Below are 144,179 nucleotides of genomic sequence, written 5' to 3'. Positions count from 1 at the left end.
TGGCTATCCTGTAACTCAGTCTGTAAACCAGGATGTCCTAGAATTCATAGATATCCACCTGCCTTAGCCAAATGCCGGGATTAAAGGTGTGCGTCAACATGGCCCAGCTTCTACTAAATTTATTGTTTATTTGTTTGTTTTCAGTTTAATTTTCTTCTCCGTTTTGTTTTTGAGACAGCTTCTCACGGAGTCAAAGCTGATCTCAAACTTGTTATGTAAGGATGACCTTGAATTCTCGATGCCCCTGCATCAACAACAACTGTTGTTATTTGCATAAATTTTTGAGTAATTAAAATTTTCTCACAAGATTTGAACAGAGTTTTAAACTTTTTTCCTATCTGAATTTTACCCTTTTCCAGAAGTAATTCATGTTTTTCACCACTTAGGAGGAAGAAACATAGTCTAATTTTTAAATCTGTTCCTTTGCACAGAAACATATTTTTTCATCTGCAATCCAAGCAAGTTTCAGAAGCTCTCCCTAATATAAAACTTCCACCCACAAATGAGCTCCGTACTCCCCACATCCCCCACCCATGGCCTTTGGACCACATAGCTCAGCAGTGTCTTTGGTGAGGGGTGATCCATGCTACAACAGTGGAGGACAATGCTTTCCCACTTGACGTCCTCTCTGAAAATGGGGGTCCTAACTGATACTTTTCAAGCTTTACAGTCTATACTTTCAGTGAGTGTCTTAGTCAGGATTTCTATTCCTGCACAAACATCATGACCAAGAAGCAAGTTGGGGAGGAAAGGGTTTATTCGGCTTACACTTCCATACTGCTGTTCATCACCAAGAAAGTCAGGACTGGAACTCAAGCAGGTCAGGAAGCAGGAGCTGATGCAGAGGCCATGGAGGGATGTTCTTTACTGGCTTGCCTCACCTGGCTTGCTCAGCCTGCTTTCTTATAGAACCAAGACTACCAGACCAGAGATGGCACCACCCACAAGGGGCCTTTCCCCCTTGATCACTAATTGAGAAAATGCCTTACAGTTGGATCTCATGGAGGCATTTCCTCAACTGAAGCTCCTTTCTCTGTGATAACTCCAGCTGTGTCAAGTTGACACAAAACTAGCCAGTACAGTGAGGTACATTTTATGATGTTTTCTTCACATACATTAATTATATGTAACAACGGGTTTTATCCCATTTCCACATATGTGCATAATATATCTCAATCATATTTACACAACCTTATCTTATCCCTCTCCCATTCTCACTAAACCACTTCCTCTGCAGAACTAGCGCTCCTACTTTCGTGCTGTGTGTGTGTCTGTCTGTCTGTCTGTCTGTCTGTCTGTCTGTCTGTCTGTCTCTCCCAGTGAGTTTTACTAGGTTGTTTGCAGGAGAGTGTGAGTTTGTTTACAGGAACATGGATAGGCTCCTATCAACTGCCCTGACATCTCATCCGAGTATCCAGTAAGCTGAGCCCTGCGAGGGAAGAAAGCTTAAGTCGATGGCCTGTCGTATTAAGGAGCTAAGTGAAGGAAAGGGAAACGCGCATGGGGAAAGAATAAGCAAATATACGAGGTGCTCTCATGGATCCACTTTATTTTGTCTTAGAAGATCCCTTCTGAAAACGATATTTTAACCCAAAGGCAGAGATGCTTCTGATAGCAAACAAGAAAAATATTTTAGACATTGTCTAACAGGGCCACTCGGTCTTACAGCAGTTTGAATGAGAGCGGCCCCCCATAGTCTCAGGCACTGCAGCAATTGGTTCCCAATTAGTGATGCTGTTCGAGGACACTTAGGGGGTAAAGCTTTGCAGGAAGTACGTCACTGAGTGATGGGAACAGGGCAGGGTTTCGAGATCTGCTCCATGTGCTTTGGTCTTGCAGCTAAAGATGTGAGCTTTTGGCTTCCTAGCCACGCCTGCCATACCTCCACCCACCATGATAGACTTCTATCCCTCTGGAGCCATAAGGCAAACTGCACTCTCTTCCTTAAGCTGATTTTTGATCGTGGTATTTTCATCACAGCCACAGAAAAGTGAGTAACACAAGCATCCTGGGAAAAGGAAGTCCTTCTTGACATGCGCAGTAGCATTCTAGAGACACAAGCTCCAGACCTGGCTCCTAAAAAGCCTGGTGGCATCGTTCCTGTCCTAGGAAGCAAAATCCCAGGCGCCAGCCAGTTGTGCCCACTGGGAACCCAGTAAGCCTTGGCTTAGCATTAGCGTGGTAAATGCAGCAGCCAGAAGCAACCTGAATTTACCAAGAACTTTTCAAACACAATCCACTCCATTTTCTAGTAACGCCTGTAATTTCCTTCCTTTCCTTATCTTTCTTTTACCTGGTTTTCCTCTGGACATTTGTGGAAATCTTTCCTTTCCATTCATTTGTTAATTTTTCTAACAGTATTCTTTGTTTTAACAGGTTTGTTTTCCTGGGCATACAAGCTTTGGGTAGTTGTGAGACTGACAGTTTGTTCAATATGAGTATATTACTTATCTCACTATTGGGAGCAAAAACCCGACGGAACGCAACTTAAGGAAGGGAGGGCTTGTCTGGCATGTTGTCCGAGGACATTCACCCAATTATTAGGGAGAAGGCACTGTGGCAGGAGCATGAGGTGGCTGGTCCTATTGTGCCTACAGTCAGAAACCCGAGGGAGAACAGGAAACGGAGCCAAGATAAAACCCTCAAGGATTATCCTTAGTGACATACTTCCCCCATCGAGGTTCTACCTCCGAAAGAGTCTATAACCTTCTGAAACATCACGACAGGCTTGGGAGTGAGAGTTCAAACCCATGAAGCTTCTTGGCATTTAAAATGCAACCCTGAGGAAGGGAGGCGTTGACATTTACAGAGCATTAGCCCAGTCTTAAGGACATTGCCTGCACTTTACAGAAGGGAAGCCACGCACTGACAGGCAAAGCAGTAGCTCAAGATGCAGAGAGTGTGAGCCCAGAATTATCAACCTTTTCTACATGGCAAAGCCATCTGGGTGTCGGAGCTCTGTACATGGTTCTCTCCATCCCAGGCAGGGACCATGCTGACCTCCATTTTCCAGCTCACCTCTTAGTGGATGGTCCTGTATTCACCATGTTAAAAAAGTATTGTTTCTGCGTCTGTGTCTGTGTCTGTCTTCAAATGCAGTGATGTGTGTGTGTGTGTGTTTCAGGTACACAGTTCCAAACTTAATTCATAGTTTATTACAAAGTCCTATTCTACAACCTACCCTCTTCTGAAGACTGATCTCTTGGAAGTTATTAATGTAATTAATTGAACCAAATTATAGCTGTTGTTGCTATGTGGAATCAGGCTGAAAGACAAAAACCTACAGTTTCTCAAGATCGTGCCTTTGGATAGTAAAATTATCACCTTCTTCAGATTAGTGGAAACGTTTCCCCCTAGATGACAACTGAGGCGCAATTAATTGGGAAGTCAGTGCACCTTAAATTCTAAAGAAATGGAATAAGCTGCAGTAAAATGGAAAGTTAATATTAATATAAGTCAGCAAAGATTAATCAGACATATTAGGTGAGGTTAACATAGAGTCAAATATTTGTATAAAACATTCCTGATATTTGAGATATTTATCTTTCCTCTATAAACTAACCTGAATTTTGATTTGTGTGAGAAGCATTGGAAAAGAATTCCCAAAATAAATACCCCACCAATAAGGTCAGCTATGTGAAGTATCTGTGGTGAGGAAAATGTGCAGCCAAGAATATAAATCAGGGGCTGGAGTGAGGACTCTGTGGTTAAGAGCACTGGCTGCCTTTGCAAAGGACAAAGGTTCAATTCCCAGCACCCACATGGCAGCTAACAACTGTCTGTAACTCCAGTCCAGGGGATCTGGCATCTTCCACAGGTACTAAGCACACATGTGATGTATGTAAATACATCCAGTTAAAGCATGCATACACATAAAATAGATATAAATAATTATTCGTAAAGAACACAAATCACTAGGTCAACACTGTCTAGAGAAAACGGTAGTTGTACACAAATCCAATCAGACAACTCCCAAATTCTCAGGCAATTTACAGTATATCATCTGACTATTATAACCAGCCTGTCCACAAACAGCAAGGCAAACAGGTCATTATTCCAGCAAAGCCCACATCACCTGCTCTGCATTTACCTCACGTAAACAATGGAGTTCTGCAAGCATCTAACATCAATCTTTTTGCTTTTTAACTATTTAGGTTCCTTCCTAGGTTGAGGCTGCTTTGCAGTACATCAGTCCATCCTTTCTTCACACCCCTCTCCACTAAAACAAGCTCCACCCCCTTTCAAAACAGAACTCCATCAGCTAACACTGGCACTGCCACCATCAGCATCACCCCTCACTTGCCAATTAGTGGGCTTTGTCTTGTCCTACTAATTTTCTTTCACATCTGATTGTTCATATGTTACATGTGTGCAATGCTAACATTAGTGCACAGCCAGACAGCCTGAAGCTGATTGGCCAACACATTTCTAGTCTCTTTGGTGTACAACATACTATCCTGCACATAGTAGGTGCTTAGTATAGAGATGTTGACTTCCTGGCATGGTTTTTCTGTACATTTTCATTGGAGTTTTCTTCCTAGATAAACAGGAAATCTTTTAGCTACCGCAAGCTCTATTAATGTGAAAAGCCAATGCTTTAATCTACACATACAGACGTTACTGAAGCAGATACAGATCTATCCGTGGTGTTGGGACAGTCACTAGTGGAACTACATGAAACCTGAGCATAATGTGTGAGATTTATAGAGTTAAAATTCCAGAATTACCCTTGAGGTGCTGTCAAGTCATCCTTTTGATTCAGCATAAGAGACTATTTCTTCATTTCAACTGTAGCTGCAACCCATAGAACACCTACAATAATCTTTACAGAAGATTTATGCATTATCTCTGCTACTCATTAATAATTCTGGGTTTCTGTTTCGGTTGAAACATTTTGGCACACATCTGCTGCTCTAGACTTGACAGAGACACATCTGCTGCTCTAGAGTTGACAGAGAGACACATCTGCTACTCTAGAGTTGACAGAGACACACGTCTGCTGCTCTAGAGTTGACAGAGACACACGTCTACTGCTCTAGAGTTGACAGAGAGAGAGCCCAGCAGCATTAAGTGCCTTTGAAACTTTGACTCTTCTGGTCCTTGGTTCATTGGCTGCTGGAGCAAAGCTTAAAAACATTCCCTGGTTGTATTATTCTGTTTCCTTTTCAATGATCTCAGGTCTCTTAGCTGACTTCATCTTGATATGTTTAAATAGAAATTCAACTGGCATTCACAAGTTCTTAATACTAATCTTTAATGACTTGTGAAGCAAAAGCATAATTAAAATTGACAAGAGTACCTGAACTTTACCGTAAGTTTTGGATTTAAATGTGTGCATGTGTGCAGTTCATATGTGTGTGTGTGTGGTATTATAACATGTATGATATATATACTATATACGTAATAGGATAAAATTTAATTAATTAAGGAAAATGATAGTTTAATACTATTTTTAAATGTACCAATCAATTTTTAAAGATTTATTTATTTTTATTTTATGTGCATTTGGTGTTTTGCCCATGTTGTGTGTGTGTGTGTGTGTGTGTGTGTGTGTGTGTGTGTGTGTCTGTGTGTGTGTGTGTGTGTAAGGCAGATCCCCTGGAACTGCATGTAGGTACTGCGAACTGAACTCAGGACCTATGGAAGAGCAGTCATTGCTTTATTTCTCCAGCCCAAATGTACAAATCTTTAGTAAGCTATGATAATGAAATGAAGGCCGAAAGTTCCCTCCTACCTATGTCCATTTTAAAGTCATACGTGTCCAGTTTGTAGAACATGACACTTCTGATCATTCAAATCCTAATGCTGGAGTGCTAGCACTAAAACGGCAGAAGCATGCTTAGAACGGAAAGCAGGAAATCAATATATTCAAACCTGCACCTAAATCCATGCTTACATCTCTAATACTCATTAACTCACAGTCTAAGTGCCATTGAGAGAGAGAGAGAGAGAGAGAGAGAGAGAGAGAGAGAGAGAGAGAGAGAAATGAAACTTTGACTCCACAGGAGTATTGTGAGGTGAGACAGAGTGAGAAGATTGATGGTTTAGGAGAGAATCTAACAGACAAGTCTGAAGATAACAATCTGATTTCACAGTTGAACTACCAAACCTAGGAAGTGTCAGACAAAGTTTTCATGGGGAAGAAATCTCAAAAGCATCTCCCAATGGGAAGAGGAGAAAAATGGGAAGGAAATGAGAAAGAAGGAATAAGAAAGCCAAAAGAGGGAAAGGAAGAGGCCAGAGCCAAACAGGAGGAGGGAGGAAAGCAGGCAATCCTGTCTCATCACCCTCTGAGAGGCATCTTTCACTCCAATGTGTTCTCATACACATAGACCCTAGACACTCTAGGAACAATTAGACTGCAAGAGAGTTGACTACAACCATCCACATGAGATCATTGGCAACACACCAACCTCCACCCAAAAAAAAAAAAAAAAAGAGTGACAAGAGAATGATCAGACTTCCGGTAGTGTGGGAGAGCTGGGTGAAACAGAGAGATTGAGAAAGGGAAGCTGAACTCTGAAGGAGAGGTCGGAAGGGTGCCAGCATGCCTGTCAGACCTAGCATCTGCCTCTCTGACAGGCTGAAATTTTCCCAGGGCCCACTGTCTCTATTTTGTGGTTGCTCACGAAGATCCTGTAGGGGAAAGCTTATCCCACTGACTGAGGTACTTAGCTCTCCCCCTAAGAGCCTTCCAGTCCTTAAGTTTTAAATGCTTGTCATTCAGCTTTTTAAAAAAATTCTGTAAAAGTCTTTGTTTATAACATGGACTCTAACTGGGATATAGTCAACTTAACTTAATTGAATAAATTTTACATTTGATCATGTTTTTTATCTGAGGAAAAATATAGTCTCCAAACAGTGTTTTACAGTCACCTAAACATGCAGATTTTAGTGCACTTCAGGTGGAAGTTTGTTAGATGGTATAACTGAAAACATGGTATCTTGCACTTGGTGGGAGTGAGGTCTTCACCAGTTAACCTGTTCAAGTAGAATCTGAGTCTTAACGGCAGAAAGGTCATTAATCAGGCAATTCTGTGCTATCAAATATACAGGAAGACATGTGGATACTCGTGTGTACAGAGAAACAAAGTGACTAGAGCAAAACCTCAGGTTTGAATCCAGAGAGGAAACACAAGGATGTTCATTAGGCTGGCAGCCTTCCGTACACTTGAGAAGTTATATAATGAAATCCAACATGTGCTGTACCACATAACATCATATCAGTCAACAACAGATCTTATGTAACATGCTCATACCATACAATCATAATGGAACTAAGAATTTCCCATTGTACAGTGTCATTTTATCTGTTGTATTAGAAGTTCGGTATCTTACTCACATGTTTCTGGTGATAACAAACCTGCTCACTATCAATCATAAAAGTATATGGAAACATTGCATAATGATATACAAAAGATACTTACTAGGGAGGAGAGGGGCTTTGCTTATATGTTGTCTGTGGCCCTTCTGAAGCCACGAGACGTTCAAGATCATAACACTGGCTGTGCTGATTATTTCATTACTTTAGAATGCCCCTCTGCTTATTTTTAAAATAGTTTAATACAATATGCTAAGCTAATCATAGTGTCCTGCATCTTGTATTTACCATGTATCTGGATGACGTTCAAAGGCCATGTTGAGTGACTGGCCTATAGATCAAGGTTTGCATAAGTACACTCTTATGTTCATACCAGATTTCTCAAGGAAGTGTTCCCTAAAACACATCTTTGTCATTTCTCATTGTCATAATCCATAACTATGTTGAGGAAAACATTTATACAAACCTTTTATGTGCATAAACTGAGTATCTACTAAGCTGTTATACAATTTGTTAATTTGTGACTCCTTTGACCAATATATCATGGGTGTTTCTCTGTATTAAAAAATTATCTTGACATTATCATTTAAAAAATAACTACATTGTATGACTTTGCCCTGGTTTGTCATACTTGAATACAGATATTTGGATTGTTTCCATTTTGTTATGCCAGAAGGACCACTGTGTATCTCACATCTGCCTCAGCTTGTATGATCCTACATCAGCAGATAATCCCTAAAATCAAAGATACAGGAAAAACACTGGGTGGATTTGACATTTTGAGACAATAGGTGCAAGATTTCTTTCTATAATTTGAACTATTGTTTATTCCTTCCACAGTTAGGGGCAGGAGGGGTTCATTCCTTAAGTTTCCCTACACACTGGTTATCAACAGTTTTTAGCATATTTTACAACCAATAAAATAGTAAATACTTTTAACTTCAATTTATTTCATCATTACTGCATTTTATTTTATATGTTTGTTGGCCATTTATATTTGTTGGCATTTAGACATGAAGGGCTAAAAGCTCTCCCAAAAAGCTCATATGTCTAGCGTTGGCTCCCTAGAGGTTGGTGCTATCAAGAGATAACTGAACCATAAAGGTGATGACTTCAATAAACTAACCCCTTATTAAGGTCATATTGAATTGGATTTGGGAGCAACAGAGTTGGAGGGGAGCCTTTGAAAGATCTATCTTGTCCCAGTCTCTGTCTGTCAGTCTACCTCCCACCACTCATCCCTTCTTCTCTCTCACTCTTTCTCCTGCTCTCCTGGCCGACATGAGGTAAACAGCTTTGCTCCACCATAGACACTCAAGCTTGGATTTCTGCCTCACATTTAGGTTGAAAAGCAATGGCGCCAGGTCACAGAATGCAACCTCCAACACCAAGAGGCAACATACATTTTTTTGTTTGATTATTTTTTGTTTTGTTGTTTTGCCTTAACTCATATCAAATATTATGGCACAGCAATGAAAGACTAATTCAACATTTTCCTCTTGGTTTCCCTAATGTGTTTACGAGATCCTTGCGATATTATATATTCCTTTTATAACATCTATTATGATGTATTTTTAAAGATATATTTTGTTTTTATTTATACATGTCTATGTATGCACATACATGCAGGTATCCACAGAGGCCAGAGGAGGGTTTCATATCTCCTGGAGCCAGAGTTAGAGGCAGCTCTGTCCTGCCTGACATGGGTGATGGAATCCAATTCCAGTCCTCTGTAGGAGCAGGAAGCACTCTGTGTCAGTTACTTTCCCATTGCTGTAATAGAACACTGTGACCAAAGACAACTCAAGGAACAAAGAGTTCATTTTGGCCTCCAGTTCTAGAGGGTGAGAGTTTGGCATGGGAAGGTGAGGCATGGTTACAGAAGCAAGGAGCTGAGAGCTCATAGCTTCAAACACAAGCAAAAAGGATGAGCTGGAAAAGGGACAAGGTTGTAAACTCTCAAAGCCCACCCCCAGCAATACATTTCTGCTGGGAACACAAAGGTCCTTGTACCCACAAATCTCCAGAGAAACCAGGAATATTAATTGCACAGGATTGTCCTTTCGAAGGAATGGACATAAAGCTTTGGGGTTTTTTCACCCAGAAAGCTGGGACTTGTAGGTGATTAATAGCCTGGTGGTCTACATTTTCTGTTGAGTCAGGCCATATCAAGCTCCCACAACCAGGACCAGAGGTTTCTAACAGTCTAAATGACCCTTAGACCATCTGTATGAACAGGGGTTCCCACAATCAGGACCAGAGATAGCTAAAAGCCCAAATGACCTGTACGCTATCTGTATGACTGAGACCACACCAGATCCTTCCCTGGGCCCTTCAGCTAATACATGTAGCCTAGCTCTGGAACCATCTTCTTAGGTTGAGTTGAGTTTCGATGTAATTATACCTTCTTGAGCACCTGAGGTTGTATTATACCACAAACATGTTTTCCAAATTGTCCTGTGTCCAAATATGCTGACAATAAACCTTCTGGATGACAACACTAAATTTATCTTTGGATTTTGGCCCTGTGTGTCATGTTTAGGAAGTCCTTCCTTATTCTAGATCACAAAAATCTTGCATTCCTTCCCACCACTGCTGTACTGTCCTTTGTTTGTTCTGATTTTCCTTGTAATTAGTAAGACAACCATTTTTTTCTTCCGTGGTTCTGTGCATCTTCTGTCATTTGCCAACACTGTTAGAATAATTAACTCATCATCCTAGTTGAATCTACATAAAGTTTCACTCCTAAATTTCTTCCCAAGGTGTACTTTTTTTATTCTTAAAAAAAAAAAAACCCTATGTAAATATTCATACCATAGTGTTTTAGAACAACCATACAACTTTCTGGAGTTTGGAAAAATCATCTCAGAACCACCAACATGCTGCACAAGTCTGAGCTTTTCTGCCACACCCAGTGGAGTGGCAGAAATGATTAAATAAAAATAACATTCCTTCAGTCTGAAAATTATCAGTCTCCTGCACACACCAGAAGTTTCCCATGAGACCGTCTTTACTTGCTCTCTACATGTGACAGGTCCAAGTGTAAGTTTTTCTTGACAAAGGTTTTTCAGGTGTCCTCTGACCCCAGATAGATGTGACATTAGCAAAACCAAAGGCATCTACAAGGGAAAGACTATGCCCCGGTGTGCTGTCACAAACAACTTTCCCTTCTCACTGTATGTATAGTCACCAAGTCTGAGCCACCCCATGGTGGCAGCTGGGAGGCTTTTCTATGTATTCCTCAGCAATGAGCTGAGGGGGAGCATCTTCCAATACCCACAAAATGAAATGTAAAATCCTTTCTTTTTTCACAGAAGAATTACTAGGAAATTGGAATACTTTAGTGAAATACTACCAAAAAAAAAAAAAATGGATTTCATTGAACCAGACAGCATAGACTGACTGTAATTACTGCTTCTAAATAACAATGGCCCTGTTTTCTCCCTCAACTGAGAGCCAATAACCTCAATGTTTTCACATCATTGGACATGTTTTGTCTTCCATCATCTACTTCGGACACAAGGTTGAAGATCTTCTTGTGAGTGTTCACCACAACTTCATTTCATCTCTTGCGAGTGGGTCATGACCTACCCCACCCCAGCACTATTCTTCCCTAAGGACCAATTCCAAGGAAGAGCTATCTTCTTGCATTTATCAGCCTTTTGTTCTGTTTTCCCCTCAATCACTAGGATACGATGAAGTCATCTGGTTAAACAGGTTTCTTTTTTTCACAATCAAGAAAAGCTAAGCCACCCCCTTCCATAATAACAGTCACTGTATGTGGCAGTTGCTAAGCAATCTATTATTCAATATGTGATTTATGAAACCGACCCTGAATGTAATAGATCATGGCCATGTTCTCGTGACATAGTCAGTGGTACAAATAAGTGTGAAGGCTGGGAAACCTAAAATACTTAACTTTGATAATATAGTTGCCACCAGGGAATTTACCATTTGAAATAGAGTTTACTCTAAGCACAGGGTAGTTAGCATAAAGTAGAATATTTTATGTGGTGGTTTTTGAAGTGCAAGCCTGCCTACTAATTGTTTATATCCAAACTGCTTTTTCCCTCTTTGGTCTCTGCCTTAATAATATCAGTTCAAACCATGCTGAAAGATTGGCAGATATACAGATAATTGGGCAGTCCCATAGCCTTTGAAGGTTATGATTCAGCCAGGTAGAACCCACCCTGTCTCAGATGCAGAGGCTGCAAGCTTTGGCATGTCATCCTGTGCATGTGTGCCAGCCTCTGCACAGTGTGTTTTGAAAGCACTTCCTCCAACCGCCCCTGAACTGGCAGAATGGGCCTCCTATGAATCAATTTTTCCATTCTCTTAGCCCTGCTTAAGCACTATATTCTGTTGTCTGTCAACATTCTATTCCAGCCCAGATCCTGTCATTGGCTTTCTGAGAAGTCTGGGAGGTGTCAGGCAAGAAGCCTGTCAGTAAGCATTTGGTCCTTTCCCCGAGTCTCTAGGAGCATCCCACCAACTTTGGTTAGAAATAGAGCGGAAGGCATATGATCGTGTGATTTGTTTAGACCAGTTCTTTTACTGAATGTATATTGGATACTTCACATATCCTGGGCACATGTAACATGTAGCCAGACGTTCTTATGGTTCTATTGAAGCTAGATGTTCATCCCTTCCTGGACATAGCACGGTCGATTCATTGATTCATTTCATGATATTTGATCCATTTGAACAAAGAAATATTTTTTCCAACATCTTCAAAACAGCAGCAGCAAAAGTAAAATGTATACTTTTTTCTTTTGTTTAATTCTGTGTAGAATATTTGGGATGCTACAGAGGTAGTATGACATCTCTCTTCAAGGTACTGAGTTATTGTAAGGATTCAAGAAAACTACCAGAGCCATGTGAGGAAAAAACAACAAGTTAGAAATTAGATATCATGGTAAATATCTCAGTAATGCAAGAGATGGAAGTTTCAAGAAAGAGACATGACTGAAATGGAGAGATTAAGAGAGTAAGTTCATGAAAGAGATTGACTTAAAAGGTGAATTTATAGTTCTTGGCTTTGGACAAAAATCCAGGAAACAGGACAGTCAAATGCATAACAATGAATTTTCATGTTTCCAAGGGACAGCTGAATCAGAATTATGTTTTGACAAAGATTATATTTACGATGGTATCGGTAAGAGTTCCGTGCGATACATGTTATCTGTGTGTCATGACATTACTATCAATGGCATCCAATCAGAGAAAGAGAACACTAACGCTGTCTGAGGGCACCAGCCTCACTGGCTCTGCAAGTGTCTGCGGGAGCCTGGTGGTGAAGGTTGTGGACTCCTGTGAGGTGTAAGGAGCAGCTCCATATTGTCTGAAGTAGCAGCAGAACTTAAACCCTGGCCTTGGGGAATAAGCTGTCAAGAAAATCTCTTAAATTACTTGAGGAAACACTCATTTATATTCCTGTATTGGGAACTTATCTCTCATTATGACAAAATATCTGATTGAAGCAACTTAAAGGAAGAAGAGTTTATTTTGGCTCCATTATAGTTGATCAGGATGGTGAAGTCAGGGTGGCAGGAAGCATAAGGTGACAGGTCACATTGCTTCCGAAGAGAGAACACAGATCGATAAATATTAAAGTGTAGATGCCTTCCTTCTTTTTACTCAGTCGGAGACCCCAGTTCATGGCATGGATGCACTCACAGAATGAATCTTCCCATCTCAGCTAACCTAACCTAGGTAACGCTTCATAGAAACCCCCAGAGGTTTGTATCCCAAATGAGTCCAGGTCTTGTCACATCAACAATCAATATCAAATAGCACAATCCATAACTAGATATTTCAGGTTCCCTGGGTTACCTTAGAGCAAACTGAAACACTACAGGATCACTACTTGCGACTACACCCAATCTGTGTCTCTCTAACTTTACTGTGTGGTACAAGCCCTGGGCCACAGACTACCAAAGCAAGTTTTTAACATAATCCTTAATAAAAGCCATCATGAGTCCATGTAAATCTTCTTTCAATACTAATTCACATTAATTTATTCATTTATTGGAAAAATATTATTTATTGCCTGCTCATTACATGTGAGTCCCTGTTGTGCCACATGAATGGTATCAGGAAAGGCTACTTTCTCTAATGTTCGTTTGTTTGTTTGTTTGTTTGTTTGTTTGTTTTTGTTTTTTATTCTTATCAAGGCTCCCAACCTTGATGATAATGGACTTAACCTCTGAATCTGTAATCCAGTCCCAATTAATTGTTGGGACCAACTACTTGAGCTCTGAATACTGTATGGTTTTTTTTGTCTTCCCACAATCCTCGCCGAACAATATGGACACCCCTGTCACAGCAGTACACCACAGCAATACACCACAGCAATACACCACAGCAATACACCACAGCAATACACACACCACAGTGCTGATTTCTGGGGGTTTCTCTTGTCATGATAATCACCATGACTAAATCATGCTGAGTAGAAAGAGTTTGTTTTAGCTTATACGTTCAGGTCCAGATAATGGGCCATCACTGAGGGAAGTCAGGACAGGAACTAAAGTAAGACAGGACCCCGGAGACAGGAGCTAGAAGCCATGAAGGATGTTTCTTGGTTTGCTCTTCATAGCTTATGCAACCTGCTTTCTTACAGAACCTAGGACCACCAGCCCAGGATGGCACAGCCCACAATGAGCTGGGTTCTCCCACATCAGTCGTTGAGCAAGAAAATGCCCACATCTTTGTCCTCAGGCCAATCTGATGGAGGTATTTGCTCAATTGTGGGCCCCTCTTCCCAAATGGCTCTAGCCTATGACATAAGACTAGCCAGCACACAGTGGCAAATATTACCAACAGAGTATCCTTGGCTCAAATGACTTATAATAGCCAGAAAGCTATTTAGTTTTCCTGGGGAGATGGGAAAACCATGGAAGACAGTAAAATGAAGGTGGATCATTACAAGAGCAGATGGTACTGTTCAGATTCATCTGTTCTAGTTGTCTATTTCTATTTTAACTCACCACCCAAGTTTGTGGCTTTAAACAATAATGGTTTATTTCTTCTTAGCATCCGTTGGTAAGAAATCAGGTATAATTAAAATGGTTTATCTCTGTTGAAGGCAGTGGAGCCTCTGCAAGGAGATTCAAAGACCAAGAGCTAGCATACCCACACGTTGCTTCTCCACCTATCCTAGCTTCTTTTCAAATGATAGCTTTGTTCCATGGGCAAGCATCTTAACAGATGGAGAGAAAGGAGCAGAAAATGTCTTTTTTTCCTCTGTCTAACCTCAAAAGTGGCCAAGCCCCTTTGAATGGATCACATCCAGATAAACAGGATAAAGACATGAAAATCACTTCTTAGTAAGGGCAAGTTACGCCATGGGGTAAAAGGACCATGTATTAGTCATTTTTCCATAGCTGTGAGAAAACATCATAACCAAAGCAACTCACAGAATAAAGTTTTTTGTTTGTTTGTTTGTTTGGTTGGTTGGTTGGTTGGTTGGTTGGTTGGTTGGTTTTTCAAGACAGGGTTTCTCTGTGTAGCCCTGGCTATCCTGGAACTCACTTTGTAGACCAGGCTGGCCTCAAACTCAGAAATCTGCCTGCCTCTGCCTCCCAAGTGCTGGGATTAAAGGCGTGTGTCACCACGCCTGGCCGTTTGAATAAAGAATTTTTATTGGGGCTTCTAGTTCCAGAAGAGTGAAGAGTCCATCCCGGTGGGAAGCAGGGCTCTGAGCAAGAGACATGTGGCAGGAAGCTTTCATCCTTTAGTGAAAACACAAAGCAGAGGAAGAACATAGAAATGATGTGAGGCTTTTAGTCACAAAGCCCACCCCCAGTGATACTTCCTCCAGCAGGGCTGCACCACCCAAACCTCCCCAAACAGTGCCACCAACTGGGACCAAGCGTTCAAATACCAAGATGATGAGAGACAGTCCCCAAACTACTTACAGATCTTGGGGAATAAACATAAAAAACATGGCTGAATTGCCAATGAAATACCAAATAACCCAGTGTGTGAAATAACTATTTTCTGAGCTCCTTCCTACATTCCAAAAATGATTTCAGTAGACTGGGTCAATAGGCAGAATTATTACAGTATTATGATGCCAAATCATTCTATTATTAACATCAATAACATAGAAGTAAAGATTTTCAGAAAGATCTCCATATGATTCTAGGTTAATGTTTGCAGAAGCAGAAACTTTTTATAAGACTTAGTAGGTGGGAGCATTATTCTATGGATCTCATTGTCCTGAGATATTGTAAGGACAGAATGCAAACTGACCACCAGGTTCCAGCTTCTCTTATCTGTCTTTCACTGTCCCCAGTCCATCTTCCTCACTGCTGATCAATGTGGATCCTGCTTACTTAAAAATTTTGGTCTGTCATTCCACAAGACACCATAGCTATATGAATACAGCAGATTTCTGTACATATTTACTTGAGTTTCTGTTATAATTCCACTTGAGTGATGAAACATGCACAGTTTTTCGGATTTTACCCACAAACTCTGACTTTACCTGTGCAAATACTCTAAAGGGAAAAGTAAGTGACTCTGTTGGTTCCTAATGTCCTTCCTTTTGTAACAGTTGTACACCCAACTCTTCCCTTAGTTTTTAAATATTTATCCTCTATAATTACTATAACACTTATTCTAGATCTGCTTTCCTGCCTAGATTCTAACTAATAGAATCCTATATGGAAAATTTACAAAACAGAGAGAGGGAGAGAAAGAGAAAGAGAGAGAGAGAGAGAGAGAGAGAGAGAGAGAGAAAGAGAGAGAGAGAGAGAGAGAGAGAGAGAGAGAGAGAGAAAATGTAAGCATTACACAGGAAAAAGGCTTCCAATTCAACTATGTCCATAAAAGAGCCAATATTAAAGTATCCACTATTTATCTTAGCCTTGAAAATGAATCATAGGAGGGAAAGTATTTGAGCACATAAGTTACAAATAAATATTATTAAAATTAGTTCTCATGCATCCTTTCTTTCTGTATATATGTTAACATCACAGGACATGAGGAGATAAAATGGTTAGAGGGAGTTTCCCTTTCATGTATGATCTCTCTATTTGTGTGTGTGTGTTGTTTGCATGTATGCCTGTGTATCACATACATGCAGTGTCCATGAAGTCTAGAAGAAAACATTACATGCCCTGGAACTAGAATTACAGGCAATTGGAAGCTGACATGTGGGACCTGGGACCAAATCTAGGTCTTCAGGAAAAGCAGCCAGTGCTCTTAACTGTTGAGTCATCTTTCCACTCCACTCCCCTTTTTGACACAAGATCTCATGCAGCCCAGGATTGCTTCTAACTCTTGCTCTTCCTGCCTCCACTTCCCAAGCACTGGGATTACAGACATAGACCCCCACACACCATCTTCTTTTTCTTTTTGGTGACAAATTAATCCTACAGACATTATTAAAGACCTGTCTTCCTACATATGGTTAAACCAGGTTAAAGTTGAACAAGGAGATAAACAAGATAAGTACCTTACTAAGAATTTACAATCCAATAAACAATATACCTAAAGTGTTGATAACTCCAGTGAAAGGCAAAAGACTTTAAAGATGTGGTAAGAGGTGTTCCACGGCAATAGATAAGCATTTAGAACAAAATTAATTGCATTATGCTCTTTCCAAGTCTTTAAGTAAGGTCAAGAGAATGTAGTACATGACATCATTTGCCAAATATTTAATTTACTTAAATGTTTGATTAAGGGCTCTTTACAGGAATAAGTGGTCATGTTTTCTAAAGGTGCAGAGCATTACCCACAGAGCCATACCTGAAGCTTTGCATTGACAGTCAGAGCCTTTGTTTTGAGAGCATTAGGAAACAAAATAAGCAGGAGATGCAGTGATGTCTACCTAGCACACAACTTGCTGGAGAAAAACACTGTGCCTGCACTCCCCCTGTAGACCCTGGTAAAGGGAAGTAGTTCTCTTCTAGTCAAAATGCCTTGGGAGGTGAGACTTAAAGCCCTCTAAAGCCAGAGTCACGAAGAGAGGATGTTTGTCTTGGCAGTGGACTGGTCTACAATAACAGTGCTACTCATGAGCAATGTTAGGTTCTGAAGGTCAAAGAGCCACACCTTAGTTCGTAATTTAATACACAAGTGAAACAACACACTCCAGACCTTAGACAATGACTTGGCTAACAAAACAAGAATAATAGTGAGTGTCTGCTAGAAAATGCTTCCTCCAAAGATGAAGGAACAGAGGAGCCCAGCTTCTTTTGGGAGGACAGGTTCTCCTTGCTCATGTTTGTCTTCCTGCTCTCCAGTCTAGCTGATAGGATGTCATAAGGTTCTTGCTGGCAGGAACCAGAGAGCCTCCACCTCCCAGATATCCCTCTGGGCACTCTGTTCCCACTTTACAATAATGTGGCAAGTATCTGCCTCTTGCTCAGTCCTCATCCCAAGAGCAGAGCTTCTCTCGGGACAGAACTGTTATTCTTCATTGCAAAATAACTCGATAAGTTTCACATTTCCTGAGATAATAATAACATCCAAGAATTTTATCTCATAGAGCATCCCACAACTATCACCTTAAACCTTTGTTTGAACCATTCTATTGGTCCATAGTATATGGGAAGAGAACCAAATCCACAAAAGTTGTCTCCTTTCTCTCTCTGTCTCTCTGTCTCTCTGTCTCTGTCTCTCTGTCTCTGTCTCTCTCGCTCTCTCACATACACAGAGAGAGAGAGAGAGAGAGAGAGAGAGAGAGAGAGAGAGAGAGAGAGAGAGAGAGAGAGAGAGCAGTGTTTACAAACTGAGCACCTCTGTGAAGCAGAACCAGCAGCACTGTGAATAGAGAAACTTCCCAACACAGGAACAAGTATAGGCAGTGAGCTCCATTCCTATACAATAGAGAAGGTGGAAAACAGGAAAAGTTCATTATATGACTGGCACAGGTCTTAAAAATAAGTTAAGAAAAGCTACCATATGCAAGTTAACAGTTTAATGGCCTGCAGGAAATTCAGTGGTCTTGAGATTAAAGAAAGCATAGCTAAACTCTTGACCAAGACATAACCACAGGATACCTTGATACTAAGTTATCCTTAATATAAACATGGGACAGGATTCTTAGCCACCAATTTCATATGTGGTGCTGAGGATTAAGCAGGAGTCATGGACAGTGGCTCCCAGATAACAGAGAGAATGAGAGAATTACTCTGCACAAATTCCTTTTTTTTTTATTTTATTTTTAATTTATTTTTTACACTCCATATTCCATTCCCTGTCCCCCCCATCCACCCTCCAACTGATCCACATCCCACAACCTCCTCCCCTCACCCCGCACCCCATCTCCATGTGGATGCCCTGACCCCCCCACCACACCCGACATCTAAATTCCCTGGGGCCTCCAGTCTCTTGAGGGTTAGGTGCATCATCTCTGAATGAACACAGACCCGGAAGTCCTCTACAGTATGTATCTTGAGGGCCTCATATCAGCTGGTGTATGCTGTCTGTTTGGTGGTCCAGTGTTTGAGAGATCTCAGGAGTCCAAATTAATTGAGACTGCTGGTCCTCCTACAGTATCACCCTTCTCCTCAGCTTCTTTCAGCCTTCCCTAATTCAACAACAGAGGTCAGCTGCTTCTGTCCACTGGTTGGGTGCAAATATCTGCATCTGACTTTTTTCAGCTGCTTGTTGGGTCTTTCATAGAGTAATCATGATAGATCCCTTTGCATAAAGAAAACTTACACTTGGACAGGGTATATTGCTCAGTAGTAAGTATTTGTCTAGCAAGCACGGGGCCCTAGGCTAAGTCTTAGCACAGAAAAATGGGGCAGGGGGGAGAAAAGAAGAAAGAAAAAACAAAGAAAGAAAAACAAGAGAAAGAGAGAGGGTAGTGTAAGAATGGAAAGGAGGAAGTTGCTTTGTAGAAATCTACACACCATAAATTCACTTTAGATCAGTGGTTCTTATTTTTGGTTGTGAGCCTAGCCTTTAATGGCTGAGCCATCTCTCCAATCCTAGATCAATGGTTCTTAAGTGGGGAAGAGTTTACCAACCAGGGAATTGTAATGTGTGTGGATAGTTTTGTTGACTAACAGAGGTAGAGATATTGGTTTATTTAGCCATGACATCTTTCTGAGCAGTTTACAACAACAGACAACCTCACAAAGCAAAGGAAAATCTGGCCCCAAAGTCAATAGAGCTTCATGTTGAGAAATTCTGCTTTAGATGAAACACATACAAACTGAAATGTCTAAAAATCCACAGAGATAGAATTCTTATCCTCTTAATGTGAAATTTTGGAAAGGGTTAAAAATTAAGACAAGCTAGTATGGAAATGAATGTACTAAAATGTAAATTTAAAAATATATGTTTTTTTTTCCATTTTTTATTAGGTATTTAGCTCATTTACATTTCCAATGCTATACCAAAAGTCCCCCTTACCCACCCACCCCCACTCCCCTACCCACCCACTCCCCCCCTTTGGCCCTGGCGTTCCCCTGTACCGGGGCACACAAAGTCTGCGTGTCCAATGGGCCTCTCTTTCCAGTGATGGCCGACTAGGCCATCTTTTGATACATATGCAGCTAGAGTCAAGAGCTCAGGGGTACTGGTTAGTTCATAATGTTGTTCCACCTATAGGGTTGAAGATCCCTTTAGCTCCTTGGGTACTTTCTCTAGCTCCTCCATTGGAAGCCCTGTGATCCATCCATTAGCTGACTGTGAGCATCCACTTCTGTGTTTGCTAGGCCCGGGCATAGTCTCACAAGAGACAGCTACATCTGGGTCCTTTCAGTAAAATCTTGCTAGTGTATGCAATGGTGTCAGCATTTGGAAGCTGATTATGGGGTGGATCCCTGGATATGGCAGTCTCTACATGGTCCATCCTTTCATCTCAGCTCCATACTTTGTTTCTGTAACTCCTTCCATGGGTGTTTTGTTCCCACTTCTAAGGAGGGGCATAGTGTCCACACTTCAGTCTTCATTTTTCTTGAGTTTCATGTGTTTAGGAAATTGTATCTTATATCGTGGGTATCCTAGGTTTTGGGCTAGTATCCACTTATCAGTGAGTACATATAGTGTGAGTTCCTTTGTGATTGTGTTACCTCACTCAGGATGATGCTCTCCAGGTCCATCCATTTGGCTAGGAATTTCATAAATTCATTCTTTTTAATAGCTGAGTAGTACTCCATTGTGTAGATGTACCACATTTTCTGTATCCATTCCTCTGTTGAGGGGCATCTGGGTTCTTTCCAGTTTCTGGCTATTATAAATAAGGCTGCTATGAACATAGTGGAGCATGTGTCCTTCTTACCAGTTGGGGCTTCTTCTGGATATATGCCCAGGAGAGGTATTGCTGGATCCTCCGGTAGTACTATGTCCAATTTTCTGAGGAACCGCCAGACTGATTTCCAGAGTGGTTGTACAAGCCTGCAATCCCACCAACAATGGAGGAGTGTTCCTCTTTCTCCACATCCTCGCCAGCATCTGCTGTCACCTGAATTTTTGATCTTAGACATTCTCACTGGTGTGAGGTGGAATCTCAGGGTTGTTTTGATTTGCATTTCCCTGATGATTAAGGATGTTGAACATTTTTTCAGGTGCTTCTCTGCCATTCGGTATTCCTCAGGTGAGAATTCTTTGTTCAGTTCTGAGCCCCATTTTTTAAGGGGGTTATTTGATTTTCTGAGGTCCACCTTCTTGAGTTCTTTATATATGTTGGATATTAGTCCCCTATCTGATTTAGGATAGGTAAAGATCCTTTCCCAGTCTGTTGGTGGTCTTTTTGTCTTATAGACAGTGTCTTTTGCCTTGCAGAAACTTTGGAGTTTCATTAGGTCCCATTTGTCAATTCTCGATCTTACAGCACAAGCCATTGCTGTTCTGTTCAGGAATTTTTCCCCTGTGCCCATATCTTCAAGGCTTTTCCCCACTTTCTCCTCTATAAGTTTCAGTGTCTCTGGTTTTATGTGAAGTTCCTTGATCCACTTAGATTTGACCTTAGTACAAGGAGATAAGTATGGATCGATTCGCATTCTTCTACATGATAACAACCAGTTGTGCCAGCACCAATTGTTGAAAATGCTGTCTTTCTTCCACTGGATGGTTTTGGCTCCCTTGTCGAAGATCAAGTGACCATAGGTGTGTGGGTTCATTTCTGGGTCTTCAATTCTATTCCATTGGTCCACTTGTCTGTCTCTATACCAGTACCATGCAGTTTTTATCACAATTGCTCTGTAGTAAAGCTTTAGGTCAGGCATGGTGATTCCACCAGAGGTTCTTTTATCCTTGAGAAGAGTTTTTGCTATCCTCGGTTTTTTGTTATTCCAGATGAATTTGCAAATTGCTCCTTCTAATTCGTTGAAGAATTGAGTTGGAATTTTAATGGGGATTGCATTGAATCTGTAGATTGCTTTTGGCAAGATAGCCATTTTTACAATGTTGGTCCTGCCAATCCATGAGCATGGGAGATCTTTCCATCTTCTGAGATCTTCTTTAATTTCTTTCTTCAGGGACTTGAAGTTTTTATCATACAGATCTTTCACTTCCTTCGTTAGAGTCACGCCGAGATATTTTATATTATTTGTGGCTATTGAGAAGGGTGTTGTTTCCCTAATTTCTTTCTCAGCCTGTTTATTCTTTGTGTAGAGAAAGGCCATTGACTTGTTTGAGTTAATTTTATATCCAGCTACTTCACCGAAGCTGTTTATCAGGTTTAGGAGTTCTCTGTTGGAATTTTTAGGGTCACTTATATATACTATCATATCATCTGCAAAAAGTGATATTTTGACTTCCTCTTTTCCAATTTGTATCCCCTTGATCTCCTTTTGTTGTCGAATTGCTCTGGCTAATACTTCAAGTACTATGTTGAAAAGGTAGGGAGAAAGTGGGCAGCCTTGTCTAGTCCCTGATTTTAGTGGGATTGCTTCCAGCTTCTCTCCATTTACTTTGATGTTGGCTACTGGTTTGCTGTAGATTGCTTTTATCATGTTTAGGTATTGGCCTTGAATTCCTGATCTTTCCAGAACTTTTATCATGAATGGGTGTTGGATCTTGTCAAATGCTTTTTCTGCATCTAACGAGATGATCATGTGGTTTTTGTCTTTGAGTTTGTTTATATAATGGATTACATTGATGGATTTTCGTATATTAAACCATCCCTGCATCCCTGGAATAAAACCTACTTGGTCAGGATGGATGATTGCTTTAATGTGTTCTTGGATTCGGTTAGCGAGAATTTTATTAAGGATTTTTGCATCGATGTTCATAAGAGAAATTGGTCTGAAGTTCTCTATCTTTGTTGGATCTTTCTGTGGTTTAGGTATCAGAGTAATAGTGGCTTCATAAAATGAGTTGGGTAGAATACCTTCTACTTCTATCTTGTGAAAAAGTTTGTGCAGAACTGGAGTTAGATCTTCTTTGAAGGTCTGATAGAACTCTGCACTAAACCCATCTGGTCCTGGGCTTTTTTTGGCTAGGAGACTATTAATAACTGCTTCTATTTCTTTAGGGGATATGGGACTGTTTAGAAGGTCAACTTGATCCTGATTCAACTTTGGTACCTGGTATCTGTCCAGAAATTTGTCCATTTCGTCTAGGTTTTCCAGTTTTGTTGAGTATAGCCTTTTGTAGAAGGATCTGATGGTGTTTTGGATTTCTTCAGGATCTGTTGTTATGTCTCCCTTTTCATTTCTGATTTTGTTAATTAGGATTTTGTCCCTGTGCCCTTTAGTGAGTCTAGCTAAGGGTTTATCTATCTTGTTGATTTTCTCAAAGAACCAACTCCTCGTTTGGTTAATTCTTTGAATAGTTCTTCTTGTTTCCACTTGGTTGATTTCACCCCTGAGTTTGATTATTTCCTGCCGTCTACTCCTCTTGGGTGAATTTGCTTCCTTTTTTTCTAGAGCTTTTAGATGTGTTGTCAAGCTGCTAGTATGTGCTCTCTCCCGTTTTTTCTTGAAGGCACTCATAGCTATGAGTTTCCCTCTTAGAAATGCTTTCATTGTGTCCCAAAGGTTTGGGTACGTTGTGGCTTCATTTTCATTAAACTCTAAAAAGTCTTTAATTTCTTTCTTTATTCCTTCCTTGACCAAGGTATCATTGAGAAGAGTGTTGTTCAGTTTCCATGTGAATGTTGGCTTTCTGTTATTTATTTTGTTATTGAAGATCAGCCTTAGTGCATGGTGATCTGATAGGATACATGGGACAATTTCAATATTTTTGAATCTGTTGAGGCCTGATTTGTGACCTATTATGTGGTCAATTTTGGAGAAGGTACCATGAGGTGCTGAGAAGAAGGTATATCCTTTTGTTTTAGGATAAAATGTTCTGTAGATATCTGTCAGATCCATTTGTTTCATCACTTCTGTTAGTTTCAGTGTGTCCCTGTTTAGTTTCTGTTTCCATGATCTGTCCATTGGTGAAAGTGGTGTGTTGAAGTCTCCCACTATTATTGTGTGAGGCGCAATGTGTGCTTTGAGCTTTACTAAAGTTTCTTTAGTGAATGTGGCTGCTCTTGTATTTGGAGCATAGATATTCAGAATTGAGAGTTCCTCTTGGAGGATTTTACCTTTGATGAGAATGAAGTGTCCCTCCTTGTCTTTTTTGATGACTTTGGGTTGGAAGTCAATCTTATCAGATATTAGGATGGCTACTCCTGCTTGTTTCTTCATACCATTTGCTTGGAAAATTGTTTTCCAGCCTTTCATTCTGAGGTAGTGTCTATCTTTTTCTCTGAGATGAGTTTCCTGTAAGCAGCAAAATGTTGGGTCTTGTTTGTGTAGCCAGTTTGTTAGTCTATGTCTTTTTATTGGCGAGTTGAGACCATTGATGTTAAGAGATATTAAGGAAAAGTAATTGTTGCTTCCTGTTATTTTAGTTGTTAAAGGTGGCATTCTGTTCTTGTGGCTGTCTTCTTTTAGGTTTGTTGAGGGATTACCTTCTTGTTTTTTCTAGGGCGTTGTTCCCGTTCTTGTATTGGTTTTTTTCTGTTATTATCCTTTGAAGGGCTGGATTCGTGGAGAGATAATGCGTGAATTTGGTTTTGTCGTGGAATACTTTGGTTTCTCCCTCTATGATAATTGAGAGTTTGGCTGGGTATAGTAGCCTGGGCTGCAGTTTGTGTTCTCTTAGTGTCTGTATAACATCTGTCCAGGCTCTTCTGGCTTTCATAGTCTCTGGTGAAAAATCTGGTGTAATTCTGATAGGCTTGCCTTTATATGTTACTTGACCTTTTTCCCTTACTGCTTTTAGTATTCTATCTTTATTTAGTGCATTTGATGTTCTGATTATTATGTGTCGGGAGGAATTTCTTTTCTGGTCCAGTCTATTTGGAGTTCTGTAGGCTTCTTGTATGTTCATATGCATCTCATTCTTTAGATTTGGGAAGTTTTCTTCAATAATTTTGTTGAAGATGTTTGCTGGACCTTTGAGTTGAAAATCTTCATTCTCATCCACTCCTATTATCCGTACGTTTGGTCTTCTTATTGTGTCCTGGATTTCCTGGATATTTTGAGTTAGGATCTTTTTGCATTTTCCATTTTCTTTGATTGTTGTGCCGATGTTCTCTATGGAATCTTCTGCACCTGAGATTCTCTCTTCCATCTCTTGTATTCTGTTGCTGATGCTCAAATCTATGGTTCCAGATTTCTTTCCTAGGGTTTCTATCTCTAGTGTTGCCTCGCTTTGAGTTTTCTTTATTGTGTCTACTTCCCTTTTTAGGTCTAGTATGGTTTTGTTCATTTCCATCACCTGTTTGTATGTTTTTTCCTCTTTTTCTGTAAGGACTTCTACCTGTTTGATTGTGTTTTCCTGTTTTTCTTTAAGGACTTGTAACTCTTTAGCAGTGTTCTCCTGTATTTCTTTAAGTGATTTATTAAAGTCCTTCTTGATGTCCTCTACCATCATCATGAGATATGCTTTTAAATCTAGGTCTAGGTTCTCAGGTGTGTTGGGGTTCCCTGGACTGGGCGAAGTGGGTGTGCTGGGTTCTGGTGATGGTGAGTGGTCTTGGTTCCTGTTAGTAAGATTCCTCCGTTTACCTTTCGCCATCTGGTAATCTCTGGAGTTAGTAGTTATAGTTGACTCTGTTTAGAGATTGTTCTTCTGGTGATTCTGTTACCGTCTATCAGCAGACCTGGGAGACAGATTCTCTCCTCTGAGTTTCAGTGCTCAGAGCACTCTCTGCTGGCAAGCTCTCTTACAGGGAAGGTGCGCAGATATCTTGTATTTGGACCTCCTCCTGGCCGAAGAAGAAGGCCCAAAACAGGACCTTTCTCAGACAGTGTGTTGCTTTGGCAGTTCCCAGGTGGTACAGACTCTCACCTAAGCAGACTAAATTCCTAAGTTCCTTGGAGTCCCGGGACCAAGATGGCGACCGCTGCTGCTGTGGCTTAGGCCGCCTCCCCAGCCGGGTGGGCACCTGTCCTCCGGTCCGGAAGGTGGCCGGCTGTCCCCGGCCCACAAAGGGTGCTGCCTCAGCGCCTCTGTGCTTCCGCCTGTTCCAGAAGCTGTCAGGTTCTCTGGCGCACCCTCTCACCTGTTCAGACTAATTTCCTAAGTTCGGCGGGTCCCGGACCAAGATGGCGACCGCTGCTGCTGTGACTTAGGTCGCCTCCCCAGCCGGGCGGGCACCTGTCCTCCGGTCCGGATGGTGGCTGGCTGTCCCCGGCCCACAAAGGGTGCTGCCTCAGCGCCTCTGTGCTTCCGCCTGTTCCAGAAGCTGTCAGGTTCTCTGGCGCACCCTCTCACCTGTTCAGACTAATTTCCTAAGTTCGGCGGGTCTCGGACCAAGATGGCGACCGCTGCTGCTGTGGCTTAGGCCGCCTCCCCAGCCGGGCGGGCACCTGTCCTCCGGTCCGGAAGGTGGCTGGCTCATGTTTTTTTTAAGATAGCATCTCTCTAAACTCATGATTCTCCTTCCTATGCCTTCACATCTAGATTGTCATTACTGAAGAATTCAGAAACTCATCGAAGTCTAAATGATACTGGAATGTAATTAGCAAAGCATGACAAAAGCATGCAATATGAAAGAGAAATTAAAAGTCAGGAAGAACAAATGAAGATTCTCTAGCTCCTAATACTCCATGGAAAGGTATTAGGAGTAATGTCGTTCTGGGAGACTACAGATAAATGTTTTTTGAACTGTGAAGGCCAGGACTGGAGAGATGTTCAATGGCTAAAATACTCACTGCTCTACCAGAAGACTGGAGTTCAATTCCCAGCATGCACATGGTGGTTCACAACCACCTGTAACTCCAGTTCTGGGGCATCAAATGTCCCCTTTTGGCCTTTTCAGACATCACGCATGCATATGGTACACAAATATATGTGCAGGTAAACATAAAATAATTTTAAATTAAAAATGACTGCAAAGATCATAATTACTAATTAAAAGAGCACAATAAGTATAAACAAAATTAACTAAGACAAATTCTGTATTTAGATAGATTACTGCCAGTCAGAAGAATATTTTATGGCAAAAAGTAAGCCTCTGCAAAACACTAAATAAAGACAAAATGCCTAAATGTTTTTCTAAACATTTTCATTGTCAGAACACTGTGCTCAAACCTTTATAAGGTATTATTCCATTATTTTCTGGAATTGTTTGCAGCCAGTAAGAAATCCTCTAACAATGTGACCTTGAATTTATAAAGTTTAAACTAGCACGTAGCTAAGCCAACTAATAAGAGTGAGAGATTTTAACTCTGACTAGCAGAAACAAATAAAAGAAAGTAAAATTAGAAATGCATTTGTGAGCATTCTCTGAGAGCCAGAACTAACGGGGTGAGTGGATAGATAGATAGATAGATAGATAGATAGATAGATGATAGATGGATAGATTATACACAGATAGATTTTTAGCTAAATAGATAAAGTAGATGATCGAGATAAATAGAAAGATGTAGGTAGGTGGGTGGATAGATAACAGAAAGATAATAGATATTTAAGTTATAAGATATATTATAGGTAGATAGATAGATAAGCTGATAAAGAACCAACAGATGACAGCTATTTATATGATAGATACATATATGCATGCACACACACACACACACACACATATATATATATATATATATATACACATATATATATATATATATTCATAAATACATACATACAGGAATACGGATTTATTGGGGGAACCAGCACATCACATATTTGAGTATGAATGGTCCCACAACAGACTGCCTGTGGGGTGAAAACCCTGGGACAGTTGCAGAATGGCTCAGTGAAGCCTAAAACCCCTAGCACAAGGAAAGTAAAAACTCTCAGCCTATGTTTCTGAGTACAAATCCTGGAGTCCAAAGCCAAAAATACCCTGGAGTGCTGATGTCCAAGGGCAGAAGAAGGGTATTCCAGGCCCAGAAAAAATAAAAGAGAATTAGCCCTTCTGCCTTGATACTCTATCTGGGCCTGGCATGGTACTCTCTCTCTCACTGCACTCAGTCCCCTGACTCAGTCTCATCCAACATCACTCACGGACACACCCCAAAACAGTGCTTTCACTCTCTAAGTAGCCCTTAATCCCGAAAGCTGACATGTAAAATTAATCATCCCAGGAGATGCAGAAAACACACTCTAGCAAGCTTTAATCTAATGACAGGGATAGAATCCTATGCCTGACCTCACAAACAAGAAACATTTCTATGCATATATAATGTAACTGCAGTTCTACAGAACTTTTTATAATCCAAGGATACACATTCAGATCTTTCATTTGCTCTGCTACTGACTAGACATGAGTTCTTGGGGAAAGGTCATAAAGGGAAGATAAAAGTGAAAGCAAGCATTCTAACTCATTTAGTCTACAGATAGTCTAAAACCCAGATTATAGGTGGGTCATACCTGTAACCCTAGCATTTGGAAGCTGAGCACTGTACAAGGTCATCTTCAGTTCCATAAAACTTCCAGTATTTTATACTGTTTTTCCATGCCCCTGTCTACCTTTTCCCAATCATGCATGAAGCAAAGACAAATTTCGGAGATGATTCAGTCTTGATGAGTAGGTATGTGGCTCTTGTGGTTTATTGCACTTGTTACTATTTTCTTTTTAATAAATAAATTAATTAATTAATTAAAATACCAAATGATGCTCCCCCTTCCAGTCCCTCCCTCACCTAGTACTTCCCTCCATCCCTGTTCTGCCTCCCATCTGCTTCAAAACCTTCAGTTCTTCCCCCTGACTCTTCCATAAGTGTCCCTGACCTCCATCTAATGTTTGGCTGTAGGTATCAGTTTTTGTTCCAATATGCTGGTGGGTACAGTCTCTCAGAGGACAGTTATGCTAGTCATCTGTCTGCAAGCATAGCAGAGTATCATTAATAATGTCAGGGATTGGTGCTTGCACACAGGATGGGTTCCAAGTTAAGTGGGTTATTGGTTGGCCTTTCCTTCAATCTCTGCTCCATCCCTTCATTTTTTTTAGACAGGACAAATTTGAGGTAGAAATTTTTGTAGGTGAGTTGGTTCCCTATCCTTCCACTGGGAGCTCTGCAGGTTCCATGTCCCCACTGCTAGGCATGTTGGCTAAGGTCACCACATACCTACTCAGCATTGATTCCTGGGAGCCTTCCTCCCTGGAAGTATCTGGGACTTCCTAGAGATTCTTCAAAGCACACACACACACACACACACACACACACACACACACGGCACATACAGATTTCCATTTATTCTGCAAATATCCCCTTATCCGTGAGTGTATGCCATGGCTGTCCTTTTGGGTTTAGATTGCCTCACTCGGGATATTTTTTAGTTCCACCTATTTGCCTGCAAAGTTTATAATGTTCTTGTTTTAATAGCTGTGTAGTTCTCTGTTGTGTACAAGAACCACGTTTTCTATATTTATTCTTCAGTTGCGAGACATCTGGCTGTTTCTAGTTTCTGCCTATTACTAATAAAGCTGCTATGAACATAATGGAGCATGCTGAGGTACCCAGGAGCAGTATAGCTGGGTCTTCATGTACAACTACTTCCAATTTTTCTGAGAAAGTGTCAGATTGATTTCCAGAGTGGTTGTACAAGTTTGCAGTTCCACCAGCAATGGAGGAGTGTTCCTCTTCTCTGCGTTCTCTGTAGTCCCTCCACTTAAAAGGTTGACACAGAATGATCATGACTTTGAGGCTATCCTGGGCTATGGAAGGAGGACCAGGCCAGCCAAAACCTATCTCTAAAATAAGCAAACATACAAGCAACTAGAAAGAGCTCTAGAGGACAAAGGAGTCAGTGCATTCTTAAAGGGGTATTTATTTGATTGACTGCATTTATCCCACCAATCCATGGGTTTTTCTGGGCCTTGTTCAGTTGAAGAAACTTGGATTTCGGTATGAAGTGCACAGTTATAAGCCCATTTTTCCCAGCTCAAAAATCCACAAAACTACAAACTGGGTCTTTTAAAACTATGAATCTATATGGTCAGGAAAGAGGCCTCAAATGCTCCCATTTGCTTTTGGTGTCATCAGCCCATGAAGGACCAGCTGGTTCATAAATCTGACCCTAATGTGGCTTTGTTGTCCTTGCTGATTCAGCTTTCTTCTTTTTTCGTTTTCCTTTAGGGGTTTTGTCTGTGCATGTGCACGAGTGTTTGTGTGCATAAGCATTTGGAGGGCCAGAGGTCGATGTTGGCGTCTTCCTCCATCACTCTCCAACATACTTTTTAAGGTCGGACCTCTCACTGGTCCTGCTCAGCAGAATTGACTAGTCAGGTTGGCTGGCAGTCACTAGGAATCTTCCTGTTTCCCTTCCCCTGCACTGGGATCGCTGGGCTTTAGTGCTTTGCCTATTTTGGTTGGTTGGTTTGATTTTTCATTAGTGCTGGGAATCAAACACAAGTGCTCATGCTTGAAGCAAGTACATTAGTGCCTTAGCCATCTCTTGTCCATCATTATTATTTTGGATTTTTGAGACAGGGCCTTACCATGTGACTAGGTTAATCTAAAGCCAACAACTTCTATGTCAGCCTCTGAGTGCTGGGACTGCAGGTCTGCACCCATCAAGCCCACCTCCGCTGAATCTCTATATGCAGCTCCGAGTGAGCCCTTAACCTCTAGGAATATGAATTTCCTTCTCAGTAAAAATAACACAAGTCTCCAGAATTATTGACATGATGAAATAGAATAATGTTCAAATGTGTAACTCGGACACTACACATAACTGCTGCATCTGTTAGCTCTAAATCTCTCACCCTGCAACAGTATTCTAAGAGACGTCAAACCAGCCAACAACTGCTCCTCCTCAAAGGAAACCTAATCCTGTGAGCCATCCCCACCAGTTCCTGAGTTGGTGAAGCAATTTCCTGACTACTTCACTATTTCTGTGCTGACAAAATGGTAATCAAAATTCTGAAATAGAGTATGTGGTAGGTATTAACACCAGGTATTAATACCAGGGCTTGGTATGGAGACTAAAAATGAAGCCGGTCGTCCTGAACCTTAAGAGAGTTAGTTATCCTACCAGCATGATCATCTTAAAACATTCTCTTCAATGATTCAATACTACTGGTTGTGTAAAACAGAGAAGGAGACAACTTGCACCATGTAATGAAGATATAAGCAGAGCCTTGATCACCCTGTCCTTTACATAATAGAATAAAGTCCTGCAGATGAAAACTATTAAAATCAGAGTGCTATACCTTTGAGAATGTTTAGATGTAAATAAGCTCAATCAGGTAACATCGGATCACATTTGGAAAGGAAAGAGTAAGACCACGTACACAAGACACACACAAATCACAGTTTTCATTCCTTAAAACATGAAGCCACACTGTTCAGACACATGGAACACCCAGTCTTTTGGTCAGATTTTCTGTTTATTGCTCTGTTTGTCTGCTCTCCCTCATTTTCTGAGAGATTCTATGCCAGATATTTTCTTTCCTTGTCATGTCAAGTTAAAAAGAGAAATACTTCCCATCACCTTCTCCCAGTACAAAAGCAGATGCTGCTCTGAATCAGTGTCCCAAGCCTCCCAAGCACACAGGCAACTGCCATTAGCGTCACACCAAAGCATATTGACACTTCAGCGAGGTGCCCTCTGCCCTGGTGTCCTTTGGTGTTACAAGGAAGAGTCACTCCTACTTCCTTCCTGGGGACCAGGAAAATTATAAAAAGAAATCTTTCCAGTGGAAGAAAAGGAAGCAGGGAACATATGTCTCCCATCTGTCTTGCTCAGCCGTAGGCTCTGTTATTTCCACTCGGAAATCTCCCCATAGGCTCTGGTTCGGAATGTCCAGTCCAGCCCCTGGTTTGTGACATTGTTCTTAAGTCTAGGGAGACTTTGGGAGGTGAAGCATTTCTGATACAAGCAGGTCACTGCAGATGGGCCTTTGAAAGTCTTACTTGGCTCTGGTTCTGGTTCTGGCCTGGTCTCTCTACTTTCTGATTAGTCACCTTATGAAGAGTCATTAGAGTCAGGAGAGCAGAATGACACAGCAATGTGTGGGAACAATAACAGAGACCATGTGGACATGAAGACGTCCCACAGGTTTGGACTAGGACATTGCAGTAGTTTGTATATGCTCAGTCCTGGGAGTAGCACTATTAGAGGGTGTGGCCCTGTTTGAGTAGGTGTGACCTTGTTGGAGTAGGTGTGTCACTGTGGGTGTGGACTTCCTAGCTGCCTGGAAATCAGGATTCTGGTAGTAGCCTTCAGATGAAGATGTAGATATTTCAGATCTGCCTACACCATGCCTGCCTAGATGCTGCCCTGCTTCTGCCTTGATGATAATAGACTGAATCTCAGAACCTGTAAGCCAGTCCCAATTAACTATTATCCTTCATAAGACTTGCCTTGGTCATGGTGTTTGTTCATAGCAATAAACCCTAACAAATACAGATATCATTGCTGTGTTTGACCTCTTACCTCCAAAAGATCACCCATAGTTGTACTCAAATTTAGCAATGAAAGAAAGCTAGGAGGTGGGTTGACTGGTGAAGTTATAATGTCAATTCCTGGTGAATATGTCATCTAAAAATTCTATCCTTAGGCAGAAAAATAAAGTCAAACATCTTTTTTGGCACACATGGATTTCAGAATAGACTTCATCTCCACTAAAATAATAATAATAATAAAATTATCAAAGAGGACTCATAATACTTTTTATTTGAATATAAAAATATTTATTTGAATAAAACAATATTTATTTGAATAAATATTCAAATAAAATTAGTTTTCAAACAGCCAATGTAAAAAGTAAAATTTCCCTACATTTTAAGAACTATCTATAAGAAGATATATCAAGAATGAAAAAGAAAAAGAAGGAAAAAGAAATGCTACAATGTTTAATTTAATATTAAATTGATTAACCAGCATCAATGATAGTAACAAGCTATGAATGCTTTTAATTCTCCTGAAACAAAGGATACTGACATTACCTCAGAATTTAATACCACACTGCAAGCCTTCCTTCATTCATTTGTCCACTCAACAAATATTATGTACTTAGCATATCAAGAATTAAATACACAGACACAATATCAGTCCTCCAAAACTGATCTAGAAATAAAAACTCAAAACCAATAAAAAAGAATAAAATAAAGTAGATGAGATGATAGATAAACAAATAATAAATGAATAGATGATAGATAATAGATGGATGATAGATAGATAGATAGATAGATAGATAGATAGATAGATAGATAGATAATCAACATTTATTGTTGTATCTTACTAACATGTATTGAGCAATTACAATAATACCAAACCCTGCACCAAGTATATGCACACAATATGGAAAGATAGCCCCATTCCCAGATAGCTTTAGAAAACAGAATTATTTCAGTTTCAGGCTACTCATTTCTTGTATTCTCTTACATACTTCTTCCTATTTGCAGTTTCTTTCTTAATAACAAGAACTTGGTTTGTTGAGAACGCTTTAACTATATATCCAATCTGGCAATACTCTAATAAAACCTTAAATTAATCCAAAGAAATCTACCCAGGGACAGTCAGTCCATTGCCGTGGCCATGAGGTTAGAAAGCACAGGACCCATCAGGATCACAAATTGCTAGACCCAGCTGAATTGGGTGTTTCCCTCCCAGGAACTCAGCATCAGCGTTTAGTCTTGGAGATGTGCAGCATCACCCAGAAACTTCAGAAATGCTGTTATGGCAACCCCTGAATCCAGCCAGGAAGCTAGAAGTATATTCTGAAGGATGGGGGAAAAAGAGAACCCCCTCAACACATCTGAGGCTGTTTCTTACCTATATCACCTTGACACCTTCAGTTTACGGGCAGTGAGGAGCAAAGATACAGCCTAGTTGAATACTGAAAACATTCTGCGCAATGTCAACATTGTAAAGCAACTGCCACCCTCAGCACCTTGGGCTAGGCTGGGAGCCCCCAATACATAGAGTTGAATTTGACATTTGACTACAATTGATAGGAGCTTTATCATCAAGCCCTCTGCAGTGAGAAGGTTTTGAGGTTTTGCTTTGTTTGTTATTTGTTTGCTCGAGTCAATCAAACAAGTCAAGGGATGTCCTGATGGGAAACTATATAGTAAATGAAGAAACTTCAGTACAATCATTACTGAACATGAGCATATCAAGGTAAAGAGAGCAGAGAGAAACTGCACAGACAGAGGACACACTTTGGGGGAATGGCCAAAGCTCCACACGGAAAAGGTTATTGCTATTGTTTGTTCTTTCTTATGGCAGCTCTCTGGCTGGGAAGTGATGACGTCCGCCGTGAAAATACAATGCCACCTTCTGTTCTAAGGGAAATGCGAAGAAACAGAAGTCCAAGGTTGCCTCCTTCATACCCACTCTTGAGACACATTTCATAGCATTGTTGGACTTTGTGCTTTCCCTCTGGTTGCCATGGCATCAGAGGGAACAAATGCCTCGCTTCAATTTTAAAGCTGAATTCCCTTACAGACAAAATTGTTTCCACTTGAGGATACCCTCCCACCCCACCCGAGGCCTTTCAGAAGAACACAGCTTGAAAATATGGATGGAATGAACCACTGTTCTCAGATTGGAGTTGGGAATGGAGTGAGGGTGTGACTACATAATTTTATTTTTATTTTTCAAATGAGAAAATGCAAAAAAAAAAAAAACAACGCATTCTTGAACCTTGTTCTGTGAGCCCCTTCACCTACAGATGCAAATGGCATTTAGCCATGTTAATCTCAGCCTTTGAATCTATGTAGATATATTTTGTATTATACATTGCAAAGTTATATATCAATTACATATACTAGATAATGACGTATATTCTTTTTCCTTCACCTTAAACCTCAGAGTAGAATAGAGTAACTGTGGATGGAAATACTTAAAAGGTATATTTTCTCCTTATGATTATGCTACTAAAGAGAAATCACAGATAGCCTTATAAGTTATCCTGGGTTCCATAAGAAAAAAATATCTGAGTCAACCACTATAAAGCCATGGATTTTCTTTCTATGATGATCTGAAATTACTAATTCACTCACAAATTTGACTTAGGAAACACAGTAAGGTGACAAGGCTAGTCCCATAAATCAAGGAATAAGACTTTAAAGGGCATAAAAATATGCATGAAATTTGTGCTATAGTGGCAAGTATACAGATTTTTACATGAAGTATTTCAAATCTAAGGCCTTCAATTTAGTAGATATGTGACATTGAACATGTTATTTAAATTCCCAAAGCTTTAACTCGCCAATTTCTAATTATTTACACTGCAAAAAAAAAAAAAATATATATATATATATATATATATATATATATATATCCCGCTCTAGTCTTGCACTGAACATTAAATAAAATGAAATATGAAGTTAAAAGTCTTATAAAATGTTTGACACACAGTAGGTGTTCAGCTTATATTAACACTCTTCTTTTCATGACAGTCTGATTAGAACTATAAAGGTGTCCTGGCAGTAGCAGTGATGTTCCCATTGTTGTTTAGCTGGATAGTGATTTAAGGTTGTTCTCCAGTTCTGTGCTGAGAAATGCTCAGAATAACGCTTCCAGCTCTCAGGAGGTTGAAACAGGAGAATTGCCATGAGTTGAAGACCAGCCTGGGCTACATAGTGAGTTTTAGGCTAGACTGAGCTACAGAACAAGACCTACCTCCAAAAACAATAAAAAGTTTTCTACTCCAACTTAAGCATCAGGACGGACGGGAGAGTTCGTAGAGCCAGAGGTTCCATTTTCTGATTGCTTAGATCAGTAGCGGAAATAAGTTTATTGCAAACCATCAAAACTGAAAGAGAAGAACACATGACTCTGTTTGCTGTTAAGGAATCTCCTTAACTGTTCTACCAGGACTTTAGCACTCATATAAAAATCAAAGGAAGAAAGCAAGAGATGCTTCCTTCCGCATATTTGGCATCAATGGGCGGATGTGGAGGCTGTGCAGGTAAACAGAGTCAGGAAGCAAAACCTCATTAGAAGCTAATTGCTTTATAATTAGCCCTACAGGAAGTAAATACCATCAGGAGCTCAGTCAAGGGACATTTGAAGAATATGAGATTAAATTAAACCAATTCCTTACTAAGACTCCTGAAAATATATAAAAGGCACCAAAAATATATTTTAATACTGCCATAATTAACTTAGGACCTCATGAACAGCATAAGTATAACATTCTTATTTTCTTTTTTTTTTCTTTCCAATTTTATTAGGTATTTAGCTCATTTACATTTCCAATGCTATACCAAAAGTCCCCCATACCCACCCACCCCCACTCCCCTACCCGCCCACTCCCCCTTTTTGGCCCTGGTGTTCCCCTGTTCTGGGGCATATAAAGTTTGTGTGTCCAATGGGCCTCTCTTTCCAGTGATGGCCGACTAGGCCATCCTTTGATACATATGCAGCTAGAGTCAAGAGCTGCGGGGTACTGGTTAGTTCATAATGTTGATCCACCTATAGGGTTGCAGATCCCTTTAGCTCCTTGGGTACTTTCTCTAGCTCCTCCATTGGGAGCCCTGTGATCCATCCATTAGCTGACTGTGGGCATCCACTTCTGTGTTTGCTAGGCCCCGGCATAGTCTCACAAGAGACAGCTACATCTGGGTTCTTTCGATAAAATCTTGCTAGTGTGTGCAATGGTGTCAGCGTTTGGATGCTGATTATGGGGTGGATCCCTGGATAAGGCAGTCTCTACATGGTCCATCCTTTCATCTCAGCTCCAAACTTTGTCTCTGTAACTCCTTCCAAGGGTGTTTTGTTCCCACTTCTAAGGAGGGGTATAGTGTCCACACTTCAGTCTTCATTTTTCTTGAGTTTCATGTGTTTAGGAAATTGTATCTTATATCTTGGATATCCTAGGTTTTGGGCTAATATCCACTTATCAGTGAGTACATATAGTGTGAGTTCCTTTGTGAATGTGTTACCTCACTCAGGATGATGCCCTCCAGGTCCATCCATTTGGCTAGGAATTTCATAAATTCATTCTTTTAAATAGCTGAGTAGTACTCCATTGTGTAGATGTACCACATTTTCTGTATCCATTCCTCTGTTGAGGGGCATCTGGGTTCCTTCCAGCTTCTGGCTATTATAAATAAGGCTGCTATGAACATAGTGGAGCATGTGTCCTTCTTACCAGTTGGGGCATCTTCTGGATATATGCCCAGGAGAGGTATTGCTGGATCCTCCGGTAGTACTATATCCAGTTTTCTGAGGAACCGCCAGACTGATTTCCAGAGTGGTTGTACAAGCCTGCAATCCCACCAACAATGGAGGAGTGTTCCTCTTTCTCCACATCCTCGCCAGCATCTGCTGTCACCTGAATTTTTGATCTTAGCCATTCTGACTGGTGTGAGGTGGAATCTCAGGGTTGTTTTGATTTGCATTTCCCTGATGATTAAGGATGTTGAACATTTTTTCAGGTGCTTCTCTGCCATTCGGTATTCCTCAGGTGAGAATTCTTTGTTCAGTTCTGAGCCCCATTTTTTAATGGGGTTATTTGATTTTCTGAAGTCCACCTTCTTGAGTTCTTTATATATGTTGGATATTAGTCCCCTATCTGATTTAGGATAGGTAAAGATCCTTTCCCAATCTGTTGGTGGTCTTTTTGTCTTATTGACGGTGTCTTTTGCCTTGCAGAAACTTTGGAGTTTCATTAGGTCCCATTTGTCAATTCTCGATCTTACAGCACAAGCCATTGCTGTTCTGTTCAGGAATTTTTCCCCTGTGCCCATATCTTCAAGGCTTTTCCCCACTTTCTCCTCTATACGTTTCAGTGTCTCTGGTTTTATGTGAAGTTCTTTGATCCATTTAGATTTGACCTTAGTACAAGGAGATAAGTATGGATCGATTCTCATTCTTCTACATGATAACAACCAGTTGTGCCAGCACCATTTGTTGAAAATGCTGTCTTTTTTCCACTGGATGGTTTTTGCTCTCTTGTCGAAGATCAAGTGACCATAGGTGTGTGGGTTCATTTCTGGGTCTTCAATTCTATTCCATTGGTCTACTTGTCTGTCTCTATACCAGTACCATGCAGTTTTTACCACAATTGCTCTGTAGTAAAGCTTTAGGTCAGGCATGGTGATTCCACCAGAGGTTCTTTTATCCTTGAGAAGAGTTTTTGCTATCCTAGGTTTTTTGTTATTCCAGATGAATTTGCAAATTGCTCCTTCTAATTCGTTGAAGAACTGAGTTGGAATTTTGATGGGGATTGCATTGAATCTGTAGATTGCTTTTGGCAAGATAGCCATTTTTACAATGTTGATCCTGCCAATCCATGAGCATGGGAGATCTTTACATTCTTATTTTCTATACCAGTTCATTGAGAAAGATAGTTGGTGTTAACGTCAGGCTTCCACATTCACGGACACACACACACACACACACACACACATTCACTCACACACACTCCATTCCTAATGGTTGGCAGAGCAGACTCTCCACCTCTAGAGTTAGGGATTTGAGGGGTTGGATTTCAGATCTCAGCCTTCAGCAAGGGAGTGTTTTGAACAGCTGTGTCTGCCTTAGGAAATATAAGCCTTTTCTTTTTCCACTATGGGAATGTTTCTTCTTTGATATGGTGGAGCAAGACAGTGCAAAGTTTCCTCCATCTTGTATTCTAGTTGAGGTCATTTCAGGTTTATCTAGAACTAGATCTCCTTGATGGAAATTACCCACTCTATTCTAGGAACCTGGGGTCAGGATGTCCTAGCTAGCTTACCTAGCTTCTGCCTACTTGTGCATAACCCCCTCCAACTGTTTTTGCTAGCTTCTGTTAAACTGCTTGCTTGCACTAAGCTACCCAACTCCCACCCTTGCAGCTGCCCAGCAAGATGAGCTGCCAGGACATTGTTTCTCCCTTGAAAAACACTGTGCTCTGGACACTCAATGCTACACTTAGGACTCAAATACTGGAGTGTAGTCCTAGCCAACTAGAATAAAGACTTTCGGTTGGCTATAAGCTATGTCTGACTGGTCATCTTTGGTGGGCTCCTGGTAACATTGAAATACAGACTTCAACTAAAAGGAAAAACAAGAATTTAATGATAAAGTAAAATTTAGTATTTGTATTTAATATAATCAGTAAGTAAACTTGTATAAACCTAACAGTCAAAAATCCATCTTGTATTTGATTAAGTTTGTATGCATTTAAAAATTGAAAGACATTCTAAGAATGGTCACTGTAACTCTTCATCTTTGCATGAACAAGAGAAAGAGAAAGACTCAGTGTCTGTAAGAAAATAATTCCTTGGTGAGTACAATATAATAAACTAAAGAATGGTTCCAAATCTCCTTATAAAATGTCTTAAATACCTAGTAAATAGTTAAGTAGGTAGAAATTATCTAATATGAAAAATGTTCAATAGAAATGTTCTGTATGCCAATATGTTCACTTCGTTCTGGAATCTGATAACATTCCACATTTATTAATGTCACGACAGGAGGTTTTTAAAAAATATTTTAACCCTCTGGCACGGTCTCAAATTACCAAATTGTTTTGAACTTCCTTGTTGACTTTATTCCCCACTAAAGAGTCAGCACCAGTAATACTGAGGAGGCTCTCTACTTAGTCAACAGTTTTACATCAGTAGCTGCTTATTAAATAAATTAACTATTAAGACTTTAACATCAGGTCTTTAAGATGACTCCAAGGGTAAAGGCACTTACTGCCAAGCCTAAAGACCTAAGGACTATCCCTGAGACCCACATAGTGGAAGAAGAAGAGAGAACCAATTCTCCCAGTGTGTGCTTGTTCTTACACACACATGCACACCATATATACACAATAATGATAAATAAAGTGTTTTAAGAGAGTTTGACGTCAGTGTTGTATTGTAAATTTCCTATTGTTTTAATAGCTAGGCTTAGAACATGAAGATGTTCAAAGGTACAATGTCCCCTCCTCCAGTCTTATCCCCTTAACATCACCATTAATGTCCATGAGCATTTGTCAACATGGTGCCAACATTGCCACATTGCTCTCAAAGAGGCTCCAAGCTTCTGTTTTAATTTCTATTTATTTTTGCATTGATGTTCCTTTGCTATCCCAGTGCTAATCCAGTGGTCAATTATCATGTCACCTGTACTGGCTAGTTTTGTGTCAACTTGACACAGCTGGAGTTATCACAGAGAAAGGAGCTTCAGTTGAGGAAATGCCTCCATGAGATCCAGCTGTAAGGCATTTTCTCAATTAGTGTTCAAGGGGGAAAGACACCTTGTGGGTGGGACCATCTCTGGGCTGGCAGTCTTAGGTTCTATAAGAGAACAGGCTGAGCAAGCCAGGGGAAACAAGCCAGTAAGGAACATCCCTCCATGGCCTCTGCATCAGCTCCTGCTTCCTGGCCTGCTTGATTTCCAGTCCTGACTTCCTTGGTGATGAACAGCAGTATGGAAGTGTAAGCCGAATAAACCCTTTCCTCCCCAACTTGCTTCTTGGTCATGATGTTTGTGCAGGAATAGAAACCCTAAGACATCACCCCATGTCCATTTTTCAGTCTGTTATTGTTTTCTGTGACCCTGAGAGTTTAGAGTGAATATTGATTATTACATGTTTTGAAAACTATTTCCTTAGAACTGGTGCTGGCTGCTGTTTTTCTATTAGAGGAGGGTTTGAGTCTGAGGGAAGAATGCCACTCAGGTGAAATGCCCTTCTGATACTGCATAGGGACAGAATGCACACATGATCTCACCGGTGATGCTAACCTCGGTCACATGGTTCGGGCTATTTGCTAGTTTTTTTTCCACATCTACCATCAGATGACCTATAGCCAGGGATATCTGCACCTATGTAGCTAATTCATAAACACAAATTGATTTCAGACAAAAATACTATTCTAGCAAGTACATTACAATTTTTAAATATATGAATGAACAACTTGTCTCACTGTACAGCATAATCCTCTTGAATCTAAAACCACCAAGTTACTCTTTACGCCTCCAGCCTGGCCTGGTTCTTCTCTCTGCCTCATATTTAAAATACTAAGAGTACAAAGGCAGCCTTGCTGGCTGCAGCACTTGGAAGGCCCTGCACCTCCCCTAGACAGCACAATATGGTTGGCGATGGTTGAAAGAGTGTGGGTAAGCCAGCCCCAAACAGTGAGAGCACAGGAGAGCTGGCCTTGTCACTCCTCTACCATGAGGTGGCATGGGTGCAGAAATGATGCCCTCGCCCTTGCCTCCTCACCACCTGTAGTATCCAAGAGAGCTGGCCATGGGGTCATGAGAGCTGGAGAGCTAGCCCTGCACCATCACTGGCTTTAGCACTCGGGAAAATGGGGCTTGCACCTCACCTGGATACAATGGAGCTGACCCTGATGGCAAAGGTATGGATGTAAGAGTGGAAGAGCAGGAGAGCTGCAACCCCTCACAGGCTGCAGAACTTGAGAGTGGGGTTCCCACACCTTTAATGAGCAGCACAGTGGAGCTGGCTCTGAGGCATGGGTGCAGGTGAGCTGGCTTTTAGAGCATAATAGTGAGTTTACCCTGCTTCCTGTAGACTGTGGCATTGGGTCACCCAGCCAGAGCAGTGCACATAAGGGAGAACTTGACTGCCAACCAGACCAAGATCTAGGACCCAAAATTTATATCATCTGTAAATAGTTGGGACATGTGAAGGCGCCAGTCCTGCTGATCCAGGGTTGCAGAATCTTCATAACACAGGGCAGCAAGGGGAAGACCCAGAAGAGTGCTGGTGAGGATACAATATTGATGATATCACAGAATTCAGAGATCTTGGGCCAGACTAATGACTAATTGCAATGAGCATTTGCAAGTGAAGATATCTGGACAGAGGACTATATTGTGAGACCCTAGAACATAATACAGCTTCCATAGTGAGATAGTTTTTATGCTTTGGTTTTTGGAGTTCTATCAGACCTTCAAAGAAGATCTAATCCCAGTTCTTCACAAACTATTCCACAAAATAGAAACAGAAGGTCCTCTACCCAACTCATTCTATGAAGCCACAATTACTCTGATACCTAAACCACAAAAAGACCCAACAAAGATAGAGAACTTCAGACCAATTTTCCTTATGAATATTGATACAAAAATCCTCAATAAAGTTCTCGTTAACAGAATCCAAGAACACATCAAAACAATCATCCATCCTGACCAAGTAGGTTTCATCCCAGGGATGCAGGGATGGTTCAATATACGGAAATCCATCAACATAATCCAGTATATAAACAAAAACAAACTCAAAGACAAAAAACACATGATCATCTTGTTATATGCGGAGAAAGCATTTGACAAAATCCAACACCCATTCATGATAAAAGTCTTGGAAAGATCAGGAATTCAAGGCCCATACATAAACATAACAAAAGCAATATACAGCAAACCAGTAGCCAACATCAAAGTAAATGGTGAGAAGCTGGAAGCAATCCCACTAAAATCAGGGACTAGACAAGGCTGTCCACTCTCTCCCTACCTATTCAACATTGTACTTGAAGTCCTAGCCAGAGCAATTAGACAACAAAAGGAGATCAAGGGGATACAAATTGAAAAGGAAGAAGTCAAAATATCACCTTTTGCAGATGATATGATAGTATATATAAGTGACCCTAAAAATTCCACCACAGAACTCCTAAGCCTGATAAACAGCTTCAATGAAGTAGGTAGATACAAAATTAACTCAAACAAGTCAATGGCCTTTCTGTACACAAAGGATAATCAGGCTGAGAAAGAAATTAGGGAAACAACATCCTTCTCAATAGTCACAAATAATATAAAATACCTTGGCGTGACTCTAACTAAGGAAGTGAAAGATCTGTATGATAAGAACTTCAAGTCTCTGAAGAAAGAAATTAAAGAAGATCTCAGAAGATGGAAAGATCTCCCATGCTCATGGATTGGCAGGATCAACATTGTAAAAATGGCTATCTTGCCAAAAGCAATCTACAGATTCAATGCAATCCCCATCAAAATTCTAACTCAATTCTTCAACGAATTAGAAAGAGCAATCTGCAAATTCATCTGGAATAACAAAAAACCTAGGATAGCAAAAACTCTTCTCAAGGATAAAAGAACCTCTGGTGGAATCACCATGCCTGACCTAAGGCTGTACTACAGAGCAATTGTGATAAAAACTGCATGGTACTGGTATAGCGACAGACAAGTAGACCAATGGAAGAGAATTGAAGACCCAGAAATGAACCCACACACCTATGGTCACTTGATCTTCGACAAGAGAGCAAAAACCATCCAGTGGAAAAAAGACAGCATTTTCAACAAATGGTGCTGGCACAACTGGCAGTCATCATGTAGAAGAATGCAAATTGATCCATTCCTATCTACTTGTACTAAGGTCAAATCTAAGTGGATTAAGGAACTCCACATAAAACCAGAGACACTGAAACTTATAGAGGAGAAAGTGGGGAAAAGCCTTGAAGATATGGGCACAGGGGAAAAATTCCTGAACAGAACAGCAATGGCTTGTGCTGTAAGATCGAGAATTGACAAATGGGACCTAATGAAACTCCAAAGTTTCTGCAAGGCAAAAGACACCGTCAATAAGACAAAAAGACCACCAACAGATTGGGAAAGGATCTTTACCTATCCTAAATCAGATAGGGGACTAATATCCAACATATATAAAGAACTCAAGAAGGTGGACTTCAGAAAATCAAATAACCCCATTAAAAAATGGGGCTCAGAACTGAACAAAGAATTCTCACCTGAGGAATACCGAATGGCAGAGAAGCACCTGAAAAAATGTTCAACATCCTTAATCATCAGGGAAATGCAAATCAAAACAACCCTGAGATTCCACCTCACACCAGTCAGAATGGCTAAGATCAAAAATTCAGGTGACAGCAGATGCTGGCGTGGATGTGGAGAAAGAGGAACACTCCTCCATTGTTGGTGGGATTGCAGGCTTGTACAACCACTCTGGAAATCAGTCTGGCGGTTCCTCAGAAAACTGGATATAGTACTACCAGAGGATCCAGCAATACCTCTCCTGGGCATATATCCAGAAGATGCCCCAACTGGTAAGAAGGACACATGCTCCACTATGTTCATAGCAGCCTTATTTATAATAGCCAGAAGCTGGAAGGAACCCAGATGCCCCTCAACAGAGGAATGGATACAGAAAATGTGGTACATCTACACAATGGAGTACTACTCAGCTATTTAAAAGAATGAATTTATGAAATTCCTAGCCAAATGGATGGACCTGGAGGGCATCATCCTGAGTGAGGTAACACATTCACAAAGGAACTCACACTATTTGTACTCACTGATAAGTGGATATTAGCCCCAAACCTAGGATATCCAAGATATAAGATACAATTTCCTAAACACATGAAACTCAAGAAAAATGAAGACTGAAGTGTGGACACTATGCCCCTCCTTAGAAGTGGGAACAAAACACCCTTGGAAGGAGGTACAGAGACAAAGTTTGGAGCTGAGATAAAAAGATGGACCATGTAGAGACTGCCATATCCGGGGATCCATCCCATAATCAGCTTCCAAATGCTGACACCATTGCATACAATAGCAAGATTATGCTGAAAGGACCCTGATATAGCTGTCTCTTGTCAGAGTATGCCTGGGCCTAGCAAACATAGAAGTGGATGCTCACAGTCGGCTATTGGATGGATCACATGGCCCCCAATGAAGGAGCTAGAGAAAGTACCCAAGAAGCTAAAGGGATCTGCAACCCTATAGGTGGAACAACATTATGAACTAACCAGTACCCCGGAGCTCTTGACTCTAGCTGCATATGTATCAAAAGATGGCCTAGGCGGCCATCACTGGAAAGAGAGGCCCATTGGACACGCAAACTTTATATGCCCCAGTACAGGGGAACGCCAGGGCCAAAAAAGGGGAGTGGGTGGGTAGGGAAGTGGGGGTGGGTGGCTATGGGGGACTTTTGGTATAGCATTGGAAATGTAAATGAGCTAAATACCTAATAAAAAATGGAAAAAAAAAGAGTAGAAAGAGGAAAAAGAGTGAAATTGGGTGAGAATACAATAAAGAGATGGGGGGGCACTATTTAAAGGAGGAAGGCAGACCAGAGGAAGAGGACAAGGGAGAAGAGAAGGTCAATAGTGTAGTGAACTTCAGGAAATGATAGTCATATATGAAATTGGCTTCATAAACCCCATTATAGCTTATGCTACTTTCTTTTTTTTTAATTAGGTATTTTCCTCATTTACATTTCCAATGCTATCCCAAAAGTCCCCCATACCCTCCCCCCCACTCCCCTACCCACTCACTCCCACTTTGTGGCCCTGGCATTCCCCTCTACTGGGGCATATAAAGTTTGCAAGTCCAATGGGCCTCTCTTTCCAGTGATGGCCGACTAGGCTATCTTTTGATACATATGCAGCTAGAGTCAAGAGCTCTGGGGTACTGGTTAGTTCATAATGTTGTTCCACCTATAGAGTTGAAGATCCCTTTAGCTCCTTGGGTACTTTCTCTAGCTCCTCCATTGGGGGCCCTGTGATCCATCCAATAGCTGACTGTGAGCATCCACTTATGTGTTTGCTAGGCCCCGGCGTAGTCTCACTAGACACAGCAATATCAGGGTCCTATCAGCACAATCTTGCTAGTGTATGCAATGGTGTCAGCGTTTGGAGGCTGATTATGGGATGGATCCCTGTCTTTTTTTTTTTAAGATTTATTTATTATTATATGTAAGCACACTGTAACTGTCTTTAGACACACCAGAAGAGGGCATCAGATCTCATGTGGTTGCTGGAATTTGAACTCAGGACCTGTAAGTGCTCTTAACCACTGAGCCATCTCTCCAGCCCTTATGCGCTGCTTTCTATAGTTAAATTTAATGTATCTTTTACAAGAACATAAGGTGGACAATCATCCTTCCAGACTTGTACTGTATTGACTCAGTGAAATCTCCCAGCATTCTCCTCCTTGCCCAGAAGAATTTGGAATACAAGAGACCTACACATGGTAGGAAGGGAACATCAGTCTCTCTATACTCTACAAGGAACAACGCTGCCGTTTCTGATTCTGCTGCTCACCTGCTTAGCTGAAACAGCTCAGCATGTGACTTCCAATCTCCTGCTGAAACACCTGCTCCAGTTCCTCCAAGTCCTGAAGCAGGTGTGTGTTTAGCTCTGTGGTGAGGGCGGCCAGCTTCTCTTGCAGGGCATGCCCATCAATCAAGTTAGAGGCTTGGAGACAGGTGAAGAACGATTAAATGCCAAATCGTCTTCAGGAACGATTCTCTTCTCTTCCTGCAAACTGCAAAAACTCTGTTGCCAGATACAAAAACAACAGCTTTGTATAAATCCTGCAATCAATTCCACAACTGCACTCACAAATCTCTTTTAAAAATCCTGTCACTGTGCACGTATGTTATTGTTTTTTATGCACAATAAGGCATGTTTATATGTACGCATTGTTCTCTTAGCAAACCCTGCTGGTAGAGGTTATTTTGGTTCCTGGAAATGGAATGATCTGTAGTGAAAGCCTAAATAAAGTACCAGGGAATGACTAGAGATGGAGTGACCCACAGAACTACAAGAACCTTGAAAAAATTTTAGTAAAACATAATGGACTTGGAATAAAAGGTTGTTAAAGTCCTGGAGTGCTTCACAGAGGCTCTCAGTACACATTTTACAGAAATTGAGGGAACAGATCACTAAATTGTGACCCATACAGATAATGGTGTGTTATTCAAGGCTAAGAAGAAATGAGCTCTCAAGCCACGAAAAAGAATGAAGAAAACTTGAAAGACATTAGTACATGACCGAATCCAATCTGAAAGGGCTGCATACTATATGAGTCCAAATATATGATATTCTGAAAAGGGCAAAGCTATGACGACAATGGCAAGAAAGTATGGATTGTGCAGGTTAGTTTTAACCATCAATTTGGCACAGCCTAGAATTACCTGGGAAGAGAGTTTTAATAAGGGATTACAGAGAGCAAGTTGGCCTGTGGACTTGTCAGTGGGGAACTGTTAATTGCTGTAGGTAAGCTAGTCCTCTGTGGGTGGCACCATCCACTATACTTGAGGGTCCTGAACAGCATAAGGGAGGAGAAGTGAACACAATGCAAGCTATGATGTGGCTGGCTGCTTGAGGTCCTGCCTTGACTTCCCCAAACTGATTAATTATAATTTGGGATTGTAAGCCAAAAAATCTTTTTATACCCTTTGTTGTTTTTTTGTCAGGGAATTTGTCACAGTGACAAACACAAAAACAGGAGATATAGGTGTGTGTATGGGTGTGTGTGTATCTGTATACTATATAAATGACACTATAATGTTGGATACATATGTACATGCGTGTCCAACTCACCAAGAGTGAGCACTAAACTGTGAACTCTGGTTAAGAATGCTGTGTGCTCAGTGCTTCTTCAAAGGGGAAACAAAATACTCACAGGAGGAAATATGGAGACAAAGTATGGAGCAGAGGCTGAAGGAAAGGTGATCCAGAGACTGTCCCACCTGGGGATCCATCCCATATTCAGTCACCAAACCTGGATGGTATTGTGGATGCTGGGAAGTGCTTGCTGACAGGAGCCTGATATGGCTGTCTCCTGAGAGGCTCTGTCAGAGCCTAGCAAATACAGAGACAGATGCTCACAGCCAACCATTGGACTGAGCGTAGGGTCCCCGATGGAGAAGTTGGAGAAGGGACTGAAGGAGCTGACAGGGTTTGTAACCCCAGTGGGGAAAACAACAGTGTCAACAGGCCAGACCCCCTTGGAGCTCCTGGGGATTGGATCACAAACCAAACAGTACACATGGAGGGACTCATGGCTCTGGCCTCATATGTGGCAGGGGATGGCTTTGTTGGACATCAGTGGTAGAAGCTGCCCTTGGATCTGAGGGTGTTTGATGTCCCAGTGTAGGGGATTGCCAGGGTGTGGAGGTGGGAGTGGGTAGGTTGGGGGGCACCCTCCTAGAGGAAGGGGGAGGGGATGTGATGAGGGTTTCTGAAAGGAAGACCTGGAAAGGGGAAAACATTTGAAATGTAAATAAAGAAAATATCTAATAATAAATAAATAAGAATGTTGTGTGCCTATTAATGATACTCTGCTTTGCTTGCAGACAGGAGCAGGTTGCCCTTTTGAGATGCTTCACCCAGCAGCCAAGTCAGACAGATACAGACACCCACAGCCAAACAGTGGATAGAGCCTGGGGACTCTTGTAGAAGAACAGGAGGAAGGATTGACGGCCCAGAATGGGGATCAGAACTCCACAGGAAGACCAACAGAGTCAACTAACCTGGACATTTGGGGCTCTCAGAATCTGAACCACCAACCAAAGAACATACATGAGCTAGACCTAGGCCTCCACGAACATAAGTAGCAGATGTGCAGCTTGGCCTTCATTTGGGTTCAGAACAGCTGGAGTGGGGGCTATTCCAAAAGATGTTGCCTGTACATGGGATATGTTCTTATAACTGAGCTGCCTTGTCTGCCATGGGTGGCCTTTCTCTAAAGCACCTAATCTCACAGATACTTGAAGTGCCCGGGAGGACAGGATACCCAGGGGGCTCCCACCTGCTCAGAGGAGAAAGGGAGGGGAGATGGGGGAAGGATTGTGGGTGACCAGGATGTAGTCAGTGATCAGGATGTAAAGTGAATAAGTAAAAAACTAAAAAAATTTTTTTAAAATGCTGCTTGCATGGAGTCTCGCTGGTTATAGAAATGCACAGGCCCACCTACAGAGATTTTTGGGGGAGGCTTTCTGAGGGGAGGGGGGCAAGAAGGGGGAGGCATGTATAGGAACACTGTTTCCCATCCAGTATGGTTGTGAACCTACAGTATTTCTAGAAAATGGAGGGGAGAGATTAAAATGCAGGAAATGTTACCAAAAGCTGGATGAAAAGACATCCTACCCACATAGCAACAGAAAGATTAGCAGTACCGCTGCCTGCAGTAACCGGCAAAGTGGAAAATGTATTTAATCGACTGGATGTTCCCACTGAGGAGATTTCCAGGCAGGGTGCTAAAAGTGCCACCTGGCTTCTTTTCCGTGCTTACAGTTAAACAGCAGCGGACAAATGAGCTAAGAAGAAGAAAAAACACCGCATATGAAGAAGTCAGGATTGGCTGAAACCCTTGTTCTTAACTCTCCCAAAAGTATCAAATCAAGGGATGAATTTAAATCAAAGGCTAAATCCAGAAGAGAGAAAAATCTTTAGGATCTTTGGCAAAAACCTTAGACATAACGCAGGGAGTATCCAAGGAAAACATTAGTCAATAGGCCTAAATTCTCCAAGCTGAGTCTCACAAACTCCCTCCTTTGAAGAGAATGTGTTCTCAGACCCTGAAAAGACTTCCTCAGTGGCCTTGAAGGAGATCACAGTCAAGTGGGGAGTGTTGCACCTTGAAAGGCATGCCTGCTTGGCTTTTGTATAATGGAGTAAACTATTCATTAGCAACCCACAAACTTTTAAAAGAATTATGTTGTATCAAGAAGACTCAAAAAGATTTTTGTATTGAGAGTACAAAAATGAGAGAGCTTAGGGGCTCCTAACCCCTATGAACAAGAAGCACATTTAGAACATCACTGAACTATGAATTCTGACCTAATGAAAAAAAGAAGGAAAACTTTATGCGGTCAAGGCCTCATACAGATGCCTTCCCAGGAACAAGGATGAGCACAACAAGAGTTGGCAAGGGATATTTGGCTGTGTTTCAGAGCAGTGAGACAGTGGCTCTCATTTTTCTCCTCTGCCTATTCCATAATCCGGAGGTTCTGGGTATGTAGGAAACAGATACCAAGTTTTTGGATCTAGAAGAGCAATATTCAGGAAGCCACACCTGATCTGACTGATGTGATACTATCATAGACTTTGGGATGATGCTGCAATAGCGTGAGACTTGAGGGTCTTTAGGAAGGAGGTTGAGACTTTTTTAAGTAGGGCACACGGTAATCATTGGAGATCAGAGCTTAGCCCTTGGTAATCAGTTCTAAACACAATCTACAATGACCCTTGCCTCCAGGCACTCCTGCCTGGAGCAAGTTCCTATTTGGATGAATCAGGACTACCCTGTATGAGCAGTTCAATATAGCAGAAGTGACAGTCTGTGAGCAGAGGAACAGAGTGTGAGCAGACATTTCAGCTTCTGTCTTGATCTCTCATCTTAATTACTCTTTGGGGTAATGCAGTCATATACTATAGAAAAAACTCAAGCCCAAGGATAACAACCATTGCAAAAATAATTGGCCAACATCCACTGTAGGGGGTTACCTTAAAAATGGGATTTAACCAGCCTTCGTCAAGACTTCAGATAACAGCAACCCCAACTGGCTTGTGACTGGAATGTTGTAAAAATGATCCTAAATTCTTGACCCAGAGAACTATGGAACAGAATTTCTTTCTATAAGAGATGATTAGTACATTAAATCACTAAGGGGATTTTGGGGGTTGGGTTATTTATTACCTAACAAGAGATACAAAGTATAGCAAGTTTTAAAGGTGAGATATGTGGGGGAAGAGACTCTATCAGGGTAGGTAGTTTCTCTCTGTGATAATCAATAGTAAGATCCAGGCCACTTCAGAAAGCAAATGACCCCCAGAAGGAAGGTCATAGTTTGGCAGAGAAGTTAAAAGTGAAGTTTAAACAGTTTGAAATACTCTGGAATTCTTTAATAAAGTTACTGAAATCATTTTAATTCCAGTGTTTACATAAGGATGGTTGTGGGATCAGTCATTCGGTTGAAAGACTTTCTGAGTAAATAATTTACATGTATCCGGTACTTAGACCATTACTCTTACATTAACCCTTGGGACAGCTATCACTAATACCATTTAATACCTGAAGCACCTAATGCATTAAAAAAAAAAAAAAAGTCACCTAAGGTCACAATAGCAGAGTCAGGAATGAAATTTTAGTCTGAGACAATCCCGACTTTTCTTTTTTCTGTCATGTTGTGTAGTGTTGTAGTTTATCTTAAGCGTTTAATGAGGATAAACGTTGCAAGTATACTAGAGCAGCTGATAAAGTAATACTATCAAATCAACTTAAGGAGGAGTTTATTCAGGTTTATGGCTCCAGAGAACTAGATATCCATGGAAGATATGGTGACAGAAGGCTGGGAGATGACATCTCGGGCACACACCAGAAGCACGGACAGTGAGCCGGAAGTGACATAAGAACGTGAACCCTCAAAGCCCACTCCCTCGTGACTTACTTCCTCCAACAAGGTTCACCTCCTAAATGCTTCCGGAACTCCTCAAACACCATCACCAATGCAGAATAAAGCTTTGAAATATCTGTGTCTATGGGGACATTTCTCATTCAAGCCACCATAGATACCAAGTAGGTGTCTTATGATAACTAGCAATCTTATAAAAGAAAAGGTACAGTGTAAATAATGTGAACTGGAAATGTCACAGGAATCATAGAAGGAGGAGATTTGTATGGGCTAAAGAAAGCTTCATGGAGAGGAGGGTGGTTTTTAAGGATACAATTAGAAGAAGAAAGGAGACACTGAACCAAAGAAGAGCTGCTGAACCAATCTCAGCCAAAGCTTTGTGAGCCCATATGTGCCCTGGGACTGTCACTGTGGGAGAGGGTGGGTCTCTGACTCTGTCTGCTCTGTGGCTCTTTTCCTCCTGTTTGATCACAGTGTCCAGCCACAGCGTGGTGAGGGCTTTTGCATTGCTTTCTTGTATCTTGTTTGTTGTGTTTGGTTGCTGTCTCTTGGATTCCTGCTTTTCTGGTGGCAGGTGGAGAGAAAGTGGATTCAGGGAAGAGAAGAGAGTGGAGGGAAATGGGAGGAGTGGAAGGAGGGGAAACTGGTGGGGGTATATTTTATAAGAGAAGAATCTACTTGGAAGAAAAAAAAGGAAAAACTCAGCCAAAGCTGCAAAGTGGGAAGCAGATCAAAACCAAAAGGAAACTGCTTTGCCCCAACAAAAGATCCATATTGGATCCCCAAAGATATGCTGGAAGTAACACTTTGGAGGCTCATATGAGAAGGTTGGGCTTGTGGCTCAGTGAAAAGTCATTAGAGCTTTCTGGACAGAGCAGTGACCCACAGTGGCACTGTTTTGTAGATTTGCCCCTTCAGTTTCTAGTGTAAATATAGCCATCTCTGTCAGCTTTGCAGTTGGCTGCTGGACCTGCTTGGGCAGGAAGCTTACCGTTCGACACTCCATTCTAACGAAATTGTCCAAATCCAATACAGAATTCCAGAGGATTTCACCGTTCAGATAAGGGCTCAGTCTTTCTTACAAGTTCTAGGAGAAGAGAGAGAATGGAAAGACCTCTCGGTCTTCTGCTACCATAGCTTGACTCCATATTACAGAGTCCCAGCACTAACGGAAGGGCACTGTTCACTGATACGGTCACAACCAAACTCACAGATCAGAGTTATGGCCATAGTGTTTCCACACACTTGATTTCTGGCTTGTTTATCTTGTTATCTGATTATGCATTGTCTTACAATGTCACCTCAGACTGGGGCTGCTGGATCCAGACAGGCACTCAAGGAGGATGAGTAAGTCAGTCACTCCCACTTTATCTCTCAGTTCATATGCAAAACTCAAATCCCTGAATCCCTGGCCACTCAAGCCTTCTTCTGAGATAACAAAAAGCAGACTCAACACCTTTAACTGTAAGCTTGGTGATGAATGTAGATCATTCACACGTTCTAATACTTAGTGCGTTCTCATTAAATGCTGTCGTTGTGATTGTTTATATCAGAGAAGGCCTGCTAAATGGCAGGAGATGTCTCCAAAATATAGACTAAGAACATTCCTGTCACAAAATTATTTCAAACCCTTCTTGGTGCCTTAGAACTGAGATTTGACCACCTCTCCCTCACAGTGAATACTGAGCACTGAGTACTATCCGAAAAGGCAAATGTTCACCTCGGGTAGTTACTGAAAGTGAGAATGGATGAGTCAGGTTTCCAATCCACACTGAGCTATACGTGGTATAAATAGCCCTTTCATGTTCGAGGGAGCAAGTCAGAGCAAGGAACTCTAGTAAGGAGAACAGCCGAGTGGTTCTTCCAAAAACTAAAAGGGCTCATGTTGTACCATAAGGGATTGGACTCGCTACATGGAAGACAGTGTGACTTTTGTCTGTTTTGTGCTGTTAATCTAACAGGCAAAGCCCTTTCATACCCTGTCTCCTAGCCTGCAGTGAGATCGTGTGTTTTTAGTATTCATATAAAACTCTAGAGGAGACTATTACTTCACACGAATTCTCTCTGCTGTTCAGAATCAAGAAGGTCCAGCAAGATGGCTCAGCAGGTAAAGGCACTTGCCACCAAGTCTTATGGTCTGAATTTGATACCCGGAACTCACACAGTAGAAGGAAATACCTGATTCCCACCGAGTTGTGCTCTGACCTCCATGTGCACACCAAAAACCATGCACACGTGCATACACACACACACACACACACACACACAGAGAGAGAGAGAAAGAGAGAGAGAGAGAGACTAAGAAATTGAGATAATTCATTTGTAAATAACTACAAGGGAGAGCAGGATAGTGTAAGTTTCCCTGGAGAAACTGACAGGTGACTGTGCAGGGAAGTGTTTTGTGTGCACATGCAATCACTGATCAGCCTCTCGCTTCTTTCTTTTACGTTACAGTGTCTGAGTATCAGTAATGCCTCTGAAGAGTCTGGTTCTTAAGGGTCGATCCCTGAGGAAGGGAACTCCCAGGAGATATTGGGGTCTGTTCAGGAAACTTGGACAACTATACTTAAATAGGTACAGCCAAAGTTGTTTAATGTCTAGTTAATCCCAACTCTCCACTTTTATCACGGTTTAACAACAACCAGTATGTTTTAAATTTGTCATCTTCTGATTCCCAAATCTATCTAAATCCTGAAAGCAGCATTTCATGCTGAGCAACCTTGAACCAGACCACCCCTTCTCCTTTAAGAACTTACTTCCTCCACAGGGGTTCTTTTGTGACACATCTGCCTCTTTTCTTTATGATATTTCTTCCCTTGGTTTCAGTAATAAAGCTGCCTTGGTAACCAAGAAAGCTATGCTATCATCAAGTGTGACCGTGGGTGTTTGTCAGTCATGTGGGAACAAAGAACCTCCTGGAAAGTAGCAGGAAACATGATGAGTTTCCTCTGTAGGTAATCAGCCTTCCTTTGCTCTCTCCCCTGTTGGGGAGCATTGTCCTGACTGTGCACTGCGGTCCTGCACCTGTCAAATTTTCCTCTCCCTCTGTAGCTCCACAGGACTCACAGCAGGACTTCATATGCCTGAGATCTGTAGTCTTCCCACATTGGCTACAGCATCTGACTGGCTCCAAAGCAGAGACAATGGTCAAAGAATGGAAGGTCCTGGGTTTCAAAAGCTGTTTTAAATTACAGGAACTATGTGTGAACAGCAAAGACAATGTTGGGAGCCAGCCCCTAATAAACAGCTGATCGGTCACTCAACAATGACGTGGACATTTGTGATGCATCATCTAAGTGACAGGATGGGAATAGCCAGACTCCATGGAACCAGAGGGTTAGATGCAAGCAAAATTAGCTCCCTGGGACGAGAGGGTCAGAGCCAGGCAAAATTAGCTTGGCTTTCTATCAGGGTAATGACTGTAATCTTTAGCACTCCCTGGGGTGCTTTACAGTCAAGGTCCTGGGGAGAACTGGCCAACAATTAATCTCAGTAGAGGCCTGCCAACCCGACAATAGACAATAACGCTCATTTACTCTATTCTCCTCTGGAACATGTTCTTATGTGGAGCTGCCTGTGAGAATGAGTCTATCACGCCATATACAATGACATTACACCTTCTAATAAGCTGATCCTATGGAGGATTTGATGGCTCATGCTGCGTATAAAAGTGGAAAGTTACGTGGCAGAGCTAGCTATAAAACAGAGCCTTTAACAAGACTGGGAAAATCATGGGTTTTCGGCTACCAAAAGCCTTCCAGCCTGTTAGGGACTTGAAATTCACGAGCAGAAACTAAGCCTAGGGCCGAACCAACTTATATGAAATGTGCTATAAGCACAATAGGGTTTCAGGTTCAAATCAGAGTTCCATAGAGAGAGAGAAACCAAGAAAGCAGAAGGAGTAACTCCACAAGCGTGGTGGAAAATCATTCCCTTCAGCAAGCTTGCTGCCAGTACTGCTCATTTTGCTCACAAAGGAGAGGGAACAATCTCTTTTGTGTACAATCACAAAAATTTTAAACAGGAAAGTATATCAACATAAATAAATATAGTATTGATTTTCCCCAACAAAATAATTAGGGTTGCTTCAAAATGAGAGAAACAGGTACACCAGAGCATCATTGCCTCAGAGATACACCAGGACATCACTGACTCACAGGTACAGAGCTCAGGACTCTCTAGGGATCTCTAGGAACAAACCAGAAGCTAGGAACAGTATTTCAAAAGAAGAAATGAGAATTCTGCCAGGACAGATAGACAAAAAGGCAAACCCAACATTACTTCAATTTCCAAATTCAGACTAAATTCTACCTGCCCTGAAGGCTGCAAAGCAAAACTAAAGGTCTCTACTCTAGAACAAAGCAAACAACCCCACAACCTCATGCTGGGTAAAATTGCCAGGTGCTTTTCTAGCAAGCCTTGAAATTGCTTCCATCAACCACAGCAGTAAATATGTGACATTGGTCAGATACATCCTTTGCCCCAAGATCTTTGGAAAGAATGTTAAGTCAGTAATGAATACGACAAATGAAGGAACTGGTGGTAGGGGTGGTGGGACACAGGGTCTTACGAATGTACCCATTTGAAGTTGTAGCAGTAAAAGACATCATTAAAAACAGCCCCTACTTAAAAACGATAGAGCGCCATCCCGAGCTTTCTGACAATGCTATATGGCTGTGCTCTGCTTCTAAAAATTCTTCTCACAGCTGGCTCTATAGGCGTTTACATTCTGAGTTATGCTCAGCTGTCAGCTAGATTTGCAGCAGTCAGAGAATTCCGAGGAGTCCTCAACCCCAAATTCCAGGACGTGAAGCTAATGCCACTATTTAAATTCGTCTTTTAAAAATAAATGCATGTCATTTAGAAGGTCCCAGTTATTAAAAGGATGGTATTAAAAATATAATGTAAGCAAAAAGGCAGTGATTTTATAACAAATGCAATATAAATATAAATATATATATATATATATATACATATACTGCAATGTCTATGACATATATATGCATCATACTTAATAATGACTCCAGTACCAAAATTTCAAAGACAGTTGGTATTTAGTAAAGTAGAATAATAATTTAATTATTTGCTATTTAGTAGAATAATCTATAAATTAGTAGAGCACTTTGATAAACAATTTTAATAGGCTATACTGATGCCAGGCTCAAGTTCAGATTAATCCACTGCTCAAATATTTGCTGAGCAGCTACTGTGGGACAACACTGCTTGGAACAAAATGGTTAAAAATCCCAGGCCTCACAAAGCTAACACCACAGTGTGAAAAGACAGAAAGAAAAACACATAGCCCTCTCTGTGTGTAAATATGTGTGTTGTGTATGAATAGTATATGTACACGTTCAGGTGGGTATGTGCACTTGTGTGCAGGCACATGTGTGTGTGTGTGTGCACATTCATATGTGGACCAGAGACCAATATTAGGTGTCTTCTTCAATCACTATCCACCTTTTTTTTTTCTTGAGACAGGGTCTCTCACTGAATCTGGACACATCAACTTCACTAGTCTGATTGGCCAATAAGCTCCAGAGGTCTACCTGTGTCCACTTCCCGTGCCCAGCTTTTACAGGGCTGCTATGGCTCTGAATAAGATCATCGGGGTTTTTTTTTATGGCAAGCACTTTACCAAGTGAGATGCCTCCAAACTAAACACGTTTAAAATGGGGAAATAATATGGAATATTTAAAAAGCAACAAATGACAGCAGGGGCTGGTGCCACCTTCTTCCCCTTGACCTTCTTTCCTTTGGGCATCTTGAGGCCAAAAATGTGGTCAATCCTTTGTTTGAGAAAAGGCCCAAGAACTTCGGCATTGGGCAGGACATCCAGGCTAAAATAGATCTAACACGCTTTGTCAAATGGCCCTGCTACATCAGGCTGCAGCAGCAAAGAGCCATCCTCTATGAGTGGCACAAAGTTACCTCCTGCCATTAACCAGTTCACCCAGGCCCTGGACAGGCAAACAGCTACTCAGCTGCTTAAGCTTGCCCACAAGTACAGGCCAGAGACAAAGCAAGAGAAGAAGCAAAGGCTACTGGCCAGGGCTGAGAAGAAAGCTGCTGGCAAAGGTGATGTCCCAACTAAGAGACCACCTGTTCTCCGAGCAGGAGTCAGTACAGTCACCACCTTGGTGGAGAACAAGAAGGCTCAGCTGATGGTGGTTGCCCATGATGTCAACCCCATTGAGCTGATGGCTTTCCTCCCTGCCCTGTGTCGAAAGATGGGGTTGCCCTACTACATCATCAAAGGAAAGGCCAGGCTGGGGCGCCTGTTCCACAGGAAGACATGTATCACTGTTGCCTTCACACAGGTTAACTGGGAAGACAAGGACGCTCTGGCTAAGCTGGTGGAAGCTATTAGGACCAATTATAATGACAGATTATGACGAGATCCGCGCCACTGGAAAGGAAATGTCCTGTGTCCTAAGTCTGTGGCTCACATTGCCAAGCTGGAAAAGGCAAAGGCTAAAGACCTCACCACTAAATTGGGTTAAATGTACACTAAGTTTTCTGTACATAAATATAATTACAATTTTTTTTAAAAAAGCAACAAACATGTCAAAAACAACTCAGTGGGAAGATGGAAGTGGAGCTCTCGTGTTGTTCTAACTAAGGTAGTTTGAGTCAAATGTGTAAAAAAGGAATATAGAGATCTTGTATCTGGGGTCTCTCAGACACTAGTCCACGAAGGAGAGCACACAGGCGCAGATGCAGTAGCTTCTTGGACAGGGACCCTTCTGGCCTTCATCCTCAGCCAGGAGGCAGAGCTAGACCCAGACCTCTGCTCAACTTCCCCACCAGAGGAGAGTTAGCCTCCAGGGAGGGCTCTGACCCTGTGACACAGGTGAGAATGCCATCTTGTATTCCGGGTCTCTCAGAGACCAGTCCACACAGGAGAGCACGTGGGCCGCAGAAGCAACCGAGCTTCTTGGACAGGGGCCCTTCTGGCCTTCATCCTCAGCCAGGAGGCAGAGCTAGGATCCAGACCTCTGTGCACCTTTCCTGCAAAAGGAGAGCTTGCCTGCAGAGAGTGCTCTGACCAATGGGACTCAGGAGAGAGTTGGACTCCCAGGAGTGCTGACAGAGGCAAACAGAATCACAGGAGGAACAAGCTCCAGCCAGAGACAGCTAGAACATATAATACCAGAGATTACCAGATGGCAAAAGGCAAATGTAACGATCTTACTAACAGAAACCAAGTCCACTCCGAATACACTAACAGACTAGCTACATAAACAGGACCAAACATTTTGCTACATACAGGAAACCCACCTCAGGGACAAAGACAGACACTACCTCAGAGTAAAAGGCTGGAAAACAATTTCCCAAGCAAATGGTCCAAAGAAACAAGCTGGAGTAGGCGTTCTAATATCGAATAAAATTGACTTCCAACCCAAAGTTATCAAAAAAGACAAGGAGGGACACTTCATACTCATCAAAGGTAAAATCTTCCAAGATGAACTCTCAATTCTGAATATCTATGCTCCAAATGCAAGGGCAGCCACATTCATTAAAGACACTTTAGTAAAGCTCAAAGCACACATTGCACCTCACACAATAATAGTGGGAGACTTCAACACCCCACTCTCATCAATGGACAGATCCTGGAAACAGAAACTAAACAGAGGCACACTGAAACTAACAGAAGTTATGAAACAAATGGATTTAACAAATATCTACAGAACATTTTATCCTAAAACAAAAGGATATACCTTCTTCTCAGCACCTCATAGTACCCTTTCCAGAAACTTAAACTACCCAAGATACAATTTGCAAAACACATGAAACACAAGAAAAAGGAAGACCAAAGTGTGGATACTTCGTTCCTTCTTAGAACGGGGAACAAAATACTCATGGAAGGAGTTACAGAGACAAAATTTGGAGCTGAGAGGAAGGGAGGACCATGCAGAGACTGCCCCACCCGGGAATCCATACCATAAACAACCCCCAAACCCAGACACGATTGCATATGCCAACAAGATTTTGCTGACAGGACCCTGATATAGCTATCTCTTGTGAGGCTATGCCAGTGCCTGGCAAATACAGAAGTGAATGCTCACAGTCATCTATTGGATGGAACACAGGGCCCCCAATGAAGGAGCTAGAGAAAGTACCCAAGGAGCTAAAGGGGTCTGCAACCCTATAGGAGGAACAACAATATGAACTCACCAGTACTCCCCGGAGCTTGTGTCTCTAGCTGCATATGTAGCAGAGGATGGCCTAGTTGGCCATCAATGAGAGGAGAGGCCCTTGGTCTTCTGAAAATTATATGTCCCAGTACAGGCAAATGTCAGGGCCAGGAAGCAGAAGTGGGTGGGTTGGGGAGCAGGGCGGGGGGAGGGTATAGGGGATTTTCAGGGAGGAAACTAGGAAAGGAGATAACATTTGAAATGTAAATGAAGAAAATATCTAATAAAAATAATATGCAAAAAAGGAATATAGAGAAGCCTTACAGCAGATGAGGGAGATAGCTGAAAGACGAAGACCCTAATGTGCAGCACACTAGTTGGTGTGAAGGAGGAGGTGCAGAGTAGTAGGAATGAGGTAAGGATTGAAAGAAACTCAATCTATACAGGCCATTGCTGGTGTTTGGCTTTTACACTAAAGGCTTTACACAGAGGAGAGAAATACTCTATGCTTTGTGATGGATCTTCTATTATGTCCAATGGTAATTAGGAAAAATGGAATCAAGGAGAGCAATTAGGGAATTAGAGACAATAAGTGGCTTGTAGTGGTGTGCTGATAATAGGGACACAGAATTGATAATATAAAATACTTAGTGTAATTTTAAAATGAGCAAATGGGGTTTTTCTGGCTAGAGATAAGATATGAAAGAAAATTGTAGAGTAATTAAGATTTGGTCCTGAACGACTTTGAGAGTGGTGTTGCCATCACCTGAGAGGGTTTGCCTAGAGATGAAGGGCGGCTAAGTTTCTAAGTTGTTCTACCATGACAAGTTGGACTTGACTACTAATAGCTTTAATAGCGGTGATGTTAAAAAGCCACAGAGGCAACCATTTCTAACTGTTACAACAAATGAAGGTCCTACATGGGTAACCATCAAGGATGTCAGAGTCAGCAGAGGGCTTTGATTCTTAGTGCTTTAGGATAGGACATAAGGCTGGGGATACATCTCAACTGGTAAAATCCCTGATCAGAGTTCCATTCCCAGAACCTACATAGGAAAAAAAAAAAAAAAAAGCTGGGCATTGCGGTGTGTTTGTCAGAGTTGGAGAAGTAGAGACATGCTGCTTCCTAGGGCCAGCTGGCCAACTAATCTATCGGACTTGGCAAGTTCCAGGCTAATGATACCCAAGGTTATCATCTGGCCTACACACACACACACTCACACATGCTCATGCACCCCATACATGTTCATATGACATACACATAAATATGCATAACACTCAGCATAAGAATAAAGTGTATATGTTGTACCCATAATAGTATACCTCTGTATTCACATTAAAAGGTGACAATGGTCAAGAAAACTTGATGAAGCAGGAGAGACAGCATGAACAATGGTTTTTAGTGCATGAAAAATGATGAATTGAGCACACAATGAGAAAGATTGGCCTTCTTACTAAGGAAAATGAATAGAAGCAAGCACCAGACTATGGCACAGACACGGTGGATGGTAAACATCATATCTGGAGTCTGAATAATTCTTTCTGTAGTAACTGAAGATTATAAAGACGTAGCAGTCTTGAGAGAGATATATAAATAAAAATTAACAAGGAAATGGGGAAGTAAATGAACTGGGAAATCATCTTTCCAGACAGCATGAGAACTCAAGCATCAACATTGTCTGAGAGCAATCATTCACTCACAGCAGGGCTCCATCTACAGAGGGGTGATGCTTTCTCCTCCCAATCAGATTCATCCACACAGGTATGCAGTAGAGAGATACATAGACTTGCTGAGCTTCCAGCCTCCGCAAACAGAAACCTAAAATTAAAGCAGACCACTGAAATGGTTGAAGATGGAACATAAGTCTGATAAAAAGGGAAAAGAAGACAAAAGACTTGGGAACTGGAAGGGATATGGGCTATTTTGTTGGGACCCTGGCTCTGGAAAGCTTATACTACAAGACATAGAATGGGACCACAAGGAAGAAATTGTGGAGGTGTTGTGGATCTAGGCAGTAAAAAAATTCAAGACAAGGTCTTGTGATTTCCCCAGAGAAATGTACTGTGGGGGGAAAAAAATAGGATGTAAGCAGAAGAAAAGGGCCTTAACACAGCTGCAGGTCAGCAGCTTTCCAGAAACTTCAGATCGATGAATTGCTTCTTTGGACTTTTTGTGGGTGTGGAGAAAATAACAATGGCGGGTGGAGTCAGCAAAGACCATGCAGGACTTCATTTCTTCAAGGAAAATATCACCAGTGTTTCTACATACTAGAGATTTATTGAAGTCATACACTCTCCTTTTAAAACACGTTTAGTAACATAAAAAGTGCATTGCCTATTAGTGTGCCAAGTTAACTGAAATTACTATTACTGTGCATGGTGGACTAAACACCCTGGTTGTATAATTATTAGTTCTTGATTTTTTTTTAATGAGCTGAGTATAATGGGGAAAATAGACATGCCAAGCAAATTGTTCTCAAAATTAGTATTTACTGTAAAATAAAAAGCACTTAGTGTATGTTTTAGTTTCACTCTGTTGCTATGATAAATACCATAACCAAAAGCAACTCGGAAGAAGGATGGATTTATTTGGCTTATGCTTCCAGGTCACAATCCACAACTGAGAGGAGTCAGGACAGGAACTCAAAGCAGAAGGAAATGAAGCTTTGGCCCCTTGGCTTACCATAAGGCTTGTGCTTAGCTACCTTTCTTTTACAGTCCAGGATCACCTTCTTGGGGAATAGTACTGCCCACCATGGGCTGGGCCTTCCTATATCAATTAACAGTCAAGGCAAGTTCTCCCAGACAGGCTCAGAGACCAATCTGATCTAGGCAATCCCTCATATTGGGAAGTCCTTTCTCAGATGCCTATGAGCTGTGTTGATTTGACATTTCATGGTCATCTACACTATAGCACAAATTTTGATACTTTATGTGATTCTTATACACAAACCTGCAGTGATGATATAGAAATTCTCAGTAGAAAAATGAAAATAGCTGGGTGGTGGTGGCGCACGCCTTTAATCTCAGCACTCAGGAGGCAGAGGCAGGCAGATTTCTGAGTTCAAGGCCAGCCTGTTCTACAAAGTGAGTTCCAGGACAGCCAGGGCTATACAGAGAAACCCTGTTTTGGAAAAAAAAAAAAGAAAGAAAGGAAGGAAGGAAGGAAGGAAGGAAGGAAGGAAGGAAGAAAGAAAGAAAGAAAGAAAGAAAGAAAGAAAGAAAGAAAGAAAGAAAGAAAGAAAGAGAAAAATGAAAATACTGACTGACGGTCCTATAAATATTAGTATTAATAGCTAAAACACAGAAGAATTTCAAGTGCTCATCAACTAATGAATATGTAAAAAAATGTGGTATACCCATAAAATGTTATATTTTTTAGCAATGAAATGTGTGAAGTTCTGCTATACAGCACAGCATGAATGAGACTTACTATGCTAAAGAAATTAAACCAGACATCAACCAGGCTAATTATACCACTCGACTAATGCAAAAGTTCCAGAATTGGCAAATTTATAAGGCCATGAGTACAAAGAGTTTGAGAGTGACAGCTCAGAGGCAATAGGTGTCTTCTGCTAGGATCCAGAATCTTCTAAAGTGAATCGTGGTGCAAATATACTTTTAGAAAACTGTCACAGTATTATTTGAGTGGATTGTAGCCTATGTGAATTATATCTCAATAAAACTATTTTTAATTAAAACAGACTTTAAGCTGGGGGTATGGCTCAGTGGCAGTGCATGTTTAGCCTGCCTGAGGCCCTGGGTTCAATCCTCAGCACCATAAAAGAAAACAGAAAAAAACTCAGTGGGAGGTAATGAAGGAAACTGAATGATGTCAGATGAGTCTTAGACAGGTGAGGGTGGCATTAAAGTACAAGACAACCCTATCAAGCACTCAGAGAAGCCCTGTCTATCTTGGAATTTAATCAAGAGGCCAGCTGGTATTCTGTGTGCATTGCTAAGCCAACTTTACCACAATCTTGGACCCACTGCTGCCTGAAATCGCCAATACTTCCCCAGCAAATGCATGCCAAGCCAACCTGGAGTTTTCAGAGTACAATGTGTGGGGTTCAGTATCTAGTTTCAGGCTGAAATGAATTAAAATCTAAATTCTGCTGCAGATTATGGGTGTGACTTTGGGTGAGTCTTTTTGTCACTCTTAGTCTTGATATTCAGTGGTGGGGGAGGACCAAAGTACGCAGCTTATACTGTCACTGCAAGAATTAAATGATCTGAGAAAATCAAACATTTATGAAATAGCTGTCATATACTGTCTGCTTAGTCATAAATTTGGTACAATTTTGGGATTGGGAAAGGAGGTGGCTAGAGATTCCCATGCATTTTTTAATTCATATTCCAGCACTCTCTACTCTAAGTCATGGGGAAAAAAGGAAGGGAGGAAGGAAAGAAGGAAGGGAGGGAGGGAGGGAGGAAGGAAGAAAGGAAGGAAGGAAGGAAGGAAGGAAGGAAGGAAGGAAGGAAGGAAGGAAGGAAGGAAGGAAGGAAGGAAGTGAGAGGGAGAGAGGTGGGGGGAGTGAGTGAGAAAGGAAGAAAAAAAAGAAGAAAAAAATATTGTGCTTTCAAACTCTCCTCCCTTCTCTCCCAACTAGTACTTCTCCAGAGACATATACTCCAGTCTTTGAGTGAAATTAGTTCTTGCTGTCAAAAAGAAAGGCTGCTGTTACAAGGACAGTTATATCTAACCTCAAATATCTAGACCTAATGTAGAACAACTTCTGTGTTCTACATAGCATCAGGTTCAATACTTATCAAAATTGCCTTTGTAAATTCATAGAAAAAAAAATCTCCTAAAATGGTTTCATGTGAATGGAACATTAATAGGTCAACAAGCAATTGATAGCAGGGGTTACAACTCTTTGAATTTGCAGGCCTATGTTATAGCAGGCAGAGAAATACTCTGGTGTGTTTGAAATTACAATTTATAAAGTAATAAAAAATAATAGCTACTTACCAGTACATATGATTAATCCTCATTATTTCTTACAATCATAGAGTACTTATTAATAACAAAATTGGCCCTAATGTGCTATGGAGACATATAAAACAATGATTAATTCTGTCCCTCAAGGTGGGCTTCACAATCGTATCCTCTCAGCAAGACTTACGAGGATTAGAAGAGGTTGTTTATAAGAGTTCCAATTAACTACCTCATCGGTGTATATTAATTAGAAATTATGGAGTGGATTAAAGAGGAAGAAAACCCGCACGCACCCCCTTGAAAGACTCACGTAGAATCTCAGTCCCTATGTAGTTGACGAAAGAACAGGCATCAGCTGGTGTGGCAGGGAAGACACAGGAAAGAACATGTTTGCTGAGGAGGCTGTTGGCTCCTCTATAGGTAGACATTACCTAAATTAATGCTCTTTTTCACATAACTAATGTCTGTAAAGAGCTCCAATAAATTATTTTGTAACCTCTCTGAGTGGAAAGCCATCATAATCACAAAAGTATATGGAATTACTAAAACCAAAGTCACTTTTCATTGGGACAAATACCTATTATCTCTGAAAATAGATGTGTTAACAGGTAGACCATGGCTATTATAGTCCTGAGTCAATTTTTTTTAAGTACCACCAATTACCTGGAGGCAGTTTTTTCCTAGTTGGAAGATGCTGTACTTATTAAAAGGAGACAAACATTGCAACAAGGAGAAAAGTTAGCTTCAGCTAAATGGAGACATAGAGAAACTGTGGAGGGATTGAGCTGGAAGCTTCTTCCTTAATGATAGTGTTTATCAAGCTGTACAGAATGCTGGGCAAGTACTGTAACTGTAATCTCACTCATCTGTGGATCCCGATTGCTACACTCCCCAGTCACTGGACAAGATGCACTGCTTGTGCAATAATGGCTTGACTGTTATGAGGTTAACAGCAGCTTTCTAGTTTGATTTTTGCTCTATAGGCGTGAAGTCCATACCTGATACTGTCACCTGGCCAAAGGTCTATGACTGGAGAGGTTGTAGACCCTAGTGAGGAAGCTACTGCTAATGTTCTATTAAGTAGATAAAATGTGCCTGTCCCAGTGATATTAGAGTGTGTGGCCCTGTTGAAATAGGTGTGTCACTGTGGGCATGGACTTTAAGGCCGTCAGCCTATCTTCCTGGAAGCCAGTATTCTCCTAGAAGACTTCCAATGAAGATGTAAAACTCTCAGCTTCTATACCATGTCTGCCTTGATGATGTCATTCTTTAACCTTGATAATAAAGGACTGAACCTCTGAAAAAAAAATGTGCCTGTCAAATTGCCTTCTACATAGTTATGTTTATGCCTATAGATTAGTGTGTTTATCCGTGTGAGTCAAATGAGCTTCTTTTTGCAATGGGTAGCAATTACTACAGAGACTAATAACTGGCTGGTCACAATGCATTGACTATGTGACTGTTGAATGTTCATGCTGCATGGGAGATATATATATACACACACACACACATACTGCTCTGAGGATCAGGGTAAGGAAGGGTTTGCCTAAGTTAAAAAGTGTAAATAAAAATAAAATAAATGAGACTGAAGAGACGGCTCAATGGTTGAAAGAACTTGCTGCTCTTGCAGAGGGCACAGGTTCATTTCCCGTCACCCACATGGTAGCTTATAATTACTACATATAAATCCAGTTCCAGGGAATCCAGCCTCCAGGGACAACACACACACACCAGCTTGAACAACACTCAAATGTAATATAAAGTAAGCATTTCTCTAAACATTATGGTTCTATAAATATGAAAAGAAGAATCTGACTCTGAAAGAACCCAAGTTTTCAGAAAAAAAAACTCAAGTACTATCTCTTCAGAAAAGCCTTCCTTGGTATCTCCACCTAAATTAGATGCATCCCATCAAAGTCACTGCCCCAGCTACTGACTGTGGAAGCTCCTGCTTTGTTTCCTCTGTAGGGTTTAAATCAGTCTAATACCCCATTTGTGTCTAAAGTCTTTCACCACAAATCTGAGGTCAAGGAGAGCAGACAATGGCTGTTTTTCTCTTTATTCCATCACCATTCTTTGTCCAGAACCTGTTCATGGAAGACAGATAATTAATATTTTTCTACTGAGCAGAATCAACTGTCCCACAACAATAGCTTTAAGACATTGATCAGTGAAAGTGTTCGCCTTGTGAACAGTTGACCTCAGAACTGTCCCATATTATTCGGCTCTGACAACCTTTATTTTTTTTATATGTATTTATTTTATCTTATGTGCATGAATGCTCGGCCTGAATGTATGCCTTAGTGCCATGTTCATTCCTGGTGCTCATGGAAGTCAGAAGAGCATGTCAGATCCTTCAGTATATTATATATCAATATATTATATATGCCAGTATATTATATATGCCAGCATAATCCACTGGTATTATGGGAGGTTATAAATGGTCATGTGGGTGCTGGGAACTGAACCCAGGTCCTCTGCAAAACAAGTACTCTTAACCAGTGAACCATTTCTCTAGCCCCACAGCAACATTTTTGAAACCAAAGTAATTTAACACTCCAATAGACTCGTGGGGCAGTGGGCTGTGATAGGCAGCCTGGTTTCTGGTTGAGCTAGGTTGGAAACCCCTGTGACCCTGCAGAGAATAACCCTGCAAGGGACAGTAGATGTTCGCTATGCTCCTGGATACCAGGCTCCCCACACAAGGCCGCAGCTCTCCATAATTCTATGGACATCAGTCACATAAGGACAAAGCCCCAAGCCCCTCCACAGATAGAACTTGTGACCACAGGTCACGTAGCCTCAAGACAGATCTCCATTTTAATATGGTACCTAAAGGCCTGGAGGCTTAGACAATAAACTCCCCTTCCCAGACACTCCTCCCTGCAAAAGGTATTTAATCCCAGGCCCACCCTGAGAAAGTGGGGTATAGTTTACTCATTGTCACTCTGCCATGACAATAAATGCCTTAAAACCATGGACTATCTCTTTTCATCGGGATCTGCAGTGGGGAGCAAGGGAGCAGGTCTTCGCCTAAAGAGCCAACTGCCTGGTCTCCCGTAGGGGGCCTCTCAACACTCTCAGCCATGGCCTCCACCAAGCCAAGCTGCCTGCCCAACAAATCAAGGACTCTCCTCCCTGAAGAACCCAGCCAGAGCACTCCCCTCTTTCCCTCTTCGGCCCCATGCTAGATCCAGCCTGCAGGCCCCCACTCAGCTCTTCTGCTGTTCCCAGGGGTGCCTAGGTGCCCAAGATTCTGAGAACCTGACATCTCTGGCCTCCAGCAGTCCCTGGGACCACAGACTGTGTCCTCCCAGCCCTGGAGTGGGGGTCCTGCAGCTTCACCTGCGTCAGGCAGTCAAAACTTCCCACATCCCACCTACCGAGCTGCCTGAGCCCCGAGTGGAAAAGGAACACCATTAACCCCACAATTCATCATTTCCAGCTAACCACAGAGGCACATGACCTACGGACACACAGATGGTAGGTAGAATGCATGCCCGATTGCAGGTTTGTTCTCAAGCTACTTCCTTAGGAAGAGATCGCTTTTTAGTACAAGAATTAACCACTAAGAAGAGTGTGAGTGCTTAATTAAGCACACAACTCATTGAAAGTGTGGGCACTGTTTTCACTACTTACATGTATATTCCAAGTTGACCTAAATGGTTAGAGATACAGTATACTAACGAATACAGCTAGACTTGATTCTGGTTTTCCCTAAAAATAATAAACCTGTGGTTCAGTGGAAGAAGGGGCTTCATTAAATAGTGGGGGACACATGAGGTAATGACCAAGGAATCTATGCTCATTTGGAGAAAAGGAGAACAAATGAAACCAGCCATGATATGAGATTAATTAGGCCTGCCATTTGAGTCAGTCCCTTGGCTACAAGCTCCAAATGTGTTAGCACTTCTTGGTTTGGCAGAAAGGTCCAAGAGCTATTGACAGAAATGAGAATAAAAGCTGCAGTGCGTAATTTTTTATCTTTAGATTACAAAGGCCAATGCCCAGTGTAAAGAACTTACCTCAGGCCGTAGTCCAAGTGAGCCAGGAAAAGCATGAAGGGTAAAGAGACGCTGTGATTGCTTTTGACTACTGCTCCTAGCCAGGAAGAGCATACCACTCCTAAAAGCCTTAGTCTTCTCTTTTAGTCCCCTACTCCTCTATTGGAATTCCCTGCCAGTCTGTCCTCTGGTGATCTGTACCAGCTGCTAATTCAATGATGCTGGTCCCTCCAGCTGTACTTTTCTCTGTCATCTACTTAATCACACTCAGAACTCAGCAATGCTGGGAGAAAAGTCTCTTGTCCTCCCTTGTCTTTAAAGGCAATACTTTGTACTAATTTCTTGAGACTTATTTATAGTTTATGTGTATAGGTGTTTGGTCTGCATGGATGTCTATGCACCATGTGTATTCAGTGCCCATGGAACCCAGAAGAGGGCATTGGGTTCCTTAGAACTGGGGTTACAGATGGTTGGAAGCCACCATGTGGGTACTGGGAATTGAACCCCAGTCCTCTATAAAAGTAGTCAGAGCTCTTAAGAGTGAGCTGTCTCTCCATCGTCTGTATTTGAGCTTTACTTACTCAACATATAAAGTCAGTTTGTTTCCTGTGGAAATCTGGGATGGTACTCATGAAAATATCCTCTCCAACGTGTAAGAATCTGTATTCCCTACCCAGATACATGTCTTTTCTACAGTCTCCCTCAGTGAGGAGAATTTTCTACTCAGGGTTCCTAGTAGGAGTTCCTAGAGCTCCTATATCAAAGAATGCACACCATGGTTGTCTACCCACTCCTAGAATGCTACCTGACCAGCCACTGGTAATCCTGCATGCCTTCAAATGATTCAAATTATGCTTTCTTCTACTCTGCATGGATTCACCCTTCTCTTGTTAAGGAGAAATTCTGAGGTAGCATGGTTTGGTCTTCAAAGCAAATAGAAAAAAGGTAAAAAGCTCAGATAGTACCCCAAAGCCATGTTTACTGAAGAATCTTACATAAAACAGAGAAAAGACATGGCTGATGAATAAAAATAATAAGTAAACTAAAATCAGTGGTTTAGATCACTACAAAAAAAGAAAAGACTGGCTAGGAACCTGCTAACATTTAGGACTTCTTTATAGGAGTAAATATTTCTCCCAAGTAGAGAGGGAGCAATAGATTGCCATGCAACATGGACTCTGTCAGCAAGAACATTTTGCTCTTTAGAATAAAGGACCTTGTAAATAAAGCTAAGCCCTGAGTTGTTCCCAGGGGAGAGTCTGTTTCATATGGAATGCCAAGACCTAAGGGGTGGGGGGGAGATCATCAATAAATAAATGCAAAGAACTGAATTGTCACATTCTTTTTGTGCACAAACCCTTCTTTATTTGGTGCCCCCATGCTAGCAAGTCACTGCCTCTCTTCTTTATAAATAACTTGGCATTTGGTAACTGCCATTTGTAATCCTATGTAAGGACCCCCCTCTGTGCATATCTCCTGCTGTGTGCCCATTTCATAACATTTGTTTGCCCTCCATTTGCCTGCATGTGGATCTATGTTTGTAGATTTGTAGAAAAGGGGAAGACCCCATAGTCCCCCAAGGGTTAGAAGCTATTCAAGTGACCTGACAAGCTTACTCCCTCCAACAGCTCCAGGAAACTACTCCATTAAGCCATGGAGAAATGCACTTCCTCTCCTCTTCACACAGATGAAGTTCAAAGAAGAAAGTGGACCTGTCCCACTCCCTAATAAGGCTGATTTCCTTTTCTTCACCCCTATCCGTTTTCAAAGAGGAGATGTAAGCAAAATGAGGAGGTAAAGAGAGTTCGATAAGCACAAAATTGTCAAGTAGACAACGCCTAGCAATAAAGCCTTTAAAAAGTAACAGAAGATGCTTATCTGGGTGGACCTGTTTCCCAGTTGAACTGCAATTGTTATTCTACTCAGGAAGTACCTTCTGTGGCTGCTTATGATGTGGGCATCTTAACCGCCTCAGATCTCATCTTAACGAATTCCAAGTTTCCGGATGGGAGGAGATGGCATGACCTGAGAAATTCCACAAAGAGGGAAATTTATATTTTGTTTTAAATTTTCCCTCCAGGAGGTATTTATATAGCACTTCAATTAAGTATATTAAGAAGATATTTTTATTGTTGAGATCCTAAGAATTGGGTGACACACAAGTGCTGAGATTATAAACAGGCAGCTGCCACTGCCACTATGGGGTGACATTCTAAGTATTCAAATTCCACAGGAAATATGGGCTCTGCCTAAACTCTAAGGAGGTCCCTGCAGTTCTGTTTATGGTAATTCTATTTCTTGGAGCTTGGTGCTGTTTAAAATCGCACCCCACCCACACCACAGCATGGCTATATAATGTAGTCCTTTCATTCTTTGCCCTGAGAACACATTAAGCAATCTACCCTCCTACACTTAGAATCTCACCAGAAAAGAAATGAGAACAGAAGGAGAAGAGGAGGAGGGAGAAAGAGAAAAGGGAAAAGAAGGAAAAATAAAGGGTATGGATTCACAAGAATTGCACTTTGTGTGATAGATTCAATGAAGGAACAGCAGCAATATTTGCTTCTATTTTAGAGTATAACTTCCAAGTGGAAAATGATGAAGATTTTTGAGGGAGAAGGATATAATTTTCAGGGTCCTTTCTAAAAGTCTATGCTTAGGCGTATGCAATGAACATTACCAAAGCATTCATCTCTCTTAAGATAGACCTATTAAATATTTTGGAATTAAGCTTTCAGTTGGCATCTTTCAAAACACTTACGTCCAAAAATCTTGAAGCTAGAATTACAATTGTCTGGAGCCCAATCTGTCAGTAAGCAAACCCCCAGCCTCCCTCCTTAACAGTGGAATGGGCTGAAGGGCAGACACACTGACAGCTGCTTCATTTCTTGCTTTGCCATGTAAATCCACTTTAACATAACTGGCTCTGCACACTGGCTTTTAGAGGGATGGTGGTGCCTAGAAGCTGAACTAATTGGATAAGCTTATAGAATATTTCCATAATGACAAAGAATCAGACCCAACCTCCCAAGATTTCCAGTCAGTCTAATGGAAAATCTGCTGGACAAGGAGTGTTACCATTTAATGAACTGGCACTCTGCCCAAGTTGGCTTCAGTTTTCCCGTGTTGGGAATAAAATCACTGGATAGCTTTTTGATCATAGGGAAGGATGAGTGTGCTCTTTCTCTTGAAGCATTCAGTATGGTCTTGATGTGTATATGTAAAAGCATGCAGTCAACAAGAATAAAAGTACTGAGTGTAAAATGACATACATTCTAGCTTGCTTTCTGTTGCTGCGAGGAAACACTCTGACTGAAAATAATCTAATGAAGGAAACACTTTACTTTACCTTGTATCTCCGGGTCACACTCTATCATTGAGGGACACCCAGGCAGAAACATGAAGAAAGGAATGTCTCCTATTCCACACAACTTTACCTCCTACTGAGGCACTCATTTCAGAGCCAATGAAACATAGCAGGAACCATGCAAGATGTTGCATGCTAGCGCAGTCACAAGCCAGATTATACTAGTGATGACTACCTGCCTATGCCTAGGAATGATGCTGCCCACAGGAGGCTGAGCCCTACTACATCATTAATACATACATTAGTAACGAAGATCAGTCTTCCACAAACATATCCACGGGCTGATCTGATCTAAGTAGTTCCTCAGTTGAGGATCTCCTGTCAGAGACTTCAGGGGCTATGTCAAGTTGACTGCTAAAGTTAGCCAGGACATGTGCTTCCAAAACTTGATGTACATTTTAAAGAATTTGGCTTGTGCACTATAATAATTAAATATTAGCAATCATAATTACAAAGTGGCCACTGTGAAGTATGTGTTACTCTCCATGACCATGTTTTTGTAAACTCTCAATTTTTTTATTTCTTTTAGACAGGGTCTCACTACATAGCCATAGGTAATTTTGTCATAAAGAGGGACAACATTTTGATATGTGACTTGGGTGTCATTAAAAAATACCTAGAGATAAACGTTCTTATCATGACTGTGTATGTATGCATGGGTGTACACAGTACATATGTAAATATGCTAAACAGGAAGACATATTTTTGAAAGCCACATGCCTTATATAATAAACCAGCATTTATAACCCTTTATGTAACAATTTGATCATCCATGGTCTTCTTTGGAACCTGGAAAGATTAGCTTGTCTCTGAAGATCTCGGGAAGTAAGGGCTATGGCTTTGCTTCCCTCACTGATACACCTGACCCATTCTCATCTTTAACTGTGATTTGTACAAACCTAAAACTTTCAAACAGTCCAGCTGTCTCCTGTGCTAGGCTGAGCCTGGACCTTCCTCTACCCTGCCTCTGATTTGAATGATATTTCTACTTTCTTCAGTGTTTGCTGTCTTCCACTTGCCTCTGTCTTCTTCAATAAAATGAGCTCACTGTCTTATCTATCTTTGCCTGTAGCACACGACATGTTGCCACACAGTCAGGAGATGGTTTATGAAGTGTGTGATGTGCGGATGGAAGGAAGACGTGGTTGGAATTCAGAGTTACTAGCCTCTGCTCAGCAGTGCCAGCCCCTCACATTGTTGTATCCAGTTTCCAAATTGCTCACATGTGGAGTGGAAAAATGTTCTTAGGGAATACAGTTATTTAAAGAATCCCAAAATCCAAATCTGAGAGGTGAAGAGTCATACAGTCAACAACGTGATCGCGGGGGAAACAACTCCTCAGTCATCTACCCCAGTTGCTCTGTTGACAATTATTGGCTCTATATAAATGCAAGGAAGTTGTTTTCGCCCATACCATCAACAAATGTAATTCAAGCTGTAGGAAAAAAGGAAAGAAGAATGTAAGATTTTTTTTAAGCAGATAGAAAGGGTTCCACTTAATAATTATTTTTTGCAAATCTAGGGCCACAACTTCCAACTATTCAAACATTAAATACTATAATCAGTTACACTTGGAACTAAAACCGTGACTTCTGGAGATAGAAAGGATGAAATAACTTTTCAAGAAACCAAAACGACTGGAGAGATTGTCTGGCCATTAAGATCACTGGTAGCTCTTGCAGAGGACACAGGTTCAGTTCTAAAAACCCATAGAGTGACTCACAACCAGCTGTAACTCCAAAGTTCTCTCCCAGACTCTGCCTGCACCAGGCACATGTGTGGTACACATACATACATGCAGACAAACATTCATACACATAAAGAATTCTTCAATTTTTTTATGAAGTAAAAGACCAATAATTTAATTAATTTATTTATTATTTATTTACATGTGCACTGGTGTTTTGTTTGCATGTATGTCCATGTGAAGTGTGTCAGATCTCCTGGAACTACTTACAGACAAGTGTGAGCTGCCATGTGGGTGGTAGGAACTAACCTGGGTTCTCTGGAAGAGCAGCCAGCACTCTTATCCATTGAGCCATCTCTCCAGCTCAAGGCTAATTTTTTTTAATTTAAAAAAAAAAAACCTAGCTAAATAGACAATGTAGGTAGTTAAGTTTTAAATTTTAGATTAATTCAGTTATTAACTCTAACATTTTCAGTAATTTGACAGCCTTTGTAGTTACTAAGCCAGAAACAAAACAGAAACCCAACAAGTTTTTCATGGAGAGACACACTGAAATATAACGTATTGCACAGGATGAAAGTTAGCCGACCACTGGTGTTCTGAACGGATCTCACTCAATGACAAAAGGTAGGAGGAACAGAGATGTCCTTACCAGGGACAGCTTAATATGCACTATCACATATGACAGACACAATTCAAACTACATTTTATTTCAGAAACTTTTATTTTAGTTCAAACATTTTAAATGTCACAGTGGATTGGCTGGCTAAAAATGAAAGTCTTGAGTGAAGGTATCGCAGCGCACCAGCATTTTGGAAAACACCCAAGCCCAAAAACAATACCGAGGGTCGGGCAGCTTCCTTCCCTGCTAACATAGGAAGGAAAGTGAATAAGGCAAACGGTCCTCACTGAATACAAATACAGTCAAAACAAATACAGTTAGACTTGGACCAGGGTGGTCCTTTTCATCTTCCTCTTCGCTGTACACTGTACATTGATCTGGTGTGTGAGTGGTAAATTCATGGGTGCTGTTAAATAGACTGAATATTAACATCTCATTTACGTGGACAGGGGAAGAGAAATAAATAAGGAACCATCTTCCCTTGGGTTGGAGGCTTATGGGGGAAGTTGCTGTATAAGTTTTGTTTGTTAATGTTTTTTTTTTAATCTGTGGCTATTCATAGTAAGGGGAAAACAGCTGCACCTTTTATCTCGACACAGTCAAACAATTGGTTTCATTAAATATCCTTTTCCACCAGTTGTTTGACCTCTAGGAAACCGAGTCTGAAGTTATTAATAATGTTCAAAGAGAATGCAGGCTGCTTAGCCACACACAGTATTCTAATATTGCAGTCATTTTTAGTATATTATTGTACCTTCAGAATATCTCCTCTACTGAATAGTTACAATCTACTTTCCAATAAATGTCTAAGAAAGATGATCATGGGCTTTGTCCAACCTTAAAAAGGTTGATTCACAAATCATCAAAATGATGAAATTTGCATGTCATGCATAACTATTATTCTAGGTACATGATATGTGTTGTTTAACCTCATGGCATGGCCTGGCATTGCATTGTGACTTTGTAAATAATAAAGGCAGGATGGAATCTGACACTGAGATGGAGCTTTGGAACCAGATGTTCACAGCTTTAAATACACATTCCACAGTTCGCCATATCTATGACCTCTCTGTACTTTAATCTTTTTGAGTGTTAATTTCCCAGGCCATAGAAATTCTATTACACAGAAGATGGATAAAATTAATAATGATATATGTTGCAACATAACAAGAAGAAAGTATTTCTCATCTTTTTGACTCAAAGAAATAGTAAATGGTTGAGGTGATAACCGGGCTGATGACGCTGATTTGATTTTTGTGCAATATATACAGAAACAAATATCATACCAAACCCTACACACGCACAACTAGAATGTGTCTGGTAAAAACAGGACTTACAAACTCCCAGGATACTTGGTCGGCCTGTAAAGCATTTGAAACATATTGAAAGGCCCAATGAGTCAGGTGAGCCATCATTTGACAGTGAATGATAATCCATTAACTATCAAATCCTACCTAAGCATTTAGAACACAAACAAAAAGTCTTTATTATGCAGAAGTTATATTCTAGCTAAAGAAGCTAGATAACAACAAAAGTATACTTTATGATGTAGAAGATGCAGTAAATAAAGTCTGTAATAAAAAACAGAAAATGAAATGAGGTGTGGAGGCTGATAGTGGCAGGAAGATCTCGGGTGATCAAGATAGGGCTCTTTGGGAAGAGATCATCAAGGAAGATGTGTGGTTAAAAGTAAAGGAATAAATCACAGAGCCATGTGAGAGTGTGAACTCCAGAGAGACATAATAGTCAGAAGCCTAGGGTGGAAGTCTAAGCTGGGGGTCTAAGTAAACTTAATGCATCTTGGCATCTGACTGACAGCTCTGTAAGATAGAGAATACACACACACACACACAAGCGTGCACACTCCCACACACAAATACATATGCAGGAATCAGCAAAGGAGGCCAAAGGGACACCAGTGAAGTGGGAGCAAAGTAAAGAGCACAGCGTTGGGTGGCCAAGCGAAAAAAGGAAGAGAGGAAGGATGGACGCTGCACAATGCTGTGGACACTTAAGGAGAGAGTCTATACTGTGGACCATACCAAAGTTTCTTTACCCTCTCAACCTTAAAGGTCATATTCCCTAATAAAGAGATAAATGGTACTGCGTGCCCTGGAGTAGAAGTATACCAGAGTCAGAGCTCTCTTGCAGCTTGTGTCCATCCCCTAAACACAGACCACAGCAATTCTGTCCCATTTAGGGGTCCACTAGAGAAGGGCAGAGTCTGAGGCTTAGGATAGTAAGAGTCAGGATGGGTTAACATGGAAACTGGTGTCAAGTATTGTCTGAATGAGCAGTAGTGAAATGAACAAAGAAAGCTCCTGAGTCACAATTGTGGCAGCACGAGCCTGTGATGTCAGAACTAGGCAGATGAGACAGAGGCTCCGGGGTTGGACACCAGCCTGAGATCCATAACAAGTTCAAAGCGAGCCTGGTCTAAAGGTACTTTATCCAGAACAAAATTTATAAAAGGAAAAAGTTCAAATTAACAAAAAAAAATGTACAAAGGAAGCTAAGTAAGAATGGTGGTACCAGCATTCAAGGCTGACACAGGAAGATCACCAGAACCTCAAGGTGAGCCTGGGCCTTCAACAGCTTTGAGACACGGAGCCCTTGTCTGAAGGGGAAAAAATTAACTTTTATCCTTAGGCTTCCACCAATTCAGGCCTCTGGAAGATGGAAAAAGTTAAGACAAGACAAGACTTAGTTTCAAAGGACTCTCGAAAAGATGAAATAACCACTCCAGGATGTGTGTAATTACCTAGTGTTTGTGTGTGTGTGTGTGTGTGTGTGTGTGTATGCATATATATATACATATATATGAGTGCTTAGGTATATATAATTAATATATATTAATGTATATTACATATTAATTTTTTGTGTATATCCTATGCACTCAGATCCCATTTGCTTTATTTTTTCTATTCATTCTTGTTTGTCCATTTTGTGCTTCTATAACAACTACCACAGATTGTGTAAGTCATAAACAACAGAAGTTTATGGAGACTGAGTCTTTCAAAGTCAAGGGGTTACATCTGGAGGGATATTTGGCTACATCATAAAGTGGTGGAAATTATCGTATGATGGAAAAGAAGAAGGTAAGGAGAGAGACGGATAACCAATGCCTTCTTAGCTAGTCTAATATGTTCATAAAGGTGCTCTTAAATCTAACCACGTCTCAAAAGTATACAATATGAATGAAATTGTCTCCTGCACTTTGAAAGTGATGTTTAAACCATACCAATGCCTTTCTGGCTTCTAGGTTCAGACCTTCTAAAGATCAGAAACAATTCTGGGAGCCATAACAAGATCATCAGCAATATTTTAGTATTTTACCATAGGCATTCACGCCTAAAGTCCATTTTCTACCTTCTTTTATCGGTGCTGTTACTGAAAAGTATTTCACATAGTATATTTTGATCATGTTTTCCCTTCTCCAGTTCCTTCCAAATCCAACTTTATGCTCTCTCTCTCTCTCTCTCTCTCTCTCTCTCTCTCTCCCTCCCTCCCTCCCTCCCTCTCTCCCTCCCTCCCTCTCTCCCCCCTCTCTTAAAAACGAACAAAAACAAATACAACTAAGTTTGTTTTGTGTTGTCCTGGGCATGGAGACTGTAGTTGATAAACCCAGAAAGACTCATGGGAGAAAGCTGATTTTCCATTTTCCAGCAGGTATCAATTGAAGATAGCTTCTTAATTAAGAGTGGAACTCCTTTTTCAATTCCTCTTTCAGTGCTGGGACCCCATCTGGTTCTGAGTTCATATGTACAGCAGTCCTCTTGTATCTGGAAAACACTATTCCCTTGGAGTCACCCATCACTTCTGGCTGTTACAGTCTTTTCTCTCTCACTTAGATCTCTGAGTCTCAAGGTAAGGAGTTGATGAAAACATCCTATTTTGAACTGAGTGCTCCAAAGTCTCTCACTCTCTGCACATGGTCCAGTCATGGATCTCTGTGTTAATCCCCATCTACTGCAAGCTTCTCTGATATGGATTGAACAAGGCACTTCCTCTATGAGTATAGCAGTTTGTCATTGGGAATCTTTTTATTGCTATGTTCCTTTAGCAAATTAACAGTATTAGGTCTTCCTCTTACACCAGTGGTTCTCAACCTGTGAGTTGCAACTACTTTCAGGGTCACATATCAGATATCCTACATATCAAATATTTATATTGTGATTCATAACAGTAGCAAAACTACAGTTATGAAGTAGCAATGAAGTAATTTTATGTTAGCGAGTTGCCATAACCTGAGGAACTAAAGGGCTGCAGCCTTAGGAAGGTTGAGAACTACTGCTCTAGACCTGCCGAGGAATTTTAATCCAGCAACATGGCTGTTTTGATTATGTCTAAAGACCTTCTAGGCCTGTGTAATCTGGATGGAATACAGGCGCATCCTTAGTACAAACTTTTCACCCCAAATAACGTAGGTAAAGTTAGTTTGTGAAAGGAAGCAGCCATGTTTGAAAGTGATGTCTAATTGAGGGGCAGACAAAGTGATAAATCAAATAAAAGATTTGACAAAATGAATCAGATATAGGATACTCCTAACTCTCGTAAGAACATCACAGGAAAGGGAGGCAACGTAAAAGAGCAGCAGCAGCAGCAAGAGAATGAGAGTTCAGTCAGTTAGGTGCAGTTCAGCTGAGTGAGTTCAGTGCTGTGGAGTTGAGTTTGTTTGTAAGCTCATACAGAGCCAGTTGAAGCCAGAGACTAAGAAGAGGCAGAAAATTAGAACAGATTTCCAGAATTAGTTTGAGGCCAAGCAGAGCAATTCAGTGAAAAGTCAAAAGAAGCCAGATTGCATCAGTCAGCTTGGAGAGGACTTTGAGCCAGAACAGCTGAGTTGAATCAGTCACCCAGAGTTTAGAAAGCACTAGAAAGGATGAGCTTATTCAGCAGGAAGCCTCTGAGATGACAATTACAGCTGGCTTTTACAGTTACTTTTATATAGACCCATAACCAATTTAGTCTCATGTTCTTGGCCATGTAAGCAGTGATAAGTAGGTATGTGTTCCATCGTATGGAAATCAGATCATAAAGTGGTTGGTTACTCCCATGACATTTGTGCCTCTATTGCATCAGTGTTTCCTGCAGACAGGTCGCTGTTGTAGGTAACAGGGGTTCTAGCCGGATGCTACAGATGATTGCCTTCCTCCTCTTGTAGCATGCAGCATACCTTTCAGTACCATGAATGCAGAGTACCTTTCAGTACCATGAATGCAGAGCACCTTTCAGTACCATGAATGCAGAGTACCTTTCAGTACCATGAATGCAGAGCACCTTTCAGTACCATGAATGCAGAGTACCTTTCAGTACCATGAATGCAGAGCACCTTTCAGTACCATGAATGCAGAGTACCTTTCAGTACCATGACTGTGAGTTAGTAGGTAGGAAGGTTCTAGTTAGCACCTCATGACTCTGTGTTCTATGACATATGTAAATGTTCTCTTCAGCAATTAGACTTTGCCATCAGGCTGTGGTTTAAGTTGGTGGTATAAAATGTCCAGTTGGGCCATTATCTCTGTTACTACTTAGTGACTCCATTTCAATTATTTTCAAATACATAGCTACTTTAGGAAACTTATACAGTAGAAGGCTTCCATATGCTTTTTCAAATCGCCTTTAGTGTTAAGTGTTCCTCCCAACATTCCCTTCCTTGCTCTATCCCCTTCCCTATTTAAGCCTCATATCCTAGTTTCCCATTTATCTCTCCGTATCACTATATTCTGTTTCATCTTCCTTGGGGATCCTCTTTAATCCCTTACTAAGTACCTAACCTCTGTGGTTATTCAGATTATAGCACACATATTGAAAACTTAAAAGCTAATATCCACATATAATAAAAAATATTCAATCTTAGTCTTTGGGGATCTGTGTTATCTCACTCAGGATAATTTTTTTCCTAACTTTGTTCATTTACCTTCAAATTTCATAATTTCATATTTTCTTCATAGATAAATAATATTTTATTATATTATATTCTAAAATGTTTTAATGTTCTTTTTGATTTCTAGATTGACTCATTTTTCACTCATTAGTGAATTGTTCAGTTTCTGTGAGTTTGAAGATTTTCTTGTTTGTTTCTATTTTGCTTCTTTGGTTGTTGATATCTAGCTTTAATTCATAGTGTTCAGACAGAGTGAAGGGTGTTATTCAACTTTCTTGTACTTATTAAGATTTGCTGTGTTTCCAAATATGAGGTCAATTTTGGATATATTCCCATGAGCTTCTCAGAAGAAAGTATATATTCTTTAGTGTTGGGTGTGATGTTCTTTAGAAGTGCACTTTGAGCTATCCATTTCTTCCAATTTGATTTCAAGATCTGAAATTCTCTCTTCCCTTCTTATAGTTTGCTGGTGAGGTTACATCTGAAGTTTTTGTTTGACACCCTAAATTTTTCATTTTCCAATTTTATTTCAGTTTGACTTTTCCTTCATGAGTCTATTTCTTTGTTTAATTCTACTTTGATGTCTTGAAATGTTTTCATTATTTCATTTAACAATTTGTGTTTTCATGATCTTCATTGAGGCATTTAGTGGTCTCCTTTTTAAGGCCCCTGAACATATTCACAATTGATATTTTGAAAGCATTTTCTTATATTTCAGCCAAGTTGCTTTTCTCAGGGCCTATTGCAATAGGGTTACTGGACTCTGAGGGAAGCATATGGTATTAGCTATTCCAGTCTGGTTTTGTGATAGGGCCTACACATCTGGAGTTATGACAGTTGACATGTTTTGTTTGTTTGGTGTCTGTTTTGGTGTCTTTGTTGGGAGGTGTTCCATTCTTTGCTTGGGGTTGCCCGTTCTGCATCCTAGACAAGTGTGACAGTTGTGGTGTCCCTGGTAGAGAATGGTCAGAAGTGACACAAAGGAAGGCACATGGGCTAGAAGGAAAAACTTAGAGAGACAGAGGAAATGAGCCAGAGAGACTGATGCCCATACCAGAGGCAGGTCCTCAGGAAATCTGGTTTTCCTACCTTCTTATAACTCATGTTTCCTTCCTCCTATGTACCCTGAGAAAAGCTGACTTTATTCTCCTGAAATATGAATATGATCTTTCCTTTCCTACTTCCTTCATTCATGTCTGTGAACACTGAGCTCTCTGTACACATATCTATTTCTGTCAGTCTGTCTAATACTTCTTTCTGCTCAAAGAAAAATCATCTCCTTTTGATCCTCTCACTATAGGAGTGTCTTTTCCACTTTTAAGTCTGGCTTGAGGTCACTTCCTTGCACCTCACTTAATCTCTGCTTTCTTCCATTCACTTCACACTTATGTTTGTACCGCCCATGGCAGAACTCACATGCTCTGGGACAGGGGCCCAATGGAGATTCCCAAAGCACAGGCTAGTGCCAAGGCAAGGTAATACGGTCTCAAACAATGTCATAGTTAGTACTTCATCACAGCATGATACATGGTGGCTGGCTTATTGGTGTGTTTTGTTTTGTTTGTCCACTAAATTCCTCAAACATATATCTTAACTCTACAGCCAGACAGAGGCTGGCTCTTTTGCCACCAGAGGAACTGTTTTACATCATTTGTACCCCTCTAACTCCTAATTAAAGAGGTTCAATGTGCAATGTTCCCCCCCCCATGGGCTCTTGTGTTGGAGTCTGTGATCCCTGGTGGATGGTGTTGTTTGGGGAGGTTGTAGATCCTTTGAAACAAGTGATAGGGCTAGCAGAGGTGGGTCTGTGGGGACTGGCTTGTATCTTATCCCTGCCTCTGGCCCAAACTCTTTCATGATCCTTCAAGATGCAGCAAGCCTGATGACAAGTTACTGCCACTCCAGATGTCACCTCAGATAAGACACCTCACCCTCCGTGCCTTCCCTACCATGATGATCCCTTCAACTGTGAGCCAAAATAAAACTGTCTTTCTTTAAGATGCCTCAGCCATGTATTTCCAATGGTAATGAGAAAGGTAAGTAAAATTGCTAATAAAGTACAATTTTTCACTCATCATCCTCATTGATATTGATTAACAAACAACAGAAGATCTGGTTAAGCTATCTTAATAAAATTATTGAGGGCAGATATAAGATACAACTTGCCAAACGCATGAAATTCAAGAAGAATGAAGACCAAAGTGTGGACACTTTACCCTTTCTTAGAAATGGGAACAAAACACCCATAGAAGGAGTTACAGAGACAAAATTTGGAGCTGTGACAAAAGGATGGACCATCTAGTGATTGCCATATGCAGGGATCCATCCCATAATCAGCTTCCAAACGCTGACACCATTGCATACACTAGCAAGATTTTGCTGAAAGGATCCAGATATAGCTCTCTCTTGTGAGACTATGCCGGGCCTAGCAAACACAGAAGTGGATGATCACAGTCAGCTATTGGATGGGTCACACGGCCCCTAATGGAGGAGCTAGAGAAATTACCCAAGGAGCTAAAGGGAACTGCAACCCTTTAGGTGGAACAACAATATGAACTAACCAGTACCCGGGAGCTCTTGTCTTTAGCTGCATATGTATCAAAAGATGGCCTAGTCAGTCATCACTGCAAAGAGAGGCCCATTGGACTTGCAAACTTTATATGCCCCAGTACAGGGGAACGCCAGGGCCAAAAAGGGGCAGTGGGTGGGTAGGGGATTGGGGGGGGGTGGGTATGGGGGACCTTTGGGATAGCATTGAAAATGTAAACGAGGAAAATACCTAATAAAAAATTATTGAGGGCAAATAGAGCCCTCCTGCTATTCTGCAAAGGTCTCTGATCATAACTACATACTTAACATTTAATGGATGCTATCTCACTAGGCTATGCTGCTTTATAAAATATAACTCTAGATATCTTGTGATCCAACTTACACTTATAGAGGTACTGTACATTTTATAAATCTTACAGAGACATCTTTCCTTAATCTCAAAGTCCACAGTCAACTGCTTATTGAATTATGGATAACTAATTGACTTGGTGAGAATATAAGCTCTTTTATCCACATCCATCCTCTTCATACCCCCATCTTCGACCCCCAAAATTTTTTCACAAATTTCTTTTCCTCAATTTCTGGCTGATATTATATCACCTCAGATCAAGAAACTCAAAGTAATCCAGAACCTTCTCTTTCCCGCATATCCTACATCCCGAGGTTCTTTTTTATTCTTCCAAAAAGATTAAAACATGCACATGATTGTAACAATTCCAAACACCCTTACTGCTATCACCTTAGACCAAGCCACCATCATCTCTCACACAATCTCATCCTACCTGTCATCTTCCATCTTTGAATGGCCCCTGTGCTGAAAATTATTGGTGACTGCTTATTCCACACTGAGTGAAAGCTGTAGTCCCCACCATGGTTTACAGGGTACTATGTAGTTTGAGAAATATCATGTTCCCAACTACATCTCCTGTCATTACCCTTCACCTGGTGCCCACCTCTAATGACTGATGCTATTTCATGCTAGCTATAGGGTCTTTGCATGGACTTTACTTGATATATTCTTGTACTTGGTGCCTTCATGACTCACTCCCACTTCCCTTTAAGGTCTTATTCAAATGCTCCCCTCTTATCTAAGCTATCATAACCACTCAGTTCTAAACTGAAGTCTTCATTCTCTTCCACCCTCTTTTCTCTACAGCAGTATCACTATTTCGTGGACATTGAGTACAGAAACATGACTGAGCAAGAGTCTCATTTACTGCTCTCTGGGTTTGCATCTAAGCCGTGTTTCCCAAGGCTACTCCCAGACAGGCATTGACGATGGCAGAAACACTAACACGAGCTCATTCCTGAAAGACCCAGGACCACCCTGATAGTTAACTTTGGCTCTAGCACTCTCAAGTGCCATGGCCAATGTTCCTTAGCCCGCCCTGCAGAGTCAGCTGCTCCCATACAACTTTCCCTCTCCCTTCCACTCAGATTCCCAAACTGTTCCAGCTCCAGCCTTTTCTGCTTGGTTCCCAGCCTCCTCTCATATACTCATTTCTCATAATAAAGTCTTGTCCATGTACCCTTTCTTGGCATTTGAGTCTCAGAGAATCCAGAATAATACAATCCCCTTATATATTGCATATTATATTTGGTGTTTTTATTGCTTACTAGAATATAAATTTCTAGAGAGGAAGAATTTGGTTTGCTTAAGAATCTCAAACACCTAGCTAGCACAGTAGTACAAGATGACCACTCGATAAACAAAGTCAGGATGAAAGACTGAGTGAACTTCAAAAATATTATCAGTTTTAACAATGTCAATTATGTGAATGAATAAACACAATATCTCTCAGCTTCCTCCTGAATTCCTCTTGTTTCCCTCCCTCCAGCCCCCAGCCCCCATAGAAAAACCTTTGCAGGAATGAGATCTGGGAGATAAATTGATTGTAGGAAGAGATCCAGATTATTAATTGGATGACTGCCCATTAATTTTGGCAAGTAAATGCCGAATTCTGACTGAGATACTTGTCTGCTTTCTTGTCCTTAACATCAGTCAGGGTCTGCAGATAAACAAAATCAAAAGCTTTGAAGATTTGATGGTTTGTTGTTGTTGTTTTGTTTGTTATTGTTTGTTTAAACATCTGTCCAGCAATAATCAAATTTGATCCCTTCCTAATTAATTCGATCTCTTATTCTCTACTCCTAAATGTCTCTTGAGAATGGAAAAACAAAACATAACTTTTCTCAAGTATGATTTCTGACTCTTTGTCAAATATGTTTTTAATCACATGTATGGTGGGGTATGTGAGTGTGCACATGAGTGCAGATACCTGCAGAGAGGCCTGTGATGTCCGCTCTCCTGGGTTTTCAGTGACAGGTAATGTGTGCCCCTGTCATGGGTGCTGGGAATCAAACTCAGGTCTTCTGGAAGAGCAATACTTGTTCTTTGTTGTTGTTAAATATTTATTTATTTTTATATATGTGAGTACACTGTTGCTATCTTCAGACACACCAGAAGAGGGGGGGTCGATCCCATTACAGATGGTCATGAGTCACCATGTGGTTATTGGAAATTGAACTCAGGACCTCTGGAAGAACAGTCAGTGCTCTTAACTGCTGAGCCATCTCTCCAGCTCCCAGACTCTTTTTTTATTTTAATTTTTTAATATTAGCTTACCAAGTAATATATTTCCATACAAGGTCTTCAAATGTAATTCCTTTTGATTGTTCCCCACCTCCCCATTCCCTCTCCCCATCTCTCTGACACCCCGTCTTTGCAGTGCCCTTTCTTCTCTGGCACTCTCCCGTTCCACTCACCTTCTTCCCTGCGCCATATAGGAGCTGTGGTTTGAGTAAGAATGGCCTCCATAGGCTCATATATTTGAATGCTTGGTCTGAAATTGGTGGTCTGTTTTTAGAAGGTTTAGGAGGTGTGGCCTTGTTGAAGGAGGTGTATCACTTGGGAGGGGTGAAGCGGGAGGACTTTATGGTTTCAAAAGCCCACCTCAGCCTCCGTCTTATTCTAATTACCTAGAGCCTGTGAATAAGATGTAGGCTCTCAGCTACTCCTCTAGTGCCATGGCTGCCTGCAGTCGTGCTCCCTGCCATGATAGTCATGAATTCACCCTCTGAAACTATGAGCAAGCCCCCAATAAATCTTGTATAAGTTGCTTTGGCCTTGGTGTCTCTTCTCAGCAGCAGAGCAGTAACTGAGACAGAGCCCTTCCTATTTTCCTCATGCTTATCCTTGCTGACGCCCATCTGTATTTACACATATTTAACAGTTAGAGGCCACAGTTCCCATATGAGAGAGAATATACAGTATTTGTCTTTCTGAGCCTGGGTTACTTTGCATGAAACAATGTTTTCTAGTTCCACTTATTTTCCTGCAGATTTCCTAACTTTGTTATTCAGTTATCCACAACTGAATAAAATGCCACATTTTGTTTATCCATTGATCTGTTGACAGACATGGAAACTGATTCCATGTTCTCGCTACTATGAAAAGAACTGCATTAAGCATGGATAGACAAGTGTCCTAAGAGTGGGATCTGGCATCCTTCAGGTGTATCTCCAGGAGCAGAACGGCTGGATCATATGGTAATTCTATTTTTTTGTAACAAACCTCCCCATTTGATTTCTCCTATGGCCACACCAGTTCACAATCCCACCACCAGTATCAGGTGTTTCCTCTTCCCCACATCTTTCCTAGATTTGTTGCCATTTCTCCATTTTCTTGATAGTAACCAGCTCACTCCAGTGATTTGAATTTCCCTGATGGCAAGAGATGTTGACCACCTTTTCAGATACCCGCTGGCCAATTTCTTCCTTTGAATTGTGTTTCTTTGGTTTAGATCATTGGTCCATTTATCAATGGACAACCTTATTTCTTTGGTGCCTAAGTTTTGATGTTCTTTCTATATTCTAAATACTAACCCTTTGTGATTTCAGATTCTTGAAAGCGATAATCTTGTTCTTCCGGTGACTGGCTCAGGGTGTGGCCTCTGTGGCTGGGGAGATCCAAATAAAAGTATGAAGCAATCTAAGGTCTATACGTTTCTGCAGAATAGAATAACACAAGGTTCTACCTAGAGTTTTCCTATCCGTCTATAAGCATCTCCGGGAGTTTGGCAGAGGAGGAGGCTTGGTCCAGCTCCCGCATGAAGATTGATTTAACCTTCAGCCCGTGTCTCTCTTTGCCCAGTGCCCTTGGGCATTGCTTGATGAATGGCTTTACAAAGTCAGACAGCTGACATCCCCATCCTGGCTTTGCTACTTATTAGCCATGTGGCAAATGATCTCCCTGAGCCTGTTGCCTCATTTTAAAATAGGAATAATAGCACCTATCTCTCAACACCCCTAAGATAAATAAGATGAGATGCATTTGTCTATGGACAAATATTAGCTACTACTATAACAAATATCAAAAGCACAAAGAAATGTACGCCAGTGTGTTCAGTGTCAGCCTTGTCTATTTAACCTCCCTGCCTGAATGGTGATATTAAAGGGCTGATCCAAACACATAATAATGTGGTGGATGGTAATTGGGGCTCACCACATCAACATGCACTTAAAGAATAGGTGGGAAAAAGAAAACAAAGTCCATTGCAAAGCTTCCTGGGCTCTGCTCTGACCTGAGTTTCCCCGGGGTTCACTGCCTTCCTTAAAGGGCAGGGACTGTCCACCCAGGGCACACTTTCACAGGCTCGCTCCTTGCTCTTGCATAACTTCAGGCTGTCAAAATGGGCACCTTCCTGAAATTGAAGATTGTCGGGGTTTGTTTTTTTGTTTTGTTTTGTTTTGTTTTTTGTTTTTTGTTTTTTGTTTTTTTTGAATGGGGTCCAAAAAAGGTGCTGCAGTCCCCAGATATCCAACATCAATCATCACGTTAACACCTTTGGGTTTTTTTGTTTTGTTTTGTTTTGTTTTGCTTTCCAAGACCTAAGAGTCTAAGGTCTCTGTCAGAAGGCTGCCTGCGGTGGGACTTTGAGAGGGGAGCTGAGCTTGATGCAAATATTCTACTCTAAGGGTTCTTCGGTTACTAAAGGAGCCATCACCATTACCTAAAGCCAAGCAGAGGGAGATAACAAACAAGTGACTTAGCACTTCTCTCTCTCTCTCTCTCTCTCTCTCTCTCTCTCTCTCTCTCTCTCTCTCTCTCTCTCATCCCCCCCCCCCCCCCGAGATAAACTAAGCGAGATAACTTTAAACACACACAGGCTCACAGGAAAACCTGGGCTGCCCGGACCCCGACACTCAGCACGGCAGCTCCCTGCGCCACTCCTGGAAAATAATGACTTGGGTAAGGAACAGTTAATAAGAAAATGTGTCTCGCTAACCGTGCACAGCACAACAAAGAGCTGGCAGCCCCTGAAGGAAAAGGGCTTGTGCGGCTGCCGTTCAAACTTGTCAGTCAACTCGTGCCAGCAGCCTCAGCGTCTGCCTCCCCAGTGCACCCTCATTACATGTGTCTGTCTGGCCTCATCTGTGCATGGGCTCTGAGCCGCTCCGCTCCTGACAGTTCGGAATTCTCTTCCTCTCTCCCTGCTGCAAAGAGCGGATTTCTCTCCGTGTCTCTTCTGTCATCTCCAGCTCCCCTCTCCAAGGACGCACCTTGATTTATGGTAGCTTTGGACTTCCTTCAGCGTCTGCCTGTCCTTGACTTCTAGAATGGAAGAAGCTGAGCTGGTGAAGGGAAGACTCCAGGCCATCACTGTAAGTCTACATAGAGTTTTAAGTCAGTAAGGTGGTTGCTTAGACAAACGGCACCGGCACCGGCACCGGCACCGGCACCGGCACCGGCACCGGCACAGGCGACGTTGCTAGCTGTCCTTGTCTCCCAGGCCTTCCAAGTAGAGAAACAGAACTAAGCCTTCGTGGACTCTGGTCTGCTTCTCTTAACCCTTGTGACCCTCCATGACACTGGGGCTTCAGAACCTGAGATCCAGGGAAATGGTTCTGGAATTTACAGATGGTGTTTGCATTCTAAACGATAATCAAGGGTTGTTTGCTTGTTTGCTTGTTTTTATAAATAGTTTGTAAACTCTCCTCACCTTCTGTGGATATCTGAAGTTTAGGGTTTTTTCTTCAAATTCCTTCTATCGGACAAATGTTCTTATAGATGCCTAACTGGAAAACTTTTCAAAGCAATGAATAGAACCCCCAAAAGTTTTTTTTTAAAGAGGTAGATCAAAAGGAAGAAAATCGGAAACATTTTTATTCATGTGTCAAAGTATATTCCAGACAAACCTAACTGAATTAAAGCAAAGCTTGGTGTATGTATGTATGCATATATATATATGCGAAGTATTAAAACAGAAGAAAAGTAGCGAAGGCACGCATCAGAGTAATTCTCGCAGATCAGTTTTCCAGTACAGAAGGACAGACATAGTCCGAATAAGGTCTCAATACAGGAGCCATGCACAAGATGGACTTGGAAAATATTTCCCTAATTCCGGGAAGAAAAGTAGTACACTTGATGTTTGTTCTGGGGAAAAAAAAAATCAAAGCAAGAAATGAGTCACTTTTCTTAAATGATACCATTCTTTTTCTCATTTGCTTCCAAACTGCTGTATGTGACGATAACCTGGAAGTCCCTGACCTGGTCATCTATCGTTATTAGCTGTAACTTTTGATAGCATTTTTGCAAGGAAAAGCAACTTGGCAAATCCACACCCCTGTGCGTCACATTTTCTGACACTGAAATTAACCGTCAAAAAAGAAGTAACTACTTTCTGAAAAACTGACACTAAATCAAGGTAGATAGGAGGTTATCCAACTCTTTGCTCCTCAAATTCTCACAATTAATTAAGCAAATCCTAATTTAGGTTTTGTTGTGCATACACACACACACACACACACACACACACACACACACACACTAAGGGAATATAGCGGGGGTTTTTTCCCTCCTACCCAGAAAGGATAAATAAAAACCTACTTTCTTCACCAGTGAAAAGGAGCCAAGAGTCCACTAAGCAGCCTGGGCACCTTTCTATAGAGAGTACTTTTTAATTTCTGAATTCTAATTACTGTATTTTTTCCTTTCATCTTAAAAACCTTGGCCTGGATTTTTGTTTGTTTTGTTTTGTTGTTAAATCCGGCCACAGCTTCAGCTGTCCTCCTAGAAGGGACAGGAACTCCACTGTGCTCTGTTGTTCTTGGCATGGCCCTTTCACATTACAGCTGTTGGCTAAAGGTTACTTCACTGGGCCGTGTGAGTCGCTCACAACTAGGTTCCATTTCTCCCCACGGCTTTACCTCCCGGATAACCAAATGAAACAGTTGACTCGGTGATGCACACAGACACCTTCTTCTGTGTCTCTGCTACTGAACTGGGGAACATCTTATTTTAAGGTCTTGCTAAGTGTGGTTTGCAGCTTAGAGCATTTAGTGAACTAGGGCATGGTCCAAGTAGATGGCGGCTGAGAGTTATTCAGAAAGCCAAGGAATTTTCACTGAGGCTTCAGGTGCAATTAGATATAGAAGATCAAAATGCCTTAAAAGGAATTGAGTAGGTAGGCAGGTTCCTGAATATAGAGATACTTTCACTGTTAAAATTAATAAACTTTTAAAAATTATCCCACGAGCCCAAACATATCCCTTTAGAGTTAATTAAGTCTTGGAGGTACAGTCACAAAACTTAGCTTGAAAGTAAAATTCTTGCTTAAAGCCTGTAGGGTAAAAACTGGCAAAAGTTTATAGGAACGAATTTCCATAAGCCTGCACCTCACAGGGCTCAGTCACATTTGTCACCACCTAGAGGGGAAATGGAGTAGTTCCTCCGTGTCCATGGAAACAATACAACCACTCTCCTCCTGCACACCCTGGGAAATGCCAGCTTACTCCGCCCTGGCCTTGCCCAGGAAGCCACCCCTGCTATTCTTTCTTCCTAGGAAAAGAAAACACACCGTACCCAGGGAACTTTCAAGAGTTATCTCATTTTTTGAAAGGCATTAAAATTACAAAAACTCAGAGATAATCTTTTAACTGCTCTCCTACACTGAAATAATTTTTATATATGTCCATGACGGCAAAGATGTTAATTCCCTAAGACACCAAGACTCAACAACACAGAGACTTCACTGTAAAAGGACAAGAACAACAAACATTAACACTGCAAGAGCTGTTTGATTTTTTTATTATTATTAAATTATGATTCTCTAACTTTTGGCAGTAAAATGAAATAAGCTGTAAATATTGTTCTTACTCCACAGGGTCTCAAGTAACTAAAAAGGTGTTCTTTTAACTACAAATAATTGAAAAAAATTCATCTTCATATAATTTGGCTGAACCAAGTAGCATTACGATAAAACTACTGTAACCCTGTGGTGACGCCATTCATTTCCCATACCAGTAAATTTTATTTTAAGATCATTCACAAATTTTTTCAATGGTTTAAAGACAATGAGGGCCAAATTATGAAAGGACTCAGAAAGGATTATTTTGAGGAGGACATTAAAGTCTGGATGCTCCAAATTGACTCTTTTAATTAATTACCTTCACATTCTGCCTTCATTGCTCCACCCCTAAAGCCACTCCTCATTTCCTGAGTTGATGACCAAAGTACTCGTTAGTCAATGAGTTCCATTCCCAGCTGTAATCGAAAACAGAGCAACCTTGCATTGACTAAATATTATACTTGGAACCTCAAGAGTCTCTTGAGGCTATTTTCAAGCTAGTATGCATTTAGCAAATAACTAATTTTTATACAGACAAAGGGCTGTTGAAATCAATGTTTACCCACTATGTAGCCCTGGATGGATGGCTTGGCACTCAGCATGTAGACTAGGCTGACCTTGAACTCATAGAGATCTGCCTGCTTCTGCCTCCAAAGTGCTGCGGTTAAAGGCGCCAACACACCCAGCATGAAATTGATATTTAGTGTTACTGGAAATGGTGATACCAAATTCTCCATTATTTTGAGGGGGGTGTGGAGAAACGCAGGTCACACTGGCACTGATCGCCACAGAGCTACTCTTTGGAAGTAAGCACAGTCCGTGGTGAAGAACAAAATCCGAGTCCTGAGTGGGGTCCCAGAGAACAGAAAGATCCCCTCCCCTTCCACAGGAAACACGTTGCCGTATCTTCATTACTCTGGGAATGTTAGAAAATACAGCACTTAATATGGAAGTACTCCAGTGGAAATGCTCCTACATCTGGAGATTATAGACTTGTGAATGCAGGGCATTTCTGGGAAATGTTGTGATGAGGTCTGAGAACTAGCGTCAATTTGCAGAGAACGGACCCGGTTAGGAGAAGAGGGGCGGTGGGTTGGCTGGTGTGTTGCTTCTCACTGAAAGGCTTAGCTTTAGATAGTTACGGATGTGCCTATCAACCCGCTTGCTCACACTTTTCCTCAACTTGTGATTGTCCTTTGTGTCTTATGCATTTAAGCGGAAAGGTTTATAAGGAAACTCTGGGACATTGGGAGTGAGGATGGAAACGGCAGTTGCGAGAGGAGTGGTCGGGGCGGGGGATTCCCAAAGAGGGTAACACCTGGGTGCAGGCCTGCAGGAGGTAGGTTCTGTCAAAAGTTAGACCCCAGTAGGAATCTGAAGCTAGAGCACCTGCCAATGCCTCCCTCCCTTTGGCAAGGGGCCACCCAAAGTCCTGACACGGCAGTCTGAGCAACGGAGCCAGATCCGTGGGCCAAAGCTGCCCATGACGCAAAACAATAAGACTCTCTCACATTTCCCTGGATCCACTCCCTATTTCTTTCCACTCCCAGTGAATATTTTCTTGACTTGTAAATACAGGAATTTAGGAGGCCAGAAGCTCTTGCATAAACCAGAAGAAAATTTTAACTTTCCCAACTTAAAAATAAAGCATATTAAAATCATAACGTAATACTAATTCTTTACACCTCTTTAGTTCACAGTCCCTGGGCTCTTTCTATTCATCTTATTATGTTTCTGTCAATATTTGGGAATTGTCTAATTGTCAGCCAAGTAACTAGTCACCCAAAAGCAGGACTTCCTGTTGAAATGTGCAGGCTCCAGCACAGAACCAAAATGCACGGACCCCATATTTGGGATTTCAAGGCAGTGGCACCAAAGTATTAGAATCAAGGCTGACCTCTTCTGGGCATCCTGTCTCTTGTGACTTCACAAACCACATGCCCAAAAAAAACCATTCCTGTTCGTGTATTCCAGACCCAGCATGTCCACCCTGTTCATTTTACCTATGCAAATGAAACAGTGAATCACAGAGCAAGCCAACCTGGTTACTGACTAACGGTATACCTCTTAATGGTGTCTGGGCCACTTGTATAGTCTTGTGTAGAGGTCTGAAGACTTGGTGTAGCCAGGCCGTGGTGGTGCACACCTTTAATCTCAGCACTTGGGAGGCAGAAGCAGGTGGATTTCTGAGTTCAAGGCCAGCCTGGTCTACAGAGTGAGTTCCAGGACAGCCAGGGCTACACAGAGAAACCCTGTCTTGAAAAACCAAAGAAGAAGGAGGAGGAGGAGGAGGACGAGGAGGAGGAGGACGAGGAGGAGGAGAAGGAGAAGGAGAAGGAGAAGGAGAAGGAGAAGGAGAAGGAGAAGGAGAAGGAGAAGAGAGAGAGAGAGAGAGAGAGAGAGAGAGAGAGAGAAAGAAAGAAGACGACTTGGTGTTTACAGGAGTGTGTAATGCACCGTTGGTAAGCACAGTTACAAAGACAGCTCCAGTTTGTCATGAGTATGAAGACACAGCCCTCTCCTAAAGAGACTGTGTGCCAGAACATTCAAACAATGAAGCTCTGCAGTTTTCCACAGTGCTGTACCAAGATTCCATGCTCCTTCCAGAGAAGGAGAGGTTTCTTCAAACAATGTGTCAGACCATCTTTCTTTGCCAAACATAACACCCACCAATAGAAGAGGTCATGGGATGAGGTACACTACTTTTGATAGCTCATTAAGGAAACGTTTTTTTTAAGAAGGTTTTTTCCAATGTGCTACTGAATGATAAAGCTGCCCTGTTAGATCATCTACTGACAGAAATTTTTGGACCTCACCGGATGATCTAAAGAAAAATGTGATTCTTTAGAAAACTATGACTGAAACAAACTCTAGTCTGAATGTTTAAAGTCCAAACAAATGTTGGCACAGATTTCCACTTTCCCATCTCCAAGTCTCAAGCCACACTCATGATGAGCATTTCGAGTGGGACAAGAAAAATCCCTGGTGGACTCTTCACCGAACAACGTCTTCTAACACAAATGATTTCCCTACCACCTATATAGTCTCCTCCCACCTTCTCTGTCTGCCAAGAGTAGAAGTGGGCAAAGACACTCTAGTGCCATCTCAGACGCAGTTGGGACTGTTTTACAAAGGTCTGAGGGACTCAAAGTCAGTTCTCGAAAATATACACTGTTCCAACCTCCATTACCCCTCCCCCCCCCCCCACCTCATACCCATTACAGTCATTTCTCTCCTACCGGGACTGATCAAATCCAGGACATCTTTGCATCTTTCAGCTACTCCAGCAATGAACTCAACAGTAGCTGATATACCAAAATAATAATAATAATAATAATAATAATAATAATAATAATAATAATAGCAAATACAATCGAGCTATGAAGTGGAGGGGCAATCTAATCATGTGGCCTACTAATAATTGTGTTTTTTTACTGACGACCCAGACAATTTTACCAGAGCCTCTTAATAATTCAGGACTTGTGTTTGTTTACTGTCAATATTTGTGATGTCACTGTTCATTAGAATAAACAAGAAAAGTTAGACAGAGGGGTAAAAGATCAGAATACTAAAGTGTTAGAATGTGCTGTAAGGTTAGGAAAGGAGATTAAGGTTGCAGAATACAATGGGTTTGGAAAACCAGAGTGTTTTAGTTCGTTCTATAAGTAGTAATAACAACACAAAGCCCTACTGTGGGGCTGACTTAGATGAAGGTTCAGGGGCTGGAAAGAAGGCTCATCCGTTGAGACCACTGGCTGGTCTTCCAGAGAACTTGGGTTGGCTTGCCAGAATCTATATGGTGGCTCCCAACTGTCTTTAACTCCTTTTCCAGGGGCCCAGTGCTCTCTTCTAGCCCCTGAAGGCACTACACTCACATAAGCAAAAACACCCATAGACAATTTTTAAAGATACAAAAAAGGTGAAAATAACAATAAAATAAAAATCAACCCATGTTATTTTTACAATAAGAGGAATTAGGTGGGCCTGGACTATGCGCAGGAATCGTCCGTCATAGGACCCGGAAGCCGGTGGGTTCCTTCTGCACTCTCATCCTCTTTAGTCATGCGCAGTTGCTGCAAACCAGCACTTCCGGTGTGGGGTGGCTCCGGACACTTTTCCCTGTGGGGACAACTTATTGGGTTTATTCCTTCTGTTTGTCTACCTTGGCTCCAGCCACTGAGGCCACACGGTTTTACTTGATGATCTTTCAAGTTTCCTGAAAACATTTTTTAATAATAAAATGCCAGTCCACTCTTACCTCATCCTTGAAAACTTGGTACAGAAAGTTATCTGGGTAGTTTGGTTTATGTTTTGTGGAATTTAGTTCCAGTTTCCCATCTGTCTTCTTGCAGGGCACTGCTTTTAAAAAAAAAATGCTAAGAGAGTTGATTTCAAGAAGGTCGTTCACTTGATTGATGCTTACTGATCAAGCCTGGCGAGTTCCTTTTAACCCCCGAACCTGCATTACAAAAGCCCTGTTGTGGGAGGGTATGCTTGTAATCCTGAGAAAGTAGAAAAGGGCAGATCCTGGGGGCTCACTGACAAGCCAGCCCTAAGCCAATGAGATGTCTTAAAAGCCAGGGTATGTGGAATCTGCAGAATGACTCTCAAGGTCCTCTAGCCTTCATATTTACATGCACGCATGTGTACATGCACGCATACACACACACGTCAGTTTTAAATTAATATTCTTTTCTGTTAATATTTCTACAAACTTTTTTTTTTTTTTTTTTTTTTTTGGCATTTTCGAGAAAGGGTTTCTCTGTATAGCCCTGACTGTCCTGGAACTCACTTTGTGACTAGGCTGGCCTCGAACTCAGAAATCTTCCTGCCTCTGCCTCCCGAGTGCTGAGATTAAAGGCATGCGCCGCCACCACCCCTTCCACAAACTTTCAAAGCACTGTATTTGAATTATGTTTTCATTGCTGTGATAAGATTCCTGGGAGGCCAGTTTAAGGAAAAAAGATTACTACAGCTCAGAGATTCAGGAGTGGAGTGTTCTGGCGCTTGGCTTCATGTGCTGGGGCAGAGAACCCTGATGGTGGAAGAGTTGAGAGGAAAGGCCCAAGCAGAGCCTTCATGGGCACCACCCCCCAGCAGCCTGCTTCTTCTAGCAGAAGTAGAGACCTGTGGGTGGCAACCCCCTTGGGGGTCAAATGACCTTTTCACAGGGCTCATCACAGACCATTGGAAAACACACATTACGATTCATAATAGTAGCAAAATTACAGTTATGAAATAGTAAAGAAAATAATTTTATGACTGGGGGAGGTCACCCCAACATGAGGAACTGTGCTAAAAGATAGAAGCAGAAGGAGGGCTGAGACCTTTGCTCTAGCTCATCTCTCCTCTCCTGAAGCTCCCAGCTTCTCCCACATCAGCGCCACCAGCTGAGGTCTGAGCAATCACCAGAGGAACCCCTGGGGAACATTTCATAGTCACACCATAACAACCGGGCTACATTCCTATGGTCTAAGTGCCTGGGCTCCTGGGTTTTCACATAGACATAGAAATACACATGGTCCCAACCTCACAGAGATCTGAGGAAGACTAAATAAATTAATGTGTTTATATGTTTATGTGCATTAAGCAGTTCCTGATGCAGTCAGTGTTAGCCTTTTTTTCTTTTTTCTTTCTTTTCTTTTCTTTCCTTTCTCCTTCCTTCCTTTCTTTCTTTCTTTCTTTCTTTCTTTTTTTGAACTGCCATAATCCTCAATTATATCTGGATCTTGAAATAATTAAACCACACAGGCGAGAAATAGTTGGGCTTGTTTTTGTTTTATTTCAATTGCTAAGGCTGAAGCAAGACCTTTCACATACTAGGTAAACAGTAACATTAAGCAAGCTACATCCTCACCCTAAGTCTTTACAGGATCAAATCCTGCCTGCTGGACATTCCTATCTAAACACAACATCCCGTGTTCAAATAAAACTCCTTCTACAATGTGGCCAGGGGATAGTAAATAAGTTTATTAGTCTTCAAATACTCTTAATTCACCTTTATACGTCTTCCAAAAATTGGGACACGTGCCATTTTGTGTCTTTTGATATCTTTCGCTTTGCCCAAGATTGCGTCACTTTTACAATTGTGTTTATGATTTTCCCCCTCTGAAATGAAGCCCACCAGAAACTGAAACCACCACGGTTGCTGTCCGAGGCCACTCTCAGGCATCAATTTCTCCATAGGTATTCATGTTCTGCTCTTTCTAGGATCAAGATCTCTCCCTTAAATTAAAAACATAAAAAACAAAATATGAGTGGAACAGTTTAACTTCATCTTTCATCTTAATATATACATGTTACAATGTATATATCATCAGTAGTCTTACTCCCTCTGTTATTTTGTTATCGCCATAACGCTATACACACACACACACACACACACACACACACACATACCGTTGTTCTACGGTTCCCGTCTGAATGGATCAGTATTTATACTATTAAACATGGTTGCTGCCATTTGATCTTTATTTTTGGTTGTGTGAGGTCATTGGGAAGGATCCCCATCAGAAAGTAAACTACTTAAACTGGCTTGTTTTCCTTGATTCATAGCTTTCTTCTCTTCATTACTGACATGGTTTTTCATCGCGTCAGATATTTCCGTTTACGAGTTACCTGGGTCTCATGATCTGCCTTCCCTGTTGACCTATTTGTTCCTTTTTCAAGAATTCTTTTCCAGTGCTAGGAGCAGGGCCCTGCAGGCTGGGCAGTTGCTCTGCCCCTGTACTCTCCCCCACCCACCTGGAGAATTTTTTGAAATAAGTTTTTCCAAAAATTATTTAAGTCGACTTTCACTATAATTTAGTAATCTTCACCACTGAGTCAGAATTCATCTTTAAGAAACGTTGTGTTTGCACCTGCCTAGTACTCTCAAGGCTATGGTTCCTTAACACATCTTCCACCAGCTCACCTCATTGGTGGATTTTAAATTCAAATAAGCAACTTCTACTGTTCTTCTTCTGATCCTGAGGGTGAAAATAACAACAAATGGGTCATGATGTCACAAGCTACTCAGACTCTAGGAGATTGAATCTGAAGACATTTGACTAATCAAATGCCCCCATTGCTCTAACCTGCCCCTTCCAGTTTCTTCAGGAAGACACCACGAATGTCCAACTAGGATCTAATACAACCAACAGGACGCCTCTCTCTTTGTTTACCTTCACCTAAATTTACCTCAGTGCCGTGGCCCAGGCTTCTTTCTCCCTTCCCTTTGTGGAGATAGTGCTGAGAAGTGAATGGAGCCCAGGACTGGAAATTCATGCGATCTTCTTGCTTATTAAGAAAAGGATTATTAAGCCAGTTGCTTTCCTAGACTACCTAAGATAAACTCTTACTTGTCAAATGAAGTATCCGAACTGTGTAAGCAATAAATCTCATGCAGCTTGCATTGCCACAGCAAAGTTATTCTTATGACTTCTTGCTTCTTGTAATCTGTTTATCTTCCAAGTGCTTCTTTTCCTCATGTGGTCCAATTCATCACGTTTCATTATAAATAATATCTGCCTGGATCTAAAATTTCCTGAGGCCTAAGAGCTTCATAGAGAATCTTCCTCAGCCTTCTTTCTTGAAGGAACAGGACACACCAAGACCAAAGTTCTCAGCACAAAGATTTATTTGCCCCAGAGGGACAAAAGTCAAGGAATATGAGACAAGGGAGAGGGAAGAAATGGGGGTAGGGAGAGTGGAATGGGGTATTCATCCGTAGGGACAAAGGACTGCCTCTTGATAGAGGAGACAGATGTGGCCTATAGGCAAATAGCAGTTTATAAAGGAAAAGGGGGAAAATCCATAAGATTTGATTTTAGTTGGGCATGTAAATTAGGATAACCAAAAGGGGCTTTTGATTGCTCAACCTCAATACTTTGATAGCTGGACCTTAGTGTTCAGCCTCAGGAGGAGGAAGTGGCCACAAAAGGGAGAGTAGAGCTTGGGGGCTAACTTTAGGAATGTCATCTAATGGTTTAGGAAGAAGGAATTGGGGGAAAGGGTAAAAGACCAGAACTGTTGACACCATGTTTGCGTGCTCTGGTCTGCTAGAGCCCTACAGTTCTCTCATAAGAAAGTATCCCCAACATACTCTCGTCCATCTCCCGGAGCTTCCTCTCCTTCATCTCCAGCTCAGGGTCTTTTCATCTCCCTCCATCCTTATTTCAAGCATCTAATACAAGAGCTTCTCCAAGTAGTCCGAGGGGCACCTCCAACTCGATAGGAATCCCAAAGTCTTCTATCCTCCTGAATATCCCGTTTCTGTGAATGAATCTGCTCTTCTCTGCAACCTAGCACTGTGTCCCACGTGATCTTTGCCTTCCCCTCCTCCATGTGTCTCAGGATCCACTCATTCTGCTTCTTCTGTTCAAGTGTTCACGGTCTTCTTGCAATAGTCCAGCCAGGTTTCCCTTCAACTTCTCCCCCACAACACAATGAGGCTATGTTCAACTTCTAAAAACAGGAGTTTAACCATTCTTCTCTCCTGAAAACTCTTCATTGCCTGCTATCTCAAACATAAATAAGTTCCAGGCCCCTTGTCATGGTGACTCCATTAGCAATCTGTTCGTGTTATTTATTCTTAGTTTATTACATGCCCCTCTGTATATAAAAATTTAGATTTCATATTTGCTGTTCCAAACAACGTCCAGTGTTCCCGTTTCAGACTCTGGCTTACAATGAACTTTTGACTTGAGTGCCCTGTCTCCCCATTCTCTAGTCCCCAGCCACCACTCAGGCTGTCCCATAGCCTCTCCAAATCACATCAGCTAGAAGCTAGAAGCTAGAAGCTCTCCCAGTCTCTTTTCAACTTCATGAGACCTTCCTTTTGCCTAAGTAATGACTGTCACTATGGTTTTTAGACTGCAATTTCTTACAGAAATTATTTTTCTTCTTCATGAGACTATGAGTCTTAGAAAAAGTCTCTACTTCTGAATTAGCAAGTATGGTGTGTGTGTGTGTGTGTGTGTGTGTGTTTGTGTGTGTGTGTGTGTTGGGTGTTGGGTATTTGTGTGAGTGCAGGCACATGCATGTCTCCGTGTACATGTGGAGGTCACAAGACAATTTTCAGGAGTCAGTCCTCTCCTTCAACCTTGTTAAAGCAAGGGTCTCTCCTGTCTCTGTCTCCCATCTCACCAGAGGAGACCTGGAATTACAGATGAGTGCTATCACATCTGGCTTTTTCTTTTAAGACAGGGTCTCTCTCTATAGCCCAGGCTCACGCTGGCCAAGCTGTGCTCAAACTCACATCGATCTGCCTGCCTCTGAATCCTCAGTGCTGGAATTAAAAAGATGGGTGTCATTATACCTGGCCTGGCCTGGCAGCTTGGGGGCGGGGAGAGGTCTATGAAACCCTGGCTGTATTGGAACTCAGCATGTAGACCAGACTAACCTCAAACCCACAGAGATCTGCCTGCCTCAGCATCCCAAGTGCTGGGATTAAAGGAGGGCACCACTATGCCCGGCCAGCCTATTTTTTTTCTTTAAATGTGATGTCTGGAGGTCAAGCTTAGGTCATCAGGCTTGCACACCAAACACTTTTATGCACTGAGCCATCTTGCCAGGACCTCAATAGTTTTGAAACCCTGCAAAATGCCTACTGATATGAATATTACATTTGTACATAAGTATCTAAGTATTGGATATATTAATAATAAAATAACGTAATATCAATCCTGCCTGGAAGAATCAACCACATATGAATATTACTGATCAATAATTAATCAACAACATCGCTACAATATATTCTCAAGTATTATGCTTACTTTTATGAAATACAAGATTGGGTTAATATCTTTGTGTACTACGTGGACATTATGACTTTCAGTTGCACAAAGTGAATAGATTAATTTTTAAAGTAAGAGATAGTCTTTTACAGAATTGAAATTTGTGAAATGAGCTAAGGAAAGCAGCCAAAAGTCCAGGCAGTTGCTAGTTGATCAAAAGGTCTAGTTGTACGATAATAATGTAATAAACAATAAAAGTCACAAGGAATAGTCACAATAATAAATGCCCAGCATGCTGAGTCTTATGCTAGGAAAGTTTGGGGGAGCAGAGAGCACTGCACACTTAGATCTTTCCTCCATGCTTAGTTGCAGAGGGTCTAGCTGGCTGGTAACTTCCAGTACAGTAGCTGTAGTGCTCTGTATAAAACTTAAGGTTGACCAACCAGAGAGTACACATGGAGCGACCCATGGCTCCAGCCACATATGTAGCAGAGGATGCCTTGTGGGGCATCAATAGAAGGAGAGACCCTTGGTCCTGTGAAGGCTCGATACGCCAGTGTAGGGGAATGCCAGGGTGGGGAAGCACGAGTGGGTAGGAGGGTGGAGGGAACACCCTTATAGAAGCAGGGGATGGGGGGGGGATGGGATAGAGAGTTTCCGGAGGGGAAACCAGGAAAAGGGATAACATTTGAAATGTAAGTAAATAAAATATCTAATAAAAAAACAAACAAACTTAAGGTTGACTCGCAGTGTATTTGGCAATATTAAAACTAAATTGTTCCCAGAGCATTTTTCAGTAATGCTTATATATTACTATCAAACTTAGCAAAGAAATGATAATCTACTGCTCATTAATATTTATAAGAATAAAAACCACTCCTATTATCTTGAAATAGCCTCATACCTTCCCACCTGCTTGAATGATGGGAGAGAGTCATCACATTACCGCCAAGGGACAAAACACTAGAATTCCCAGGCAACACTTGCATAATCCCCACGTTGCCAAAACATTTAGAAGTCCGGCCTCTACCCACAGTTTCCACTCCTTGATTACTAACCCCAGAGAAACTCAGCAGAACCTGGCAGCCACGGAGATTAGGGAGATATCCCTGGCTGGCTTCTGGCTTCTGAGTCGCTGAATCACAGATCCTGTGCACCTCTCTGTGAGCTACTCCTGGAGAAGTGTGAAGAGTGTCATCCTTAGGAAACTAAACTAATAATGGGTCCCACTCCTGAGGCCCCGTCCTGAGGCTACCTCCAGACGGGGCTTCAGACTACAGAGACAATGGGGCTTCATCAAGGAATTGCCTACTTGAGAAATGCTACAGTGGTCCAGTTACGAGTGCTGAGGCTGATCACAAGTTATCTGGGTTCGAATCCTGACTCCAGAACTTGGCAGTTATGAGCATTTGAATAATTAATCTACCTCAAGCATCCATTTCTCCTTTGGTAAAAAGAAAATTATTATGATATGTCTTTGTTATTATGTTATTAAGTGATATACTACCTATGAGGAATTAAAATGTCTGGCACAAACAAAACACTACTAATATTTGCTCAAGGACAATAGAGAATTGGCTCACAGAGTTTTTACAGAATGTTGTGACCAATGACTGGACTGCATGCACCTTCCCTCCCCCCCAAAAAAACCCTAAAATTTAAAAAAGTGATTCTAAAGTCCCAGGCTTGTTTGTTGCCTAGTTCTTTTTTCCCAAAAGTACTGTTTATAAAGATTTTACAAAGCAATGTTGGTGAAGTCGTACTCTTCCTGCACACAAAGGGAAACCCGGCGCAACAGCTGGGGAACAACGTGTTGTTTTTCTTCAACAAATGTACCTGAACTTCCACATCAAAAATGAAGAGTTTTTCATCTTCAAAGGGTTCGCATCAGGAAGCTGTGTACGTGTTTCAATGACGCTGCCACACAGTCTCATAATCTCCCTTCCGCATTAGCTCCTCACTTGGCCTCGGAATTTTTTTTTTCAGATGCCTTTTTTGGCAACAAAATTTTATGCACTGAGAATTTTGAATTTTGAAAGAAGATTAAAGACAAACCCTTATAAATAAGATGGAGAATAATATCACCTCAGGTTTTTTTTCTTTCTTTCTTTTTTTAATGAGAAAGTAAGGATTTTTATTTCCTTTTAACTTAGCTTATCAAATGTATCGACTGCTGCCAGTGTATCTCTAAGGCATTTAGGATCCATGAAAGCCAAGCATGAGCCAGATGCTTTCTGTATGGATGCTAAATTATGGAGTTATTTATTTAATGTTCCTAAGCAGACACCCCATGAGCACTGAGAACTTTCACGGCTCCTAGTTTGCCCAGTGTTCACATCTTATAAGGTAGGTTTCAGTTTCCCCATTTCATAGACGAGGTCACTGAGACACCATGAAGCAAATTAATGGAAGCATCAGAAACCAAACCCAGACAACCTGTTTAGTGTGTGCGCTGTTTTCCAGAGGCTAGGACCTATAAGTACTATAAGTACTGCTCGTTTGATGTGGTAGAGGTTGTAAGGTTGTAGTTCAGTTGATTGGCTCCTTGGTTCGTTCACTGAGGTACTGTGTTTAAACTTGACCAAAAAAAAAAAAATCTTGCCATGAATTATTCTTTGTCACCTCAGCTAATGGCTAAGGGCATTGTCTAAGCTCTCTTTCTTCATGTCTGCCTCTTGCACACCGAGGAAGCTGCCCCAGTCTCGAGCTTCCTCACTCTCTGAGAATCCACTCCCTTGCTATCCTGTTTTCTACATGTGTAGGCCTTTCACCCAGCAACCTTCAACCTGTGCCAGGAGCAGTCTCCTCCGGCTCGGTTTCAAAACTCTCTCCTTAAACTCACCTTCTTTCATGACTTCTCTCCTAACTCTGTTTCACCAGCCTCAAGAGAAGGGGAAAAACAGGGCAAAGAGAAAGATGGCGAAACTCCCACTGAAACACATTTTTGTGTTACCTTCCCTAAGCTGAATCTCCTTTGTCACTTCCACCACCACCATGGCCCCACCCCACCCCCCACCGACTTCTCTCTCCAGTTGTCAGAAAACACACATTTCCAGGGTGGCTTCTTACCAAGGCCAAAATGTATAGCTGCCTAGCCCTTCAGACAACGGTGACCGCCAGATCACATACCTCTGTAAACTTTTAAAATTAATTACGCTCCAACGTTTCTTTCATTTCAGGACAAAAGAAAGATACAGGAAGAAATCTCACAGAAGCGTCTGAAAATAGAGGAAGAAAAATTGAAACACCAACATCTGAAGGTAACTCACAGTTGACTTCCATTTTCTTTCGATGGTTTTGTGTTCAAGTACCCGGGCACCGCTCGCAAACCCACCCACAGTGAAGATGCTTTGGGGGAGAAAGATTTCCCAGTCAAGCCAATCACCTTTCTAATCACCAGAGAAGAGGCCAGGAGGCCACGGACTTGCAAATGCGAGTAATACCTTTTAGCAAACCTGGGGAAGGGTACAAACATGGTCTTATTGCTTCCATAAGTTAGTGAAGGCTTTCCAAACCTTGAGAACTGGGCCCCATTGCAGCCTTGTTTAACATCTCTGGGGAGTGGAGCCAGCTAGGAAGTTCCTTTTGAAATCAATGAAAGGCCAACCCTTCCCCAGGGGCTGCAGAGGCGACAGTGTCTCTCGCCTGGTCAAGGATGCTTGTGTTCCAAAGCTCCCTGCGCTGAGTCTAGTGTTGTTTGCATTCGGTTGGGTTTCTATTTTATTTTGTTATGACAGAACATGAGATCATAACCATAAATAAATCTCCATTTGAAAACTCAGACTTTACATCTTCCACAGGGTGTGGTCATTTTGTAATTAAAGCACATTGGGTTTCAACATTTTATTACGTAGTTTTAGCCAGAGGATCCAAATAAAGGACAAACAGGAGCTCCTTGTGAATAGGCCCAGGCAGGAAACTGTTCTTATCTGGCAGGGCTGCTATCAATAGATCGAACAAATTTCCTCAATGAACAATGCCACAGTCATAAGATGCACAAACTTAAACTTGCCAGATTCAGCTAAATCTATTTTTCTACTGGAAAAAGAAAAGGCATATCATTCAGGATTCCAGTTAGCCTCGGTCCTCTGGATTCTGTTGACTCCTTTGCTCCTGTCGAAGGTGCCATTTCTGCTGTTTGATAGATAGCTGGAAAAATCACAGTTAACCTGTTAGCCTTACAAAGTGTCACACTGAATTTATGTTGAGTAGTAGACACACTCGAGATAGACAACGTGTACACCCAGAAAAATCAATAAGATCAAAACAAAACTCAGCAATTCCGATGAAGTCAGTCAGTTCTCAAACAATGTTTTAGCATTAAAGAGTTTCCTACTTCAAAGTAAGCCAATGTATCTGTGGAACTCAAGGACTACTGCCCTTGCAGTATAAAAGGCTAGGTAACTGCCAAGTTCACGGTAACAGTTTGTTTGAGGAAGGAAGTTTCACATAGGAAAGGGCTGATTCCATCAATGATCCATTGCTGAGGTGGCCTGTATGACAGTACATGTCAAAAACAGTCCCAACAAGAATATATAATCTTTCCTATTAATGTGCTTCCTGGAACCAAGGAGCGTCTTCCAATCTAATCAGCGCTTTCACCAAGCGTTGGACTGCTGTTCACTGTGGTGCAGATTATACACTGCACCAGACAAATGAGCTGCTGAACACTGCCCTTGCCAGCAGTACACTCTGTCCCAGGGCCTGCCAGTACCTGAAGCAAGAGGCTTTCATTTTTTTCTGACCTGAGATGTTCTCCACTTCCCTTCAAGGACCCAAAAGGGAAGAGATTGAGGTAGAGAAGGAAATAGAGTATCCTAATTTAAGAAGTTAAGATTAGGGCTGGTGAGATGGCTCAGCAGGTAAGAGCACCGACTGCTCTTCCAAAGGTCCTGAGTTCAAATTCCAGCAACCACATGGTGGCTCACAACCATCCGTAATGAGATCTGACACCCTCTTCTGGAATGTCTGAAGACAGCTACAGTGTACTTACATATAATAATAAATAAATCTTTTTTTTTAAAAGAAATTAAGATTAAATTTAAGAATTTATAAACTGAGGTCATCAAATAAGGTTTTTATAAAGAGGCGGTGTTGAAGTAGAGCCTTGGATGATAAGCAGAATTTACAGAGGTACCTTGTTTATAGGGCCTTCCAGTGAGCAGACATTGATGAAGCACCTATTACTTTCAATGTGTACACAAGACTGTAAAAATATAACAAAGCTTGTTCTGTGCCTTTAAAATAACTGGCATGTGACTCATAATGACATTTGTACTGTGGTCAACATTATACAAGGGGCATTGACTGCAGAGGGAATAAGGGCAGAGAGTGACTATTACAACATTCTTCCAGGTTTGCAGAAATCGTTGGCTAGTCTAACAGAAACCAGGCCCAATTCCAAAACCAGGCTCAAGAATGTGCAAAAGTATGTTAAAAATCAATTCTATGCTATTTCACCCAAGTTATGAAAGTTCTACTGGTGTCGTAGTTACCGGCTTATCTATGTTCTCGTCCATCCAGTTGTCCCGGCTCCCATGACTCTTCTCTGCCTCCCTGATTGCAAGCTAGTTCATTACACAACAGTTGCACATGTTAAACAGCATAGGCACAGACATTTGCAAACTTCTCCTCCGTGTGCACACACACAAACACACACACACAGAGAAAGAGAAAGAGAGAGAGAGAGAAAACAGCAGAGTGGTTGGCGCACTCATCATGATTATTCACTGCTGATGCCTGAACCATTTGCATTTTGCACATGCAAATTTTCATGTACATTTATTAATATCCCAATCAAATAACTCTGAGATATGTGTGCTGCAAACCTCCTTGCCTATAACAGCATTCATCAGTAAAAACAAATTACAGCCTATATATAATTTTTTTCTTTTCTATAAGTCCATTCAACTAAGAGTAAGAAAAACCAATTTATTCCAAGTCCACTGTAATTGCTGAGTGCAATGTACTAACACTTCAGGAGACTTTTCTGTAAAACCTGACAAATATGGCTTGTATGTCACTGTATCTCTTGTGGTTTCATTTAGAGATTTTGGTTCCATTATCTGCCTTAGTGGTGATGGTGACGCAGTGTTAGCATTTTATCTAAGCTCTGCCTCACAATTACCTGGCAACAGCCAGGTGTGCCTGACTCACTATAAAAAGGGCTGCTTACCCGCTCCTCTCTCTCTCTTGTTCTCTTGCTCTTACCTCCCCGTTTCTCTCCACATGTTCTTCTTCTCCTTCTCCTTCTCCTTCTCCTTCTCCTTCTCCTTCTCCTTCTCCTTCTCCTTCTCCTTCTCCTTCTCCTTCTCCTTCTCCTTCTCCTTCTCCTTCTCCTTCTCCTCCTTCTCCTCCTTTTCCTCCTCCTCCTCCTCCTCCTCCTTCTCCTTCCTCTCCTTCTACTTCTCCATCTCCTCCTCCTCCTTCCCCTTTGACTTCCCTCCCCATGCCCTAAATAAACTCTAAACTCTATTCTATATCATTACCATACCATACCATACCATACCATACCATACCATACCACACCATACCATACCATCGTGTGGCTAGTCCCTCAGGGGGAAGGGAATGCCTCAGCATGGGCCCGCCGAGGCACCCCCTTCCCCCACACCTCACTACACATCCACCAAGCATATCCCCTCTCTCTTTATCTTTTTATAAACACATCACCAAGACCATCATACACACTAGGCAAGCAGCCTACCAGTGTGCTACATCAGCAGCCAGCCCATACAGCTCTTGATTCTGAGCTTCATGGTCATGGAGTAGTTAACCCAGTGGTGTCACAAGATTACTGTCTGTCTCATCCAGCTTAGTGTCATCATACTGTGCCATAGAAGTGTTTCTTAGATCAACAGGCAAGTGAGCGGTAGGGTCATTCATAACGGCTAGAACTTACTGATGCATAAGAATGGCTTTGCATGTAAATAAGATTTAAAGGGCAGAGAAGATGACTCACTTGGTTAAGTGCTTGCCGTAGAAGCACAGGGACCTAAGTTGAGATTCCCCAGCACATATATAAAAATCCAAGCATATCAGTGGACACCTGTAATTCTAGTCCTGTAAAAGTTAAGACAGGGGCTTGCTGTCAACCAGCCTGGCCAAATCAGTGAGACAAATCCTGTCTCAAAAATAGAGAGCCAGCAAGAGGACTTACTGGGTAAAGCTGCCTACAGCCAAGCCTGGTGACCTACATTCCATCTTGGGACCCATAGAGTTGAGGGAGAAAATGCAAGTTGTCTTCTGACCTCCACGTTGGAACTCGGGGCATCTGCACAACCCCCATAACACAAAATAAATGAGTAAAACGTGATTTTAAAAGTGCCAAAGTGGAGAGTGAGAGAGGAAGACACTAGCAGTGACCTCTGACCTCCACATCTACCAGCACATACATGCATGTGTACTCACATGCACAGGTAAACACACACAGAAACTTGTACACACTATAGATCATGCACACGCACACACGAAATTTAGATGTCTAGAAACTAGCTTCAAAAAAAGAATGTAAAAGTTTCATAGAAAGAAAACACCAAATTTATGGGGTCAGGATAATGGGATTTTTTTTTTAACTTTACTTTGTCCACATTACATTCACAAAATTTGAAGGTGACATGAGATTATTTTTAACATCTTGACAGCTATAAGAAAGTGAATATCTTCTGTATTACACGTTAGCCAGCCTCAAATCCCATCAATAAAAATAAATTAAAATCCAGGTAATGCTAATCTGTGACACTTTTCTTGTTGAAGAAATACAAGGTGAATACAAGCCTATGTTACTGTTATCCCCAGGGTCTGGAGAGAGACCAGTTTTATAAAGGTCTAGATTAACTGGGAAAGGCTCTCTGGCCTCAGGACAGGATAACAAAAACTGCTCCTGTGGTGTGTGTTACTTAGATGACATGACTGAAAAGTCTGAAAGGGTCAATAAAACACAATGATGTATGTGACTCTTGCTTCATCTGGTGGTCTCTGACCTGTGGTCTGTGCTGCATCTATCTATAATCTTCAGACCACCTTATTTTGACAGATTTTTACATGATCATAATAGTTATTTGTAATTATTAAAATATTGATTTGGTTTCTTTTTAAAGAAGAAAGGGGTCAACAAGTTTACAAGGAAGGGAAAATGCCAGATTTATTGAGCCAAGTCAGTGGGAAAAACTAATCTCTGTTGATATGCCCGCTGTCGCCATGCATAAGACTTGAAAGCAATAGGAGATCTTGGGAATTGCTGGCAAATATAAGAACATACGTTTATATTCCCTGACATCAGAAAAAAGCCCTGAGGGAGAAATGGCTCCTGGATGGAATCGGCAGTGGAAAAGAACACGAAGAGATGAAGAAGCAAAATCAGCAAGACCAGCACCAGACCCAGGTTCTAGAGCAAAGCATCCTCAGGTACGGCCCTCACTGGGGTACTTCTCAAACCGAGCTCCTTCCCTAAAAGGGAGCTGGGGTGTGTGTGTGTGTGTGTGTGTGTGTGTGTGTGTGTGTGCACACGCATGCTCTCTCAGGTATACTCACACATGTAGAAGCCAGATATGAATGCTGGCATGTCTTCCTCAGTTGCTTCTCCCAGATTTTTAATATTTTTATTAATTCTTGAGAACTCCATACAATCTTTTCACAATCTCCCCAAGACCTTCTATATAAACCCCTTTCCACCCTACCCCAAGAACTTCATGTCTTCTTGTTGTTCTTGTTCTTGTTCTTGTTGTTCTTGTCATTGTTGTTTAATAAGTCATAGGCTCTAATGTGTTGGATTCTGGGTGTGGGGACCTCCACTGAAGTGTGATCAGCCTGCCAGAAGCTACACCTTTATAGATACCTGGCTCTCCCTCTCACAGAAACCATCCATCGCCCACAGCTCCCAGTCAGGAGAGTGGGCTCATGGACTCTTTTCTAGTCTGTACTAGAATGTTGACAATCTTGATGTTGGGTAGGTCTTGTGAATCAGTTGCTGTGTCCAACATGTCTTGGTCCTTGGAACCTGACCTGGAGTGGTAAGGGAATAGAGAAAGGACAGACACATGCACAGAATGGCTGCAGTCGGGTGGGTCCTGTGTGTTCTGAAGGGGCTGCACTAACTGCGCATCAGCCTGGAACCTCAGCATGTCCACTACGGATGCAGAGAGGGAGGAATTAGCTAGTCTGGGTAGGAGGCATCGGTAGTCAAGCGGTCTCAGGAAGAAGAAGCTGCGGGTGCTGGTTTTTTGCACACACTGATTAATCATTTGGGAACACCAACACAGAGGAAAGCTCTTCCATTCCAAGCCTGACCAGTATGATCAAGGTTTTACCAGTTTTCCATAGGTCTGAGACATCAGTCCTTAACATGACTGTATCTATGTCAATAGGACCCAAGCACTCAGGTCTCCATCTTCCCTTTCTATATTCTCTCTGGGCTTCCTCAGTTCCCCACAGGCAATCACAGCTGCTGTGCGCTCAGGATCCTGTCGTGTCCAGAAGACACTGTTTAACACCAATCTTCCCACACATCTGGCTCTGAAATCCTTCCATCCCCTCTGACTTGGTCAGTGTTTCGATTGCTGTGATAAAACACCACAACCAAAGCAACTTGGGGAGGAAAAGGTTACACTGCCAAAACATTACTCATCATCACAGGAAGTCAGGACAGGACCTCAACCAGGGTAGAAACCTGGAGGCAGAAGCTGATGGAGAAACCATGGAAGGGTGCTGCTTCCCCCATGGCTTGTTCAGCCTGCTTTCTTATACAACCTAGGACAACTAGCCTGAGATGGCGCCACCCAAAATGGGAAGAGCCCTCCCCCATCAACCATTAATTAAGAAAATGCCCTATAGGCTTGTCTACAGCCTATAGTTTTTAACTGAGGTTCCCTCCTCTCAGATGACTTTAACTTGTGTCAAGTTGATGTAAGATGATCCAGCACACCCTCTTCCTTGATTGTCCCTGGGCCTTAGGAAGGAGATGTGATACAGATGTGCTATTTGTGGTCTAGTCTTCCATGGACACTTATTCTCTGCACTTTGAACAGTTCTGGGTGTCTGCATTAATCACTACTCATCCTACACAGAAATTTTTTTCTGATATAATCTGAGCTCTGTGCTGGGCTATAGGTAGAGAGACAAATATTCTGAAGGAAATTTGATACAGTAGCAATTTTAGCAGAATTTTATTAGTTGATTCAACCCTGAGGCCTGTGAACTGCCCAACCATGGGTTCTTGGCCAGATTTTCAGTGCCAGGCATAAGGTTCCCCTGTGGAACAGGCCACAAATCCAATCAGAAGATACTTGGTCCACCCCTATTTTTCCCAAGACAGGATGTCTCACAGAACTTGGATCTCTCAGCATCAGCCACACTCTGGCCAGCAAGCTGCTTGAATCACAAGTGTGGACCATCCTGCTCAGCTTTTAAATAGAGGCCAGGGACCTGAACTCAGGTCTTCATGCTTGTACAACAAGCATTTCGTCCGCTAAGCTCTCTCCTTGATCCCCAAAAGATGGAATTTCTTGTGACTTAATCATGACAGTAATTTGAAGTCCACATCTCTTTGAAATACAGGGAACTTCCAGGACCTCACTAAGGAGAAACCTGTGGGATAGGCCTGGTCAAGGGGTGTGGTGTCTGAGTCTTCAGCGGGACTGGTATGACCACCCTCTCTCCATGTTCATCAGATCTTATTAATCCTTAAATGAACTATTCGGGGGTCGGGGGAGCCTTTTTTTTTCTGATGGCTTTCACTGCACATGCTCATTTACATGCATCTCGTATCTCATAGGTTATAGGTTAGCTTGTTAGCTCTGCTACCTCATTTAGATGGTTTTAAATGAATAACTCCTAGAAGATAATGTAATTGAGATTTTTTTAAGCTTCATTACCCTCTGCACTAGTTGGTTTTTCAGTGTGCTTCTAAACAGTAGATAATAAACATTTCCTTAAAAACCAAGAAATGGCAAGGACCAACTGTGTCCACAGTCAAACACCCCTGCTCAAGCTTTGTACCCAGAGTCCATGCCGCTTAAGCTCATGATTTCGTTCTCCATTCCCCAACACAGGAAGAACCCTTATCTCTAACGACCCCCCAGGCTAATCCCTGTAAACCTTCCAAGCGATACTGACACCTCCTTACTTCATTTCAGAACCCCCCCCTTTCCAGCTTTCCCACGTACTGAACACCTACAAGTCCCCTTGTCCTGATGATAGGTGAAGTGGCTATGTACAGTCAGCCTCCAGGGACAGACATGTCGAGGCAGCAATTCTGCCTAATCCCAGAGTATTTACTAGGATTCTCTGATTGCCTTTCAGCCTCGCCTGAGTGCTCCAAGAAGCACATAGCTTCTAGTTGGACTGATAGTGGCTGTCTAGACAGGGCCCCTGTCTGAGCAAGAATTTTAAAGAGGGAGGAGACGTTTAATGAGGTATAGAGGATATATTGTCCCCATTTGGTCTTAATAACCTTTAAAGAAAGACCTCCATCATTTTTTGCCGAGATCTGAGAGAAAGCAGACAGGTATTCCCTCGTCTAGTACTCTCAGTGACTCCAAAATGTCACACAGCAACCTTTGGGGACTCAGCGCTTACAGAAAGGTATTATCTCTCTCCTAGGAAGTCTTCACCCATGCTCTGTCCCTTTGTTCTTTCTCCCAAACCTGCCCAACTCTCTTCTATTCTCTTTATCAAGTTGCCTCTCATGTGCCCACTGTCCAGCACCTCGCTAGAACTTAATTTTGAACTTTCACAATACTGTTAAGCCATCAGGACTCCTTAATGAGCCCCAGGTGAGTTTAGTCCACAGATATAAATAATAATAATAGTAATAATAATAGCAGTAGTAGTAGTAGTTCTTTGAAAGGGGCTTTGTACAGTTTATGAAGTATTTGCCTAAACGTGGGTTATCTTAACAATTGCAGGAGTCTTAAAAAGAAAACATTTAACGACTCCATGTCAGGTGAGGAAATGGACTCAAAGAAAGTAAGGGACCTTATGCCCAGCCACGGGGCCCATGAGGTACAGCTCTAAGGCCAGAGTTCTGCAGCTAGAAAAGAAAAGGAGAACTTTCAGTACAAGTGTTTGGAAGCAATGGTGCGGCTGATGTGGGCTAGGATCAAGAAGAGTCAACAAACGGCCTTTTCAAGGGACTACCCTAAAGAGATGTATTAGCAAGGAATTAGTAAAGAGTCCTCATCTTTGTCGGCCTTTAGAGGCATGTTTATCTGGGTTTTGTAATGTTCAAGAACAGGCTGTTGTGAAACAAAATATGAATGTGAACAATATCTGCGCCTTGTCTGCGCTGCAGTGGGCCCACAAATGCCCTCTGTTATAAAATCCAGTTACCAGGCAGCTTTACCTGGTCAGTGAAGAGGGTTTTTATTTTCCAGCTCTCTCCGAAGCTCCTGAGCAATCGGGTGCATGGTTTTCAGTTCGGTCTTCCACCCAAGTAACTGCCACAGTGCTTAAGAAGCCCTTTTGACCAATGAAATCAGGAGGCCCATGCTATCTATCCCTCCACAACCAACTGAGGCAATCGCACGAAGCAGCCATGCCTCTTTCCCCAGCTGAGACAGAATCCAAGTGCTGCCTGGGATTTCTCACATAGGTGCCGGCTGGGGAGTGACATCTGCTGCTCTGCCAGGCCCCTCAGCCAAAGGATAAGAATGAAATGGGGACATCAAAATAGAAATGATGCCATTGCCTCAGAGTTCACAGCAGGGCCAGACCCTGCCTGTGGGGTGTTCATTCCTTCTATGTTCATAGTGACAGCTTGCCTTCAGCTTCCAAATCGCCTCTACCACCCACAGAATGTGAGCTTAGCTGGGCTTCTTCCAACTCTCTCAGCTTCAGTTTCCTTGCTTGTAAGTTGGAGCAATTGGAGCCACCACAGGACTCTTGGGAATACACTGATTTCCCTTACACAGAGCAGGTGAGATATATATCATCCTTCATTGAAAGTATAGATCAAAGGACTCGAGAGGGGGCTAATGCCATCTCTGTGCAGGTTTTCTAGTTTAACTCCATGACCAAAAGTAACCTGAGGTAGAAAAGGATTTATTTGGTTTAGAAGTTATAGTCTATTATTGGGGAGATGCAGGGAAGAGAACCCAGAGAATAGAGGCAGGAACCGACCCAGAGTCTATGGAGGAATGTGGCTTACTACTAGCCTGTTGGCCCTAGTTGGCTCAGCTACCTTTCTTACACAGCTCAAGGACACTTTCCCTCAATTACCAGTAAATAAAATTCCCCACAAATCAGTCTGACAGAGGAAATTCCTCAACTGAACATCCCCCTTCCCAAGTGTGTCAAGTTGACAGCCAAGACTAGCCATCCATCACAGATGTATGATGACTCGATTGAAGATTCCCAGAATCCACGTAATAAGCCAGGCATGGCAAACGATACCTGTAACCCTAGCAACAGGGGCTGACACTGACGGATGGAGAATGGAGAAGGGACCCTTTGTTGGCCATCGAGTCTAGCAAATTAGCAACTCCGGTTTCAGAGACCATGTTTCAAAAAAAATAAATAAATAAATAAATAAAGGAACATCTAGGTAAGACATCCTAACATCAACCTAACCTCTGGCATTCGTAAATATTCATGCATATGCACACCCAAGTGTGTGTGTACACACATACAGAGAGAGACAGAGAGACAGAGAGAGACAATATATAACAATTTTTTTAAAAGGTCTACATAAGACTGAGCACAGTGCTGCACACCTATAATCCCAGCACTTGGTGGAGGAGTACAGTTTAAAGCCAATCTCAGTTTTGGAGACCAGCATAAGACCCAAACTCAAAAATATTCTTTTAATTAAAAAAATTTCAGGACAATTAAAATATTGCCTAGCATTTTATCTAGTTGGGCTTATGTCTACATTCTCTCACTTCTTTGAGTACAAATTTTTTTTTTCTTTGTATAAGAAAGTACCACCAAACTAGGATTCTTCCCATTTGGAAGTAACTGATAAATATTCCTTATACCTTAAAGGCTAAAGTGCTAATAGAACTTATTTTCCTAGGACATTTACTATGCACCAAGCACTATAGTAAACAGATATAAGTCATTAAATCTCACAGCCACCTGTGAGGTAATTAACAAGTAGATCAATTAGCATTGATAAGGGTCAACTCATCCCCACCGAATGCCTACAAAGTTAACAGCTTAAGTTTTGATCTGAATTCAAATTTCTAATCATCAAACAGAACTGTGTCTGCAGAAATATTTTACAAAAGTTAAGTCCTGAAAACTCTGACTTAGCATATTTTTTATTTCCATTTCAAGCCACAGTGTCACCTTTAAAGACATCCCATTATACAGACACTTACCTGAGCATTTGACATATCTGAAAAGCTCAAGGGTTCCCTAACTCACACAACCTTGAAGTGGAGCCATGCCTTTTACTAATCCTTGTGAACTTTCTTCCAAAGGGGGGTGGGGAACATTGCACAAACTAAGTGGGTTTCCATGGTTTCTGTCCCTGAATCACAATCCTAGCCTAAGAACATATTACTGAGAAAGTATTTTCCTGGTTCCCTGATTAATAACTGAAGAGGCAATGCTCCCAGGAGAAGGCTACTTACCATGTCCTCTAACATACTCTGCTCAGAGTTTCAGTTTGCCTCTTAAAGGATCCCTGATCATTGTGTGACCTGTGAATGTATTGCGTCATGATTGTTGACATGGATTCTCTGACCTCTTAGTTCAGAAAGCCATGTGCACAGACATACAACCTGGTATAGACACCCTACTCTAACACTTCAACTGCTGTCCTGCACCCCACACTTAAGAGGAAATCCAGGGCTACACACACACACACACACAAACAAGAGTCTGCAAAGGAGTTGTTTTCCCAGCAAGTTTTCATTACCTTTCTGGTTCCTTTCCTGCACCTGCCCTCTAGTTCTCCATGACAGAATTGCCTTCAATCAAGCACCTCTCCAGACACTCTTTACTTCTTGAATCGTGTCCAAAGACCTCTGACTTTAATTGGCGCATGCAGAGTGCCTGACAGAAATGTCAGAAGTATAAAATGTAAAAGGTTAACTGCCAAGGAGAATGAGGCAAACACCCCACATTCCCTTCGAGAAGGATAAGCTAAGCTACTTATGATTAAATGTTCTCAAAGCTTTTTTTCTCACATTCCCAAGGACTCTTCTGACCTTTTGCCTTCTGTTAATAAGCTTTCGTTGGTGCCCAAATAGTTAGAAGTTGTTCTCTTCGTAGGTGGGAGTTTCGGCAAAGGTACATGTGAAGTCTTGTATTTCTGTGCGACTCTACATCATAAGAAAAGCCAAGACGTGGGCTGTGACAACAGCTGAAGCCACGTCCCACAGAACTCAAAAAAGCCCTTCACACAGGGAGAATATGAGACAGTGCATTCTGCTCACTATCGTATAACAGGATACTGCTTGGTTAGCTCAGAAGAGGGGAGGCAAGATTCAATGACAAAAGGAAACCCAAACTATTGGTGTCAAAATATAAAGTTCACTCTTTCTCTGTTGCTTAATGATCTTATGTACCTAACACAGGATACGTGCACCTTCATGGAACTAGTGCCTCGTTGAATAAGCAAGAGATTTGGGTGGAAATAGCCCATTCTGAATGTTTCTGCCTTCCTATTTTGACCCAAATAGGTGTATCTAATACCATATAGCAGGGACATAGCAAGCTGTTCTCTGTGACAACCTAAGAGGGAAGAGAGAGAAAAAGAGGGGGAGAAACCCACCACTTGTCTCTTTAATTAAAGTTCTGTTGCCTAGGAACACTTAAGAAGTTATTCTGAGGCAATTCCGTGAGTCAAGATCATTCTAAACATGTTTTTTCACTCTCCGCGTTTACTAATTGCTTTACCAGGTTTGTAATAGTTCATCTGCTGTTGTTTTTAATGTCCCAGATAGAGTGATTAATTTTAATTCAGGATCCTTAGTTCTAACTTAACCAAATAAACTCAGTAAAACCCAAACCTCAAAGAAAGAAAGAAAGAAAGAAAGAAAGAAAGAAAGAAAGAAAGAGGGAGGGAGGGAGGGAGGGAGGGAAGGAAGGAAGGAAGGAAGGAAAGAAAGAAAGAAAGAAAGAAAGAAAGAAAGAAAGAAAGAAAGAAAGAAAGAAAGAAAGAAAGAAAGAAAGAGGGGGAAGGAGGGAGGGACGGAGGGAGGGAGGGGAGGGGAGGGGAGGGAGAGAGAGAGAGAGAGAGAGAGAATGAATTAAGGAGAGAATTAAAGAAAGGAAAAATGGCTGCTCATTCCACCAAATGTACATATATACCCCCACCACACACACACACACACACACACCTCTATGTACTAATAATGGCTCTGAATACATAGACATTAACAGACTAGTAAGAGTGATAGCTGGTAGGCATATTGATAGATAGGTGAATGGATAGACTTAAAAATAAAATAGTGAATACCTTCAATAGTAATGAACTGGGAAAAAAAAACCTTAAGTTTTCAAAACCAAAAGTCATAAGCACACAATTATCTTTGGGTCAAGGGGAAGTCATATGGTAGGCAGTGTGCAGGGCTCTGAGCTGTCGGTGGCAAGTTTTTACATGTCACCATCACTTTGCTTTCTTTCCATCTGTTCTTGCTCCTTTATTTTCTCAACCCATCCCCATGCCTTCTCTCTTGCCCGTGCCTAGCAGTCACATCTCATGCCATCAGAAACAGAGAATGAATGATAACTGGCCCTAAATAAATACCTGCCACCGGAGTATGTTGACAGGTGGATTAGAACAACTTCTAGGGGCCCTTCCATGATACCTTTTCAACCCATTGATACTGGTACCCCAAGCACTATTCTGAGCCATCCTCTAAAGGCAGTCCCAACCTAGTTTTACACTTAAGGCAGGACAGAACAGAATGTTATAAATTTGGTAACATCCAGGCCCTGAGAAGGCTGACTGTAGAGCTACACATTTCTTGAGTCATTTCACTGAATTTGCCTTCCACTCATCTGAAAACGACTCTAGAGCAATAAAACTCCCAGAAAATGCACACATTTGTGTTTGTCTCTCTTTAGATCCTTTACATTTTCTAAGTATTTTTACATTTTACATTTATTTTCTCATACCAATTGGCATTTCATGCCTTAAAACAAAAATTTAAGAGCCTTTGCAAGAATGTGTAAATCTTTGTCTTGGATGGAGTAAGAAAACACAGAAAAAAAGCAGGAGGTAAATTATCTTCAAGGATCTATTCTCTAAGTCTTAGTGACAGAAAATAAAATCTTCAAAAGCCAAGACATTGCATTAAAGGAAGGAGCTGTGCTGCCATGGGGACCCAGCTTTTCCATTTTTAAGGAATATTTAACAATTTGAAGACAAACCATACCCACCACTTGTATAAACCACACCCACCCCTTTCCATAAATCCTTTGTCTGCCAAGTATTGCTGAGTTCATTTGGACCACCCACAGTGAACTAGCCCGGAGTTGGTTATCAAATGTTATATTTGGATCGGAAGTTACACTTGTTGATTTTCAAATAATAAACCCTCTTCTTGAAATTGTAAAAGTAACTTTTATTCTCCAGATGTAATTGTCGTCTTGGAGGCTTACTGCTGAATAAACTCACCCTTACTAGTTCTTTCTGAACTCTGACTGGCTGATCCAACTCAGCTCTTCTGGCTCAAACTCCTCTCCAAGCTGACTGATGCAAACTTGCTCTTCTCTACTTCTCACTGAACTTCTCTGCTTGGCCTCAAACTAACTCTGGCAATTTGTTCTAATCTTCTGGATCCTTCTTATTCTCTGGCTTCAACTGCCTCTCCTGGCCTGAACTACACAAAATGTACAAACTAAATGGAACTTGTGAACAAACACAACTGAACTCAACTTTTTTGCACAAACTGCACTGACTGAACCAATTTCCAACTGTCTCTCCCTACACTGCTCTTAAATTGACTCTCTCTCATGCCTGTTCTCATGAGAGTTGGGTGTATCCTACCTCTGACTCATTCTGTCAACTCTTTCTCTGATTTGTTAATTTTTCTGCCCCTCAATTAGACATTACTTTCAAACATGCTACTTCTACAAATCAACTCTATTGTTTGGGATTAAAGATGTGTACTAAGGGTGCGCATGTATTCTAGCAAGGGAGATTAAAGGTGTGTCATGCCAACTAGATCACACAGACCTAGAAGGTCTTTGGATGTGATCCATTGCCAGAGCAGCCATGTTGCTAGATTAAAGATCCTCAACATGAAATCAAGTAAGAACAATTAAAATTAAGAAACAAAGTAAAACAGAAGTACATAGAAAATATAGAAGCTACTCTGTGACAAATGTTAAGGGTTACAAGGTGCAAAGCCAGTGGCCATTTCTAAATGAAGAAAATTAACAGCTATGTAGATACCTGAATATCCTTTCCCATTTCATGGAATAGTTTCAAATAGCTTGTTTGCTAGAATTGTTTTTCTCCCCCAACCCTACCCTAACTGTCCTCTTCTTCTTCCTCCTCTTCCTCTTCCTCCTCCTCCTAAAATATGTAGCTGTTGCTGGAATTTACTATGTAAACTATGCTGGCCTTGAAATCTCAGAGACCCACCCACCTTTGTTTCCCTAGTCCTGAGATTAAAAGCAATTAGGCCTGACCTTCTCCTAATTTTTAACAACCGTCGGGGGAAGAGTAGCTAAATCATAGCTGGGTGATCTTGAGATCATGTACAGTGTACTAACTGAAACAGTACTTGAAAGTCATTTGGGAAACTCAGGACACCTATGCAGAAATCAAATCAAATTATTGTTGCAATTATTCTGCTTTTGTTAAGTGATTGGCAAGTGCTACTGGATTATCCACATGCCCTAATTAAAATCTACACAGTCCACTTCTGTCCTGCCAGATCATTTGAGAAGCCTAACCAATTCCCTTCTGCCACACCAGCCTCGAGTGTGTGTTTATTGGCATTAATTTGAAAATGATTTCTTTAATAACTTGCACATGGTATGAATGATTCTTTAAAAACCAATTTTGTTTCTTATATTCTTTGATGAATGATACTCTTAAAATACAAAACATTACTCTGATTGGTAGCTTTCTCTATGAACTCACTCTACCCTAACTGAACAGCAGCAGTGGCAAAACATGAGAGTCTCACCAGCCCATCCAACGGTTGTGACTATTTACAGATTTTTATTAGAAGACCGGGCTCACTCTTGCACAAGCTGTCTGCATATGGTTATAAATTATTTAGCTCTCTTAAACATCTGCCATTTCCAGTCCTCAGCAGAGACTGACATTTGTTTCCATACCATTGTGCTGCCTCACAAGTTCTACTCATCTGACAGCTGCATTGTGTTCCTTGCCCTATTCTCAAATGCTCATGATTAGAGACAACAAATCTAGCTCCAGGCAAAGTGCATGTTCGCCATTATGAGTGCCCTTTTATTCCCTGACCCACAGCATGTGACTGTTACACTGGTAGGTGAGTCTTCAGCAATGTATGGCTTTACCTACATGTCTATACAATGTGTATGCCTTTATGCCAGGTGAGCAAAACGAATAAATCCATTCTTAGTAAAGATGCTAAATGTTTGGTGAAAATTATTAGTGCTTAAATGTTAAAAATAAAATACTTTTAAAATCTCCTATTTGATTTGCTTACATACCCTCAATTATATTTTTGTTTGCTTATTTTTGAGATGGGGAGGTCTCATATAGCCCGTACTGGCCTTAATTTCATAATAATATTTCTGCTTTTCATCCTAGGTGCTAGGATTACCAGCAACAACCAGTGTGCCTTGATCATAGTGTCAATCTTATATTTTTAATGTTTATTTATTTATTTTAGGTATATATGAGCACTGTAGCTATATAGATGGTTATGAGCCTTTATGTGGTTGTTGGGAATTGAATTTAGGACCCCGCTTACTCCAGTCAGCCCTGCTTACTCCAGCCCAAAGATTTATTTATTATTATACATAAATACACTGTAGCTGTCTTCAGACCCACAAGAAGAGAGCATCAGATCTCATTATGGGTGGCTGTGAGCCACCATGTGGTTGCTGGGAATTGAACAGCACTCAGTGCTCTTACCTGCTGAGCCATCTCACTAGCCCACAACATATCTTTAACCTTTGACCCATTGCTAGTAACCAATGCTCCCAGTGGAAATCATCTGACTAAGGTTATCAGTTGTGTATAAACAATAACATCCGCTGGTTTCCAAGGGGATTCACTCATAAGTTTTGATTTAAGAATTAATAAATTAGCTGATAGTGGAGCACAGCTTTAATCCCAGCACTCAGGAGACAGAAGCAGGTATATCTCTATGAGTTCAAGTCCAAGCTATTGTACAAAGCAAGTTCCAGGACAGTCAGAGCTACACAGAAAAAAGCCCTGTCTCAAAAAAAAAACAAAAACAAAAATAATAATAATAAATTTAAAAATGTTCTTTATTCATCTGAAATTTTAGCCATTTAATATTGTCATGTTGTTAATTTTTTCTAAGTAAAAAGTATCTAAGCAAAAATGTATGAGCTGTTCATATAAACCATCACTAGTAGAAAAGCCTTATTTTTCTTTTTCTGCTAATTTATTACCCAAAATGCAAAATACTACTGAAATTTTTCAACTCAATGACAGAAACTCAAAATTTGTCACATCTTGATTTCTCATCCATGAAACTATACAATGGTTAGTACACTAGTTTTCTTGATACTAAATGTTGTTTAGTATGAAATTTAAAATCTCACACAGAAAGATCTTAACTGGTAAACATTCAAAAAGAGAGGACAGCAGTGCTCTGAGAGGCCAAAAAGACTCTGCTCCTTCCCGTTTGCTCCTTTGTATATGCTTGAACGTATACTCAAAACCACTCAAAATTCACCATGTTATTCCTGATTAGCTGGGAGAGATAAACAGAAGGCAAGCTGCTCTATTTTAAGACTATGATCTGAAAGCTATAGATACTTGCTAATATCCTACTGGGCAAAAGAATTAGTCATGCACACCATCAAAATACACAAAACAATGGACATCTGGTCTACCTTCAGATAGCCATCGAGGCATATGAAACTCGTGGAAATGGATTACTAAAAAGAATAGAAGGGTAGATTTGAAAGCAGGGGTAATAAGGTTATCATAATTCAAACCAGGCATGGTGGTGCACAACTATAATCCTAGTACTAAAAAATGAACGCAAGAGGATTATTGAGAGTTCAAGGTCAGCTTGGTCTATGTGCAAGTTCAGGCCAGGCCGTTGCTACATAGGAAGACCTTGACTTTTAAAAAGGAAAACTTCAATTAGGATTTTTTTTTTCTGCCAAATTTTACTAAAAGACTTGATCACAAATATTCCGGTAAAGGTAATGATGCTAGGGAACTGTTAGGTTTTTCTTCCTAGAACAGCATTTTTCGAGGACAGGGCTTAAGATGGAGGAGCTCCTTAATAAGGACAAGTTACTCTTTTCCTCAGTCTTCTGAGAAGGGGTGAGCCATCTGTGAAATCCCAGTGAATGAGTTAGTGCCGGTAGTTTCATATTCTACTCTTCACTTTGTTACCATGAAAAATAATACAACCCTTTGTTTTACTGCCAGTCAAAAGGAATGTTACATCAGAGTTCACAGAAATCAATTTTCAATTTTGAGACTTATTTCCACAGTGGGTAACTGAGTAAGAGCAGGCAGAGATTTGCTTTCAGATTCTATCCAGCCTATGAGCCTCAGAATCAGTTGCCTATTCGGGTGCCCTGATTGCTCATATACTCAATGGAACTAGAAAGCTACCCTTAGGTGGCTATAAGGTACCTAAGAGCCATAGTTAGTACTGGGTCAATATAAAACACTTGTTGAACTTTTTTTTTAATCACTAATGTGTCAGAACTGAAAATTTTTGGCTATAAGCTTTTAAATTGGACTGGTTATTTTAAATTGGTGGTTATTTTTTCCTCATGAGTTCCAGTCTGTTTGGATCCTAATGGTGAACTCCATCAAACTGTTAGTTCTTGTTAGTGCCAAAAAAAAAAAAACCTGAAAGAGATAAGTGGACCCTTGGCTGTAGAAAAATTGTCACCTGAAATAACCTCTTCTTGACATATCCAGAATGTAGGTGCAGTCTTTTTTTCTCAGACAAAAGAAAAAAGTTTTTAGTTTTCTTGTTGGAATTGGATTGAGGATATTATCTTCCAATCATTAAGGGAGGTTATTACCACAGAGCACAAAATGAAAGCCACCTGTCTTCACGTACGTAACCCTTAGAAATAGCCCTCTTTTCCCATGAGCAAACAGGCAAGGAGAAGAAAGATTGCAATAGTGGATAGCATCGAGAATGCTTTTTCGTGTACTCTACTTATCTAAATTGGCACATGATGACTGACCACCATCTCTCAGAAGTTAAGAGAGATACTGACTCATCCATTAGGTCCTGCCTCATAGTCCAGAGGCACCAAAAAGGAGATCTACACCCTCCCACCCCCTCGGTGGCCTCCCTCTCACCAAACTGAATCAGCAATTCAAGGAGCTCAGTTCCCATCCTGAAAGGTTATACTTTCTAAAGACCAGAGAGCAGCACTTAAGGAAATTCTAAGCCATCCACTCAAACGCAGTCAGGTGAAGGTTGCAGTTAGCCCCAGCAGCATCCCCATATGATTTTCTTCTTTAAAACAAAAGTAACTCTTATGGCTATTATGCATATGCACCAATATGTATAGATATAGTAATATATAGCTATATATACATGTATGTGCATATAATTGTGGACATATGCACATATATATAGCTTCTCAATATCTCAGCTAATTTTTTAGATTTACTTTCATTATTTTATGTGTATGTGTGTGTTAGTTTGCATGTATAGGTAGGTGCCATGTATTCAAAGAGGTCAAATAAGGTCATTGGATTCCCTGGAAGCAGAGTTACAGATGGTTGTGAACCACTGTGAGGGTGAGGGGAGCTAACCCCCTCTGTAAGAGCAGCATGTGCTCTTAACAGTAGAGCCATTTTTCTAGTCCCTCAACTCCTCATTTATAATAGCTGATTTCTTCCTCTTTGCCAAATATTTATTTGGAAGATGTTTGGCCTGAGACCCTAAAGTAAACACTACATTACTTAACTTTTAACACACAAATAAATATGCTCTTTATGGCCATTGAATGGGGAGAGGTTGACAGACAGATGCACACAAATGTATATTGGAAAGGAAAAAAAGAAAGGAGACGATGATGAAAACTTCAAAACAATGTGATAAGCACATCTTTCCTAAGACATGTAACAGGAAGATGGCCATACTCCACCAGGCATCATTTTATGAGATAAATGTTCCTGTGCATTGTGTGATATTTAACAGCATCACAAACCTCTGCTTGGTAGGTTCTAGTGGCATTCCAGTACCCAGTCATGACAACCAAAAGGCATCTCCAGACTTCACAAACATCCCAGAGAGCTTTGAGAACCACTCTACCGGGCATGTTAAAAAAGAGAGTCTTGCCTTCTGGTTGTAACTCTATCATACATCTTAATGGTCCCCAAACACCTAAGACGTTGAGAGTAGCAATTAGCAGACCACCTGCCTTTCTATGATTGACCTTCTCTTGTTAGCTTTTAGGGAGAGAGAGAGGATGGGGTTCAAGAGAAGATTGTCTTTCAGGTGAATGATTAATGGCAAAGCAAACAATATGGCAGATGTCTAAAATAAGAGGTCTCAGTCCCACCAGACAAAGCAAGGTGTCTACTCTTGAAGGTTTTCAACGGAAGAAAGTATCTTTCACCAAGAGGAAACAGGCTTAGTTAATACATAATCTATGCAACAATGATTGAGGTGGGAAAGCTGGTCATACAAGACTTAAGCTAAACAACAAGGGACACACTTCTCTGTGTATGAGAGTAGAGCTTGTGTCGATGTGTGGCACATGGAATGTGACATCAGTCAAGACATCTTTGACCTCCAGATTTCAAGGGATGGGGCAGGAACGGACTGTGTTCCCACCCTGCCCTTAGCCATCCCTGCTACATAGAGAGTCCGAACTCTTAATTACTGCAGAATCCTAAGCAAGTGGAGCGACTATGAAAATGTCTAGCTCTTTATTCTTGGTCACTCTCCTTTAGAGTCCCACCACTAAGCAGACATCCAATCTTTTAGGAAGCTTCCAGAGAAAAAAACAAAAAAACAAAAAAAACGGAACCTCCTCTAACATTTCTCTCTCCGTGGTATCCATAAATAACAGACATAAGGGAAAAATCAAGATGCAATAAGAAAGAACTGAGGTTTGCACTCAGTGGAAACTATATGAGACAGTCTCCATCAGTGTGTTCCTCCTCTGAGAAGCTTCTAAGCAATCACCACCAAGATGTTTCCTTACTCTCCTGTTTGAAACCAAGGAGAGGAGAACACAGGGCAAGCATTGTTTTTTGTTTAGTTCTCACAAACATCGTGATGTATCATTAGACTGAAGACTCCTGGTAATGTGACATCCACCTTAAGCCTGGAGAAGCTTCACAAACATTCATTAGCAAATGTTGTGATGGTCAGCAAGTCTCCAGCCTCATATTTTTATCATATTATTCTAAAAGCATTCATGTGACTCATATAGCATTACCTTATCCTCTGCCTTTTCTTCAGAGGGAAATGATACCCAACATGTCATGATTCACCAAGATGACACTGGCCAGGCAGACTAAGAACTAAATCAAAGAGAGGCAGACAGGAAGAAACGAGAGTTTGCTGTGCACTCTACTTCTTTTGTTTCTTAGTTAAGCCTTGATGGGTATTTAACATTGACCAGACCTTGGTATTTTTAAAAATACATGTTTATTTACTTGTTAGAGAGTGGTAAGGAGTCTATGTGTACTGCGGTGTGCCTGTGGAGGCTAGAGGACAACCTACAGAAGACAGTTCTTCCTTCCACCGTATAGGCCATAAAGATTGAACCTTTACTCTCTGTGCCATCCTCAAGCTTGGAATTTTTATCTATCTCTTTTATTTTCTAGGAAATTGATATGCATGTGGGATTTAGGAAACCCACACATATGGCTATACATACTTACTTCCAAATTCATGTCTTCAAACCCAGACTCCTCTGGGCACTGCCTTTACATCCAAAACCTTTGTATAGCACCTGACTGAGATTTAACCCAGTCCACCAGCCTCCTGCCTTCATCTCCCAATTTCAGTTCAACCAGTTACATTTGTGGGTTTCCAGTTACTCGGGTCCTAACAATGGCAGCATCCTCTCCCTCTCCCTCTCCCTCTCCCCCTCCCCCTCCCCCTCCCCCTCCCCGTCACCCTCACCCTCACCCTCCCCCTTCTCCCCTCCGCCTCCCTTCCTCCTTCCCCCTTTCTCTCTCACCTGTAATCTATAATCTACCAATAAATCCTGGAAGTTCTCTCTTTTAAATACTCTTATGACTTCATCATTTCTCATTTTCCTAGAAGCCACTATCTTAGACCAGGTCATCTTTATCCATACTATTAACAGCTAATCTCCATGCTGCTTTCTCCAGTGAAGTCTCCCATCCAAGGAGCAACCAGTGCAGACCCTGCTTCTGATAGTGATATGGCAATAGACACCCCCCATCCACAAACCTTCCTATGTCCAAGACCCTATATGTTCCTGCTACCTGTGTCTCCCCTCAAGTTTTTTAATCTACCCTGCTCTCTAGGGAGCATGTTTTTATGCTCTGCACTCATTCATTGTCACACACAACATTTGTATAAAGAGACATCATCTCCAGAACAATATTATGTGCCCTTAATCCTGGTAATCCATTATGCCTTTTTATGGGAATATTTTTCATATAGAAATATATATGTGCTTATATACATGTTTGTTAAATGTATAATATATATGTAACTAGATGTTATATGCATATACAAACAGGCATGCATATATACAATTATTAATGCAGGAGTTGGCAAACTATGGCCTAGAACCCATCTAGCCCTGTTCTGTATTTTTATGGACACAAAATAGGAATGCTACACACACACAATTGAAGTGTTACACAGCACAAATAAAGGGGAAACAAATGAATGAATAACATAACCAACATGTGGACTATAAGCCTGAAACATTTTACATCAGACCTTTCTCAGAACAACCCTGCCAGCCTGGGTATTAATGCACTGTTTCCTGCTAAAATATCAACCTCTCCATTTTTTACTATCATAACACTATCATATAGAATAGTTCCTGGTACAGTGAATACACTCAGTAAACATTTTATGTGGATGCATAAATGAATGAAGACAAAGATTAGTCTCCGTGATTAGTCTCAGGTCACACAGGAAGTTGGCAGATGAAGCCGAATTCAAGCCTACATTTCTTTCATTTCACAGCGGGGGGGGGGGGGGCTGAGATTTAAGAGTTTTTGAACCTCCTTCATTTCTACCCAGGTTCCCCTTTACACCCCGTGTCTAACACACATATTGGGAAGAGAGCCCTTAGGTGGGCAGTGAAGGGGGACAAAGGTAGAATGTGTTATGGAAAGCCTTGAGATTCCTCTCCAGAACAAGCTCATACCTGTCACCTGCCATGTCCAACTGCCTTACATGAGCATCATCATCTCTCCTAGTTTCACCTAACATCTGAACAAAACAAGGCAGGTATTGTTATTCTCATCATGCACATTGCAAAGCTGAGTTTTTCGGAGGTTAAAGAAATTGACTATAATGTGTAGCAAAGACTCTAGAATCCAGATCTACCACTTTTAGTCGTTTTCCACTCTACCAGAGTAGCTCACCACACATTTCCTAATTCAGGACTCATTTCATAATTCTACTGATGGGAGAACGCTACCAGATACCTGGAGGAATTTTCTTTTTTAATGGCAGGCATCTCCTAAGAAACCAGGGGTACTATAATTCACTTGAAGTTGTATGATGTTCAAGAAAACCGCCTCAGCTATAAATGGCCTTCAAATGCTCAGAGACCACATCAATATCAGACCTGGAGTTAACACAATGAGTAGAGTGGCCAAGACAATCATATTCTTGGATTTTTAATAGTGTGACAGTGGCCTAAGATTCTGGAGCAGCCAGGCCCATGCTATCTTCAAGAAGGAGGCCAAGCAAATTGACAATTATGTTAGCTGACATGAATATCCACAGCTGGCGTCTCTTGGACCAGCTGTCATGTCAAATCAGCTGTCCTCCGAGGCAGCTGACTTGTGAGCTCAGAGTGTCTGGCAAAGACTACACATGGTTCATGGCTGGAAGAGCCAGCCTTGGTAACTGCAGCTGCCAGGGTCTGTGGAATCACACAGAGCAGACAGTCCTGAACTTCATCCGCATGCTGGTATGAGTTCAGAGTCTGTGGAACAGTCCATGAGTGTACCTCTTTGTCAGTTCCTTTGCACATTATCAGGCTATGCGTATCTACTATCACACCACAGAAAATGAGACCGTTATATTAGGATCTTGTCCATTTGTCCATCTCTCCTTCCTACTCAGAAAAGAGCATAGTGCTCAAGGAGCTTAAAACAGTGTCATTTCTGATGTCAGAATGGACAAGGGCCAGGTGTGGTGGCATACTTCTTTCATCTCAGCACTCAAGAGTTTGAGGCCAGCAAATCTCTGCAAGTCCTAGGCCAGCTTGGTCTTCACAGTGAGTTCCCACACAGCAGTACAGTTGACTGTTACATGGTGAGACTATGTCCGTTTTGGGGGTGGTGGTAAGGAATTATGTTTGAGACAGGGTTTCTCTGTGTGTAACCCTGCTGTCCTGGAATTCACTCTGTAGACCAGGCTGGCCTCAAACTCACTTCCCTCCCTGATTTTCAAACCACATTGTTTGTACCTCAGGCTAGCCTCAAAGCCTCAGGCTCCCTGCCTCAGCCTCCAGAGCTCTATCATCAAGCCTGTGCAGCCACCTTCAGCCTAAGGAGCCTCTTAATGGAATAAGTTATTCTGGTTTGTGTGGAAGCAACCGTAACCATTGCAACAAAGATAATGAGGCCAAAGCCGAAAGCTTCACTAACATACTAGTTAGCTTTCTCATCCCTGTGACAAATGTGCAACTCAAAACAGGAAGGATTTATTGGGACCCACGGCTTGAGGAGATGCAATAGGTAAAGCCAGGGAGGGCACAGAAACAGGAGCCGCATGCAGCAGCTGATCACACAGAAGACAGAGAGGGGGAAAGAGGAAGAGAGGGAAGGGGGAGAAAGAGGGACAGAGACAGACAGACAAACACACAGAGAAAGATTGAGGGGGAAGAGAGAGAAGAAAAGAGAGGAAGTGAGAGAGCGAGAAAGAGAAAGCAAGGGAGAGTGAGATATAGAGAAAGCAAGAGAGAGAGAGAGAGAGAAAGAGAGAGACTATTTGGTCTGGGTCCTCAGTCATGACTATTGTGGGTCTCCTCATCTCAGTTAAATCTCCCAGGAATAACCCTCACAGACAAGCCTAATGGTATGCTCTATTAATGTCCTGGGATTATTTAATCCAATTGGCCATCAAAATTAACCTTTATATCTGAGAAGTCTCTATGTAAAACTAAATAAAAGTAATAAGACTTGGATTAAAAACTGTTCAAGCGTTGGAAACCTTCTGTGCATTAGGTGTGGTACGAGATGTGAGACTGCGATGCTCAGACAATGCCACGTGCTTGAAGATGTCTCAACTGAGTCTGCATCTGAGAAAGATGCATCTGAGACCCTGCATGTACCACATTTACAAACTATATCTTTTTTTAATGTCAGGCTTGAGAAAGAGATCCAAGATCTTGAAAAGGCTGAACTGCAAATCTCAGCCAACGAAGAGGCAATTCTGAAGAAGCTAAAGTCGATCGAGAAGACCACAGAAGACATAATAAGAGTGAGTGTAACTCAGCTTCAAACTATGATTCCCTCAGAAGAGTCCGCAAACACTACACTTCAAAATTCTTCGAAGTAGTTCTAGATGTGTATTTTGACTTTCTTAAACTAAGCTCACCCTGGAAATCTTTTATCTTACAGTCCGTGAAGGTGGAAAAGGAAGAAAACCCAGAAGGTATGTTTTTAAGCAGCCTGTTTCAGGTCGAAGCGAGGTAATTTTCATAAAATCACTGGCCTTGTTTCACCATTATAAATATCTTACATGTGTTTTGAATTCACACCAACTTTACAGAGTCAATCGAGGACATCTATGCTAATATCCCTGACCTTCCAAGTTCCTACATACCTTCCCGATTAAGAAAGGAAAGAAACGAAGGACCAGATGACGAACAAAACAGAAAAGGTATGTGAGAACTTGCACTGAACAGCACGTTCATTTCAGGTGTCTTTAAGATGTGTGTGTGTGTGTGTGTGTGTGTGTGTGTGTGTGTGTGTGTGTGTATGTATGTGTGTGTGTGTGTGTATGTGTGTGTGTTATGTATGTATTGTATGTTATTTATGTATTGTATGTATTGTGTGTTATGTGTATTATATTATATATGATGTGTTATGTATGTATTATTGTATGTATTCTATATGTGTTTATTGTATTGTTATGTATGTATTGTATATATTCTGTATGTATACTGTATGTGTTATCTATGTGTGTATTGTATGTGTTATTTATGTATTATCTATGCATGTTATTGTATGTATTACGTATGTATATGTTATATCTATTACGTATGTATGTATGTTTGTGTGTGTGTGTGTATTTGTCTGTCTGTGTGTGTGTGTATGTGTGTGTGTGTGTGTGTGTGTGTGTGTGTGTGTGTGTGTATGTGTGTGTGTGACTGTAGATGCACATGGACCACAGCATTCATATAGAAATCAGAGGACAACTTTACAGAGTCAGTTCCCTCTTCCTCCCTTGTTTAGGGGAGGATGTCTCTTGTGTCTGCCAATGTACAGCATACTGCATGTTATCTGGCCCCTATGTTTCAAACCAATTCTCCTGTCTCTGCATCCCTCTTAACCTAAGAATGGGTCCATAAATCTGGCTTTTTTTTTTTAATCTTGGTTCCTGGGATTGAATTCGTGTCATCAGGCTGCAAGTGATTTTACCCACTAAGCCATCTCCTTGGTCCCCTCAATTTCAGAGTTTATAGTAAGTCTTCACACCTTGACTATGCTTCCACTTTAGACTAAGGTGCCTTGTACAAAGTTCCCAGAGCTATGGGACAGATCCTGGGGCTTGCACGGTTAGGGTAATGAAGGTGGGATATTTATTCCATGCATTTCGCTCCTGACCAAAATAACCAGGAACAAGTAAGATAAGACCTGAGACAGGCAAGAAGTGCTTTAAAACTTCTCAGCTAGAAAATCTCATCCAGTAGATATTGAGTAACTAAAATATGTTTTAAGTAAAAATGTCTTCTAGGGAAGGTTACACATTACTTACCTTCCCGAGATAATGATTTTCATAAAACAAATGCTGTAAAGCCTCAGGGAAAATGAAGGTTTGCCCACAGAGGAAAACTTTGGATTTCAGAATTGAAGGAGAACCTATTCTCTGTCTGCAGGGAGCAGTCTGTATTCCCTCAACAGATATTTAATGAATAAATACTATACACCAAGCCCACCTAGGCACATGGTAGGTATTCACCAAATTAACCATTTAGGGAGTACAGTGCAGAAAACTGAGGCAGAGATGTGAGGCGGGGAGACGAAGGGCAGGGATCTTGCAGATGTAATTGGGTACCCAGGGAAAGCTACAACCCGTCAGGCAACAGAGAAGACAAGAAATACAAGATGAGCTATAGGAAAATATACTAAAAGCAAGCACTCACACATTCTAATTCTACAAAGAATGCTGTTCCCTCACCTGTTAAAATTCCAGCCATGGGGCTCTTGCCTGGGCCATGAGACAAACTCCAACCCTGTGCCCCACACTCCTTCCGTTCCCCACCACCACCAGTCACCTCCAGTACAGTTCAGATTGCTCTATGTTAAGCCCTCCATCTACTTAAAAGTGGTATTAAATTAGGGAGATAACGGGGAGGTGCCTGGAGAGAGGGGACAGAAATTAAGAGCACCTGCTGCTCTTGCAGATGACCCAGATTCAATTCCCAGCAGCCATGTGGCAGTTCACAAATATCTATAGGTCAAGTTCCCGGGCATCCGAGGCTCTTCTCTAACTTCCTCAGGGACCGGGCATACACACGATGCACAGATATACATGCAGGCAAAATAGTTACACACATAAAATAAAGTTGTTGTTGTTGTTTAATTTTTAAATTAAATTCCAGCCTCTGTACTACTGTTGCCACGTCTTAGCTTCCTCCACAGTGTGAAGCCCTTAGAGCAGTACACTACCTACAGTGTCAGTAGGCAGCTGAGCTTCCAGCAAGGATGTAGCTTAACAAATTACCCTGCTAGTCAGTTCACCTGCTGCAGCCTACACTGTGGGGTTCTTCCTACGTAAAGAGGCTCTCCTTAAAAAGTAAGCAAATGTGTGTAAGTCTGGCTGGTCACATCTATTCATTGGAGAGGATTATCTTTCGGTTACTTTGGAAAATGCCAACTCTGTGGGTTTATTTCTCTTACTGACTCCTTCAAGTCATTTTTCCAAAATGCTACACTTCGTAAGGCACCATGTTACCCAGAGTCAGTTGTCTTAGAACTAATTGGTAAAACCAGAAAAAAAAAATTAAAGATGTATTTTATGTGTATATGTGTGTGCCTGGATAAGTTCACGCGCACCACACGCATACAGGTGCCCTGGAGAGCCAGAAGGATTTAGATTCCCTGGAAGTGGGATTTAAGAAGGTTGTGGGCCTCCTCACATGGGTGCTAGAAATGTGTAGCTCATGCCTTCTTGTAGAGACATCCCTCCACCACCCAAATCAGGACGATTTGTGGGGAGAGCTGGTTTATTTTTGCTGGTTTGGTTTTTTTTTTAGACAGGGTTTCTCTGTGTAGCCCTGGCTGTCCTAGAACTTGCTCTGTAGGACAGGCTGGCCTTGAACTCACAGAGACTAACCTGCCTCTGCCTCTGAGTGCTGGGATTAAAGGTTCGTACCTCTGGGCTAGAGGTTTTTAAATGTCATATAAGAGAATGTCAAAGGATATAAAAGTAAATAAATTCGTTTATAAGAGAAAAGGGGTGCTAAATCGTGTGTTGAATTTGTCTTTTAACAGCTTTGTATGCCATGGAAATTAAAGTTGAAAAAGATTTGAAGACTGGAGAGAGCGTAGTTCTGTCTTCAATACCGCTGCCATCTGATGACTTTAAAAGCACAGGGATAAAAGTGTATGAGGACCGGCAGAAATCAGTCTATGCTGTTAGCTCCAATCAGAACACAACCTACAATGGCACCGACGGCCTCGCACCTGTCGAAGTGGAGGATCTCCTAAGACAAGCCTCAGAGAGGAACTCTAAATCGCCCACAGAGTACCATGAGCCAGTGTACGCCAATCCGTTTTGCAGGCCTGTGACCCCACAGAGAGAAAGAGTCATAAGCCCTGGACCAAATTTTCAAGAAAGGATAATGATGAAAACGAACGGACTGGGCAACCATGCAAATGAATCTGCGCACAATATGACCGACGGGCTCTCAGAGAGGAGAAGCAACGGTCCCACTCACACCAGTCCCACTCGGCCAACACCTCAGCCCCGATCAATGGTTCAGCAAGTGGAAGAGATGGTCCACACCCAACAAAAGAGGATGGCAAGCCCTTGGGAAGAATCCAGCAACAGGCAAAACGAACACGAAGTTTCTCCAAGGATGGAACTGAGCCCCAGCAGAGCAAGCCCTGGGAAATCGGGACCCCAGTGTTCTTCACCCACTTGCCAGGAGGAGACAGAAGATGTCAGATATAACATCGTTCATTCCCTGCCTTCTGATGTGGATGACACAGAACCTGTAACAATGATTTTCATGGGGTATCAGCAGGCAGATGATAATGAGGAAGAAAAGAAGCTTTTGACAGGCTACGACGGGGTCATCCACGCTGAGCTCGTTGTGATTGATGACGAGGCGGAGGATAATGAAGGACAAACCGAGAGGCCATCCTACCATCCCGTAGCTCCCTACAGTCAGGTTTACCAGCCACCCAAACCAACCCCACTTCCTAGAAAGAGAGCGGAAGTTAGGCCGTATGAAAACACAAACCATAAATCTCCTCACAAAAATTCCATCTCTCTGAAAGAGCAAGAGGAACGCTTAGGCAGCCCTGCCCGGCACTCTCCCCTGGATGTCCCAGTAGCTGGAGACGGGACTGAGGATCCTTCCTTAACAGGTAATAAAAATGACAAGGCATGCCGCTGCTGTTTACTAATGTGACAGTCTTCTCCGTGCTAATGAACGCTCTGACTTCCGGTGTTTGTGACCACCTCATAAACTAATACACACTGGATAGCTTTTATTAACGCTGATCCGAAGTATTATCAGCAGAGCAAAGTAAGTCGCATCAAAAAAATAATAATAATAATAACAACGAAAGTGGAAACTCCGTCTTGCTTTGTTTTAATATTGCATTGGCTGCCTCTAGCTACTGGAGATGTATGTGTCTTCTGGGAGGGAGCAATGCCATATGTATTCACATTGGGGTTGCTAATTAATGTGCTGATCATCAGAAACATACTTTTCACAGCAGAATCCAATGACAACTACTTTCCTGTGCCTCTCTGTGACTTAAATTTTACACGTAAGTTAACAAGTAGCCTTAATTTTAAAAGGAAATAGGAGACACATACCATTTTCTTTGCATTTTATTACTCTGCTATATCTCCTTTCTCTATACTTTTATAGGTTTACTAATGTTGGTTCTTTCATTTTCTACACTTTAAAATTTTTATCTTGCATCATCTATGACTCAATTTTTCATAGTCTTCTCCAACTTGATGTATTTTTTTTTCTATTTTCTATACAGCCGCATTTCACATTCTCTATGACTTTTTATGGCTTTGTATCTCTTGAGCTATTTTATCATTGAATAATGAAAAGTAACTGCAACACCTTTTTTTCTACACACTGACAGCTCCTCGATTTCAAATTCCTTGTTATCACTCAGATATCGAGACCTATTATCACTGATAGAAAAATGAATAAGAATCTGACAAACACAATTAGAATGACTGGGTTTACCTTAGCTAAAAGTCTAAGTCAAATTACACAAACGCACAGGTTCTAAACATTAGAAATGCAAAGTAATTGTAAATGTTGCTAATTGAAGAATGATCATTAAAAAGCAATAGCTATTAAGTACCAGCCATCTGAGCAAGTTGAACCTGGTAGTTTTATAGAAGTGGGTTAGGACCTCTGCAATTCAAGATCTTTCTCCCTCATCGAGCCATAAGCCCAATCTTGTTTTGCTAATAACACCATAATAGAGACATCCTTAAATTATTTAAAGTCCTTGTTAGGTGAATCCATCACAAATTTAATCACCTGAAGGATTTCTACCCTCCCTCATGTGTCTTCCTCAGAATCTGGAATAACGTTCCCCCACAATGGAAAGCTGCAGAGACTAAGGCCCTTTCCTTTTGGAGAACTGGCTTTGATGGCTGGTCAAATGCTTCTTTTGAAATTCATTCTTAAAACAATGCATGTAACATAGGGGAAGGATCGCTCTATTTATGGTCTGAAGTATTGGCATGACACACTAAAAACAAACAAACAAAAAAAAAAAAACCTCCCTGTTTTGATGTTGGATTTTAGCCAGCTCTTCCAAAAACCCCCTACTCCTTCTTCCCTAACCATATTAACACATTTACCCCAAGTAAAATGACAGGAAGTGACTAACATTTCCAGACAACACTAATCATGCTACTGAAATAAAATTATGAAAACAGGAAAACCTATTCCAAAGTAACAATGCAAAGTCTTGTGCTATCAAACTAAGTATCTTGTGAAGAGAATGCTCCAAATTCCTTACCCTTCATTGTGAAATTGTTTTACGTCTCTGCCTTCCAATTCGTCACATAGATCACAGAGTGGAGGTATTAGTTTGAATGAGCTTTAAAAATAAGTCAATCAGGGCTGGTGAGATGGCTCAGTGGGTAAGAGCACCCGACTGCTCTTCCGAAGGTCCGAAGTTCAAATCCCAGCAACCACATGGTGGCTCACAACCACCCGTAATGAGATCTGATGCCCTCTTCTGGAGTGTCTGAAGACAGCTACAGTGTACTTACATATAATAAATAAATAAATCTTTAAAAAAAAAAATAAGTCAATCAGATTATATCAATGATTTCAGGGACCAACTATGTACACTGAGAATGTAGCTACCTATGGACTTTAATTTCACAAGTACATTGTACTTTTCAACATCACACATACACACGCATGCATACATATACATATACATATACATATACATATACATATACATATACATATACATATACCAGAGAGAAATGCTACAATACTTAAAGACCCACAATTTAAGTCAATTCCTTTATTATAATACAGAATTCCTATTAAATACTAATAGTTATGGTAGGCACAATAATTAAGAATTGTCTCTTTCCATTTGTTGTAAATATACTTATCAAAATCTTATCTCAAGAGACATTCGTAGGAGTGGGGAATATAACACAGTGGGTAAGTGCACTTATTCTACAAAATAGGGATGTGAATTTGAATTCCAACCACCCATATCAAAAGCCATGGATGTGCAAGCCTGTAACACCACCATTGCAGGAGCAGGGACAGGCAGATCCAGCAGTTCACTGGCCACCCATCCAGCCAAAACAGTGAGCTTCTGCTTCAGGAAAGCCTCTGCTCCAAGGTAACAAGGCACGGATTAATAGATAAGGCCACTTGATGTCCTGCTTTGGCCTTCTGTGTGCAGCATACGCAGTGCATGCATCACACAGAGAGAGACAGAGACAGAGAGAAAGTCAGAGACAGAGTTTCTCACTTGAAAAGCTATGTTAGTAGAAACTAGTCCAGCATGGATAGTCTAGCAACAGTATAGTTTAGTAAAATTTTGAACACTGTGAAACATGACAGAAATCTTATGTCTATCTGCTTGTATAAGCATGATATGATCCAGACTCACCCACTATTATATGGCTTCAGTAAGCGCTCCATGAGATCACAGTAACCCTGACAATAGCAACTACACAGCTTGCTTTCTTTGGTAGACCTCACACACCTATTCTTCTCCCGGCTCAGTTCTGTGATTGTAGAGATATCAATGGTTCTTCGGGATGAAGAGGCAGAAAAACTTTAGCTCTGGAGCACTCGCTCCCCCATTGATTGGGAAACAGCCAGTAGGGGTCACAGGAGGCTGAGCATAAAACACAAATCTCTCTCCCACCAATTTAAGCAGCTAAAACTGTGTGTCTGAGTGGTTGGAGGAAATCAAGACTGGGATCAGAGAAGAGCAGAGAAGAGAGGTCAAGAGGAGAACTGAAGGCACACTATTAGAGGAAGCATCCTTGCATTGACTGAGCATGCTTCCTCTCCACACCTCCACCTGGAATTATGGCTACTGCCACAGGCTTGGAGAAAGGGATCCGAGTGCTAGCTGACCTCACTGCATGCCCTGCGACACAGGGAGGGCTCTATTTGCAGACTCTCAAGATGGGGCATAACTAACTGTAGGGAACAAGATTCTGACCCTGTCTTAAACAGACCTTTAAGCAATCCGTTATCCCTGCTCTCTCTCAGCATTGGTAATGCAAGAGGACACAAAACCCACGATCAGCCCCCCTCATGAAGCCTTGCCTCCTGCCTATTCTGCTGTGGGGTTGCAGGTTCTTGCCCAGAGGCCACCACCCAGCAGCTTCCAGCAACAGAGCCCACCCATCCTGCTGACTGGGCAAAGGAAATTCTCTCAAGACAGCCTGAACGCTGGCTTTGCTGTTAGTAGTGACTTGCCTCGTCACTTTCAAGTGAAAGCGATGCTTTTAACCTCTGTCACAGAGAGAACATGGCATTGAAAATGACCTCATGACAGTGGCAGGTCCCCATCCCTTCTCATATTTTTGTAAAAGGCCTTCTGAAGATAGGATCATTGCTTTGGTTGATGGGTAACTATGTGCAGCATAGAGATGGGGAGAAAAAAAAAACATGCCTTCTCTTACTGTTTCATTAAAACAAAATTGTACAATTAGCTAAATGGCTGCTTCTTGGGCCATTTTACACACAAATGTAATATTGCATAATGAATATAATCATTTGCTCAATGCCTTGAAAGCACCTTAAAACTTTTAGAACATGACAGAGGCAGCTATACCCAAAGGCCCTCGGTATTGAGGTGTAATACCAGAACACCAAATGAGTGCTATCAATCCCACACCTACAGTTTTAAAAGGCTTCATCAGCAGTAGAGCACACTCAAAGATACAGCTGCCATTCAAAAGCATAATTACACACTAACGCTTAATTATTAGTTCATCTCATTTCATACATAGATTTATTCTTGTCATTGCCCATCCAAAGGTCAGAGGGCCTTTGGACAACCAAGCTTAATGATATTATTTTAAAATTTTTAATCACTAATCATAGTTTAAGTATGAGTATCTTTGTTTTGGTTCAGTGGTACAAAGCTAAGGATATGCACAAAAGACAGATATTGACGTAAAGGAATATATCCAGGCTGAGAGTGAAAATACACGCCATCAGCCTGTGCTGGGTTTGTTCTGCTCGTTTTTCTGGCCTCTGTAGACATAGGCTCCTCCTAGTTCTGAACCTACACCTGTCCTAAGTTAACCATAGCTCATTATTTCTGCTGTCTCTTTACGCTACTAAAACAATGCTCACGCGGTTGGATAAAACCATCTGAGGTATGTTCTCAACTTTCCTGCCTTCTATGAAATGGTCATTTAGAGTAAAAATCGTGATTCTTTTATAATTTGCTTTTTTTTTTTTTTTTACTTTAATCTACAGCTTTAAGAATAAGAATGGCCAAGCTGGGGAAAAAGGTGATCTGAGAGCCGTGGTGCCCACCTGAATAACCTCTGAAGGAGAAGCCACGAAATGCCTGAAAACTTCTCTTCTGAATTCTTTTATTTCTTGTCCCTAAAGTCCAAAACTATATAATTATACCCATAGTAAGTCACATAAATAAATATTAGTCATTATTTAGGGGGGAATCCCCCCTCAAAAAAAACTGGGACAACAAATGCTAACTTTTCCAGTTACTTGATATGACTCAGTGGGGCCGGGGGAACCAGTATATTTTTATTGTATTGATACCAAAGCATTTCTAATAAGAGCTTGTTGAATTTAAGAATAAAGTTATTTAAAATACCTTGACTATCTTAACTGGCATGGTAATGTTGTTGATGCAAAAATCATACATAGGCACACCTCATGCCAAGAAATATCAGCCACTGACAGGAATGCACCCTCTCAAAATCAGTAACTCCTTAAGATGACTGCATGCTCCTGCCAAAGATCAATTTAGTTGGCTCAGTTGAGACTCTAATGAGATTGCACACATCCACAAGGCACACAGAACAACTGTGCTTCTGCTCTGGGTGTACTCAGGTTGGTTATCTTGCTAAAGCACAAGACATTCCAGAAGACAACAGGCTCGTTCATTCTTCTTCAGGTTCCATCCTCTCTTCAACTCAGTTCGAGGTGCAATTAATGATTGTAGCTTAAGGGCACTAGTAAAGAGACCTCCATATTCTCAAAAGGGCTCAGATCTGGTCCAGGTGAATAAGTTAGAATCTTTACATTAAAACTAGGAAAAAGGGTTTAAAGGGGTGGCACAGCCTGTAAAAGTGATTGACTTGTAAGCATGAGTCCATGTCAAAATGTTGACCATGGTGGTGTTGGGAGAGAGAGTCAGGAAGATCCCTGGAGCTCATTGGACAGACAGCATTGTTCCAGGAAATATTAAAAAATAAAAAAAAATAATAAAAGAACCACCAAGTTCCTGTGCTTCATCCAGTTACTCTCTGCCCGTCAACTCTCTGGCCGGCCAGAGCTCCCAAGTTCCCTTCGCTGCCACACCAGCCCCACGCAACGACCGTCCACCCCGCAGTCAGCCACCACAACACCCAGCAACCAGTAAAAACAAAACTTTTGAAGTTTATAATCAACCAATCGGATTTATGTATTAATAAATTCTCAATTCACAAGATGCCAATATAATAATTTCAGAACAAATTGATAATGATAAAAGCTGCCCACCTAGATTAGAAAAATTATCCCAATTATTCTCTCCTTTATGATATCATGACTACCCGTGGCTATTTAAAAACCACACTGGATCGGGATCTTCTTCCTGTCCGAACGCCTCCATCTTGGCTTCCCCTCCCCACCTCCCCCATCCCTGGTCTGTTGCTTTGTCCCTGCAACTCCTAGCTTCACCTCCTAATCACAGGCCTCCTGCTGCACTAATGTTTTAATGTAATTGGACAGGGAAAATCATGATACAGCATGACCTAATTAATGAACTCCAGTCCAGTGAAAGGCCTTTCTCAACAGAGGTAGATGGTGTTTCTTAGAATAACACTCTAGATGGTTCTCCAGCTTCCACATACACACATTAGGGTGTTCCTGTGTGCATGCTTGAGCACACACACACACACACAAAATGACATGTATAGCATGCCATTCATAGACATTCTTCCAAGACGTTCAATCCTGATTTGAAAGAGAATAATTCTGTGCCAATGACTATCCTGTCTGTCATCTAAAATTCTCAAGATGGATGCCACATAAGACTGGAGAGATAGCTCTTCCTCCAGAGAACCCTGGTTCAATTCCCAGAACCCACATGATGGCCAACGATGCTGTATAACTCCAATCTCAGGGGGGGGAAATTCCCTTCTAACTTCTGTAGGAATGTGTGTGATACACAGACATAAATATAAATGCAGGCAAAACACTCATACACATAAAAATAAATCCATTTTTAAAAGATTGCTTCCACTTATCTTGCCCTAGGCCTCCATACAGGTATGCATGACCCAGGTCCTCCAAGTTGGATGCTTGGTCTGTTTCCTCCCAGGACAGACACTGACTTTCCCTGCTGGGATGATGCTCTAGTAAGGCTAGAGGCAACATTAAGTAAAACAGCAGGTCCTCGCAAAGACATGCATTAGCCCATGAAGCGTCTGTCCCACAGGAGTTGTTTTTTCAGAGGCCAGCTGTTCTCTGGCAGGACAGGGCTCCTCCGCTAGCCTGAAAGGTCCTGGACAATCTGAAGGTTTGCATTGTTGAGATACTCTCAGAATCCTGAGTGAGGTATCACAATCACAAAGGAACTCACACAATATGTATTCACTGATAAGTGGATATTAGCCCAAAACTTAGGATACCCAAGATATAAGATACAATTTGCTAAACGCATGAAACTCAAGAAGAATGAAGACCAAAGTGTGGACACTTTGCCCCTTCTTAGAATTGGGAACAAAACACCCATGGAAGGAGTTACAGAGACAAAGTTTGGAGCTGTGACGAAAGAATGGGCCATCTAGAGACTGCCACACCCAGGGATCCATCCCATAATCAGCTTCCAAACGCTGACACAATTTCATACACTAGCAAGATTTTGCTGAAAGGACCCAGATATAGCTGTCTCTTGTGAGACTATGCTGGGGCCTAGCAAACACAGAAGTGGATGCTCACAGTCAGCTATTGGATGGATCACAGGGCTCCCAATGGAGGAGCGAGAGAAAGTACCCAAGGAGCTAAAGAGATCTGCAACCCTGTAGGTGCAACATTATGAACTAACCAGTACCCCGGAGCTCTTGACTCTAGCTGCATATGTATCAAAAGATGGCCTAGTCGGCCATCACTGGAAAGAGAGACCCATTGGACATGCAAACTTTATATGCCCCAGTACAGGGGAACGCCAGGGCCAAAAAATGGGAATGGGTGAGTAGGGAAGTGAGGGGGAGGGTATGGGGGACTTTTGGGATAGCATTGGAAATGTAATTGAGGAAAATACGTAATAAAAAAATATGAAAAAAAGGGAAAAAAAAAGAAAATGCCCTGTTCAGTGTCCAAGGTACTTCTTCTGCTCATGGTTATGGTTTTAGCGTGAGTTACCTGGCAGATTATCCTTCTGTATTCTTGGCACCTTCAAGCTTGCAGTATGGGTTTTATTTTAAACACAGTCTGCGACACATGACATTAGGTAGGCCTTGAAGCCTCTCTGGCTTCCTGGCGTGCCCCAAGGGTTGGCTGATCTTGACTGAATTCTTCTTCTTTAAGGTTTCCAAGCTAATTATCAAAAAGGAGCCAACCTCAAAATACAGGTCAGTACATGGCAAGACATTTGTCCCAACCTATCCAATTCAAAACTGCTATAGAGTCCAATTCTTCTGCTTTGTTCCCATCATCTCAGTTCAACACAACTGTGATTCCTGGAAACTGTCCTAGCACAGCCTGCCAATGGCTGTCACCATCCACTTACCACATTCATTGTCCATATGACCAGTGACTGCACAGTCCTACTGGAACTAGTCATTTCTCTGAGGAATGATTCCAAAAGCAGAAAGACAAACAAGGGCAAGAATGGCCATGCTAACGTGCAAAATCAAGATAGTGCTGCATGCAGCAAGACTGACTCCTACTAGAACTCTAAACGCTGCATTGCACATCGTGTAAAAATGTCATTTTGAAGGGGAGAATGTTGGAAGACAGACCCACAGTCTGCTCCCTCACTGAGGTCACTACTCTAAAGACTGACTCGTCCACACTTCTGAGTTACAAATTCAGGAAAATCACACATGCCCCTGTAACCTCGGAGATGGTTCAGAGTGAGGAAAAGACACAAGCAGAGAGAGTGGCAGTATCTCTCCCAGCCTACTCAGGGGTGCCCACTGCGGTTGTGGCACTGTCTCCACAGCAGCATCTGCCACTCTCGCTATTAGCACTCAGGCAAACGACTTTCTCGAACTCGGTTTCTTATCTCTCAAATGAGGTCAGTGGATGGATGTCACATGCCCTGCAGGGTTTTCTGAGGACTCAGCAGGTCAGTCACTGGACTATATCAAATGTCCCAGTCATGATCAAATTTGGCTGAGAAGTCACATATTTAAGGCTCACCCCACACCATCCCTCACTGTACAACTCTGTGTTTCATGGAATCAGTACTTAGGTTAGAGAAGTGTTTAGGGGAGGGTAAATGAAAGAAGAGGTAAGGTTAGCCCGGTGTGGTAGCACCAGCTTGTAGTCCTAGCAAGGCAGGGGGATCACAAGTCCAAGGCTAACCTGGGCTACATTGGAAAATTGTCTCAAGACATTTTTTAATTAAAATAAGAGAGATAAAGATAATTTTTCTTGAGAAGTATTCAGTTGCTGTCTTAATTAGGTTTTCTTTTGCTGTGAAGAGACCCTATGACCACAGCAACTCTTATGAAGGTAAACATGTATTTGAGGCTGGCCTACAGTTCAGAGACTTGGTCCATTATCACCATGGTGGGAAATGTGGTGGCATGTAGGCAGACAAAGTGCTGAAGGAGGAGCTGACAGTTCTACATCCCTATCCACAAGCAGCAGGAAGAGAGGGACACTGGCCATGGTTTGAGCTTCGGAAAAGCCCAAAGCCCACCCCCAAGGACATATTTCATCCAGCAAGGCCACCCCTACTCTAACAAGGCCACACCTCCTAAAGGTGCCACTCCCTATGAGCCTGTGGGGGACATTTTCTTTCAAACCACTACACTTGCTGCAGTTTCATTTTAAAAATGTATTTCCCACATTGATTTTTTTTTAACTAAAATTTCTATTTGCTTTCTAAGTGCTGACCTACAACAGATGGAGTCCCTATTTGGTTTCATTCATCTATATCCATCATGCTGAGACCACATTTTACCTCCAGTTGCTAATACTATAATACTTTGTAACCAAAACACAGATCAAGTAGGGGTGGGCCTTCCAAAAAAGCAAAATTTGTTGGGATATGTACATATATCTGTGTCTCTCTGCTTGTCTTTCTGTCTGTCTCTCCTCTCTGTCTTTCTTTGTGTGGGGGTCTGCCTCCTCCCTCTCCCTCTCCCTCTCCTTCTCTCTGTGTCTGTGTGTCTGTGTGTCTATGTCTGTCTCTCTCTCTATCTCTACATTCCCCAGTCTGAGCTGTGATTGACTTCATATATTACCGTTGCACATTTGCTACAGTCAGTGAGTGCTTCATAACTCTTTCAGATGGCCTTGGTGTTTTATACCTCAGAATCCTATCTAAAAAGTGGCATCATTTCCAGTACTATGTGTCCTTGGCTGCCTCTTGGCCATGGTCATTGACTCAGACTGTACCTGTTTTTGATGATGCTGACAATTCTGAAAATTACTGGCAAAGTATTTTGTAGGAACTCATCTACTATCTATTTTATATATTTTCTGATATGTGTGAGTGTATGTGTGTGTGTGTATGTAATACATGTATAAGATATATATTAAAGATATAATATATATGTATATATAAACTCTATAAAAACCCTTTCCTCCCCAACTTGCTTTTAGTCATCATGTTCCATCACAGCAATAGCCACCCTAAGATAGCTATATATAGATAGATATAGATGTAGATGTAGATGTAGATGTAGATATAGATCTTAAACTAGGGATGTGGATTCTGTGGATTTTGAAGAAGCTTACAAATATAAAATGAGATTTACATCATGTATCAAGCACACATTTTTTTCATCATGATTGACCATTGTTGATGTTCACTTTGATACCCTGGGATATCAGCAGAGTGCTTGTCCACCATTAAAGTTATTCTCTTAATAACTTTGAGAGAAAGACTGCCCACTTCGAAGGAACAGAGCCTGAATCGCCTCCTGAAGAGCTCAGACGCTACACAGTTCATTTACAATTCCTCTAAACAAATTCAGTTGCTTTTGCCAATGCTGTCATTAGTTTATCGACATTAGTATGAACTAATAAATGATGTATCAGTCAACACAGTTTGATGCTCAAAATATTCAAATTTTGGCCATTGAAACCTCTTACCACTGTGTGTTGTGCGCCTCTGACATATCTTTTCTCTTTTGTGGTGTTGTGGATGGAGTCTAGAACCTTCACACACTAGGTAAGCACTGTAGCTTCTAATAGAAGCAATTCCCTCTTCCGAGATGGCCCCAGTCATCTAGACCAAAAACTACCCAGCACAGCCATTACTATGAACATTCATGGAATCTCTAGTCAACCCATCTTTAGCTGGATTGTCTTCCCACCTAGCTTTCAGAGTTCCCCATGAATATGTGGAATATGACTTGCAAAAATACATATTCCCCTGCTGTAAGCACTGTATTTACATTCTTTCAGGGGTTTTTGTTTTGTTTTGATAGTTTGCTGTTGTTTATTTGGTGGTCACTTGTTTTAGCTTTGGGGATTTTTGTGGTTTGTTTATTTGAGGATTTTTTTCTTTTTGGTAGTTTGTTTGACACAGGATCTGTGCTGACTAGTTTTGTGTCAACTTAATACAAGACTAAGTCATCAGAGAAGAAGGAAACCCAACTAAGAAAATGTCTCCATTCTGAGACAAAAGGATGGACCATCTAGAGACTGCCATACCCAGGGATCCATCCCATAATCAGCCTCCAAACACTGACACCATTGCATACACCAGCAAGATTTTGCTGAAAGAACCCTGATATAGCTGTCTCTTGTGAGGCTATGCTGTGGCCTAGCAAACACAGAAG

At 41.5% G+C, this 144,179-nt stretch overlaps 1 protein-coding gene, 3 long non-coding RNA genes and 1 pseudogene across 4 annotated transcripts; 2 read left to right on the top strand and 3 right to left on the bottom strand.

Moving 5' to 3' along the window:
* Positions 56,506-57,279, top strand: Gm9332 (predicted gene 9332; annotated as a pseudogene).
* Positions 71,688-87,827, bottom strand: 4930455H04Rik (RIKEN cDNA 4930455H04 gene). The gene is made up of 3 exons (NR_040596.1): positions 87,495-87,827; positions 85,818-85,891; positions 71,688-72,621 (listed from the first exon to the last, which is right to left on the bottom strand). It is a non-coding gene; the product is annotated as an RIKEN cDNA 4930455H04 gene (long non-coding RNA).
* Positions 87,142-137,832, top strand: Palmd (palmdelphin). The gene is made up of 8 exons (NM_023245.3): positions 87,142-87,596; positions 102,957-103,037; positions 108,059-108,183; positions 128,405-128,519; positions 128,660-128,693; positions 128,811-128,921; positions 131,759-132,859; positions 137,461-137,832. The coding sequence occupies exons 1-8, from the start codon at positions 87,552-87,554 to the stop codon at positions 137,502-137,504; spliced, it is 1,656 nt and encodes a 551-aa protein (NP_075734.3). The 5' UTR covers positions 87,142-87,551; the 3' UTR covers positions 137,505-137,832.
* Gm52613 lies at positions 88,078-89,072 on the bottom strand. The gene is made up of 2 exons (XR_003954544.1): positions 88,822-89,072; positions 88,078-88,368 (listed from the first exon to the last, which is right to left on the bottom strand). It is a non-coding gene; the product is annotated as a predicted gene, 52613 (long non-coding RNA).
* Gm32148 lies at positions 96,012-102,984 on the bottom strand. Its single transcript, XR_375985.1, has 2 exons — positions 102,907-102,984; positions 96,012-96,286 (listed from the first exon to the last, which is right to left on the bottom strand). It is a non-coding gene; the product is annotated as a predicted gene, 32148 (long non-coding RNA).
* Positions 137,833-144,179: the final 6,347 nt, after the last annotated feature.

Source organism: Mus musculus, chromosome 3, assembly GCF_000001635.26.
Source record: "Mus musculus strain C57BL/6J chromosome 3, GRCm38.p6 C57BL/6J".
NCBI lineage: Eukaryota > Metazoa > Chordata > Mammalia > Rodentia > Muridae > Mus > Mus musculus.
This window is presented reverse-complemented; position numbering and strand designations above follow the sequence as displayed.

Excerpts from the sequence above, each read along its gene's own strand:
- Palmd (NM_023245.3), top strand. The coding sequence starts at position 87,552 with ATGGAAGAAGCTGAGCTGGTGAAGGGAAGACTCCAGGCCATCACT. Across the intron at positions 108,184-128,404 it reads CTAGAGCAAAGCATCCTCAG|GCTTGAGAAAGAGATCCAAG; the intron begins GTACGGCCCTCA and ends TTTTAATGTCAG. Across the intron at positions 128,694-128,810 it reads AAAGGAAGAAAACCCAGAAG|AGTCAATCGAGGACATCTAT; the intron begins GTATGTTTTTAA and ends CCAACTTTACAG.